Source organism: Salvelinus fontinalis, chromosome 2 (assembly GCF_029448725.1).
Source record: "Salvelinus fontinalis isolate EN_2023a chromosome 2, ASM2944872v1, whole genome shotgun sequence".
In the NCBI taxonomy this organism is placed as follows: domain Eukaryota; kingdom Metazoa; phylum Chordata; class Actinopteri; order Salmoniformes; family Salmonidae; genus Salvelinus; species Salvelinus fontinalis.
The window spans coordinates 99,004,600-99,148,778 of NC_074666.1; the positions used below are offsets into that span (position 1 = coordinate 99,004,600).

General features: G+C 45.2%; 3 protein-coding genes, 1 long non-coding RNA gene and 1 other non-coding gene across 22 annotated transcripts; 2 read left to right on the forward strand and 3 right to left on the reverse strand.

The window, feature by feature from the left end:
* Positions 1–8,760: 8,760 nt before the first annotated feature.
* LOC129832927 (mpv17-like protein) lies at positions 8,761–19,559 on the reverse strand. Of its 18 annotated transcripts, none has more exons than XM_055897184.1 (8): positions 18,259–19,559; positions 17,849–17,919; positions 16,205–16,234; positions 12,571–13,896; positions 12,150–12,533; positions 11,090–12,038; positions 10,796–11,045; positions 8,761–10,714 (listed from the first exon to the last, which is right to left on the reverse strand). In XM_055897184.1, exons 1-4 carry the CDS (start codon positions 18,578–18,580, stop codon positions 13,663–13,665), a joined length of 657 nt encoding a protein of 218 aa, XP_055753159.1. In that variant the 5' UTR covers positions 18,581–19,559; the 3' UTR covers positions 8,761–10,714; positions 10,796–11,045; positions 11,090–12,038; positions 12,150–12,533; positions 12,571–13,662. The 18 variants fall into 18 exon arrangements, with proteins under 18 accessions (XP_055753159.1, XP_055753072.1, XP_055753064.1 ...); XM_055897097.1 differs by having other exon boundaries at positions 11,090–11,913; positions 11,958–12,038; positions 12,150–13,896; XM_055897089.1 differs by having other exon boundaries at positions 11,090–11,876; positions 11,914–12,038; positions 12,150–13,896.
* Positions 19,560–21,595: 2,036 nt separating this feature from the next.
* Positions 21,596–44,250, forward strand: LOC129833016 (cytokine receptor-like factor 3). The gene is made up of 10 exons (XM_055897235.1): positions 21,596–21,704; positions 29,410–29,539; positions 38,017–38,224; positions 39,496–39,583; positions 39,733–39,910; positions 40,071–40,128; positions 40,699–40,863; positions 41,338–41,476; positions 41,573–41,685; positions 41,834–44,250. Exons 2-10 carry the CDS (start codon positions 29,423–29,425, stop codon positions 42,097–42,099), a joined length of 1,332 nt encoding a protein of 443 aa, XP_055753210.1. The 5' UTR covers positions 21,596–21,704; positions 29,410–29,422; the 3' UTR covers positions 42,100–44,250.
* A 1,451-nt stretch (positions 44,251–45,701) lies between these two features.
* LOC129833008 (polycomb protein suz12-A-like) lies at positions 45,702–77,747 on the reverse strand. Its single transcript, XM_055897222.1, has 16 exons — positions 76,951–77,747; positions 74,567–74,613; positions 74,183–74,247; positions 71,025–71,093; positions 69,378–69,427; positions 66,842–66,927; positions 66,427–66,670; positions 65,456–65,555; positions 64,664–64,769; positions 59,338–59,521; positions 56,915–57,006; positions 55,023–55,166; positions 54,680–54,837; positions 52,555–52,759; positions 52,047–52,126; positions 45,702–50,189 (listed from the first exon to the last, which is right to left on the reverse strand). Exons 1-16 carry the CDS (start codon positions 77,150–77,152, stop codon positions 49,781–49,783), a joined length of 2,241 nt encoding a protein of 746 aa, XP_055753197.1. The 5' UTR covers positions 77,153–77,747; the 3' UTR covers positions 45,702–49,780.
* Positions 77,748–85,055: 7,308 nt separating this feature from the next.
* On the reverse strand, positions 85,056–90,408 carry LOC129833026 (uncharacterized). The gene is made up of 2 exons (XR_008756032.1): positions 89,870–90,408; positions 85,056–87,040 (listed from the first exon to the last, which is right to left on the reverse strand). It is a non-coding gene; the product is annotated as an uncharacterized LOC129833026 (long non-coding RNA).
* Positions 90,409–90,419: 11 nt separating this feature from the next.
* On the forward strand, positions 90,420–90,491 carry trnat-cgu (transfer RNA threonine (anticodon CGU)). The gene has a single exon. It is a non-coding gene; the product is annotated as a tRNA-Thr (tRNA).
* The last annotated feature ends 53,688 nt before the right edge of the window (positions 90,492–144,179 follow it).

A 144,179-nucleotide genomic window follows, 5' to 3' on the forward strand; every position in this document is an offset into this window, starting at 1 on the left:
ACGTGCTGCGTTGAACATAGTAAGTGATAAATATCAGACTTTCCTAGTTCCGACTAGCACGTGAACACGGGATAATGCCGCCACATTGGCATACGTGTCATCACACTCCATCTGATTGGTCGGGTAGATGGGCCTTGGGGTGTGTTAACTAGCGACGACCGATTCACTGGTACTGTAATCATTTTTCAACAGGCTATTTATTGATGACTTTAGTGATAATAATCTGATCCTAGATCTTTAGGTAATAAAGTTACTTTTTTTAGGCCTCAATGTGATCAGTGGAATACATTCCTATGTCCTACTCTTCTAGCAAGCCTGTCCATTTTGTTATGAGCCTGTCCAATTTGTTATGAGTCTGTCCAATTTGTTATGAGTCTGTCCGTTTTGTTATGAGCCTAGCCTGTCCATTTTGTTATGAGTCTGTCCGTTTTTAAAAGCAGCCCAGAATATTTCAAAGCAGCCCAGAATATTTCAGTCACTATCTCAGATGTGGGCTAGAAAATAGACAGGTTGCGGTTATGCAATGATCTTTGCCTATCCATGTGTTGTCTATGTCATATGAGGAGACCATGCATGCCTAAACATATTGCTGAAACTGTTAGGGGACAGTGAGATTACTGCATGCTGAAACTGTTAGGGGACAGTGAGAATACTGCATGCTGAAACTGTTAGGGGACAGTGAGATTACTGCATGCTGAAACTGGTAGGGGACAGTGAGAATACTGCATGCTGAAACTGGTAGGGGACAGTGAGAATACTGCATGCCTAAACATATTGCTGAAACTGTTAGGGGACAGTGAGAATACTGCATGCCAAAACATATACCAATACAAAATGTTGCTGACAGTGGGGGGACTGCATCTGCCCCGCTGTTTCGTGGGGCAGATGTCTCCACCTGTAGCTGAATGTAAGAAACTACAGTTAAAATTGAATATAGCATTCTGTCAAGATTATTTTTGACCATTTCAATGAAATAATGAGAACTCTCATATCTTAAACTTTAAATCACTTTATTTGACCCACTGTTAATCTATCCATTTATACAATGGGTATATTTCTACAAACCATCGTAATAAAATGTGTTAGTCATTATGACCAAGGCATTTCCATTCCATTTTCATCATCATTATAGTCAAAACACACATGGATCATCATTATAGTCAAAACACACACATGGATCATCATTATAGTCAAAACACACTTTGCTTTGAAACAACAAATAATAAAATCCCAATGTCGATGCATTCATTGGGACAGTTTCAGATGAGCAGTATTCCATTCTCCATGTCGGCAGAGTAGACAGTAGGCCTTCTCCAGGGCCTGTCCAGAAACACACAAACAGCCCAAAGGCCTAGGCCACAGAGAGTAGACAGTAGGCCTTCTCCAGGGCCCTGTCCAGAAACACACAAACAGCCCAGAGGCCTAGGCCACAGAGAGTAGACAGTAGGCCTTCTCCAGGGCCCTGTCCAGAAACACACAAACAGCCCAGAGGCCTAGGCCACAGAGAGTAGACAGTAGGCCTTCTCCAGGGCCTGTCCAGAAACACACAAACAGCCCAGAGGCCTAGGCCACAGAGAGTAGACAGTAGGCCTTCTCCGGGGCCTGTCCAGAAACACACAAACAGCCCAGAGGCCTAGGCCACAGAGAGTAGACAGTAGGCCTTCTCCGGGGCCTGTCCAGAAACACACAAACAGCCCAGAGGCCTAGGCCACAGAGAGTAGACAGTAGGCCTTCTCCGGGGCCTGTCCAGAAACACACAAACAGCCCAGAGGCCTAGGCCACAGAGAGTAGACAGTAGGCCTTCTCCAGGGCCCTGTCCAGAAACACACAAACAGCCCAGAGGCCTAGGCCACAGAGAGTAGACAGTAGGCCTTCTCCAGGGCCCTGTCCAGAAACACACAAACAGCCCAGAGGCCTAGGCCACAGAGAGTAGACAGTAGGCCTTCTCCAGGGCCCTGTCCAGAAACACACAAACAGCCCAGAGGCCTAGGCCACAGAGAGTAGACAGTAGGCCTTCTCCAGGGCCCTGTCCAGAAACACACAAACAGCCCAGAGGCCTAGGCCACAGAGAGTAGACAGTAGGCCTTCTCCAGGGCCCTGTCCAGAAACACACAAACAGCCCAGAGGCCTAGGCCACAGAGAGTAGACAGTAGGCCTTCTCCGGGGCCTGTCCAGAAACAGCCCAGAGGCCTAGGCCACAGAGAGTAGACAGTAGGCCTTCTCCAGGGCCCTGTCCAGAAACACACAAACAGCCCAGAGGCCTAGGCCACAGAGAGTAGACAGTAGGCCTTCTCCAGGGCCCTGTCCAGAAACACACAAACAGCCCAAAGGCCTAGGCCACAGAGAGTAGACAGCAGGCCTTCTCCAGGGCCCTGTCCAGAAACACACAAACAGCCCAGAGGCCTAGGCCACAGAGAGTAGACAGTAGGCCTTCTCCAGGGCCCTGTCCAGAAACACACAAACAGCCCAGAGGCCTAGGCCACAGAGAGTAGACAGTAGGCCTTCTCCAGGGCCCTGTCCAGAAACACACAAACAGCCCAGAGGCCTAGGCCACAGAGAGTAGACAGTAGGCCTTCTCCAGGGCCCTATCCAGAAACACACAAACAGCCCAGAGGCCTAGGCCACAGAGAGTAGACAGTAGGCCTTCTCCAGGGCCCTGTCCAGAAACAGCCCAGAGGCCTAGGCCACAGAGAGTAGACAGTAGGCCTTCTCCAGGGCCCTGTCCAGAAACACACAAACAGCCCAGAGGCCTAGGCCACAGAGAGTAGACAGTAGGCCTTCTCCAGGGCCCTGTCCAGAAACACACAAACAGCCCAGAGGCCTAGGCCACAGAGAGTAGACAGTAGGCCTTCTCCGGGGCCTGTCCAGAAACAGCCCAGAGGCCTAGGCCACAGAGAGTAGACAGTAGGCCTTCTCCAGGGCCCTGTCCAGAAACACACAAACAGCCCAGAGGCCTAGGCCACAGAGAGTAGACAGTAGGCCTTCTCCAGGGCCCTGTCCAGAAACAGCCCAGAGGCCTAGGCCACAGAGAGTAGACAGTAGGCCTTCTCCAGGGCCCTGTCCAGAAACACACAAACAGCCCAGAGGCCTAGGCCACAGAGAGTAGACAGTAGGCCTTCTCCAGGGCCCTGTCCAGAAACACACAAACAGCCCAGAGGCCTAGGCCACAGAGAGTAGACAGTAGGCCTTCTCCGGGGCCTGTCCAGAAACAGCCCAGAGGCCTAGGCCACAGAGAGTAGACAGTAGGCCTTCTCCAGGGCCCTGTCCAGAAACACACAAACAGCCCAGAGGCCTAGGCCACAGAGAGTAGACAGTAGGCCTTCTCCAGGGCCCTGTCCAGAAACACACAAACAGCCCAGAGGCCTAGGCCACAGAGAGTAGACAGTAGGCCTTCTCCAGGGCCCTGTCCAGAAACACACAAACAGCCCAGAGGCCTAGGCCACAGAGAGTAGACAGTAGGCCTTCTCCGGGGCCTGTCCAGAAACAGCCCAGAGGCCTAGGCCACAGAGAGTAGACAGTAGGCCTTCTCCAGGGCCCTGTCCAGAAACACACAAACAGCCCAGAGGCCTAGGCCACAGAGAGTAGACAGTAGGCCTTCTCCAGGGCCTGTCCAGAAACACACAAACAGCCCAGAGGCCTAGGCCACAGAGAGTAGACAGTAGGCCTTCTCCAGGGCCTGTCCAGAAACACACAAACAGCCCAGAGGCCTAGGCCACAGAGAGTAGACAGTAGGCCTTCTCCAGGGCCTGTCCAGAAACACACAAACAGCCCAGAGGCCTAGGCCATAACTCAGTCATGCGTTGATGTCAGTGGGAGACTACATGAAAATGTGACATAAATGGAAGTCAGGGTTGAGACCAACCTGCTGACAGCTATCCAGTACTACATGAAGTGGTTAGGCCATGGGTAGAGGGGTTAGGGGATGTTTCTGGACAGGGCCCAGCCAGGTTCTGTGAGTTCAAATACTTTATTTTCCAGGGGTCAGAGGTAAGCCAAGCAGGAATGTCTGGGTAACTTTGTGCCTTCGGAGATTACCAATGTGATCCTGGTTAATCCACACGCTAACTATCAGCAGGCAGGGCCCCACACTGTTCTCACTCTCTCTCTCTCATACACACACACACAGACGCCAAGAGAAATCTACAGGATCTGCTCTCTCTCTCTAAATAGAATAGATGATGTTTACACTACAGTCAACCATGAAGTCTAGGCCACAGTGTGGCATCACCACCAACAGCAGATTAAACAGATCAGTGTCTGTGTCTTCACCTGTCAATCACAGACGCATAGCCTGCATGGCACCCTATTCCCTACATAGTGGGCTACTTTTGACCAGGTCCTTGGCACCCTATTCCCTACATAGTGCACTACTTTTGATCAGGACCCAGGTCAAAAGTAGTGCACTATATAGGGAATAGGGTGCCATTTTGGATGCACACTTAGTGACCTTCAGTATGAGAGCAGTTGAGGTCAAAATGAAGTTGTTTATCTTCACGTCCACCACACTAAGGGCTCAGATTACTGGGTTGCCGGGGATTCCAATAACACAACGTAAAATAACACTGCACTTTGAATGATTGATGCTCCTGTGTGGTTTATTGAAACAATGTGAGGACTGGGAACACACTGTAACAAGACTCCCATTAGTGGCCATCAGAGACATTTAGAGTTGGGACATTGACGTAGCATTTACATGACACCACAAGATTCTAAGGCAGCCATTTTGGCTCCCCGTTAAACATTTCACAGGGAATATTTAAACAATACTATATAACTGGATGTCTAGAATTTAGAACAATGTTCAAAGTTCTTTAAAAGCTGGCTGAGCTTTTCTAAATATATGGCTCTGCTGTCCACTTCATTCACCGCCCTTTGACCTCCTCCTACTGCGCAGCACCCTGACTGTGTGATCTATCCAGGTCAAGGCAGTGGCACCACTGTCAGAGTACATTGTGTTCCACACCAAGATAGCCTGGGTGCCAGTCTGCTTCTGCCGACTCCTCCTGGAGTTGTCATGCCAACGATGACAACGGAGGAGTAGGCCAAATCTCAACCAGATCTGGGACCGGGCTAACGCCAAGTAGAGCTGTAACTCACAACGTTGGACCTAAATGGACAACATCACACGCCACTCATAGTCAACAGACAACAGTCTTCACCAACAGAGCAAGAGATTAGTCTGTCTCTCCATGACAGTGAAGGTGGAAGTCACTGATGTATTCCAGCCAACAGTCTACACCAGTGGTTCCCAATTCTGGACTTAGGAACCCAAAGAGGTTTTCCCCTCTCGCACAAATACACTTAATTCAACCAATCAACAAGCTTTTCATTATTTCAATCAGGTGTGTTAGTGCTGGTGCAAAAACAAAAATGGTTCCCAAGGACCAGGATTGGGAAACACTGACTACTACGTTATGGTGAGCCTTCACTCTGTCGACTACTACACCATGTTATGGTGAGCCTTCACTCTGTCGACTACTACACCATGTTATGGTGAGCCTTCACTCTGCCGACGACTACACCATGTTATGGTGAGCCTTCACTCTGCCGACTACTACACCATGTTATGGTGAGCCTTCACTCTGCCGACTACTACACCATGTTATGGTGAGCCTTCACTCTGCCGACTACACCATGTTATGGTGAGCCTTCACTCTGCCGACTACTACACCATGTTATGGTGAGCCTTCACTCTGCCGACTACTACACCATGTTATGGTGAGCCTTCACTCTGCCGACTACTACACCATGTTATGGTGAGCCTTCACTCTGCCGACTACTACACCATGTTATGGTGAGCCTTCACTCTGCCGACTACTACACCATGTTATGGTGAGCCTTCACTCTGCCCGCTACTACACCATGTTATGGTGAGCCTTCACTCTGCCCGCTACTACATCATGTTATGGTGAGCCTTCACTCTGCCGGCTACTACACCATGTTATGGTGAGCCTTCACTCTGCCGGCTACTACACCATGTTATGGTGAGCCTTCACTCTGCCGACTACTACACCATGTTATGGTGAGCCTTCACTCTGCCCACTACTACACCATGTTATGGTGAGCCTTCACTCTGCCGACTACTACACCATGTTATGGTGAGCCTTCACTCTGCCGACTACTACACCATGTTATGGTGAGCCTTCACTCTGTCGACTACTACACCATGTTATGGTGAGCCTTCACTCTGCCGACGACTACACCATGTTATGGTGAGCCTTCACTCTGCCCACTACTACACCATGTTATGGTGAGCCTTCACTCTGCCCACTACTACACCATGTTATGGTGAGCCTTCACTCTGCCCACTACTACACCATGTTATGGTGAGCCTTCACTCTGTCGACTACTACACCATGTTATGGTGAGCCTTCACTCTGTCGACTACTACACCATGTTATGGTGAGCCTTCACTCTGCCCACTACTACACCATGTTATGGTGAGCCTTCACTCTGCCCACTACTACACCATGTTATGGTGAGCCTTCACTCTGTCGACTACACCATGTTATGGTGAGCCTTCACTCTGCCCACTACTACACCATGTTATGGTGAGCCTTCACTCTGCCCACTACTACACCATGTTATGGTGAGCCTTCACTCTGCCCACTACTACACCATGTTATGGTGAGCCTTCACGCTGTCGACTACACCATGTTATGGTGAGCCTTCACTCTGCCCACTACTACACCATGTTATGGTTAGCCTTCACTCTGCCCACTACTACACCATGTTATGGTGAGCCTTCACTCTGCCGACTACTACACCATGTTATGGTGAGCCTTCACTCTGTCGACTAATACACCATGTTATGGTGAGCCTTCACTCTGTCGAATACTACACCATGTTATGGTTAGCCTTCACTCTGCTACACAGAGTGAAGGCTCTACTACACCATGTTATAAACTCAGCAAAAAAATAAATCTCACAGATCTTCATTGTAAAGGGTTTAAACACTGTTTCCCATGCTTGTTCAATGAACCATAAACAATTAATGAACATGCACCTGTGGAACGGTCGTTTAGACACTAACAGCTTACAGACGGTCGGCAATTAAGGTCACAATTATGAAAACTTATGACACTAAAGAGTCCTTTCTACTGACTCTGGAAAAACACCAAAAGAAAGATGCCCAAGTGCCCTGCTCATCTGCGTGAACGTGCCTTAGGCATGCTGCAAGGAGACATGAGGACTGCAGATGTGGCCAGGGCAATAAATTGCAATGTCCAATGACGTCTAAGACAGCGCTACAGGACGGACAGCTGATCGTCCTCGCAGTGGCAGACCACGTGTAACAACACCTGCACAGGATCGGTACATCCGAACATCACACCTGTGGGACAGGTACAGGATGGCAACAACAACTGCACGAGTTACACCAGGAACGCACAATCCCTCCATCAGTGCTCAGACTGTCCGCAATAGGCTGAGAGAGGCTGGACTGAGGGCTTGTAGGCCTGTTGTAAGGCAGGACCTCACCGGCAACAACGTTGCCTATGGGCACAAACCCACCGTCGCTGGACCAGACAGGACTGGCAAAAAGTGCTCTTCACTGACGAGTCACGGTTTTGTGTCACCAGGGGTGATGGTCAGATTCGCGTTTATCGTCGAAGGAATGAGCGTTACACCGAGGCCTGTACTCTGGAGTGGGATCGATTTGGAGGTGGAGAGTCCGTCATGGTCTGGGGCGGTGTGTCACAGCATCATCGGACTGAGCTTGGTGTCATTGCAGGCAATCTCAACGCTGTGCGTTACAGGGAAGACAGCCTCCTCCCTCATGTGGTACCCTTCCTGCGGGCTCATCCTGACATGACCCTCCAGCATGACAATGCCATACTGCTCATTCTGTGCGTGATTTCCTGCAATACAGGAATGTCAGTGTTCTGCCATGGCCAGCGAAGAGCCCGGATCTCAATCCCATTGAGCACGTCTGGGACCTGTTGGATCGGAGGGTGAGGTCCAGGGAAATTCCCCCCCCAGAAATGTCCGGGAACTTGCAGGTGCCTTGGTGGAAGAGTGGGGTAACATCTCACAGCAAGAACTGGCAAATCTGGTGCAGTCCATGAGGAGGAGATGCACTGCAGTACTTAATGCAGCTGGTGGCCACACCAGATACTGACTGTTACTTTTGATTTTGACCCCCCCTTTGTTCAGGAACACATTATACCATTTCTGTTAGTCACATGTATGTGGAACTTGTTCAGTTTATGTCTCAGTTGTTGAATCTTGTTATGTTCATACAAATATTTACACATGTTAAGTTTTCTGAAAATAAACGCAGTAGACAGTGAGATTACATTTCTTTTTTTTGGCTGAGTTTAGTAATAAGATGCACAGCATTAGTCAACAATCTCACACTGACTGCTTGTTCTGACATATGCTAAAATATATATCATGATGTTAATGTCCTTTGTGTCTACACTGTACATGGCGTAGTTCTCCATAATGTATTCCATTGGAATAATAATATGGTACAGTATTTGGAGGACAGAAGATTTAGTCTAGGATGTAATCCGCCTGCTCTTTGTCAGCATTGTATCTTTAAAAGGCAATGTTCCCTTGTCGCGGAGACCGCATTAATGGTGAACGCTACGTACGTCAGCTCATTGAGAAATTGATTTTAAATGGCGCTAAGGCCGACAAAGCTCGATCATTTGAATCCTGATCTTAGCCTATGAGGTTTGAGGCTAATATACCTCGGTACAGTAAGTATCTCTACTAACTTGATAACTCCTACTTTAAGAGGCAAAGAAAAGGAGGTATGACTTGACCTTGGATTTTATTTCTATCTATTCATTCAACGTATGTCATAACACAACTCTTCTATGAAACAGTGAACACAGGTAGCGAATGTTGAGTATTTGTAATATTAACACTACTTAAGTAGATTATACAGTAGGGTTGAACAACATTTACAGAAATCCAGGTAAGAGTATCCCTGGATTTCTTCCTTTATACCCTTCAGATTCCAGGAATATTTCAACCGGGATTTGTGGAAATCCTGGGAATTTTGGGAAAATTCTACAGTAAGGTTTGACTTAAGTAAAGAATGTTACAGATCTTCAGTACCTTGATGGGATGCAAAATTCCTGACACTTTCCCAGATTCCCAGGGTTGGAAAAACAAAAAACTGGAATTGGCAAGGAATAAGGAGGACATCCGGGAATCGTCCAATGGGTATTTCTGGAAAACCTAGGAATTTGGGGTATTTTGCAGCCCTAATGGTACACCTCTTGTTCATGGATATATGTACGTTATAAGGTAACCGGGTCGATGGCAACCTAGTAGGTTCAAATAAAATATATAGACAATTCAAGTAACAGGACAGGATATCACTTTATCCTTCGATGGTCAATCTGGAAGACTAGTTATACAACACTTGAGCAGTACCATTCAACAGTTGGGACACACCTACTCATTCTACGGATTTTTTTAAATGTTACTATTTTTTACATTGTAGAATAATAGTGAAGACATCAAAACTATGAAATAACACATATGGAATCATGTAGTAACCAATGTTGTGTTAAACAAATTAAACAAATTCTTCAAAGTTGCCACCCTTTGCCTTGATGACAGCTTTGAACACACTTGGCATTCTCTCAACCAGCTTCATGAGGTAGTCACCTGGAATGCATTTCAATTAACAGGTGTGCCTTGTTAAAAGCTAATTTGTGGAATTTCTTTCCTTCTTAATGCGTTTGAGCCAATCAGTTGTGTTGTGACAAGGTAGGGGGTGGTATACAGAAGATAGCCCTGTTTGGCAAATGACCATATTATGGCAAGAACAGCTCAAATAAGCAAAGAGAAAAGACAGTGATTTAAAGGCACACTTAACCAGCATGGCTACCACAGCATTCTGCATAGATACCCCATCCCATCTGGTTTGCGCTTAGTGGGACTATCATTTGTTTTTCAACAGGACAATGACCCAACACACCTCCAGGCTGTGTAAGGGCTATTTGATCAAGAAGGAGAGTGATGGAGTGCTGCATCAGATGACCTGGCCTCCACAATCATCCAATCTCAACCCAATTGAGGTGGATTGGGATGAGCTGGACAGCAGAGTGAAGGAAAGTAGCCAACAAGTGCTCAGCAAATGTGGGAACTCCTTCAAGACAGTAGGAAAAGCATTCCAGGTGAAGCTGGTTGAGAGAATGCCAAGAGTGTGCAAAGCTGTCATCAAGGCAAAGGGTAGCTACTTTGAAGAATCAAAAATATATTTAGATTTGTTTAACACTTTTTTGGTTACTACATGATTCCAAATGTGTTATTTCATAGTTTTGATGCCTACATTATTATTCTACAACGTAGAAATTGTAAAAATAAAGAAAAATCCTTGAATGAATAGGCGTGTCCAAACTTTTGACTGGTACTGTATAAATATATATATATACATACACACACACACACACACACAAAAAGCCACAAAAACACACACAGTTTCTCTGAGTAAGAACTAACTAAATCTAGACCAGAACATGAAGGGCTCTTGTTACCAACAGAAGGCACAACCGATGGGACATAGAAATTGAGAGCATAGAATAAACACATTTTACATATATACATGAACATCAAATACACACCCTGAAGAACATCTCTGCAAAACACAACATCTAACACCACCTCTTCCTGAGGAACATCCCTGTAATCACATTATCTAACACCACCTCTCCCTGAGGAACATCCCTGTAATCACATTATCTAACACCACCTCTTCCTGAGGAACATCCCTGTAATCACAACACCACCTCTCCCTGAGGAACATCCCTGTAATCACAACATCTGACACCACCTCTCCCTGAGGAACATCCCTGTAATCACAACACCACCTCTCCCTGAGGAACATCCCTGTAATCACATTATCTAACACCACCTCTCCCTGAGGAACATCCCTGTAATCACATTATCTAACACCACCTCTTCCTGAGGAACATCCCTGTAATCACAACACCACCTCTCCCTGAGGAACATCCCTGTAATCACATTATCTAACACCACCTCTCCCTGAGGAACATCCCTGTAATCACATTATCTAACACCACCTCTCCCCGAGGAACATCCCTGTAATCACATCATCTAACACCACCTCTCCCTGAGGAACATCCCTGTAATCACAACATCTAACACCACCTCTTCCTGAGGAACATCCCTGTAATCACATTATCTAACACCACCTCTCCCTGAGGAACATCCCTGTAATCACAACACCACCTCTCCCTGAGGAACATCCCTGTAATCACAACATCTAACACCACCTCTCCCTGAGGAACATCCCTGTAATCACATTATCTAACACCACCTCTCCCTGAGGAACATCCCTGTAATCACAACACCACCTCTCCCTGAGGAACAACCCTGTAATCACATTATCTAACACCACCTCTCCCTGAGGAACATCCCTGTAATCACAACACCACCTCTCCCTGAGGAACATCCCTGTAATCACAACATCTAACACCACCTCTCCCTGAGGAACATCCCTGTAATCACATTATCTAACACCACCTCTCCCTGAGGAACATCCCTGTAATCACATCATCTAACACCACCTCTCCCTGAGGAACATCCCTGTAATCACAACATCTAACACCACCTCTCCCTGAGGAACATCCCTGTAATCACAACACCACCTCTCCCTGAGGAACATCCCTGTAATCACAACACCACCTCTCCCTGAGGAACATCCCTGTAATCACAACACCACCTCTCCCTGAGGAACATCCCTGTAATCACAACATCTAACACCACCTCTCCCTGAGGAACATCCCTGTAATCACAACATCTAACACCACCTCTCCCTGAGGAACATCCCTGTAATCACAACACCACCTCTCCCTGAGGAACATCCCTGTAATCACAACATCTAACACCACCTCTCCCTGAGGAACATCCCTGTAATCACAACACCACCTCTCCCTGAGGAACATCCCTGTAATCACAACATCTAACACCACCTCTCCCTGAGGAACATCCCTGTAATCACAACACCACCTCTCCCTGAGGAACATCCCTGTAATCACAACATCTGACACCACCTCTCCCTGAGGAACATCCCTGTAATCACAACACCACCTCTCCCTGAGGAACATCCCTGTAATCACAACACCACCTCTCCCTGAGGAACATCCCTGTAATCACAACACCACCTCTCCCTGAGGAACATCCCTGTAATCACAACATCTAACACCACCTCTCCCTGAGGAACATCCCTGTAATCACAACACCACCTCTCCCTGAGGAACATCCCTGTAATCACAACACCACCTCTCCCTGAGGAACATCCCTGTAATCACAACACCACCTCTCCCTGAGGAACATCCCTGTAATCACAACACCACCTCTCCCTGAGGAACATCCCTGTAATCACAACACCACCTCTCCCTGAGGAACATCCCTGTAATCACAACACCACCTCTCCCTGAGGAACATCCCTGTAATCACAACACCACCTCTCCCTGAGGAACATCCCTGTAATCACAACACCACCTCTCCCTGAGGAACATCCCTGTAATCACAACATCTAACACCACCTCTCCCTGAGGAACATCCCTGTAATCACAACACCACCTCTCCCTGAGGAACATCCCTGTAATCACAACATCTAACACCACCTCTCTCATCCACCCAACATGTTTGTCTTACATCTACGGCCCCTGGAGTTGTTTGTATGTATCAAGCGTCTCAGAGTAACTTCTGTTTCACGTAATGTATTGCACTTCTACACCTGTACAGTCTGAATGTCTGGAAGTAATGTGTTCCGTGTCCGACTGTGCTTTCTGGGTTGCCCTTGACGGGATTGATAAAGTTGTGTTGAATTGAATCAGTGATGTAACGTTTGTAATGTAGGCCCACTGTACGTGTTGCTGGCATAGTATTAGATGGAGGTATTAGGTCCACTTTACGTGTTGCTGGCATAGTATTAGATGGAGGTATTAGGCCCACTGTACATGTTGCTGGCATAGTATTAGATGGAGGTATTAGGTCCACTGTACGTGTTGCTGGCATAGTATTAGATGGCGGTATTAGGCCCACTGTTACATGTTGCTGGCATAGTATTAGAGGGAGGTATTAGGCCCACTGTATGTGTTGCTGGCATAGTATTAGATGAATGTATTTGTATATGTACAGTAGGCTTAAATTATATAACTGTGCTCCAACAATGCCTCCTCCTTGCCCCTGAGGATATCAATAAAGTTATATTCAATCAAGTTATATTCACTCCTCCTTGCCTCTGGGGATATCAATAAAGTTATATTCGCTCCTCCTTGCCCCTGAGGATATCAATAAAGTTATATTCACTCCTCCTTGCCCCTGAGGATATCAATAAAGTTATATTCACTCATCCTTGCCCCTGAGGATATCAATAAAGTTATATTCACTCCTCCTTGCCCCTGAGGATATCAATAAAGTTATATTCAACCCAACTGATTAAGTTCTCTGTGTTTTTTTGTAAGAGCCTGGCCTGGCCTCACATGATGACATTGTGTTCTCACCCTCTAACCACGCCCTCGTTCCTTGTCTTGTTGCCCTTGGAGACAGGGAGATATACCAACGTTTTGTTGAAATTTCATTTGAAATAACATTTTAGCAGTTCAGTTGTCAGTGCAGGTCCTCTTCTGTTTCCTGTTTCCTGAATCCAATCTCATTGAACCAATTCAGTTAGTTGTCAGTGCTCCGCTGCTGTTCTTCCTCTTCTTTCTGTTTCCTGCGTGCGAGGTGGGCCTCCCGGGCGGCCTGCAGCCTCTGTTTGGGATACAGGACGAAGGCGAGGGCCACGCTGGCCGTACCGTCCCCGCTCTGCCGGGAGAAACACAGGAAGGTGGCCCACAGGAACGCACAGCAGCCCATGAAGACTGTCCTCAGGTACAGAGGCATCAGGAGGAAGTTTAGGAACTGGGGAGGGAGGGAGGGAGGGAGGGAGGGAGGAATAAAAACAGGTGTCAGTTTGAAGTGATTCAGAAAAGAACACTAGTATTGTATTACAGCACATGCCCCTCTGACTGACAGGTGTGTGTGTGTGTGTGTGTGTGTGTGTGTGTGTGTGTGTGTGTGTGTGTGTGTGTGTGTGTGTGTGTGTGTGTGTGTGTGTGTGTGTGTGTGTTTCCAACCAACTCAATGCACCATAGTACACATGTCAATCAGGGGCTCTGCTGGGGCAGTCCCAGCAGTTGTCCTATATACGGCCATACACAGACATGTTATATTTGCATTATGTAGCAACATTAATTATTCATTACCATTTTGTTTCATTCATGTAACAGACCAACACTGGTTCATATCATGTGACAGATCAACACTGGTTCATAACATGTGACAGATCAACACTGGTTCATAACATGTGACAGATCAACACTGGTTCATAACATGTGACAGACCAATACTGGTTCATAACATGTGACAGACCAACACTGGTTCATAACATGTGACAGACCAACACTGGTTCATAACATGTAACAGACCAACACTGGTTCATAACATGTGACAGACCAATACTGGTTCATAACATGTGACAGACCAATACTGGTTCATAACATGTGACAGGCCAATACTGGTTCATAACATGTGACAGACCAACACTGGTTCATAACATGTGACAGACCAATACTGGTTCATAACATGTGACAGACCAACACTGGTTCATAACATGTGACAGACCAACACTGGTTCATAACATGTAACAGACCAACACTGGTTCATAACATGTGACAGGCCAATACTGGTTCATAACATGTGACAGACCAACACCTCACGAGGCTTCTTCTCTCTAAGCTGAGACCTTGAAACTGAGATATCTTTCGTTCTCAAAACAAAGGTCTGGGCGTACTGACAAATTGCAGCTACAGATAGTGAGGATTCGTTCAGTCATTCACTTGCATGAACACAGACATTAGTTATTAGAACAACACATGAATAGAACACAGACATTAGTTATTAGAACATCACATGAGTAGAACACAGACATTAGTTATTAGAACATCACATGAATAGAACACAGACATTAGTTATTAGAACAACACATGAATAGAACACAGACATTAGTTATTAGAACAACACATGAATAGAACACAGACATTAGTTATTAGAACAACACATGAATAGAACACAGACATTAGTTATTAGAACATCACATGAATAGAACACAGACATTAGTTATTAGAACAACACATGAATAGAACACAGACATTAGTTATTGGAAAAGCACATGAATAGAACACAGACATTAGTTATTAGAACAACACATGAATAGAACACAGACATTAGTTATTAGAACAGCACATGAATAGAACACAGACATTAGTTACTGGAACAACACATGAATAGAACACAGACATTAGTTATTAGAACAGCACATGAATAGAACACAGACATTAGTTATTAGAACATCACATGAATAGAACACAGACATTAGTTATTAGAACAACACATGAATAGAACACAGACATTAGTTATTAGAACAACACATGAATAGAACACAGACATTAGTTATTAGAACAACACATGAATAGAACACAGACATTAGTTACTGGAACAACACATGAATAGAACACAGACATTAGTTATTAGAACAACACATGAATAGAACACAGACGTTAGTTATTAGAACAGCACATGAATAGAACACAGACATTAGTCATTAGAACAACACATGAATAGAACACAGACATTAGTTATTAGAACAGCACATGAATAGAACACAGACATTAGTTATTAGAACAGCACATGAATAGAACACAGACATTAGTTACTGGAACAGCACATGAATAGAACACAGACATTAGTTACTGGAAAAGAACAAACATAAAGAATTCCAGCACCCTGTTATGACATCAGATCATCACTTCCACAGAAGACGGTGGTTTTCTCTAACAGTAAATAAACCATCATACTGAAATAGAACAGAGAAGGATAGCTGTGTGTGTGGTGTGTGTGTGTGTGTGTGTGTGTGTGTGTGTGTGTGTGTGTGTGTGTGTGTGTGTGTGTGTGTGTGTGTGTGTGTGTGTGTGTGTGTGTGACATTACTGTATTGACACAGCACAGGCTCAACAGGATGTTTATAGTAAATTCCGCTGCGTGTGTATTAGTAGGTGGAGACATTTCAGAGCATGATGTTATGTCTTAACACAATATAGTTTATCATCAATACACTGGGATATTTACAGGACAGTGATACACTGTCTATCAATAGCATCCTTATCATTTACCTGCATGAAAGGCCAGTACATGAGTCCAGTCTGAAATTCAAAGAGACAAGATACATGTTAATAATCAAACCAAGTCAAATACAGTATTCCGTTAGCTCCGTTCTAGAACAGATCCTTCACATCAAACTGACTAGCAGGTCTGGGCTGTCTGCCTCTCATTTATGTCTTCCTGTCTGTTCACCCGTCTGTCTGTCTGTCTGCCTCTCATTTATGTCTTCCTGTCTGTTCACCCGTCTGTCTGTCTGTCTGCCTCTCATTTATGTCTTCCTGTCTGTTCACCCGTCTGTCTGTCTGTCTGCCTCTCATTTATGTCTTCCTGTCTGTTCACCCGTCTGTCTGTCTGTCTGTATCTATGTCTGCTGAGTTTATCTCTCTGTTTGTATTTCCTTTATAAAGTGGATTGCGAGACTGTGATAACAAAGCACTTTAAATAAAGCTTGATTTGCCACTCATATAACAATCAGAGACTTCTTCCAGCAGCACTCCTCTCTATATGTCCAGAGCTGTATTCCTACCACTCGGATCAATGGGACTTCTTCCAGCAGCACCCCTCTCTATATGTCCAGAACTGTATTCCTACCACTCGGATCAATGGGACTTCTTCCAGCAGCACTCCTCTCTATATGTCCAGAGCTGTATTCCTACCACTCATATAACAATCAGAGACTTCTTCCAGCAGCACCCCTCTCTATATGTCCAGAGCTGTATTCCTACCACTCGGATCAATGGGACTTCTTCCAGCAGCACTCCTCTCTATATGTCCAGAGCTGTATTCCTACCACTCAGATCAATGGGACTTCTTCCAGCAGCACTCCTCTCTATATGTCCAGAGCTGTATTCCTACCACTCAGATCAATGGGACTTCTTCCAGCAGGACTCCTCTCTATATGTCCAGAGCTGTATTCCTACCACTCAGATCAATGGGACTTCTTCCAGCAGCACTCCTCTCTATATGTCCAGAGCTGTATTCCTACCACTCAGATCAATGGGACTTCTTCCAGCAGGACTCCTCTCTATATGTCCAGAGCTGTATTCCTACCACTCAGATCAATGGGACTTCTTCCAGCAGGACTCCTCTCTATATGTCCAGAGCTGTATTCCTACCACTCAGATCAATGGGACTTCTTCCAGCAGCACTCCTCTCTATATGTCCAGAGCTGTATTCCTACCACTCAGATCAATGGGACTTCTTCCAGCAGCACTCCTCTCTATATGTCCAGAACTGTATTCCTACCACTCAGATCAATGGGACTTCTTCCAGCAGCACTCCTCTCTATATGTCCAGAACTGTATTCCTACCACTCAGATCAATGGGACTTCTTCCAGCAGCACCCCTCTAACTTTCTACACTGCCCTTTATTTGATTTCAATAGGGGGAATATGTTCTACCCAGATCTCAGTATTATTTTACAACGGTTGTTGGGCCTGGAAGAGTTGTGCTCGTTATATGTTTTCCACTGGCAGTAATAGTCATGCATTGCAGTATCCCTGGCCGCCTGCCCATTGCTGCGCAAAAGCGGTGCCATAATCTGGGTTAATAGGGGGTGAGCTCACACCAGGCAGGCGGAAGGTGACTTTCCTTCTCTGCCTGTATGCGTGGGCCGGCCGGCCGGTCGGTTCCGGTTCGTTCTGATTTCATCTTACCTTGTACGTGTTGAGGAACTTTTCTCTCCAGTCCTCGAAGACATCGTCTTTATTCTCCAAGAAACTCACTCCTGCAGAAGAAAACGAGAGAGTACAAACTGTAGGTCACACTTGTGCCCATTTCACGCATCACTCAAACCTCGTGCATTTTGCACATGACCTTTTGAACGAGTACACGTCAGAACACTGCATTCAGTTCATAGACATTCAACATTTACAAATACACACATCCAAGGTTAGGCTAGAGGAGAGTAGCCTAGCCTAGGCCTATTACCCAATGGACATGACGCATTGGTCTGTTTCTATTATATACGGTTATTCCATGTAGGCCACATTAGAAATGTCGAATATTGTTGTAGGCTGCAATAGATACACTTCAATTAAACTTTCCACAGTAAAATGCACGTTACCTGTGTAGAAGACACTCGTTGCCAAGGGTGATGCAAAACTTTGGTCCAGGAGTAGTTTGCGGAAGAGCATTCCGGGAGATTTTCCCGGGAAACGGCTTTCCAAAGCCCGCAACCAGAAATAGTTAAAGTTTCCATGGAAACTGATGGCCACTATGGCAACATTTCTGGTGTGTTTCCAGTCCATCTCTTCTCTTTGTGCGATCATCTGATGAACGAAGTCGCCGCCGGCAAACAGGCAGCCATACAGAGTAACGTTGGCTAGCCACGGAAAGCGTTTAACCGCTTCTTTTAATACGGTTTTCTTCATTTTCAACACGTTCATTTTGAACTGCGGTGTTCTACGACAACAGAACAGAGTAGAATATAATCGTGTCGTCCATTGTTGGGTGAAACTTCAAAAGGAAAGTTGTCTTCTGCCTTTCCAAATCCTCCTCGGTGTAGAAACACACGTTGAGAGAGGCACGGGTCGGGCAGTGGCCGTACAGCGGCTATGGAGCAGGTCATAGGTTAAGCGCCCTACCCAAGGGCACAATGGCGGGATAGATATTTTAAAGTTCCTCCTATTCACACACTTGGCATGCCAGCTAAATGTAGTCTACGCTTGCATACCTGAGATTGTTATCTGATGTTAGTGAGCAAGCAGAACCCGAAAATACATTAATATTTAGCCAAAATGTTTAGACATTACTTCCAACCATTAAAGTACTGTTACGCATTCTTACATCTGCTTGTTTTAGTGAGAAAGTAAAACGGCTCCATCACAAACGTCCCACAAGACAGTGTTGTAACGCACCAAATCTGCCACCATTCCGTTGGGTCTCTTCATTTTCCGTATTTAGCTCTCCAGTCATAGCTCATCTAGTCTATTTAACCGTTAGGACTACACACATTCTATCCTAATAACAACGGACTCATTTGATAATGGAAGAGTAGCGAAATCCATCGATACGTTACATTTAAAGCATTTCATTCGTCCATTGTAGATCATCCCGTCCCTGTATACCGACCAGTACGGTACCGTACAGTATCAGGTTGCTATCTACCAAATCCATCCTGTGCGTCAACCGCTAATCTAGAGGATTGTCCCGTGAGGCGCTCAGATTTATAGCGCGCTTCAACAACTCCACAAATCTCAATGACCCCTGTTAGTTTTTAGAGTATTGGGCATGCGGGTTTTAAACCAATCAAATGTGTTGTTAATCTGTTACACTGCACTTCACTTTTACATGCACGTATGGTGGCCGGCGGCTACTTTTACGCACAGCTTGTGTGCTCTCTCTCTCTCTCACACACAAGTTCCAAAGGAATATATACATTTCAAATCTCTCTATCTATCGCTTGCACAACTCACACAGAGCAATCACATTTTAAAACCATTTTATTATTTTTGATTAGATGAGCATAACAATTTGTTGTTTTTTATAAGGTTTTCTGTCTGAAATGCTTTAACCAATGATGACAAGTTTTGACAACAGTTTGATTTATAAAACCTCAGAGCTCAAATAAATACAGTGTCTTTGCCCATCTATCATCGATAGATGCTCTAGAAACGGTGTACAGACAGAGACATGGTTGTCTATCACCCCTAGGAGGTGCTCTTGAAACGGTGTACAGACAGAGACATGGTTGTCTATCACCACTAGGAGGTGGTCTTGAAACGGTGTACAGACAGAGACATGGTTGTCTATCACCACTAGGAGGTGGTCTAGAAACGGTGTACAGACAGAGACATGGTTGTCTATCACCACTAGGAGGTGGTCTAGAAACGGTGTACAGACAGAGACATGGTTGTCTATCACCACTAGGAGGTGGTCTAGAAACGGTGTACAGACAGAGACATGGTTGTCTATCACCACTAGGAGGTGGTCTTGAAACGGTGTACAGACAGAGACATGGTTGTCTATCACCACTAGGAGGTGGTCTAGAAACGGTGTACAGACAGAGACATGGTTGTCTATCACCACTAGGAGGTGGTCTAGAAACGGTGTACAGACAGAGACATGGTTGTCTATCACCACTAGGAGGTGCTCTAGAAACGGTGTACAGACAGAGACATGGTTGTCTATCACCACTAGGAGGTGGTGTTGAAACGGTGTACAGACACAGACATGGCTCTTCATGTGGCTCTAGACTGTATATTATGATGTTTTTAGATTGAGGTTTTATTGGGATCCCCATTAGCCGACTCCAATGGCTCGTCTTCCTGGGTTCCGACACATAACGAAAAAGACATTACAGACAAAAATACTTTAAGATTGACAAACATTTTAAAACGTTAATATGTAGGGGAGGGGGGTTGCGTTGTGAGATGTTTTATTTGTTTAAAAAAAAAAGCTAATTTAGCTGTTTTCTTGACTACCAATAAAACAAATGTAGACTGAACTATGCTATTTTGATACCATAATAATAGAATTGTGTTTTAGTCCAGACTATCCTGACCAGTTGCATCACCGCCTGGTATGGCAACTGCTCCGCATCTGACCATAAGGCGCTACAGAGGGTAGTACGTACGGCCCAGTACATCACTGGGGCCAAGCTTCCTGCCATCCAGGACCTATGTAATAGGCGGTGTCAGAGGAAAGCCAATACATTTGTCAGAGACTCCAGTCACCCAAGTTATAGTCTGTTTTCTCTGCTACCGCACGGCAAGCGGTACCGGAGCGCCAAGTCTAGGACCAAAAGGCTCCTTAACATCTTCTACCCCCAAGCTATAAGACTACTGAACAATTAATCAAATGGCCACCGGACTATTTACGTTGCTGCTACTCGCTGTTTATTATCTATGCATAGTCACTTCACCCCTACCTACATGTACAAATTACCTCAACTAACCAGTACCCCCGCACACTGACTCGGTACCGGTGCCCCCTGTATATTGCCTCCTTATTGATATGTTATTGTGTTACTTTTTACTTTAGTTTATTTGGTAAGTATTTTCTTAACTCTTCTTGAACTGCACTGTTGGTTAAGGGCTTGTCAGTAATCATTTCACGGTAAGGTCTACACTTGTTGTATTCGGTGCATGTGACAAATAAAGTTTGATTTGATAGCTGTCATGATTCAGTCACTTAGGTCTACACATATTCTCAATCACACGCATACTTTGGCGATGATAAAAATGTCCAAACAATAAAATCGCACAGTTAGAAAGTACATTTATTTGGTTGAAACTTGCATTGGGATGTTTATGCCAATGCATCATCCGAGTTTCATCCGTCTTTAACTATTACAGCAAGGCTATTGTATCACATTTTCAACGTAGAGGGCGGGCACGGGGAGAGGAAGACTGGGCGATATCCTTCTTCTATTGGTTAGTTGAGCTGCCGATCAGCAGAAAGCCCAGGAAAAAATTTTTTGGGGGACTGGCGCAAAAAACGTCTTTGCGTTTGTTCGGTAGCCGAAACGGTATCGCACTTTAGAATGGCCAGAAACTAAGTGCGAATCAGGTAGGATTCGTTATCGCATTATTTAATAGGCTACATGAAGCGTTTACTAATGTCTTGAATATGACTTTTGATGTGCTTTGAGCTGGCGTACATGGGTGCTTTCTTTGACATTTTCTGGAAATGTTTTGTTTCACGAGGGTTGGTGAAAGCCAAGCCCTCGATGCTTTACTTTCATTCATCATCCAACAATAACCAGAATTGTGTGAAGTGCATATGTACCGATAAAGGCATGTTGGGTGGTGACTTCTCGTGAAACGGGGGTGTTTAGAATTACGGAAGTTGATTTTGAGCGAGTATGGTCATGTTTTTCTGTTGCGCAAAGTTGCGTTGCCTCTCCATGTCATCCGCTCGCTACGTGATGAGGATAATAGTTGCGGTCGAAGCTCCACACTCGTCTTTATGTGAGCATCTTACATAACTTTCCAGGTTGAACACATAATGACAGACAGTTGTGTAGAATGACACGTCTGATGTAGGATTCTAGGTTAATGTGGCCTACTGCTGGATATGGTGAATTTAAATTATAGGTCTAGAAATAACTATCAGAATGGCAATTGTCCAAAGTGATGAGATTTTGTAGGTTACTAATCAATCAATCCATCAAATCAATCACATTTGATTTATAAAGCCCTTTTTACATCAGCCGATGTCAAAGTAATTTGTTACTTTACTTTCTTGACTTAGCTATCAGTAACACTCATGGAATTAAAGTGTAGACATGGCAGTAGGACTGTTTCCTAGCAACAGATCAATACGTATCTATAGGTCAGTGGTCTATGTTCATAACAAGTCTGAAAGCCTAACCCACTGTATGGATTTCGGGTGCGTACACGAAGTCCTGAAAAACAAAGGTCCCAAATAGCATCATATTCCCTACATAGTGCACTACTTTTGACCAGGACCATAGCAGACTTTGTTTCAGCTGGAGTGAGGGTGATATCATGTTTCACTGACAGCATCTTCTCAACAATAGTCTGAGGCTTTCTGCGATCAACATTGTGTGTCTGTGATTATCCATGTGGCCTGAATGTTCCTCCCACGCTGGGGTCAATCTGTTATATTGCTCCAAGATTACTGCCTTTAAATCCTGTGTGTGTGTGGAGGGAAGGGGTCTAGTCTTAGAACTGGGGCATACACATTCACGCCATACTATCTCTGTCACATGTAAATGCATGTGACAGAGATGAGAGAGAGACCAGGGCCCATAGGGATCAGACCAACAGTAGTGCACTACATAGGGACTAGGGTTCTATTTGTGATGTAGCCAGTGTGTTCAGGCAGGAGGCCCACTGCCGTCTGAATCTAGGTCACCAGCAGCAGCAGCAGCAGCAGCATCATCAGCAGCATCACATAGACAACACTGTAGCATACACCTCTAACACACACACACACACTCCTATACACACGTTCGTACACTCTCAACCACACACACACAAAGTTCTCCATCTTTCTAGTCCCAACTCGGTGCCGACTCCGTCCTAACCAACGTTCCCTCTAAACTGAACGCGGCGCTCAGTGGCCTGAGATTGCTGCACAGCTAGACATATCAGCCCACTGAGAGAAGCACGAGATTGAACTTTACACAACTTTCTAGAGTGTTCTCTGTTAGTTAACACCATCTACATGTCCTTTTACTGTGTGGCGACAGTGGCCAATTTCAATGCAACATACCTGAAACAAAACTAACTATGCGAGAGATTTTGTTGACGGCAGAACGCATCAGAGTAGGATTCTATTGAGCACGACTCAGCCCGTACTCTACACAGACTGGTGGGGCATAACCAATCAGAACTGCAGTAGGCCTATATGCAAATAGATCAATGCCATATATGGATCTGTGCCATTTACTTTAAACTGGACTGTGTTTACAGCTGTGGTATCACTGACATTGCTCGTCCAAATATTTATACATTCTTAATTCCATTCCTTTACTTAGATTTGTGTGAATTATTGTGACATTGTTAGATATTACTGCACTGTTGGAGCTAGAAACACAAGCATTTCGCTACACCCGCAATAACATCTGCTAAACACGTGTATGTGACCAATAACATCTGCTAACCACGTGTATGTGACCAATAACATCTGCTAAACACGTGTATGTGACCAATAACATCTGCTAAATACGTGTATGTGACCAATAACATCTGCTAAACACGTGTATGTGACCAATAACATCTGCTAAACACGTGTATGTGACCAATAACATCTGCTAAACACGTGTATGTGACCAATAACATCTGCTAAACACGTGTATGTGACCAATAACATCTGCTAAATACGTGTATGTGACCAATAACATCTGCTAAACACGTGTATGTGACCAATAACATCTGCTAAACACGTGTATGTGACCAATAACATCTGCTAAACACGTGTATGTGACCAATAACACCTGCTAAACACGTGTATGTGACCAATAACATCTGCTAAACACGTGTATGTGACCAATAACATCTGATTTGATAGTGAGTGTAGATGTGCTTGTTTTGAGATCAAATCAAGAGCTGCATGTAGCCACGTGTCCACATTGTGTTCATATCCTTTGCTAGTTAGTGAGTTATTAGCCCAGTTATAGATCATTAGTAGTCAGTAGTAGGGGAGTGATTGCTTCCTACAAGAGCACTAAACATTTCTAGACAAGCAGGTCAGGTAAAGAGCTTTTCTTTGCCTTTGAAGGGAGTGTTGTATTTTGAGACAGGCTTAAATAAGCTAAGTAGCCAATAGGCAGAGGGTAACATCATTTGTCTAATTCTCTGTAATAATGGTATGGGAATAATAATGCATTTTATTTTGTAAAGTGTTAACAACATTTTCAGTCACCTCCTTGTCTGAAAGACAAGTGGATAAACAGGTTCATGTCAAGCCCTGTTTTTTTTTGTCAAAAGTCTCATGGAATGTAGGACTACATTGAACACCACACATTGGCTGCTACTGTAGACTGAATAATAGAACAGCTATTTCCATTGGATGCATTTTCTCTATTGTTGTTGATGGTAGGCCACTCTGGTAGGCCTACATTACGATCAAATAGCCACAGTAGCCTACTTGACCACTGTTAAAACTAGAGGTTGACCGGCATGGCCGATTAATTAGGGCTGATTTCAAGTTTTCATAACAATCAGTAATTTGCATTTTTGGACGCCGATTACATTGCATTCCACGAGGAAACTGCGTGGCAGGCTGACTACCTGTTATGCGAGTGCAGCAAGGAGCCAAGGTAAGTTGCTAGCTAGCATTAAACTTATCTTATAAAAAAACAATCAATCTCCACATAATCACTAGTTAACTACACATGGGTGATGATTTTACTAGTTTAACTAGCTTGTCCTGAATTGCATATAATCAATGCGGTGCCTGTTAATTTATCCTCGAATCACAGCCTAATTCGCCAAACGGGTGATGATTTAACAAAAGCACATTCGCGTCAGGGTATATGCAGCAGTTTGGGCCACCTGGCTCGTTGCGAACTGTGTGAAGACCATTTCTTCCTAACAAAGACCGTAATTCATTTGCCAGAATTTTATATAATTATGACATAACATTGAAGGTTGTGCAATGTAAAAGCAATATTTAGACTTAGGGTTGCCACCTGTTCGATAAAATACGGAACGGTTCCGTATTTCACTGAAAGAATAAACGTTTTGTTTTCAAAATTATAGTTTCCGGATTTTACCATATTAATGACCTAAGGCTCGTATTTCTGTCTGTTTATTATATTATAATTAAGTCTATGATTTGATAGAGCAGTCTGACTGAGCGGTGGTAGGCAGCAGCAGGCTTGTAAGCATTCATTCAAACACTTTACTGCGTTTGCCAGCAGCTCTTAGTAATGCTTGAAGCACAGCGCTGTTTATGACCTCAAGCCTATCAACTCCTGAGATTAGGCTGACAATACTAAAGTACCTATTAGAACATCCAATAGTCAAAGGTATATGAAATACAAATGGTATAGAGAAATAGCCCTATAATAACTACAACCTATAACTTCTTATCTGGGAATATTGAAGACTCATGTTAAAAGGAACCACCAGCTTTCATATGTTCTCATGTTCTGAGCAAGGAACTTAAATGTTAGCTTTTTTACATGGCACATATTGCACTTTTACTTTCTTCTCCAACACTGTGTTTTTGCATTATTTAAACCAAATTTAATATGTTTCATTATTTATTTGAGACTAAATAGATTTTATTTATGTATCTTAGCTTCTTACTGCATTCGCGTAACAGGCAGGCTCCTCGTGGAGTGCAATGTAATCAGGTGGTTAGAGCATTGGACTAGTTAACAGTAAGGTTGCAAGATTGAATCCCCGAGCTGACAAGGTAAAAATCTGTCGTTCTGCCCCTGAACAAGACAGTTAACCCACTGTTCCTAGGCCGTCATTGAAAATAAGAATTTGTTCTTAACTGACTTGCCAAGTTAAATAAAGGTGTAAAAAAAAAAATTTGGACACCGATTTCCGATTGTTATGAAAACTTGAAATCGGCCCTAATTAATCGGCCATTCCGATTAATCGGTCGACCTCTAATCTGTAGGATTCTAGAGGCAGTGTGTTATAATCTGTAGGATTCTAGAGACAGTGTGTTATAATCTGTAGGATTCTAGAGACTGAGTGACAGTGTGTTATAATCTGTAGGATTCTAGAGACTGAGTGACAGTGTGTTATAATCTGTAGGATTCTAGAGACTGAGTGACAGTGTGTTATAATCTGTAGGATTCTAGAGACTGAGTGACAGTGTGTTATAATCTGTAGGATTCTAGAGACACCGAGACAGTGTGTTATAAACCTGTAGGATTCTAGAGACTGAGTGACAGTGTGTTATAATCTGTAGGATTCTAGAGACACCGAGACAGTGTGTTATAATCTGTAGGATTCTAGAGACACAGAGACAGTGTGTTATAATCTGTAGGATTCTAGAGACAGTGTGTTATAATCTGTAGGATTCTAGAGACACAGTGACAGTGTGTTATAATCTGTAGGATTCTAGAGACAGTGTGTTATAATCTGTAGGATTCTAGAGACTGAGTGACAGTGTGTTATAATCTGTAGGATTCTAGAGACAGAGAACAGCTACCAACAACAAACCACACCCTTTTAGAAAGCTTTCTGAGAAACATACACTAGTTCTTTTCTAACAGATCAGTAACTATTTATAGTCAAAGAAGCACATCTCATTATGTTCTGGTGTAACTGTCTGTGGTTCTGTTAGATTGACTGTGTGGTTCTGTTAGATTGACTGTGTGGTTCTGTTAGATTGTCTTTGTGGCTCTATTAGATTGACTGTGTCTGTGTGGTTCTGTTAGGCCTACAGTCACAGTCAATCTATCTGTTAGGTCTGTAGATTGAACCAAAGATTCCCTAAATACTGCACTCCGTTTTACCAGGGGGAGTTCTTTAAGGGACAGACCATGTGTTTTGTGTTATCCGTCTGGAGGGAAACGGGTGGGTTCAGCCCAGTGGGTCATGTGGTTCCACTGGTATTGTTGTCCTGCAACACCAACTTTGACCCTCCCGCTGTCTGTGTGTGTTTGACAGTAGTACCGTGACCCTTTGAACATACTCACTCAATCAATCAATCAATGAACCTCCCAGATGACCTCACTAAGGTGTGTGTTTGGGGGCAGCGTAGGATACATTGTGTACACTGGGATGGCTTCTAGTGAAAACCCGTCCATCTCCTCTTTCTGCCTCTGGTGAAACCAGTTTTTATACAAGTCGATGTGTGAAAACCAGTTTTTATACAAGTCGATGTGTGAAACCAGTTTTTATACAAGTCTATGGGCGAAAACAATGCACTTGATGGAGGTTTTGGTGAAGACTGAAGTAAGCTTCCTCTGTACTGTACCCTCACCCAGACTACCTCAACATGTTCTGGTCTGGTACAGGCTGTACTGTACCCTCACCCAAACTACCTCAGCATGTTCTGGTCTGGTACAGGTTGTACTGTACCTTCAGCTAAACTACCTCAACGTGTTCTGGTCTGGTACAGGCTGTACTGTACCTTCAGCTAAACTACCTCAACATGTTCTGGTCTGGAACAGGCTTCCTCTGTACTGTACCTTCACCCAAACTACCTCAGCATGTTCTGGTCTGGTACAGGCTGTACTGTACCTTCAGCTAAACTACCTCAACGTGTTCTGGTCTGGTACAGGCTGTACTGTACCTTCAGCTAAACTACCTCAACATGTTCTGGTCTGGTACAGGCTGTACTGTACCTTCAGCCAGCCTACCTCAACATGTTCTGGTCTGGTACAGGCTGTACTGTACCTTCAGCCAGCCTACCTCAGCATGTTCTGGTCTGGTACAGGCTGTACTGTACCTTCAGCCAGCCTACCTCAACATGTTCTGGTCTGGTACAGGCTGTACTGTACCTTCAGCTAAACTACCTCAACATGCTCTGGTCTGGTACAGGCTGTACTGTACCTTCAGCCAGACTACCTCAACATGCTCTGGTCTGGTACAGGCTGTACTGTACCTTCACCCAAACTACCTCAACATGTTCTGGTCTGGTACAGGCTGTACTGTAACCCTAACCCACAGCATCAGTAAAACTCTTTTGTGTCATACCCATGGATTTCTGTTTGTATCTGCTATGTGGGAAACAGTCATCTTGAATGTGAATAGGGACGATCTGCTTGTAGCTGGTTGCTGCTAGCGTCTGGTCTCTGGTTGGCTGGTTGCTGCTAGTGTCTGGTCTCTGGTTGGCTGGTTGCTTTCCTCCAGTTAAAGGGAAGTGGTTTGATCTGTTTTACACATCATCGTCAGACATCCTCTACTCTCCTCTAATCTCCCCTACTGTCTCTCCTCACTGCTGTCTGTCTGGTGTACAAGATACTGTCTCTCCTCACTACTGTCTCTCCTCATATCTCCCAAACTGTCTCTCCTCACTGCTGTCTCTCCTCACTGCTGTCTGTCTGGTGTACAAGATACTGTCTCTCCTCACTACTGTCTCTCCTCATATCTCCCAAACTGTCTCTCCTCACTGCTGTCTCTCCTCACTGCTGTCTGTCTGGTGTACAAGAGACTGTCTCCTCACTGCTGTCTGTCTGGTGTACAAGATACTGTCTCTCCTCACTGCTGTCTGTCTGGTGTACAAGATACTGTCTCTCCTCACTGCTGTCTGTCTGGTGTACAAGCTACTGTCTCTCCTCACTGCTGTCTGTCTGGTGTACAAGCTACTGTCTCTCCTCACTGCTGTCTGTCTGGTGTACAAGCTACTGTCTCTCCTCACTGCTGTCTGTCTGGTGTACAAGCTACTGTCTCTCCTCACTGCTGTCTGTCTGGTGTACAAGCTACTGTCTCTCCTCACTGCTGTCTGTCTGGTGTACAAGCTACTGTCTCTCCTCACTGCTGTCTGTCTGGTGTACAAGCTACTGTCTCTCCTCACTGCTGTCTGTCTGGTGTACAAGCTACTGTCTCTCCTCACTGCTGTCTGTCTGGTGTACAAGCTACTGTCTCTCCTCACTACTGTCTCTCCTCACTGCTGTCTGTCTGGTGTACAAGCTGTCTCTCCTCACTGCTGTGTGTCTGACCCTCCTTGTTGTAGTACTGTGGTGGTGCAGAGCGTCAAACTGACTTCAGGGAAATACACACGTTCCAGTCTGAACGCTTTCAGAGTGAAGAGTATCAGACCACAGGGACATGAAGTTACAAACATCCGCTAATGACCTGTGTGTGTGTGTGTGTGTGTGTGTGTGAGCCAGGCGATACAGCAGGATGTCTATAGAGGCTGAGGCGTTGCTGCAGGAGGCTAAGGAGAGTATAGAAGCAGCTCAGAATTACAGGAGCGAACTACAACAACGCCTACATGGACTCAGCCAGGCACGCAAACAGGTAATAACACAACTACACTGGTCCAACTCTCACGCAAACAGGTAATAACACAACTACACTGGTCCAACCCGCACGCAAACAGGTAATAACACAACTACACTGGTCCAACTCTCACGCAAACAGGTAATAACACAACTACACTGGTCCAACCCTCACGCAAACAGGTAATAACACAACTACACTGGTCCAACCCGCACGCAAACAGGTAATAACACAACTACACTGGTCCAACCCTCACGCAAACAGGTAATAACACAACTACACTGGTCCAACTCTCACGCAAACAGGTAATAACACAACTACGCTGGTCCAACTCACGCAAACAGGTAATAACACAACTACACTGGTCCAACTCTCACGCAAACAGGTAATAACACAACTACACTGGTCCAACTCTCACGCAAACAGGTAATAACACAACTACACTGGTCCAACCCTCACGCAAACAGGTAATAACACAACTACACTGGTCCAACCCGCACGCAAACAGGTAATAACACAACTACACTGGTCCAACCCTCACGCAAACAGGTAATAACACAACTACACTGGTCCAACCCTCACGCAAACAGGTAATAACACAACTACGCTGGTCCAACCCGCACGCAAACAGGTAATAACACAACTACACTGGTCCAACTCACGCAAACAGGTAATAACACAACTACACTGGTCCAACCCTCACGCAAACAGGTAATAACACAACTACACTGGTCCAACCCGCACGCAAACAGGTAATAACACAACTACACTGGTCCAACCCTCACGCAAACAGGTAATAACACAACTACACTGGTCCAACCCTCACGCAAACAGGTAATAACACAACTACACTGGTCCAACCCTCACGCAAACAGGTAATAACACAACTACACTGGTCCAACCCTCACGCAAACAGGTAATAACACAACTACACTGGTCCAACCCGCACGCAAACAGGTAATAACACAACTACACTGGTCCAACCCTCACGCAAACAGGTAATAACACAACTACACTGGTCCAACCCTCACGCAAAAAGGTAATAACACAACTACACTGGTCCAACCCTCACGCAAACAGGTAATAACACAACTACACTGGTCCAACCCTCACGCAAACAGGTAATAACACAACTACGCTGGTCCAACCCGCACGCAAACAGGTAATAACACAACTACGCTGGTCCAACCCGCACGCAAACAGGTAATAACACAACTACGCTGGTCCAACCCGCACGCAAACAGGTAATAACACAACTACACTGGTCCAACCCTCACGCAAACAGGTAATAACACAACTACACTGGTCCAACCTGCACGCAAACAGGTAATAACACAATTACACTGGTCCAACCCGCACGCAAACAGGTAATAACACAACTACACTGGTCCAACCTGCACGCAAACAGGTAATAACACAACTACACTGGTCCAACCTGCACGCAAACAGGTAATAACACAACTACGCTGGTCCAACCCGCACGCAAACAGGTAATAACACAACTACGCTGGTCCAACCCGCACGCAAACAGGTAATAACACAACTACGCTGGTCCAACCCGCACGCAAACAGGTAATAACACAACTACACTGGTCCAACCCTCACGCAAACAGGTAATAACACAACTACACTGGTCCAACCTGCACGCAAACAGGTAATAACACAATTACACTGGTCCAACCCGCACGCAAACAGGTAATAACACAACTACACTGGTCCAACCTGCACGCAAACAGGTAATAACACAACTACACTGGTCCAACCTGCACGCAAACAGGTAATAACACAACTACACTGGTCCAACCCTCACGCAAACAGGTAATAACACAACTACACTGGTCCAACCCTCACGCAAACAGGTAATAACACAACTACACTGGTCCAACCCTCACGCAAACAGGTAATAACACAACTACACTGGTCCAACCCTCACGCAAACAGGTAATAACACAACTACACTGGTCCAACCCGCACGCAAACAGGTAATAACACAACTACATTGGTCCAACCCGCACGCAAACAGGTAATAACACAACTACACTGGTCCAACCCGCACGCAAACAGGTAATAACACAACTACACTGGTCCAACCCGCACGCAAACAGGTAATAACACAACTACACTGGTCCAACCCGCACGCAAACAGGTAATAACACAACTACACTGGTCCAACCCGCACGCAAACAGGTAATAACACAACTACACTGGTCCAACCCGCACGCAAACAGGTAATAACACAACTACACTGGTCCAACCCTCACGCAAACAGGTAATAACACAACTACACTGGTCCAACCCGCACGCAAACAGGTAATAACACAACTACACTGGTCCAACCCTCACGCAAACAGGTAATAACACAACTACACTGGTCCAACCCGCACACAAACAGGTAATAACACAACTACACTGGTGCAAACAGGTAATAACACAATTACACTGGTCCAACCCGCACGCAAACAGGTAATAACACAACTACGCTGGTCCAACCCTCATTCAGATTAAAGGTCGACCTATGGAATGGCCGATTAATTAGGGCTGATTTCAAGTTTTCATAACAATCGGTAATCTGTATTTTTGGATGCCGATTCTGGCCAATTACATTGCATTCCACAAGGAAATTGTGTGGCAGGCTGACCACCTGTTACGCGAGTGCAGCAAGGAGCCAAGGTAAATTGCTAGCTATCATTAAACTTATCTTATAAAAAACAATCATTCTTCACATAATCACAAGTTAACTACACATGGTTGATGATATCACTAGTTTATCTAGCTTGTCCTGCGTTGCATATAATCGATGCGGTGCCTGTTAATTTATCATCGAATCACAGCCTACTTCAACTTCTCCAAACGGGTGGTGATTTAACAAAAGCACAATCGTTGCACGAATGTACCTAACCATAAACATCAATGCCTTTCTTAAAATCAATACACAAAAGTATATATTTTTAAAGTTGCATATTTAGTTAAAAGAAATTCATGTTAGCAGGCAATATTAACTAGGGATATTGTGTCACTTCTCTTGCATTCATTGCACGCAGAGTCAGTGTATATGCAACAGTTTGGGCCGTCTGGCTCGTTGCAAACTAATTTGCTAGAATTTGACATAATTATAATATAACATTGAAGGTTGTGCAATGTAACAGCAATATTTAGACTTAGGGTTGCCACCCGTTTGATAAAATAAGGAACGGTTCCGTATTTCACTGAAAGAATAAACGTTTTGTTTTCGAAATGATAGTTTCCTGATTTGACCATATTAATGACCAAAAGGACCATTCATCTAGTATCAGGAAGATGTTACAGCCTTCCCTCCTCCCTCTCCCCCCCTCTCTATCCCCCTTCCTCCCTCTCTATCCCCCTTCCTCCCTCTCTCCCCCTCCCTCTCTCTCCCCCCCTCTCTCTCTATCCCCCTTCCTCCCTCTCTCCCCCTCCCTCTCTCTCCCCCCCTCTCTCTCTATCCCCCTTCCTCCCTCTCTCCCCCTCCCTCTCTCTCTCCCCCCTTCCTCCCTCTCTCCCCCTCCCTCTCTCTCCCCCCCTCTCTCTCCCCCCCTCTCTCTCCCCCCCTCTCTCTCCCCCCTTCCTCTCTCTCCCCTCCTTCAGGCTAATATTAAACACTGTTGTTATTTCCTGCTCCTCTAAAAGTAAAGCAGAGAAAGAGAGGTATATGAAAAGAGAGACAAACACTGCTCATTGGCCAAACCGGAGGTGGCGTGAATGCGGAGTAGTCCAACTCCCGAACTAAAAAGCACATTCTATTGAAAACAGGCTGTTTAGTTCAGGTGAGGACTTCATCTGTGTCTGTAACTAGGTTTCCATCCATCTGGTGACAGATTGTCATCAGAATGTTCTAAAATCCTGATTTAAAAACAAGATGTCTCCGTTTCCCCACCAGAGATGTCTCCATCAAGCTGACGTGTTGCAGGTGAAAGGCAGTGTGTGATGACGTAGTGTGTATTAAACAACTACTTCTGTGGTTCAATTCCCATCTACTGAATAGGGGGTGTAACGGTATTGGTGCTGAACCGTTCAGTACGGGGATCTCAGTTCGGTCTGCACTGTGAAACCCGAACACATTAAATCTTAATATGTTTAAATGCACTAGGTCTATAGGCTATGACTATGCTGGGCTGTAGGCCTCTTGAGTAAATCTGAGCTGAAAAACATTCCAGGCTATTCCGTTAAAACAACCAGAGTCTATGTGCACGTTGTGATCAACATTCAAATCTTAATTGGTTCATTTCAAACTGTCCTTTTGTGAGGCGTAGCCGGGAACTAGTTCTGTATGATGGCGAGTGGTGGTGGGGGGGGGGGGGGGGGATTCTCCTTCCTTTAAATCTACATTTTGGCTTCCCAGTAAATTACAAAAAGAGTTGTGGCTTAAACCTTCACTGTATTGTCACCACTGCTCAACCAGAATTGTCAGAGACTCCAGTCACCCAAGTTATAGACTGTTTTCTCTGCTACCGCACGGCAAGCGGTTCCCGGAGCGCCAAGTCTAGGACCAAAAGGCTCCTTAACAGCTTCTACCCCCAAGCCATAAGACTGCTGAACAATTAATCAAAATCTCCACCGGACAATTTACATTGACCCCCCCTCTTGTAAACTGCTGTTACTCGCTGTTTGTTTATTATCTATGCATAGTCACTCCGCCCCCACCTACATGTACAGATTACCTCAACTAACTGACTCGGTACCGGTGCCCCCTGTATATAACCTCCACACTGACTCGGTACCGGTGACCCCTGTATATAACCTCCACACTGACTCGGTACCGGTGCCCCCTGTATATAACCTCCACACTGACTCGGTACCGGTGCCCCCTGTATATAACCTCCACACTGACTCGGTACCGGTGCCCCCTGTATATAACCTCCACACTGACTCGGTACCGGTACCTCCTGTATATAACCTCCACACTGACTCGGTACCGGTGCCCCCTGTATATAACCTCCACACTGACTCGGTACCGGTACCCCCTGTATATAACCTCCACACTGACTCTGTACCGGTGCCCCCTGTATATAACCTCCACACTGACTCGGTACCGGTACCCCCTGTATATAACCTCCACACTGACTCGGTACCGGTACCCCGGTTATTCTTATTGTGTTACTTTTTTATTATTACTTTTTATTTTAGTCTACTTGGTAAATATTTTCTTAACTCTTCTTGAACTGCACTGTTGGTTAAAGGCTTGTAATTAAGCATTTCACGGTAAAGTCTACACTTGTATTCGGCGCATGTGACAAATAAAGTTTGATTTGATTTGAATAGCCTATGCAGCTGCCAACATGTTGACACATTTACGCCGACATCACCGCAGTATTCCCACCACCGGAACTAGACGGAAACTCAAAACAACATCACCGCAGTATTCCCACCACCGGAACTAGACGGAAACACAAAACAACATCACCGCAGTATTCCCACCACCGGAACTAGACGGAAACACAAAACAACATCACCGCAGTATTCCCACCACCGGAACTAGACGGAAACTCAAAACAACATCACCGCAGTATTCCCACCACCGGAACTAGACGGAAACTCAAAACAACATCACCGCAGTATTCCCACCACCGGAACTAGACGGAAACACAAAACAACATCACCGCAGTATTCCCACCACCGGAACTAGACGGAAACACAAAACAACATCACCGCAGTATTCCCACCACCGGAACTAGACGGAAACTCAAAACAACATCACCGCAGTATTTCCACCACCGGAACTAGACGGAAACACAAAACAACATCACCGCAGTATTCCCACCACCGGAACTAGACGGAAACTCAAAACAACATCACCGCAGTATTCCCACCACCGGAACTAGACGGAAACACAAAACAACATCACCGCAGTATTCCCACCACCGGAACTAGACGGAAACTCAAAACAACATCACCGCAGTATTCCCACCACCGGAACTAGACGGAAACGCTAAGCAACAACACGGCTTTGTCTCCCCTCTGCATTGAAGCAGCCCTCCACAGCTGCTTCTGACTGGGCCAAAGACATGACAGATAGTTTACAGTAGTAGATATGAACCCATTCTCAGTGGTTGAGGAGAATAGAGGGTATCGAGCCACGTTACCAACTTCACCCTCCGCTCTATATAACCAAGAGAACGGGTAGTACCCCCTCTATATAACCAAGAGAACGGGTAGTACCCCCTCTATATAACCAAGAGAACGGGTAGTACCCCCTCTATATAACCAAGAGAACGGGTAGTACCCCCTCTATATAACCAAGAGAACGGGTAGTACCCCCTCTATATAACCAACAGAACGGGTAGTACCCCCTCTATATAACCAAGAGAACGGGTAGTACCCGCTCTATATAACGGGTAGTACCCCCTCTATATAACCAAGAGAATGGGTAGTACCCCCTCTATATAACCAAGAGAACGGGTAGTACCCCCTCTATATAACCAAGAGAATGGGTAGTACCCCCTCTATATAACCAAGAGAACGGGTAGTACCCCCTCTATATAACCAAGAGAACGGGTAGTACCCCCTCTATATAACCAAGGGAACGGGTAGAACCCGCTCTATATAACCAAGAGAACGGGTAGTACCCGCTCTATATAACCAAGAGAACGGGTAGTAGCCCCTCTATATAACCAAGAGAACGGGTAGTAAACCCCTATATATAACCAAGAGAACGGGTAGTAGCCCCTCTATATAACCAAGAGAACGGGTAGTACCCCCTCTATATAACCAACAGAACGGGTAGTACCCGCTCTATATAACCAAGAGAATGGGTAGTACCCGCTCTATATAACCAACGGGTAGTACCCCCTCTATATAACGGGTAGTACCCCCTCTATATAACCAAGAGAACGGGTAGTACCCGCTCTATATAACCAAGAGAACGGGTAGTACCCCCTCTATATAACGGGTAGTACCCCCTCTATATAACCAAGAGAACGGGTAGTACCCCCTCTATATAACCAAGAGAACGCCAAAGTTATCAATGAATTGAAATGGACACTTATCTACAGAATGGTTCTGTTCTGCCCGCTCTCTGGTGCCCACTGTTCCCACCCAGTATCTGGCACTCGTCTCTCTCCTTTCCCAGCTGTAGAGTCCAGTTTTGGGCCATTTTTCCCATAACCCCCCTCTTCCCCAGGGATGAGTCATAATCACTGTAATATGAGACTAGGCAGGCAGGAAAAACTGCTCTGTCACACACACACAGATTACCAGGATGGTGTGACGTCCGTGAGCAGTGTGTGTGCCTTAAATACTTCTGGCTTCTGTATGAGAGGGAGTCAAAACATCCTGTAGTTATCTCTCTCTGGTCTCTCTCTCTCTCTAGTCTCTCTCTCGCTCTGGTGTCTCTCCTGTCTCTCGCTCTCTCTGGTCTCTCGCTCTCTCTGGTCTCTCGCTCTCTCTGGTCTCTCGCTCTCTCTGGTCTCTCGCTCTCTCTGGTCTCTCGCTCTCTCTGGTCTCTCGCTCTCTCTGGTCTCTCGCTCTCTCTGGTCTCTCGCTCTCTCTGGTCTCTCGCTCTCTCTGGTCTCTCGCTCTCGCTCACCTTACCCCTCTCTCTCTCATACCTCTTATCTCTCTCTCCCCAGCCTGTATGTCCTCTACTCCCAGTGGTCATTGTATTCCAGATGACAATATTAGCTTTCCAATCCTTCACCGTCCCAAAATATACATTATCTTTGGCAACATACCAAATGGCACCCTATTCCTTCCATAGTGCACTACCTTTGGGCCCTGGTCAAAATGAGTTCACTATATAGAGAATAGGATGCCATTTAGGATACTGCCCTTATCTCCACAAAACTGACAGACACCAGGAAGTGATGCAATGGCTCCAGTGAGGCATTTCCTGTGTCCTGTTGCCTGTACACACTGATCTCTGATAGTGTTCTATGTAGGTCTTTCCATCCTCATCCAACTGTTCTTTTCTCTTGTTTATTAGTGCAGCTCCTCTGCTCTTCTGTTTCTTTCTTTCGCTCTCTCTCTCTCTGGTCTCTCTCTCTCTCTGGTCTCACTGGTCTCTCGCTCTCTTTCTCGCTCTTTTTTTGCTCTGGTCTCGCTCTTTTTTGCTCTGGTCTCTCGCTCTCTCTCACTGGTCTCTTACCCTCTTTCTCTCTGGTCTCTCTCTCATAGTCATAGTGAGAGGAGGACTGTCAGTCAGTGGGTGTGTCCCAAAAAGCTCCCTATATAGTGCACTACTTTTGACCAGAGCTATATGGGCCCCTCCTCTCTATGAGCCCTAGTGCACTATGAAGGCACTAAGGGTGCCATTTGGGACTGAGACAGTCTGGTAGTTTCATACTGACAGGAGTTCAGTTCAGGATGATTGTCTGTTAAGAGGAACTGAAACAGAGACTAAGTTTCACTGCAAAAGACTAACCACCAGCTTCCTGTTCCGTTGGGGGACTGGCACTGTTTCCACATCTTAACGGTTTAGCATTTTTGGTACAAAGTTTACATATCAATTGAATCTCTCTCTCTCTCTCTCGCTCTCTCTCCAGGTACGAGGCAGCTCGTCTCAGGCCAGGGAGGGGTTGAAGCGTCATTTCTCAGAGCTCCAGACGGCTGTGACCCGCCTCCTGACGGAGCGTCTGAGCGTGCTCCTTAGCGAGGTGGATGTCATCGAGCAGGACAGCGTACGACCGCTGGACGACTGCCAGAAACTCATAGAACACGGAGTGAACACTGCAGACGAGCTGCTCCGAGAGGGTGAGGTATAGATAGACGGAGGGACGCATGGTTCAAATCCCGGAGCCCTTGAGCAAGGCACTTAACCCTGACTGATCCAAGGTGACCCTGGCCGTGACCCCACTCCCTGAGACTGTCTCAGGGGGAGTAGGGATATGCAAAAAACACACATGTTCCTTACACACTGTGTGTAACAGGACTAATAAAATATAATAACAATCACCTCACAAATCATTATGACTTTATATTACACACCGTCAGAATCATGTTTCTCCTGTCCTCCTCCTCCTCAGTACTGTCAGAATCATGTTTCTCCTGTCCTCCTCCTCCTCAGTACCGTCAGAATCATGTTTCTCCTGTCCTCCTCCTCCTCAGTACCGTCAGAATCATGTTTCTCCTGTCCTCCTCCTCCTCAGTACCGTCAGAAGCATGTTTCTCCTGTCCTCCTCCTCAGTACCGTCAGAATCATGTTTCTCCTGTCCTCCTCTTCCTCAGTACCGTCAGAATCATGTTTCTCCTATCCTCCTCCTCCTCAGTACCGTCAGAATCATGTTTCTCCTGTCCTCCTCCTCCTCAGTACCATCAGAATCATGTTTCTCCTGTCCTCCTCCTCCTCAGTACCGTCAGAATCATGTTTCTCCTGTCCTCCTCTTCAGTACCGTCAGAATCATGTTTTTCCTGTCCTCCTCCTCTTCAGTACCGTCAGAATCATGTTTCTCCTGTCCTCCTCCTCCTCAGTACCGTCAATCATGTTTCTCCTGTCCTCTTCCTCCTCCTCCTCAGTACCGTCAGAATCATGTTTCTCCTGTCCTCTTCCTACTCAGTACCGTCAGAATCATGTTTCTCCTATCCTCCTCAGTACCGTCAGAATCATGTTTCTCCTGTCCTCTTCCTCCTCAGTACCATCAGAATCATGTTTCTCCTGTCCTCTTCTTCCTCTTCATCCTCAGTACCGTCAATCATGTTTCTCCTATCCTCCTCCTCCTCAGTTCCGTCAGAATCATGTTTCTCCTGTCCTCCTCCTCATCAGTACCGTCAGAATCATGTTTCTCCTGTCCTCTTCTTCCTCCTCATCCTCAGTACCGTCAATCATGTTTCTCCTATCCTCCTCCTCCTCAGTTCCGTCAGAATCATGTTTCTCCTGTCCTCCTCCTCCTCAGTACCGTCAGAATCATGTTTCTCCTGTCCTCCTCCTCTTCAGTACCGTCAATCATGTTTCTCCTGTCCTCCTCCTCAGTGCCGTCAGAATCATGTTTCTCCTGTCCTCCTCCTCCCTCATGTCCTCTCTCCAGGTGAGGTAGCTATCCGTTGTGGTCTGGGGGAGAAGGAGGACAAGCTGGGGAGTTTCACCAAGAAGGCCCTTCAGATCCAGCTGGACAGGTGAAGGAGAGGGAGGGAGGGAATTATCATACTCTCTTTCACTATGTCATGTATGTTGTAACTAAGAATACAATGTAAAGGTTAACTTGCGTGTGTGTGTTTATTTTAACCGTGTGTGTTTATTTTAACCGTGTGTGTGTGTGTGTCAGCCTTCCGGAGGTACCAGTGTTAGTAGACGTGCCGTGTGTATCTGCCCAGCTGGATGACTCTCTGCTGTACGCGGTGAGAGACAGAGTGTCACGACACGGATCAGTCTCTTCACACCCTCCGGTCCAGATAGAGGAACTCCAGGAGAGACCTGGCAGTGTGTTAGTACGCTGGTGTAAGGTGAGGACACGCACACACACACACACCCCCTACAGGTGTTATGACAGTTAATATCAGTAACTAGTACACTGTCCTGTGGGGTGTTATGACACTGATATTAACTAACTAGTACACTGTCCTGTGGGGGGGGGGGTGTTTCATAACATCTCTGTCTCTCTAGGTGGATGATGAGTTTGCGGTGCAGGACTACCGTCTGCAGTATCGTCGCTCAGTGTCTGGTCAGTACCTAGGTCAAAAATGATTTCATATCCCAGAACTTATTCATTTCTTTGTGATTCTAGATCATTCATATTTATAATAATAATCTAAGTCGGAATGTTTTCATAACGCATAAACACATTTCTGAAAAAAAGGGACCAGCGAAGCTGCCTTACTGTAACAAAGGGACCAGTCCTGATCCCATGAATCTGTTTGCGCCTGTGGATATGTTGTCCTAACCATACAATTACATATTAGTACTTTATTAATAGTGCTTAATAATGTGTAATATAAAATATAATTGTATGTACATTATAATATGAAAATACGTTTTAATTGAATTGTACTTTATAATATGAATAGTACATTCACCTAGAATAGTACTTTATTAATAGTGCTTAATAATATATCATATTATAATGTGAAATATATTATAAAATGTAATTGTATGAATGGTACTTTATATGAATAGTACTTTATAATATGAATGGTACATTATAATATGAATAGTTCTTTATAATATGACTAGTACATTCTACTAGAATAGTGTTTGATCTCTGTGGTCCTAACCTTGGTATCATCCCCTTCAGGTCAGTACGAGGATACCTACATCGGGCCGGAGCAGGAGTTCCTGGTCCTACACCTGGATCCCCACACTGATCATCTGTTCAGGGTGTGTGCCCGGGGGGAGGGACGGACCGAGTGGAGCCCCTGGAGCGTCCCACAGACAGGATACACCACACTGGCTCCCCATGGTAAACACACACACACACACACCACACAGTAAACAAAAGTACATCTCTGATGGTATTTTTGCATCTCAGATGGTGTGTGCTTGCGTAGCCTGTAGACGTTTGTTGGTCTCGTGTAGCGTGAGTCACTAGCTCTGGTCCAGGGCATCAGTGTGTTGGGCACATACCAGTCAGGGCACTAGCTCTGATCCAGGGCGTAACCATTGTTGCTTGTGCAGCAAGCTAGTACACACACACTAGCTACCTAGCTTGTAATTTCACCTCCCGTGCTGTTGGTGTCAGTAAAGCACCATCCTCTCTGGCATCACTCAACATCCTCTCTCATCTGTCTCAGTGTCTGTGGCGTGAGAAGGTGTCTCCTGGAGCCAGACCTGTTGAAATGCAGTCGGCCTCGACTGAAGATGTACTGTTGTCATGGTTTCTGTCTTCTTCTGGGTGGTGTGTGTTTCTCTGACCGTGTGTTTGTGTGTGTTCCAGAGTGGCGTCCAGGCAGTGAGGGCTACATCCTCAGCAGTAGAAGGAACATCGCCATGCGGAGTGACTCGTCCCCCTCTAAAGCTGGGGTTCTCTACTCCAACGCTCCAACGTACTTCTGTGGACAGACGCTCACCTTCAAGTCAGTACACACACTCCCCTCTCCATCACAATCTCTAGCGTAATGTTATGCTGTGATTCCTGTCGTGTGATTAATGTGTTGTGTGTGCTTGCGTAGGATCTCTGCGACGGGCCAGGTGGACAAGCGGGACAGTATCGGGGTGTGTGTGGGGTGTGAGGGAGAGGCGGAGTCTCTCCAGAGGGACCAGGCCGTTTGCATCTCCACCAACGGTACACTCACCATCACTTTAAAACAATTGTAAAGCGTACAATTGCAGAGTAGCAGCAGCGTTAAAACTTAGCAAAACTTGACAGATTTTTTTCTCACCTTCTCTTTATCCCTCTTCCTACTTTTTCCTCTCTCCTCTCTTCCCTCCAGGAATGGTGTTTGTCAACGGTAAAGAGATGACCAACCAGCTGCCTTCTATCACCCTCGGCTCTGCCGTGACCTTTGATATGGAAGTGGTCAACCTACTACCTATTAGCAACAACAACCTTAGCGACGGAGGCAACTTCAAGCTGAGGGTTACGATTGGCTCAGGGAACCGGGAAGTGGTGTTTGATTGGCTGCTGGACCAGGGGGTGGACTGCCTGTTCTTTGGTTGCTCCTTAGCCCACCCTGGTTGGAAGGTGCTGGTGTTTTGAGGCTGCTGATTGGACAGCAGCCCCGTCAGTCAACACAAAGGGACAAGCAGAGTAACAGTCCTGTCTGCTGGAGTTGTCCTGTCCCAAATCAACCCCGAGACCCAACCCCTTAGACCAGTGGTATTCAAACTTTTTTTTTAGCAGGGACCCTATTTGTTTGTGTGCATTTTCTCATGAACCCACCCCAAAAATAATGACAACCTTAAATTAGTACATTTTACATCAACAAATAATCCTTAATTCGTTACATTTACAAGACACCAAAATAAATGTACTCAATTGTATTTTTCAAATACGTTTGTATAATCTGTACTCGTACTTTTTGTTTAGTGGGGTCGCGATCATCGCCTTTGAATATCACTGCCTTAGCCTCTACCCCCTATAGCAACCTTTCAGTATTGGGGTATTTCTAAAATGTGAATTCAACTGCTGTTTACAGTAATGTACCCCATCTGTTCCTTTCACCCTGGGAAATGTTTCATCTGGCCTTCTGCAGCTATCTGTGCTTCCTCCAGGTATGACTGGTGATGGCTGTCTTCTCCGGTATCAGAACATCTCACCTCCTGTAGCACACCTTTCTCCTCTTGGCACCTGGATCGACATTGTACGCAAAGCCCTTTCTGAACTGCCTGATAAGATATCCTGCCATCTGATACAGACTCGTGTGCCAGAACTGACCAATCATTCTTCCTTTTCAATGACTCAGGCTGTGCATGAAATGGCACCCTATTCCCTACATAGTGCTATGGGCCTTGGTCAAAAGTAGTGCACTATATAGGGTGCCATATTTCAGATGCACATTCTCTCCAAACGTCCTAAAATTGTGTTTTTTTTACTTTTGAATGTGAGAACAATAAGGGAGTGGTCTCATTCAGAGACCTTAGAAGTGATCAGAGAGAGAGAGAGACGTTACCTTTCATCAAACACATGAGCTGCAAAGCACGCTGGTGTGGTTTACCACAGAATAAGACACCACCACTGTGAAAAACGATTCCCTCGAGATCGTAACCTCTTCTTTTGTCAGTCTCTCCTTCCCTGTCGACCCGTTTAATTCTCTAGCTCAGTGAGCAGAACTCGTGGTGTGGACGAAGTGTTCTGAATCAGATTCCATTTCATGCTCTTAATGTGCTTTTTAAAAACTTGTTTTATTTTTTTTGCTAACAGTTTTCACAACCATGTAATGTAACTTCACTTGTAGACATTGATGAATTTTGGGGGGAACGTGTTCTACTTGTGAGAAGTGATTTATATTTTAAAACGGTATTCTATTTCCTCTAGAGCAATATAGGGACGAGTGGGTTGCTTCCTGTGGTTCTGCAGAGATGGAATGGTTGCTGTGGTTACAGAGCGCTCTTCAGCAGACTGACTGTTGAGTTAAATAAAGGTTAATTTGAACCATCTAACTAGGCAAGTCAGGTAAAAACAAAATGTTATTTACAATGACGGCCTGCCCCCTAACCCGGACGACGCTGGGACAAACCCTATGGGACTCCCGATCACGGCCGGTTGTGACAGCCTGGAAACGAACCAGGGTCTGTAGTGACACTGCGTCACTTGGGAGTGTGACCATTTAACAGGTTAACAGTGGTCATACATAAGACACTGCTAGATAAAAGTTATAGCTGGATACAGTATACAGCTGTATAGTTACTCTGTGGCAGTGTTGCTTCACGTCCAAATCATCTGATATCAGTGAAAGGCTGCCAATGGCGCAAGGGTAAGGTGGTGGGGTTGGAAATGGAACCAGGCCACCTGTTAAAGTGGGGTCGTACTCAGCTGTCTGTCATCCACCACCCTCATGCAAACATCCGTCTCTGATTCCTTTAACTGTGTGGCTGAGTCCCAAATAGCAGCCTATTCCCCATCTAGTGCACTACTAGATGGGGAATAGGATCCATAGGGCTGGTCAAAAGTAGTGCACTTTTGGAATGCTGACTGTGACTTGTAATCAGGGTTGGGCTCAGTTCCATTTCAATTCGGGAGGTTAACTGAAATTCCAATTGCGTTAAAGTGGAATGTGAGTTGACTTCCTAAATAGCATTGACCCCAGTCCTGCTTTTATTATCTACATGTGTGTGTATACCTCCTTGTGCCTTCCTTCAGTACAGAATGAATGCCCCAGAAACATCCAATAAATTGCTTACTCATCTATTTTTGTCTGAAATATGCAACGATCCAAATTGGAGCTACATCAAGAGATGGACAGAACTTCAGGATTATGGGTCAGCCAGGATAACAGACCATTTCTACTAGCCAGGATAACAGACCATTTCTACTAGCCAGGCCAGCAGACCATTTCTACTAGCCAGGCCAGCAGACCATTTCTACTAGCCAGGCCAGCAGACCATTTCTACTAACCAGGCCAGCAGACCATTTCTACTAGCCAGGCCAGCAGACCATTTCTACTAGCCAGGCCAGCAGACCATTTCTACTAGCCAGGCCAGCAGACCATTTCTACCAGCCAGGCCAGCAGACCATTTCTACCAGCCAGGATAACAGACCATTTCTACCAGCCAGGATAACAGACCATTTCTACCAGCCAGGATAACAGACCATTTCTACTAGCCAGGATAACAGACCATTTCTACTAGTAGTGTTAGAACCGTATCCATGAGATAGTTACAGTAACCAGTAGTGTTAGAACCGTATCCATGAGATAGTTACAGTAACCAGTAGTGTTAGAACCGTATCCATGAGATAGTTACAGTAACCAGTAGTGTTAGAACCGTATCCATGAGAGTTACAGTAACCAGTAGTGTTAGAACCGTATCCATGAGATAGTTACAGTAACCGGTAGTGTTAGAACCGTATCCATGAGATAGTTACAGTAACCGGTAGTGTTAGAACCGTATCCGTGAGATAGTTACAGTAACCAGTAGTGTTAGAACCGTATCCATGAGATAGTTACAGTAACGTGACCAGTAGTGTTAGAACCGTATCCATGAGATAGTTACAGTAACCAGTAGTGTTAGAACCGTATCCATGAGATAGTTACAGTAACCAGTAGTGTTAGAACCGTATCCATGAGATAGTTACAGTAACCAGTAGTGTTAGAACCGTATCCATGAGATAGTTACAGTAACCAGTAGTGTCAGAACCGTATCCATGAGATAGTTACAGTAACCAGTAGTGTTAGAACCGTATCCATGAGATAGTTACAGTAACCAGTAGTGTTAGAACCGTATCCATGAGATAGTTACAGTAACCAAGTGTTAGAACCGTATCCATGAGATAGTTACAGTAACCAAGTGTTAGAACCGTATCCATGAGATAGTTACAGTAACCAGTAGTGTTAGAACCGTATCCATAACATAGTTACAGTAACCAAGTGTTAGAACCGTATCCATGAGATAGTTACAGTAACCAAGTGTTAGAACCGTATCCGTGAGATAGTTACAGTAACGTGATCAGCAGTGTTAGAACCGTATCCATGAGATAGTTACAGTAACGTGATCAGTAGTGTTAGAACCGTAACGTGATCAGCAGTGTTAGAACCGTATCCATGAGATAGTTACAGTAACGTGACCAGTAGTGTTAGAACCGTAACGTGACCAGCAGTGTTAGAACCGTATCCATTCAATTAAAACCATATGAGACGTTAATGGTAATAGTACAAAACATCTTTATTCTTTTAAATAGAAAACATTTTCTATGACTCCTTTATTACTAAATTCCCAACGTCCAGCTGGTTTTAGGATGTTGGTGCACAAAGTCCTGTTTTTCTTATCTGGGTTCGCCAGAGCAAAATGTTGCTCTTTTTCCCCTGAAGTGACGTATACACAAACCTGGGTCATGTTCATTGAGGCGCACTGTAGCAAAACATTTTGCAACAGAAGACAAGTTTTATTGTATTAGTACAGATAGTACCTCCAACTTCCTCGTTTGAGTGCTTTCTAACGTTTTGTGCCAAATGAACATGACCCTAGTCAACATACTGCACACAGGTACAGTACAGAACGTAGGAACAGCTTCCTTTGTTTGGGTCCTGATTGATTGCAATTCACGTTGACACCTGCAAAGATCCACCCCATCACTGGAGAAGCAAAGGATCCATCTGAAATGACACCCTATTTCCGATATAGTGCACTCCTGTTGACCAGGGCCCACACTCCTGTTGACCAGGGCCCACACTCCTGTTGACCAGGGCCCACACTCCTGTTGACCAGGGCCCACACTCCTGTTGACCAGGGCCCACACTCCTGTTGACCAGGGCCCACACTCCTGTTGACCAGGGCCCACACTCCTGTTGACCAGGGCCCACACTCCTGTTGACCAGGGCCCACACTCCTGTTGACCAGGGCCCACACTCCTGTTGACCAGGGCCCACACTCCTGTTGACCAGGGACCACACTCCTGTTGACCAGGGACCACACTCCTGTTGACCAGGGACCACACTCCTGTTGACCAGGGACCACACTCCTGTTGACCAGGGACCACACTCCTGTTGACCAGGGACCACACTCCTGTTGACCAGGGCCCACACTCCTGTTGACCAGGGCCCACACTCCTGTTGACCAGGGCCCACACTCCTGTTGACCAGGGCCCACACTCCTGTTGACCAGGGCCCACACTCCTGTTGACCAGGGCCCACACTCCTGTTGACCAGGGCCCACACTCCTGTTGACCAGGGCCCATACCAGTGGAGGCTGCTGAGGGGAGGACGGCTCATAATGGCTGGAACGGAGCCAATAGAATGGTATCAAACACATGGAAATCACGTGTTTGATACCATTCCGCTCCAGCCATTACCACGAGCCCGTCCTCCCCAATTAAAGGTGCCACCAACCTCCTGTGGTCCATACTACTTTTGACCAGGGCCCTATGGTACACTATATATAGGAAATAATATGATATTTAGGACAGTTTCACAGGTGAGGAAAATAGAAAATCTGCAGCAGATCCAAACTCCCTTTGGTCAGGAAACTCAACATTTTACTCCCCCACTGTAATACTTACTATAGTTTATGTCTCGCAAGTCAACACGTCACCTTTCTGAAGACGTCAACACTGACCTTGCCAAATTAGTCCAACATAGTAAGAGTACGTCCCAAATGGCACCCTATTCCCTAAGTAGTGCACTACCCTATGGACCCTGGTCAAAAGTGGTGTACTATATAGGGAGCCATTCGGGGTGCTGCACGGTTTCAGCTTGATGATGAATGTGCTCATACAGTGTAACTGAACCGTGACCTAATGACCCGACAACCTCAAAAAGGTTACAGATGACTGTGATCAGCGCTCGCTGAGGGCCTGAATCATCTGTCTAGTAGCACCAGTGGATCCTGACTGACTGGTAACCAGACCTGGGTTCAAATACTTTATCTGTGCTTGATTGAGCTTGCCTGGCTTAAAATGGACCAAAAGAATTGTCCCAAAACTGCAACTCCCCTCCCATCTAGCACTCCAGGCAGGCTAGAGCAAACGTTAAAGACTCCAAATAGTATTTAAACAGAGGTCTGATAGCAATACACATTTAGTTTAGGATTGTGGGTAAAGTGATCTTTCTACCCTGAGCCAGACACCTTCTGGTCCAACAACCCTGTTTCCAAGAGCTGGACTTCAGACCAGCGTACCGTCCTCAAGTTTAGCCTCAAAATGGCCACCATAGTAATAAACATATAACAATCAAATGTTCAAATTCAGAATGCATCATCATACAACCAACCATTCCCCTTGTAAAAACAACAACAATACATTTCAGCAGAGTCTGTCCGTCATCAGGGTTGTATTCATTAGTGCACACTGTAGCAAAACGTTTAGCAAAAGAAAACAAGCGTTTATATTGTTCAGGTAGTCCATCCCAAGTCTTTTCGGTTCGTCTCTATACTGAACTATATATTTTTTTTTTAACGAGTTTGTCCCAAAGCAAATATCCCAAATGGCACCCTATTCCCTATCTAGTGCACAGACACCCACGTCTGTCTCAAACAGGCACCTGAGACAAGACGGGTGCTAAAGTAGGATGGACACACTACTGATGAACCAGTGAGGATGGACACAGTACTGATGGTATCCTATTCCATACATCAGTGGTTCCCAAACTGTGGGGCGCACCCCCCTAGCGGGACCTCAGTCCAGCTTTCAACTTGCTCTTGAAAGTTGTAATAGAATGCTCAAGATGACGTGTAGAAACTGGTTGTTGCATCATCACTTCCTCTTTGTCATGTCAGCCATTGCATTTCTTAGAGATATTTAGAACTTGTCAGAAATGTCCAGATCAACTAGCCCACGTCAGCGAACTTTTTTTTTTAAACGCCTTTTTAGCCCGTAGACATTCATTTTTTTGTCACATGAATATACATTAGACATGGCAAAATGTATAGAATTGCAAAGAAATAAGCTTTACATCTGCAACATTTTAGGGGTATGAACAGTGCTTGTGCCCATAGAAATGGATGTTCCCCAATGCTGGAAGAGGGGCCTGAGTGAAACAGTTTTGGAACCACTGATCTATATAGAGCCCTATGGGCCGCGGACGAAAGTACTAAGTAAGCCTTGTAACAGCCAGAACGGCCCAGAGGGCAGGAGCCCACCTCCTGCTTCTGTAGTGAGGCAGCTTGATGTACAAGTACACCTCCTGGACAGAATGCTAGTCTACAGCAGACAGCTTGATGTACAAGTACACCTCCTGGACAGAATGCTAGTCTACAGCAGACAGCTTGATGTACAAGTACACCCCCTGGACAGAATGCTAGTCTACAGCAGACAGCTTGATGTACAAGTACACCCCCTGGACAGAATGCTAGTCTATCGCAGACAGCTTGATGTACAAGTACACCTCCTGGACAGAATGCTAGTCTATAGCAGACAGCTTGATGTACAAGTACACCCCCTGGACAGAACGCTAGTCTACAGCAGACAGCTGATGTACAAGTACACCCCCTGGACAGAATGCTAGTCTACAGCAGACAGCTTGATGTACAAGTACACCTCCTGGACAGAATGCTAGTCTACAGCAGACAGCTTGATGTACAAGTACACGCCCTGGACAGAATGCTAGTCTATAGCAGACAGCTTGATGTACAAGTACACCTCCTGGACAGAATGCTAGCCTACAGCAGACAGCTTGATGTACAAGTACACGCCCTGGACAGAATGCTAGTCTATAGCAGACAGCTTGATGTACAAGTACACCCCCTGGACAGAATGCTAGTCTACAGCAGACAGCTTGATGTACAAGTACACCTCCTGGACAGAATGCTAGTCTATAGCAGACAGCTTGATGTACACCCCCTGGACAGAATGCTAGTCTACAGCAGGGCCTGATGAAAAGTAGTGCACACTAGTATAACGGAATATGGTGCCAGTTGGGACTCAGACTAAGTTATTGCTGAAGTGATGTGTTTACACAACTCATGGTCACTGTAACATTAGTCTAATGACAACAAGCTAGACTGAATAACCAGACATAGGAAAACACTAGATGAAGGTTTCCCTGCTATAACCAGTGGGACAATGTGTGTGTGTGTGTGTATTTGTGTGTGTGTCCAAATTGACTGAATGATTCTGGCCCACCACCTCTATACAGTAAACCCAACACCCCAGTGCTTGTTTGGAATGATGTCATCATGAGTCTCTCTTATTCCCTCCAATCACCACCAACACCCTCTTCCACAGCCAATCACCGGGCATCATTTTAGATACTTATCCCTCCTCCAGGAGAGGGCCGGAGGAGGGTACTTCAGAACTTATGCCTCTTGCTCGGCCTGGATGTTTCCACAGCAACAGAACTACCAGCTTCATCACCATCGCCGTTTCCATTCGTGCGGCCATTACCATGGTTACTCTTACCATCCGTGTGGTCATCATTACATGTGGCATAGTCGGGTTGCAGCTCAGACGGAGACTCCAGCGCTGTCACCCACTCCTCTCCTCCATCCCCCTCTCCTCCTTCCTGCCGCTGGGTCTGCTGGATGTGTCGGAGGCGTGTCATGGCCTGGTTGATGGTTGTCGTGGTAACCAGTTTAAAGTCATGCATGCTGACCAGGTGTAACAGGAAGTTCCTACAGAGGTTCTTCCTGGCAATGTACACACCGCAACCTTCCACAAACGCCAGACAGGCTCCGTTCATCTGGTTATCTGCTATGTAGCTGAGGGGGGAGAGAGAGTGGGGGGAGAGAGAGAGAGGAGGGGAGAGAGAGAGATGGGGGGGCAGAGAGGGGGGGGGATTAGAGTAGGGACATCAAACTGTCAGCCTGCGCCACACACACTATGGAGCCTCTAGTCTAGACCGCCTAGTTAATACTAATTAATTTGGGGCGGCAGGTAGCCTAGTGGTTAGAGCGTTGGGCCTGAACTTCACAGGGATGAACTTGATGCTCCTTTGCAATAAATATCGAGGGTCTTATTCTGGTGACATGATGATCGATGCTTAGCTGTCATTTGACCCCCCCAAAAAGAAATCTCTCTCTTATCCATAATAATCTCATCATGTAGGCTTAGCCCACACCGTATCTGCCAGCTGTTGGCTAGAGGGCACGGGCCAAGACCAGAGGGCACATTCACTATATAAGGCAACATGTTACTGACAAAACCATCAGTTGAAAATGCATTAGAATTTTTTTTATTCGCTACATGGGAATTTAACCGCAAGTTATTTTTATGTTCACTACATCATTACACACAGCCTTTTATCCCCCAACAAGTCAATATGATGGAAACATCTCTGGTGGGAAAATGTGTTTTCCACTGACACACAGCAACGTCTTATGAAGCTCTAGAGAACGACACACAGCAACGTCTTATGATGCTCTAGAGAACGACACACGGCAACGTCTTATGAAGCTCTAGAGAACGACACACAGCAACGTCTTATGAAGCTTCAGTGAACGACACACGGCAACGTCTTATGAAGCTCTAGAGAACGACACACGGCAACGTCTAATGAAGCTTTAGAGAACGACACAGCAACGTCTTATGAAGCTTTAGAGAACGACACACAGCAACGTCTTATGAAGCTCTAGAGAACGACACACAGCAACGTCTTATGAAGCTTTAGAGAACGACACACAGCAACGTCTTATGAAGCTTTAGAGAACGACACACAGCAACGTCTTATGAAGCTCTAGAGAACGACACACAGCAACGTCTTATGAAGCTCTAGAGAACGACACACAGCAACGTCTTATGAAGCTCTAGAGAACGACACACAGCAACGTCTTATGAAGCTCTAGAGAACGACACACAGCAACGTCTTATGAAGCTTTAGAGAACGACACACAGCAACGTCTTATGAAGCTTTAGAGAACGACATACAGCAACGTCTTATGAAGCTTCAGAGAACGACACACAGCAACGTCTTATGAAGCTTCAGAGAACGACACACAGCAACGTCTTATGAAGCTTTAGAGAACGACACACAGCAACGTCTTATGAAGCTTTAGAGAACGACACACAGCAACGTCTTATGAAGCTTTAGAGAACGACACACAGCAACGTCTTATGAAGCTTCAGAGAACGACACACAGCAACGTCTTATGAAGCTTTAGAGAACGACACACAGCAACGTCTTATGAAGCTTTAGAGAACGACACAGCAACGTCTTATGAAGCTTTAGAGAACGACACACAGCAACGTCTTATGAAGCTCTAGAGAACGACACACAGCAACGTCTTATGAAGCTTTAGAGAACGACACACAGCAACGTCTTATGAAGCTTTAGAGAACGACACACAGCAACGTCTTATGAAGCTCTAGAGAACGACACACAGCAACGTCTTATGATGCTCTAGAGAACGACACACAGCAACGTCTTATGAAGCTCTAGAGAACGACACACAGCAACATCTTATGAAGCTTCAGAGAACGACACACAGCAACGTCTTATGAAGCTTCAGAGAACGACACACAGCAACGTCTTATGAAGCTTCAGAGAACGACACATAGCAACGTCTTATGAAGCTTTAAACAAAGGCTGTATAACGAGGCCTTTAATGTGGGGTACGTACCCATACTTCATAACGTGAAGGTTCCATAGCTTCATCACCTCCTTCTCTCCATCGTTCACGTCTGTAAACTCCTGGATTTGCTGTAGACAGAACAACAGTCAGAGTGGATCCACAGTCAAGTTGGAGACTCCAAACCCAGTGTCAGTGTGGCTCTGTAATACCTACAGTCTGTAATGGTAATGGTAAACCTGGGTGTGTATGGGCCTAAAACCTACAGTCTGTAATGCGGTAGCTACCCGCCCAGTGTGTCTCACCGTGTGCGGGTAGCTACCCGCCCAGTGTGTCTCACCGTGTGCGGGTAGCTACCCGCCCAGTGTATCTCACCGTGTGCGGGTAGCTACCCGCCCAGTGTATCTCACCGTGTGCGGGTAGCTACCCGCCCAGTGTATCTCACCGTGTGCGGGTAGCTACCCGCCCAGTGTATCTCACCGTGTGCGGGTAGCTACCCGCCCAGTGTATCTCACCGTGTGCGGCATCTACCTGCCCAGTGTGTGTTTGCGTCTCTCACCATGATGGTCCTCTCTCGGAGCCAGAAGGGGTCCGTCTCATCCTCACTGTCGTGATCTATCTCCTGGGGTGTTTTGGGGGTACAGCTGTCTGAGCGGAAGTAGAGGCGGTTGTGACCAGGGATGATTCTCTGCTGGTCTCCCTCTCCTCCTTCTCCATCAGCCTCCAGGAACTCACACAGACTGGGGGGGAGAAGACGCTTAGGTCTGGGGGAGGAGAGGGGGGGGTTAGTAAGTGACTGTCAATTGTATCTGCATACACCGTTGTGCATACATACATGCTTTAGCCTACAGGAAGAGAGGAGATGGGTAGGGGGAATTAGAGAGAGAGGTAAAGATCCAACAGGAAGGAGAACAGAAAAGAGGGGTAGAGAGAAAGAGAGAGGTAAAGATCCAACAGGAAGTAGAACAGAAAAGAGGGGTAGAGAGAAAGAGAGAGGTAAAGATCCTACAGGAAGGAGAACAGAGGAGAGGGAAAGATCCTACAGGAAGGATAACAGAGGAGAGGTAAAGATCCTACAGGAAGGAGAACAGAGGAGAGGGAAAGATCCTACAGGAAGGAGAACAGAGGAGAGGGAAAGATCCTACAGGAAGGAGAACAGAGGAGAGGGAAAGATCCTACAGGAAGGAGAACAGAGGAGAGGGAAAGAGAGAGGTAAAGATCCTACAGGAAGGAGAACAGAAAAGAGGGTTAGAGAGAAAGAGAGAGAGGTAACGATCCTACAGGAAGGAGAACAGAGAGGGAAAGAGAGAGAGGGAAAGATCCTACAGGAAGGCGAACAGAGGAGAGGGAAAGCGAGAGAGGGAAAGATCCTACAGGAAGGAGAACAGAGGAGAGGGAAAGATCCTACAGGAAGGAGAACAGAGGAGAGGGAAAGAGAGAGAAGTAAAGATCCTACAGGAAGGAGAACAGAGGAGAGGGAAAGATCCTACAGGAAGGAGAACAGAGGAGAGAAAGAGAGAGGTAAAGATCCTACAGGAAGGAGAACAGAGGAGAGGGAAAGAGAGTTAAGATGGATGTTCAAAGCAGCACTTATTTATCAATGCCAGAAACACATATAGCAGTAACTTAGAGAACCCCAAGAAAACACTCCCAAATTACAAACTCTAAAATCAATTATAATATTATGTTGTTCTGAAAGTTGGGTTTGAGGTTCTCTCCAAATCAGCTCTAACTTTGGAAAAAAATCTTACAGCGGCCCGTGGTCAGCATCACACCGTGAAAAAAAAAGAAAAAGATTGTGACACCGAGGTGGAAGAATTGGTCCCACACTGCTAACCTTATGCCTAACATTGACCTTCAATTTTAAAAAAGCACATTTTTGATTTCAGGAATTTATAGGATAAAGACAATTTTTCACTTTGTGTCTGTGGTACACTATATACACAGCAGTATGTGGACACCCCTTCAAATGAGTGGATTGGTCTATTTCAGCCACACCCGTTGCTTGATTTTATACACCTGTCAGCAAACAGCCATGCAATCTCCATAGACAAACATTGGCAGTAGAATGACCAGTACTGAAGAGCTCAGTGACTTTCAACGTGGCACCGTCATAGGATGCCACCTTTCCAACAAGTCAGTCAGTTCATCAAATATTTGCCCTGGTCAACTGTAAGTACAGTTATTGTAAAGTGGAAGTGTCTAGGAGCAACAATGGCTCAGCTGTGAAGTGGTAGGCCACACAAGCTCACAGAAAGGGACCGGCGGGGGCTGAAACGTGTAGGGTGTAAAAATCGTCTGCCCTCGGTTGCAAAACTCACTACCGAGTTCCAAACTGCCTCTGGAAGCAACGTCAGCACAAGAACTGCTCGTCGGGAGCTTCATAATGGGTTCGGACTAGACCCCTTAGTTCAAGGGAAGGAAAATCTTAACGCTACAGGATACAATGACATTCTAGACGATTCTGTGCTTCCAACTTTGTGGCAACAGTTTGGGGAAGGCCCTTTCCTGTTTCAGCATGACAATGTCCCCGTACACAAAGCGAGGTCCACACAGAAATGATTTGTCAAGATCGATGTGGAAGAACTTGACTGGCCTGCACAGAGCCCAGACCTCTGTGTGTGTGTGTGTGTGTGTGTGTGTGTGTGAGTGTGAGAGAGACCCAGACGTGTGTACCCAGTTACCTGCAGACGAGGATGTGTGTGACAGGGGATCTCTTGACGGGTCCGTTCCTGCTGAAGGCGAAGCCGGGCTGACTGTGAATATCCTGAGGATTCCCAGCGTACGCCCCGTCGTAACGCTCATTAATAGACACGTCTATCCTCGCTCCTTTAGGGTGGGGCTGGGGAGGAGGTCATAGAACACGTCAATCACAACGGACCTGTTTAATAACTAGCCCTTATTCAGCCCCCAATATGTACAGCTCCTGACATTACCCCCCCCCCCCCACACACACACACACAATATGTACAGCTCCTGACATTACCCCCCTCTCTCTCTCTTCCCCTCGCTCTGTCTCGCTCTCACCACGTAGTTGAAGATGAATCTGCTGTGGGCCAGTTTGAGGTGTTTGAGGAGACTGTAGAGTCTCCTACAGTTCAGAGTGCACCAGGGACAGTGGAGGTCATCTCTAGCCTCGGTCTGCTGCTGTGTGTTGTGGTTATACAGGAACTAGAGAGAGAAGGAGAGAGAGAGAGAAGGATATAGACTATGTAATCCCACAGAAAAGGTCAGCCAGTCTGACCATAGAGTAGGAGCCAGTAGAAACGAAGACACTCCCCATCATAGACAGACAAGTCTTAAATACACTGTACCAAATGGGACCCTATTGTCTATATAGTGAGCTATGGGCCCTGGTCAAATGAAGGGCACTATATAGGGAACAGGATGCGGACCTGTTATAAAGGGCCAAGTCTCTAATAACCCCAAGTCAGACCTGTTATAAAGGGCCAGGTCTCTAATACCATCCACCCCCCAGTCAGACCTGTTATAAAGGACCAGGTCTCTAATACCATCCACCCCTCCCAGTCAGACCTGTTATAAAATACCAGGTCTCTAATACCATCCACCCCCCAGTCAGACCTGTTATAAAGGACCATGTCTCTAATACCATCCACCCCCCAGTCAGACCTGTTATAAAGGACCATGTCTCTAATATCATCCACCCCCCAGTCAGACCTGTTATAAAGGGCCAGGTCTCTAATACCATCCACCCCCCAGTCAGACCTGTTATAAAGGACCAAGTCTCTAATACCATCCACCCCCCCAGTCAGACCTGTTATAAAGGCCCAGGTCTCTAATACCATCCACCCCCCCAGTCAGACCTGTTATAAAGGGCCAGGTCTCTAATACCATCCACCCCCCCAGTCAGACCTGTTATAAAGGGCCAGGTCTCTAATAACCCCCACCCCCCAGTCAGACCTGTTATAAAGGACCAGGTCTCTAATACCATCCACCCCCCAGTCAGACCTGTTATAAAGGACCAGGTCTCTAATAACCCCCCAGTCAGACCTGTTATAAAGGACCAGGTCTCTAATACCATCCACCCCCCCCCAGTCAGACCTGTTATAAAGGGCCAGGTCTCTAATAACCCCCCAGTCAGACCTGTTATAAAGGACCAGGTCTCTAATAACCCCCCAGTCAGACCTGTTATAAAGGGCCAGGTCTCTAATAACCCCCAGTCAGACCTGTTATAAAGGGCCAGGTCTATAATACCATCCACCCCCCAGTCAGACCTGTTATAAAGGACCAGGTCTCTAATACCATCCACCCCCCAGTCAGACCTGTTATAAAGGACCAGGTCTCTAATACCATCCACCGCCCAGTCAGACCTGTTATAAAGGACCAGGTCTCTAATATCATCCACCCCCCAGTCAGACCTGTTATAAAGGGCCAGGTCTCTAATACCATCCACCCCCCAGTCAGACCTGTTATAAAGGACCAGGTCTCTAATACCATCCACCCCCCCAGTCAGACCTGTTATAAAGGACCAGGTCTCTAACACCACCCACACCCCCCAGTCAGACCTGTTATAAAAGGACCAGGTCTCTAATACCATCCACCCCCCAGTCAGACATGTTATAAAGGGCCAGGTCTCTAATACCATCCACCCCCCAGTCAGACCTGTTATAAAGGACCAGGTCTCTAATAACCCCCAGCCCCCAGTCAGACCTGTTATAAAGGGCCAGGTCTCTAATAACCCCCCAGTCAGACCTGTTATAAAGGACCAGGTCTCTAATACCACCCACCCCCCCAGTCAGACCTGTTACAAAGGGCCAGGTCTCTAATACCATCCACCCCCCAGTCAGACACATAACAAGAGAACAAAAGACAAGCACAACACAACTGTGATTCAGACATGGATTGCACAATGCAATCTGCACTGAAGTCAACAATACACATGTGTTTCTCCCTCTCACCTGGTAGAAAATGCGTAGATTGTCACTTGGTTCCTCAAGTGTGTGTTCTCGTCTCATCTGAAATTCTGTACTGCTGAAGGAATCTTTCACAGCTACAGAGAGAGGGAGGAAACGTGTACCACGTTTAAAGGGATTCTTTAACGTGTACCATGTTTAAAAGGGATACTTTAACGTGTACCATGTTTAAAGGGATTCTTTAACGTGTTCCATGTTTAAAAGGGATTCTTTAACGTGTTCCATGTTTAAAAGGGATTCTTTAACGTGTTCCATGTTTAAAGGGATTCTTTAACGTGTACCATGTTTAAAGGGATTCTTTAACGTGTACCATGTTTAAAGGGATCCTTTAACGTGTACCATGTTTAAAGGGATCCTTTAACGTGTACCATGTTTAAAAGGGATCCTTTAACGTGTACCATGTTTAAAAGGGATTCTTTAACGTGTACCATGTTTAAAAGGGATTCTTTAACGTGTACCATGTTTAAAAGGGATTCTTTAACGTGTACCATGTTTAAAGGGATTCTTTAACGTGTACCATGTTTAAAGGGATTCTTTAACGTGTACCATGTTTAAAGGGATCCTTTAACGTGTACCATGTTTAAAGGGATCCTTTAACGTGTACCATGTTTAAAGGGATCCTTTAACGTGTACCATGTTTTTTTAAATTTAATTAAAAAAAAAAAAAATTATCCCATTTTCTCCCCAATTTTCGTGGTATCCAAATCGCTAGTAATTACTACCTTGTCTCATCGCTACAACTCCCGTACGGGCTCGGGAGAGACGAAGGTCGAAAGCCATGCGTCCTCCGAAGCACAACCCAACCAGCCGTACTGCTTCTTAACACAGCGCGCCTCCAACCCGGAAGCCAGCCGCACCAATGTGTCGGAGGAAACACTGTGTACCTGGCCCCCTTGGTTGGCGCGCACTGCGCCCGGCCCGCCACAGGAGTCGCTGGAGCGCGATGAGACAAGGATATCCCTACCGGCCAAACCCTCCCTACCCCGGACGACGCTATGCCAATTGTGCGTCGCCCCACGGACCTCCCGGTCGCGGCCGGCTGCGACAGAGCCTGGGCGCGAACCCAGAGACTCTGGTGGCGCAGTTAGCACTGCGATGCAGTGCCCTAGACCACTGCGCCACCCGGGAGGCCCTAAAGTGTACCATGTTTAAAGGGATACGTGTACCATGTTTAAAGGGATGCTTTAACGTGTACCATGTTTAAAGGGATTCTTTAACGTGCACCATGTTTAAAGGGATTCTTTAACGTATACCATGTTTAAAGGGATTCTTTAACGTGTACCATGTTTAAAGGGATTCTTTAACGTGTACCATGTTTAAAGGGATTCTTTAACGTATACCATGTTTAAAGGGATTCTTTAACGTGCACCATGTTTAAAGGGATTCTTTAACGTGCACCATGTTTAAAGGGATTCTTTAACGTGCACCATGTTTAAAGGGATTCTTTAACGTGCACCATGTTTAAAGGGATCCTTTAACGTGTACCATGTTTAAAGGGATCCTTTAACGTGTACCATGTTTAAAGGGATCCTTTAACGTGTTCCATGTTTAAAGCGATTCTTTAACGTGTACCATGTTTAAAGGGATACTTTAACGTGTTCCATGTTTAAAGGGATACTTTAACGTGTTCCATGTTTAAAGGGATACGTGTACCATGTTTAAAGGGATTCTTTAACGTGTACCATGTTTAAAGGGATTCTTTAACGTGTACCATGTTTAAAGGGATTCTTTAACGTGTACCATGTTTAAAGGGATTCTTTAACGTGTACCATGTTTAAAGGGATTCTTTAACGTGCACCATGTTTAAAGGGATACTTTAACGTGTACCATGTTTAAAGGGATACTTTAACGTGTACCATGTTTAAAGGGATTCTTTAACGTGTACCATGTTTAAAGGGATACTTTAACGTGTACCATGTTTAAAGGGATTCTTTAACGTGCACCATGTTTAAAGGGATACTTTAACGTGTACCATGTTTAAAGGGATACTTTAACGTATACCATGTTTAAAGGAATACTTCTGGATTTTGGTAATGAGGCCCTTTGTCTGCTTCCCCAGAAATCAGATGAACTCGTGGATACTACTTTTATTTCTCGGTGTCCAGTATGAAGGATGTTGCTAACTATCACTGGCGCAATTGCTAACTAATTTTCGCTAGCAGATATCACAGACTTCCAGTCATTGTGCTAACGCTAGTTAGCATTGGCTCACAAAACTACCTCTAACTTCCTTTATACCGGACGCAAAGACATAAAAATGATATTCATTTTAACATGGTATATGTTAAAGTATCCCTTTAAACATGGTATATGTTAAAGTATCCCTTTAAATTGACACCATTCAGTGAGCTTCTACAGATTACAACAGTCCGTCTGTGTGCGCGTGCGTCGTCCGGCCCGTGTCTCACCTACGGTCTGAGTGGGTCTGAGGGAGCAGGGCCTAGGGTCGGAGGTCAGGCTGCTAGCGTCAGCGTTCCGCGTGGCAAGGGGTTTGGCCACAGGGGCCGTCGACCTATCACTGGGCTCGCCTGTCCAACGCAGTGTGAACTGGAGAGTAGGACCCTTGGAGAACGTCTCAAACGGAGGGAGGAGCTACAGAAAGTGGGGGAGGGAGAGAGAGACAAAGACACGAGTAAAGGGAAGTGCTGACCTCTTCCTGTCTGTTCAGAGAGAGGAGGAATTACACACTAGTGTACAAAACTTCTGTACTTTTTTTATACAATCATTTTTATTTTTGGTACTTCTGCCAAATGGGTCTCACGGATCAAATCTGTTTATCAACGCAGTCGATGTCCCCCACGGAGTGCACCGTGCCTGCCCCACTTAGCCTGTACTGGGAGCCTGGGCTGCATCATGTTAGCTCTCCACTCAGCCTGTACTGGGAGTCTGGGCTGCATCATGTTAGCTCTCCACTCAGCCTGTACTGGGAGTCTGGGCTGCATCATGTTAGCTCTCCACTCAGCCTGCACTGGGAGTCTGGGCTGCATCATGTTAGCTCTCCACTTAGCCTGTACTGGGAGTCTGGGCTGCATCATGTTAGCTCTCCACTCAGCCTTTACTGGGAGTCTAGGCTGCATCATGTTAGCTCTCCACTCAGCCTGTACTGGGAGTCTGGGCTGCATCATGTTAGCTCTCCACTCAGCCTGTACTGGGAGTCTGGGCTGCATCATGTTAGCTCTCCACTCAGCCTGTACTGGGAGTCTGGGCTGCATCATGTTAGCTCTCCACTCAGCCTGTACTGGGAGTCTGGGCTGCATCATGTTAGCTCTCCACTCAGCCTGTACTGGGAGTCTGGGCTGCATCATGTTAGCTCTCCACTCAGCCTGTACTGGGAGTCTGGGCAGCATCATGTTAGCTCTCCACTTAGCCTGTACTGGGAGTCTGGGCTGCATCATGTTAGCTCTCCACTCAGCCTGCACTGGGAGTCTGGGCTGCATCATGTTAGCTCTCCACTTAGCCTGTACTGGGAGTCTGGGCTGCATCATGTTAGCTCTCCACTCAGCCTGTACTGGGAGTCTGGGCTGCATCATGTTAGCTCTCCACTCAGCCTGTACTGGGAGTCTGGGCTGCATCATGTTAGATCTCCACTCAGCCTGTACTGGGAGTCTGGGCTGCATCATGTTAGCTCTCCACTCAGCCTGCACTGGGAGTCTGGGCAGCATCATGTTATCTCTCCACTCAGCCTGTACTGGGAGTCTAGGCTGCATCATGTTAGCTCTCCACTCAGCCTGTACTGGGAGTCTGGGCAGCATCATGTTATCTCTCCACTCAGCCTGTACTGGGAGTCTGGGCTGCATCATGTTATCTCTCCACTCAGCCTGTACTGGGAGTCTGGGCTGCATCATGTTATCTCTCCACTCAGCCTGTACTGGGAGTCTGGGCTGCATCATGTTAGCTCTCCACATAGCCTGCACTGGGAGTCTGGGCTGCATCATGTTAGCTCTCCACTCAGCCTGCACTGGGAGTCTGGGCTGCATCATGTTATCTCTCCACTCAGCCTGCACTGGGAGTCTGGGCTGCATCATGTTAGCTCTCCACTCAGCCTGCACTGGGAGTCTGGGCTGCATCATGTTAGCTCTCCACTCAGCCTGCACTGGGAGTCTGGGCTGCATCATGTTAGCTCTCCACGTAGCCGGTACTGGGAGTCTGGGCTGCATCATGTTATCTCTCCACTCAGCCTGCACTGGGAGTCTAGGCTGCATCATGTTAGCTCTCCACGTAGCCGGTACTGGGAGTCTGGGCTGCATCATGTTATCTCTCCACTCAGCCTGTACTGGGAGTCTAGGCTGCATCATGTTAGCTCTCCACATAGCCGGTACTGGGAGTCTAGGCTGCATCATGTTAGCTCTCCACTTAGCCTGTACTGGGAGTCTAGGCTGCATCATGTTAGCTCTCCACGTAGCCGGTACTGGGAGTCTGGACTGCATCATGTTATCTCTCCACTTAGCCTGTACTGAGAGTCTGGACTGCATCATGTTAGCTCTCCACTCAGCCTGTACTGGGAGTCTGGGCTGCATCATGTTAGCTCTCCACTCAGCCTGTACTGGGAGTCTGGGCTGCATCATGTTAGCTCTCCACTCAGCCTGTACTGGGAGTCTGGGCTGCATCATGTTAGCTCTCCACTCAGCCTGTACTGGGAGTCAGAGCTGCATCATGTTAGCTCTCCACTCAGCCTGTACTGGGAGTCTAGGCTGCATCATGTTAGCTCTCCACTCAGCCTGTACTGGGAGTCTGGGCTGCATCATGTTAGCTCTCCACTCAGCCTGTACTGGGAGTCTGGGCAGCCACATGTTAGCTCTCCACTCAGCCTGTACTGGGAGTCTGGGCTGTATCATGTTAGCTCTCCACTCAGCCTGTACTGGGAGTCTAGGCTGCATCATGTTAGCTCTCCACGTAGCCTGTACTGGGAGTCTGGGCTGCATCATGTTAGCTCTCCACTCAGCCTGCACTGGGAGTCTGGGCTGCATCATGTTAGCTCTCCACTCAGCCTGCACTGGGAGTCTGGGCTGCATCATGTTAGCTCTCCACTTAGCCTGTACTGGGAGTCTGGGCTGCATCATGTTAGATCTCCACTTAGCCTGTACAGGGAGTCTGGGCTGCATCATGTTAGCTCTCCACTCAGCCTGTACTGGGAGTCTAGGCTGCATCATGTTAGCTCCCCACTCAGCCTGTACTGGGAGTCTAGGCTGCATCATGTTAGCTCTCCACTCAGCCTGTACTGGGAGTCTGGGCTGCATCATGTTAGCTCTCCACTCAGCCTGTACTGGGAGTCTAGGCTGCATCATGTTAGCTCTCCACTCAGCCTGTACTGGGAGTCTGGGCAGCATCATGTTAGCTCTCCACTCAGCCTGTACTGGGAGTCTGGGCTGTATCATGTTAGCTCTCCACTCAGCCTGTACTGGGAGTCTAGGCTGCATCATGTTAGCTCTCCACGTAGCCTGTACTGGGAGTCTGGGCTGCATCATGTTAGCTCTCCACTCAGCCTGCACTGGGAGTCTGGGCTGCATCATGTTAGCTCTCCACTCAGCCTGTACTGGGAGTCTGGGCTGCATCATGTTATCTCTCCACTTAGCCTGTACTGAGAGTCTGGACTGCATCATGTTAGCTCTCCACTCAGCCTGTACTGGGAGTCTGGGCTGCATCATGTTAGCTCTCCACTCAGCCTGTACTGGGAGTCTGGGCTGCATCATGTTAGCTCTCCACTCAGCCTGTACTGGGAGTCTAGGCTGCATCATGTTAGCTCTCCACTCAGCCTGTACTGGGAGTCTGGGCAGCATCATGTTATCTCTCCACTCAGCCTGTACTGGGAGTCTGGGCTGCATCATGTTAGCTCTCCACTCAGCCTGTACTGGGAGTCTGGGCAGCATCATGTTAGCTCTCCACTCAGCCTGTACTGGGAGTCTGGGCTGCATCATGTTAGCTCTCCACTCAGCCTGTACTGGGAGTCTGGGCAGCATCATGTTAGCTCTCCACTCAGCCTGCACTGGGAGTCTGGGCTGCATCATGTTAGCTCTCCACTTAGCCTGTACTGGGAGTCTGGGCTGCATCATGTTAGATCTCCACTTAGCCTGTACAGGGAGTCTGGGCTGCATCATGTTAGCTCTCCACTCAGCCTGTACTGGGAGTCTGGGCTGCATCATGTTAGCTCTCCACTCAGCCTGTACTGGGAGTCTGGGCTGCATCATGTTAGCTCTCCACTCAGCCTGTACTGGGAGTCTGGGCTGCATCATGTTAGCTCTCCACTCAGCCTGTACTGGGAGTCTGGGCAGCATCATGTTAGCTCTCCACTCAGCCTGTACTGGGAGTCTGGGCTGTATCATGTTAGCTCTCCACTCAGCCTGTACTGGGAGTCTAGGCTGCATCATGTTAGCTCTCCACGTAGCCTGTACTGGGAGTCTGGGCTGCATCATGTTAGCTCTCCACTCAGCCTGTACTGGGAGTCTGGGCTGCATCATGTTAGCTCTCCACTCAGCCTGTACTGGGAGTCTGGGCTGCATCATGTTAGATCTCCACTTAGCCTGTACAGGGAGTCTGGGCTGTATCATGTTAGCTCTCCACTCAGCCTGTACTGGGAGTCTAGGCTGCATCATGTTAGCTCTCCACGTAGCCTGTACTGGGAGTCTGGGCTGCATCATGTTAGCTCTCCACTCAGCCTGTACTGGGAGTCTGGGCTGCATCATGTTAGCTCTCCACTCAGCCTGTACTGGGAGTCTGGGCTGCATCATGTTAGATCTCCACTTAGCCTGTACAGAGAGTCTGGGCTGCATCATGTTAGCTCTCCACTCAGCCTGTACTGGGAGTCTAGGCTGCATCATGTTAGCTCCCCACTTAGCCTGTACTGGGAGTCTAGGCTGCATCATGTTAGCTCTCCACGTAGCCTGCACTGGGAGTCTGGGCTGCATCATGTTAGCTCTCCACTCAGCCTGCACTGGGAGTCTGGGCTGCATCATGTTAGCACTCCACTTAGCCTGCACTGGGAGTCTGGGCTGCATCATGTTAGCTCTCCACTCAGCCTGCACTGGGAGTCTAGGCTGCATCATGTTAGCTCTCCACTCAGCCTGTACTGGGAGTCTGGGCTGCATCATGTTAGATCTCCACTTAGCCTGCACAGAAGATACCGGTAGCTTCCAGCTTTGTAGGCTAACTTTCCATGTTAGCTGACAGCTAAAGCTATCATTCCACTACCACTAGTGGGTCATACGCAGGACCTATTTGAAATGTGAATTCACATCATTTTATGATTCATCATTTAAAATATTTGTTAAAAGATGGCTATTTAAACGTATTTACATTTGTCACATTCCTATTTTAAAATGTAATGATATTGAACTTCTAAGATGCCTCACTATTGAACAGAGCAGTAGCTGAGTTAATTGTCTGGATCAAGAGGCATTCTGGGACTTTGGTTAATATACCTTTTATTTATTTACATTTTTTAACTAGGCAAGTCAGTTAATAAGAATAAATTCTTATTTACAATGACGGCCTACCAAAAGGCAAAAGGCCTCCTGCGGGGACGGGGGCTGGGAATAAAAATAAATTAAATAAAAATATAGGACAAAACACACATCACGACAAGAGAGACAACACAACACTACATAAAGAGAGACCAAAGACAACAATATAGCAAGGCAGCAACACATGACAACACTGGTATCGTTTTGGTATTGAGTAACGTGATACTAAACCTGGTACCGAAGTCCAAACTCTGGTCTGGTGACAACACACACGCACCTTTCCATCCAGGTTGGTTTCCCAGGTGGCTCTCTTCTTGTTGACCGGACAGTCCACCATCTGCTGCATAGACACCTCATACTCTCCATCTAACAACTGCAGACGCCTACACACACACACACACACACACACACACACACACACACACACACACATTAACAGCAACAGATACAGCCCGTCCAACAACTGCAGACGCCTGAAAGGAGGAAGGGACATTGGCCATCTTCCAGAGCTACAAAACGGTGATGCAGAGTGAGTCGGTTTTTGTGAAGGTGATTTCTTCACCGCAGTTGTTGTGGAACACGCCCCACAGTCCGCCAGAGACGCGGAACGAGCCCCACAGTCCGCCAGAGACGCGGAACGAGCCCCACAGTCCGCCAGAGACGCGGAACGAGCCCCACAGTCCGCCAGAGACGCGGAACGAGCCCCACAGTCCGCCAGAGACGCGGAACGAGCCCCACAGTCCGCCAGAGACGCGGAACGAGCCCCACAGTCCGCCAGAGACGCGGAACGAGCCCCACAGTCCGCCAGAGACGCGGAACGAGCCCCACAGTCCGCCAGAGACGCGGAACGAGCCCCACAGTCCGCCAGAGACGCGGAACGAGCCCCACAGTCCGCCAGAGACGTGTGCAGCGTATGAGAGGGAGAATGAGAAAGAGACAGAGTGTGTGTGACAGAATGAAAGACAAATAACAAAAGAACACAACCCTGTGTGTGTGTGTGTGTGTGTGTGTGTGTGTGTGTGTGTGTGTGTGTGTGTGTGTGTGTGTGTGTGTGTGTGTGTGTGTGTACCTGTTCTTATCAAACACAGTCATCTGAGCTACGAACGTTGTTTCTCCCACTTCTTCTTGTCTGACGGTGGAGCTTCTCTTCTTCCTGTTACACACATCCTCTGTACCAATACAAGACTGGGGTTAACACACACACATCCTCTGTACCAATACAAGACTGGGGTTTACACACACATCCTCTGTACCAATACAAGACTGGGGTTAACACACACACACATCCTCTGTACCAATACAAGACTGGGGTTAACACACACACACATCCTCTGTACCAATACAACACACACACACATCCTCTGTACCAATACAACACACACACACATCCTCTGTACCAATACAAGACTGGGGTTTACACACACATCCTCTGTACCAATACAAGACTGGGGTTAACACACACACATCCTCTGTACCAATACAAGACTGGGGTTAACACACACACACATCCTCTGTACCAATACAAGACTGGGGTTAACACACACACACATCCTCTGTACCAATACAACACACACACACATCCTCTGTACCAATACAACACACACACACATCCTCTGTACCAATACAAGACTGGGGTTTACACACACACATCCTCTGTACCAATACAAGACTTGGGTTAACACACACACACCCTCTGTACCAATACAAGACTGGGGTTAACACACACACACATCCTCTGTACCAATACAAGACTGGGGTTAACACACACACACATCCTCTGTACCAATACAAGGCTGGGGTTCACACACACACACACATCCTCTGTACCAATACAAGACTGGGGTTAACACACACACACACACATCCTCTGAACCAATACAAGACTGGGGTTAACACACACATCCTCTGAACCAATACAAGACTGGGGTTAACACACACACACCCATCCAGTAATGTCTGAAACACAAAGACTGGAGTTCCCCCCCACCAGCCATCTACCCTACTGACATGTAGTGTGACTAACTCCAGCACTAAGCCTACCTATATTCTCATTGGTCTGTCCATTGACCAGTCCGTTGTGCTGCGTCCTGCCTGGTCCAGACACTCGGAACAACAGGGAGTAGGACTTGACCGTGTGGCCGTTGCTGGCATCAAACTCACTACTGGACACCACCAGAGAAGGACAGGAGCCTGGCTTGGGCTGACTGCTGGAAGTGCTGCTGTCTGGGTTCAGAGGCACCTGCTTCTTCCCTGTAGGAACCTGCTTCACTGGACAGCTCACATCCTGGAGGTGGGAGAGAAATGGGGGAGTGGAAATGTGTACGGGAGAGTGGGAAGAAGAGAGAGGATGAGAGATAGAGGGATAAAATGAGATAAGGTGTGAGCGCCAGCACACACACACACACGTTTACATTTTTGTCATTTAGCAGATGCTCTCACACTCTCTCCCTCTTACCTTTCTCTTCTTGTGACAGACTTTAACCAGCAGCACCTCTAGCGAAACAGAGGTCTGCTCATTCTCTGAGGCTACTGATGACTTCTCTGTAGAGGGAATAAGAAGACAGTAACCGTCAGGATTAGAGAAGAATGAGAAGACAGTAACCGTCAGGATTAGAGGGGAATAAGAAGACAGTAACCGTCAGGATTAGAGGGGAATAAGAAGACAGTAACCGTCAGGATTAGAGGGGAATAAGAAGACAGTAACCGTCAGGATTAGAGGGGAATAAGAAGACAGTAACCGTCAGGATTAGAGGAAATAAGAAGACAGTAACCGTCAGGATTATAGGAGAATAAGAAGACAGTAACCGTCAGGATTATAGGAGAATAAGAAGACAGTAACCGTCAGGATTAGAGGAAATAAGAAGACAGTAACCGTCAGGATTATAGGAGAATAAGAAGACAGTAACCGTCAGGATTATAGGAGAATAAGAAGACAGTAACCGTCAGGATTAGAGGAAATAAGAAGACAGTAACCGTCAGGATTAGAGGAAATAAGAAGACAGTAACCGTCAGGATTATAGGAGAATAAGAAGACAGTAACCGTCAGGATTATAGGAGAATAAGAAGACAGTAACCGTCAGGATTAGAGAAGAATAAGAAGACAGTAACCTTCAGGATTAGAGAAGAATGAGAAGACAGTAACCGTCAGGATTAGAGAAGAATGAGAAGACAGTAACCGTCAGGATTAGAGAAGAATAAGAAGACAGTAACCGTCAGGATTAGAGGGAAATAAGAAGACAGTAACTGTCAGGATTAGAGAAGAATAAGAAGACAGTAACCGTCAGGATTAGAGAAGAATAAGAAGACAGTAACCGTCAGGATTAGAGGGAAATAAGAAGACAGTAACTGTCAGGATTAGAGAAGAATAAGAAGACAGTAACCGTCAGGATTAGAGGAAATAAGAAGACAGTAACCGTCAGGATTAGAGGAAATAAGAAGACAGTAACCGTCAGGATTATAGGAGAATAAGAAGACAGTAACCGTCAGGATTATAGGAGAATAAGAAGACAGTAACCGTCAGGATTAGAGGAAATAAGAAGACAGTAACCGTCAGGATTAGAGGAAATAAGAAGACAGTAACCGTCAGGATTATAGGAGAATAAGAAGACAGTAACCGTCAGGATTAGAGAAGAATAAGAAGACAGTAACCGTCAGGATTAGAGAAGAATAAGAAGACAGTAACCGTCAGGATTAGAGAAGAATGAGAAGACAGTAACCGTCAGGATTAGAGGGGAATAAGAAGACAGTAACCGTCAGGATTAGAGAAGAATAAGAAGACAGTAACCGTCAGGATTAGAGGGAAATAAGAAGACAGTAACTGTCAGGATTAGAGAAGAATAAGAAGACAGTAACCGTCAGGATTAGAGGGAATAAGAAGACAGTAACCATCAGGATTAGAGGGAAATAAGAAGACAGTAACCGTCAGGATTAGAGGAGAATAAGAAGACAGTAACCGTCAGGATTAGAGGAGAATAAGAAGACAGTAACCGTCAGGATTAGAGAAGAATAAGAAGACAGTAACCGTCAGGATTAGAGAAGAATAAGAAGACAGTAACCGTCAGGATTAGAGGAGAATAAGAAGACAGTAACCGTCAGGATTAGAGGAGAATAAGAAGACAGTAACCGTCAGGATTAGAGGGGAATAAGAAGACAGTGACCGTCAGGATTAGAGTGGAATAAGAAGACAGTAACCGTCAGGATTATAGGAGAATAAGAAGACAGTAACCGTCAGGATTAGAGGGGAATAAGAAGACAGTAACCGTCAGGATTAGAGGAGAATAAGAAGACAGTAACCGTCAGGATTAGAGGGGAATAAGAAGACAGTAACCGTCAGGATTAGAGGGAATAAGAAGACAGTAACCGTCAGGATTAGAGTGGAATAAGAAGACAGTAACCGTCAGGATTAGAGGGAATAAGAAGACAGTAACCGTCAGGATTAGAGGGAATAAGAAGACAGTAACCGTCAGGATTAGAGGGAATAAGAAGACAGTAACCGTCAGGATTAGAGGGGAATAAGAAGACAGTAACCGTCAGGATTAGAGGGAATAAGAAGACAGTAACCGTCAGGATTAGGGGAGAATAAGAAGACAGTAACCGTCAGGATTAGAGGGAATAAGACAGTAACCGTCAGGATTAGAGGAGAATAAGAAGACAGTAACCGCCAGGATTAGAGGGAATAAGAAGACAGTAACCGTCAGGATTAGAGGGAATAAGAAGACAGTAACCGTCAGGATTAGAGTGGAATAAGAAGACAGTAACCGTCAGGATTAGAGGGAATAAGAAGACAGTAACCATCAGGATTTAAACTAATAACGTGCATTTGATATCTGATTAAATTGATATTTGCCATCGTCCCTGCAAACAAGTTAAACACTTACCAACTATCATCCCTACAAACATCAAGTTAAACACTTACCAACTACCATCCCTACAAACATCAAGTTAAACACTTACCAACTACCACCCCTACAAACATCAAGTTCAACACTTACCGACTTTATGAAAGAACCCAGTGAAGGTGAGTTGCAGGTGTGAAGCCAGGCTGGGGACAGAGTTATACAAGAGTTACCAAAAAGACCTTAGATCTCATTTTTTCAGGTGTGAATGTTTTTTTTTGTGGACTATGGATATCAAGCACTTTGGGAGTTAAAGCAATAATAAAACGATATTTTGGTATTTTACCCATTGATACAGTCCCATTTTGTTTTGCAAGTCAACGGTCAAGTACAGGACATTGGCCTGGAGAACTTTCAACAAGGAAAGTGTAGTAAGCCACATCATCACTGTATCAACAGCGGCCTAACGGAAAAAGACCAGAGCTGTGTTCGAATACCCATACTAACATACTGTATACTACATACTTAATGAGTACCCATACTAACATACTGTATACTACATACTTAATGAGTACCCATACTAACATACTGTATACTTCATACTTAATGAGTACCCATACTAACATACTGTATACTACATACTTAATGAGTACCCATACTAACATACTGTATACTTAATGAGTACCCATACTAACATACTGTGTACTTAATGAGTACCCATACTAACATACTGTATACTTAATGAGTACCCATACTAACATACTGTATACTACACACTTAATGAGTACCCATACTAGCATACTGTATACTACATACTTGAGTACCCATACTAACATACTGTATACTACCTACTTAATGAGTACCCATACTAACATACTGTATACTACATGAATATATACTATCAGTTCATTTTAGTATACTGTAAACAAACGGTATCCTTTCAGTTGAGCGTACTAGCTCTTCACCTGTCTACCAGAAGTTGATGCTGTTGCTATGCAACCTCTTGCTAGCTTGTTAGCATAACAAATAACTAACTAGACATTTTACAACCTCGGGTGCGTTCATAAATTCAAATCTGGAGTGCCAGAGTGTGCCCCGGGCCTTCGTAAATTCAGAGTGTTGTCCGTTTGTAAATTCAGAGTGTGGTTCGTAACGACAGCGTAGCTAACGTACCGGTACATACTGCTGTAATGATATGCTATGTGGTTCGTAAGGACAGAGTAGCTAACATACCGGTACACACTGCTGTAATGATATGCTGTGTGGTTCGTAAGGACAGAGTAGCTAACATACCGGTACACACTGCTGTAATGATATGCTGTGTGGTTCGTAAGGACAGCGTAGCTAACATACCGGTACATACTGCTGTAATGATATGCTATGTGGTTCGTAAGGACAGCGTAGCTAACAAATTGTCAGCCAACATAACGTGTAAGATAACTTATTTGAAAAGTCATTACATTGGTCAACATTTTGTTAACATTTGTCATAGTTAGTTAAAAGGAATGTATTTGTATTCACTCTCGTTGGATTTAGGCTGCATATTTTCCGCCATTTACTTCAAATCTGAAAACGTTGTGAAGCCACGCCCATTTTCTGAAGAACTGCATTATTGGCCCTAAAGGCACATAAATAGTGTCCACTGTTTGTATACTTCGTATTTGGGCGAATGTAGTACGACATCCGGGAACTTTGTCATACTAACTATATCCATACTATGACTAATAAGCAAACTACATACTCAATTTGTCAGAAATAGTGTGAGTATTGGAACACAGCTCTGGAAGATAATGGTCTGTTTACCTGTGTGTCTTCTGCTCAGCCCTCTTCTTCTCCACTCTGTACAGCAGGTGATCCACCCTGGAGGACTTCCTGACCCCACCCAGAGAACCCCCCAGGGTTAATAGACAGGACACACTGGGGATTTAGACTACATCTGAGGCTGTGTCCTTCTCCACACTTGTGTTGTATACTCCCCGTCAAGGATTTAACCACGCTGGAACAGGGCCCCACCCACGGCTCCTACAACCATCCAATGATGTTAAATCCATGACAGGAAGTGTGAAAGTGGGAGAATCAGACATCACCACTAAATTTAAATAAATATCTTAAAGTGAGGATGAATTCAACCCAATGAGGAACGGGGCTGTGTAGCTCTATACACTCCTTGAAAATGGAGTGGAAATGGCAGATTTTGGGGTATTTATAATCTCCTAAACTGTAACAGCGGCTGTACAGTAACACGCTACACATGACGTCAGAGCTCAGCGTCTGTACAGTAACACGCTATACATGACGTCAGAGCTCAGCGTCTGTACAGTAACACGCTATACATGACGTCAGAGCTCAACATTCCAAGATGACATGGCCTCATACCCTGGGTTGTTCCGTTCAGAATGAGCCGGGTTTGTCACCTCGCCACACGCACCAGAAGGCACTCATGACTCCTTTCTACGGGCACCAAAATGACCATCAGTTTCCCTGAATAGCCTTGTGAAAGCTTAACATCGTATTAATATCGTATTTTAAAACTTAGCTAGTCATGTTGGCAATAGAACAAGCTTTCAGAAAGACAGACGGTAGGATGCGTTATGGGCAGAAAGACAGACGGTAGGATGCGTTATGGGTAGAAAGACAGGCGGTAGGATGCGTTATGGGCAGAAAGACAGACGGTAGGATGCGTTATGGGCAGAAAGACAGACGGTAGGATGCGTTATGGGTAGAAAGACAGGCGGTAGGATGCGTTATGGGCAGAAAGACAGGCGGTAGGATGCGTTATGGGCAAAAAGACAGGCGGTAGGATGCGTTATGGGCAGAAAGACAGACGGTAGGATGCGTTATGGGCAGAAAGACAGACGGTAGGATGCGTTATGGGCAGAAAGACAGACGGTAGGATGCGTTATGGGCAGAAAGACAGACGGTAGGATGCGTTATGGGCAGAAAGACAGACGGTAGGATGCGTTATGGGCAGAAAAACAGACGGTAGGATGCGTTATGGGCAGAAAGACAGACGGTAGGATGCGTTATGGGCAGAAAGACAGACGGTAGGAGGCGTCGGGCAGAAAGACAGACTGTAGGAAGCGTTATGGGCAGAAAGACAGACGGTAGGATGCGTCGGGCAGAAAGACAGACGGTAGGATGCGTTATGGGTAGAAAGACAGACGGTAGGATGCGTTATGGGCAGAAAGACAGACGGTAGGATGCGTTATGGGCAGAAAGACAGACGGTAGGATGCGTCGGGCAGAAAGACAGGTGGTAGGATGCGTTATGGGCAGAAAGACAGACGGTAGGATGCGTTATGGGCAGAAAGACAGACGGTAGGATGCGTTATGGGCAGAAAGACAGACGGTAGGATGCGTTATGGGCAGAAAGACAGACGGTAGGATGCGTTATGGGTAGAAAGACAGACGGTAGGATGCGTCGGGCAGAAAGACAGGCGGTAGGATGCGTCGGGCAGAAAGACAGACTGTAGGAAGCGTTATGGGCAGAAAGACAGACTGTAGGAAGCGTCGGGCAGAAAGACAGACGGTAGGATGCGTCGGGCAGAAAGACAGGCGGTAGGATGCGTCGGGCAGAAAGACAGGCGGTAGGATACGTTTCGGGAAAACATTTGATTCTAGATATCACTATAATCAAGAAGAACTCAGGGCCCCACATATCACTATAATCAAGAAGAACTCAGGGCCCCACATATCACTATAATCAAGAAGAACTCAGGGCCCCACATATCACTATAATCATGAAGAACTCAGGGCCCCACATATCACTATAATCATGAAGAACTCAGGGCCCCACATATCAGTATAATCAAGACGAACTCAGGGCCCCACATATCACAATAATCAACCAATATGCAAAACAGCTAATAACTAAACGCACCACTTCTCATTGACATAGAGAAAGATACAGCCATTAACCAACCAGCCTACACGTACGCCGTCTCATTCAGCAGACACTGGTCCTGTGTGGTTCAGTTAGGAAGAGTGCAGCGCCAGCAACAACGTTGATTTTCAATTTTTTTCAAATCACACAGGGATCACTGTTTTTCAAGAGCATCTGTGATGATGCATCATGGGTAAATTGATCTACAGATAATAAATGAGTAGTTATATGACGCAAGGTGATTTGTAGATCAGTCGATCTGCAGTCACCTGCAACGTCAAACAAGTCCAGAGACATACAGATGTATGTATAGATTACATCACTCAGTGAAACAGCAGGGGCAGCCCCCTCCTACACTATGCAGCCCCATAGCGGTTGGCCCTCTGTTAAGATAACAGCATTTTGAACCACACACATACTCTCCCCTGCAGTAATCCAACAGGGTTTAACCCTACCAACTCTTCAGGTTCTGAGGTGGTCGGGTTCACGGTCATTATGTCTGCTGCTCATGTAGGCTATTTAAAGACTGGAAACTCATCAAACTGGCTTCATCAGTACGCTGAGAATGCCCAACATATCAATGGACATGTGAAAACATTCAACAGTTACATTCTTACACCTGCATGAAGGTGATGATTCTGTCGAAGATAAATACACAACGCAGACTTTGAGAGGATGAGAGGACGAGAGCACTAAAAACGAGATATAATACTAACGGTCAACAGAGAATTGTCAATGTAAATAGGAGTTGGTTTTCAGTTCAACAGCTGTTTAGAATCTGTGGAATGTCACTCCTGAACTCAGAGCTTCGTTCTGTACATTGAGTGTGGAGCAGGATACTGGTTATTTGGCCATTGGCCCAGTCATACTGACTTCTGATTGGTCAACCCTAGGCTATAAAACGGCCTCCTGTTCCTTTGTTCAGTGGAGAAAAGCTGAGGACAAGTGAGAATGAACATCTACCTCCCAGCATAACATCTTCATGTGTCCTTCTCAAATAAACCTATTTTTCTCCCCTTGATTTGCTTTGGAGTTTGTGTTATTGAAGAATAACTTAAATTGCTAACGCAGGTTTTTACCGTTTGTCGTTTGTTCTGGAGTTTCTGTGGGACATGTAGGTGAGGGTTCTGTGCAGAAATATGGGCTGAAAATACAACAACAAAAAACGATTAGAAATCTGCACTTGCATCTTCTGTACTTTGACAGAAATGTTGCAACAGGTTGTCCAATGACCAAAAGAAGGCCATTCTATCTAGTGGAACTGTGCAGTGCATCAACACTTTACCATCTTCAAAACAGACATCATTAACCAGCCATGTCAAAGCTGGTTCAAGGTAGTCTTTATCTGCTCAACAGAATGCTATTCTAGGAGGTACATTAAATGTTTACCATCTTCAAAACAGACACCATTAGAGGCCACAGACAGTAAAGAATGACAGGTGCTGAGAAGGCTTCCAACGTACCGCTATCAAGTTCCTTGTTCTGAGAAACCTGTAGATCTGGGTCGGTTCTGGAAACACAATAGACTGGTTGAACATTCATTAAGTTCACAGTAAATTACATTGACAATAACATTATACTGATAACAGACTATTTCTCCTAGAAGGGCAATTATTGTTGGCTCTGAAACCGACACTGGGTCAACATTTATTAGCTTACAGTAAATTACTTTACATTAGCAATCTTATTCGTATACTCGTACAGTAGAGTGCAGTAATGTATAGTTCAGTAGAGCAGAGTTCAGTACAGTATTATTCAGTTCAGTACAGCAGAGTATAGTTCAGTACAGTTCAGTAGAAGATAGTTCAGTAGAGGATAGTTCAGTAGAGGATAGTTCAGTAGAGGATAGTTCAGTAGAGGATAGTTCAGTACAGTTCAGTAGAAGATAGTTCAGTTCAGTAGAGGATAGTTCAGTTCAGTAGAGGATAGTTCAGTTCAGTAGAGGATAGTTCAGTTCAGTAGAGTATAGTTCAGTAGAGGATAGTTCAGTACAGTATAGTTCAGTAGAAGATAGTTCAGTACAGTAGAGTATAGGTCAGTAGAGTCTAGGTCAGTACAGTGCAGTATAGTTCAGTTCAATAGAAGATAGTTCAGTTCAGTAGAGGATCGTTCAGTTCAGTAGAGGATCGTTCAGTTCAGTAGAGGATCGTTCAGTTCAGTAGAGGATCGTTCAGTTCAGTAGAGGATCGTTCAGTTCAGTAGAGGATCGTTCAGTTCAGTAGAGGATCGTTCAGTTCAGTAGAGGATCGTTCAGTTCAGTAGAGGATCGTTCAGTTCAGTAGAGGATCGTTCAGTTCAGTAGAGGATCGTTCAGTTCAGTAGAGGATCGTTCAGTTCAGTAGAGGATAGTTCAGTTCAGTAGAGGATAGTTCAGTTCAGTAGAAGACAGTTCAGTTCAGTAGAAGACAGTTCAGTTCAGTAGAAGACAGTTCAGTTCAGTACAGTCGTGCAGTACATTATAGTGCACTCAACTAGTGTGCTCTACTGTATACTGTATAGAACTATACCTTTCTTTACTGTACTCTACTGTGCTGTCCAAACATGTGAATCCAACTGTGGTTTGTGACTACTATGATTTCCCATTGTAGCCAATTCAATTGCAGAAATTCAGTTACTGATTTTTCTGAAATTCTGTTACCGATTTGATTTCGAGTTGTCATCACTTAATAAATCATAAACAAAATGTACGTCAGTAAAAACACTCTAGCTATATGGGTTTTTGATAACGGAATAACAAGACACAGGGGAATGTTTTCTTAAACTTACAGGCAGAAACACTTCTCCAAAACAAAATATAAGTGTTGATTTTAGGAGTCTTTACTTCAACATTGTTGTGTTTTAATGTATTTCTAAAACCTTAGAAAACTTCTACCAGAAAAAGTATTACAAGACCCCTTTTCCATCTGTTTGACCAGAAATCAAAGCCTTTGCTTATTCCTAATTTTTAGGACGGGAAATGGTTGAAAAATGTATATATAAACACACACCTTTATATTTTTCACAAATATAGACTTCCCATGTTGGTGATCATGGGTCCCTTTAACATGAAAATGACCCTATACATATTTACGTGTGTTGCATTAATCAATCAATCGAATTTATTTATAAAGCCCTTCTTACATCAACTTATGTCACAAAGTGCTGTACAGAAACCCAGCCTAAAACCCCAAACAGCAAGCAATGCAGGTGTAGAAGAACGTTAGTTAGTACATAGTAAACATGAGTTAGTACACAGTTGCTACCATGCTGTGTTTTCATGTGTTGCTACCATGCTATGTTGTCTTAGGTCTCTCTGTATGTACTGTTGTGTTGTCTCTCGTCGTGATGTGTGTTTGGTCCTATATTTTTATTTTATTTTAATCCCAGCCCCCGTCCCCGCAGAAGGCCTTTTGCCTTTTGGTAGGCCGTCAATGTAAATAAGAATTTGTTCTTAACTGACTTGCCTAGTTAAATAAATGTTACACAAATATTTTTTTTTTTTACATATTTCAAAGGCAGCACATGCTGATTTCTTAAAGTAGTGCTGGCACATGTCATCTCTTCAGAGGAAGTAAGCAAACACGTGGTAAAATAAATTAACTACAGTAGTTAGCTATAAATCTAAAATAGGATCAGATTTCTTTGTATACTGATGACTGTCAAATCATGTTGTCAGATGCTTTGAACTTGGCGTCTTTATGGTGAAATGTGGTTATAATTTTGTTTTTCAAAAGATGCCACACGATCACAAGGGACACTCCTATATAGGCTAGATTAAATATAGAGATTGATTGTAAATGCCAATCTAGCAATATAAAGATAACTAATCGTGCAACAACATTATATGACGACAATGACAGCAACTCACTTTCAAATGCCTGCAAGAACAACTCATGATCGGCTTGAACCAGTTCCATTTTCGGCTTCTTGGCTGCGGGCACCACAACTGCAGTTGTTTGGTGGTGGTAGACACGGCCGTTCGCTCTGCCGCCACCGGTACCAACGTATCCCACAACGGGACCCGATACGTTGTTGCCGCCGTCAGAAGAACCGTGCTTCTGGGGAGACATGGCCCAGGAAATACAAAAATGTCCCAGGTATATTCCAAATATGGAAGAAAAAAAAATATCAGGTCCTTTGTCAAAACAAAGAGTAACGTTACCAAAAACGAGCAAGCTGAAGCTAGCCGGGCGGTGTTAGCCAGCAAAGTTAGCTAGCTATCTTCTTGTCAATTACATGGAATAAACATTAGACTTGTAGAAATGCATTGTTTGTTGGCTAGAAAACAGTCCGTCAGAGAAACAATTTAGATTAAATCGCAAGGACGCACGAAATTAGAGAAGTTAGCAAGCACCCGGCACGTTCACCTAGCTATGTCTGTGTAGCTATGTTTCCTACTGAACATCAGTTAGCTAGTTATGCTAAGCCTGAGCTAGCTTGTTAGCTGGACCTGCTGAATCGCTGTAGATATCACAACAAATAAGGTGATTTGGAAAGATGCCATGAAAGAATGGCTAGCCACTATGTCGGTTTGGTAAAGCTACAAAACTCTACGCAAATTAACCATTTAGTACAATTTTCCTGAGCACTTCTACGGAACAGTCAAATTGACCGTTTTTTTTCTCCCACATATCAGGAATAAACTCCCTGAACTCAACAATTCAAATGGTGACTTGAAAGCAACCGCCCTCACAGATCCTAGCCGAATCAGAGGCGTTGTTTAGAGAAGTGAGAGTTGTGATTGGTGCGAATCATCACGGGTCGGCAGATGACGTTCGGTAGAGAAACGTTTGCCACTCACACGCAGTCGTCACTAGTTACCACAGCCACAAAGTCAGAAGGCCCCCCTACTCGACCAATCAGATGAGCGAGTGTGATGACGTGAACGACAGCTCAGAAGGCCAGCCTATCCGACCAATCAGATGAGGGAGTGTGATGACGCATTTTCCGTTCTGTTCCATTACTCTGAGGTGGTCTACCCAATACATTACTGGGAGGTGGTCTACCCAATACATTACTGGGAGGTGGTTTACCCAATACATTACTGGGAGGTGGTCTACCCAATACATTACTGGGAGGTGGTCTACCCAATACATTACTGGGAGGTGGTCTAGCCAATACATTACTCTGAGGTGGTCTACCCAATACATTACTCTGAGGTGGTCTACCCAATACATTACTGGGAGGTGGTCTACCCAATACATTACTGGGAGGTGGTCTACCCAATACATTACTGGGAGGTGGTCTACCCAATACATTACTCTGAGGTGGTCTACCCAATACATTACTGGGAGGTGGTCTACCCAATACATTACTCTGAGGTGGTCTACCCAATACATTACTCTGAGGTGGTCTACCCAATACATTACTGGGAGGTGGTCTACCCAATACATTACTGGGAGGTGGTCTACCCAATACATTACTGGGAGGTGGTCTACCCAATACATTACTGGGAGGTGGTCTAGCCAATACATTACTCTGAGGTGGTCTACCCAATACATTACTCTGAGGTGGTCTACCCAATACATTACTGGGAGGTGGTCTACCCAATACATTACTGGGAGGTGGTCTACCCAATACATTACTGGGAGGTGGTCTACCCAATACATTACTCTGAGGTGGTCTACCCAATACATTACTGGGAGGTGGTCTACCCAATACATTACTCTGAGGTGGTCTACCCAATACATTACTCTGAGGTGGTCTACCCAATACATTACTGGGAGGTGGTCTACCCAATACATTACTGGGAGGTGGTCTACCCAATACATTACTGGGAGGTGGTCTACCCAATACATTACTGGGAGGTGGTCTACCCAATACATTACTGGGAGGTGGTCTACCCAATACATTACTGGGAGGTGGTCTACCCAATACATTACTCTGAGGTGGTCTACCCAATACATTACTGGGAGGTGGTCTACCCAATACATTACTGGGAGGTGGTCTAACCAATACATTACTGGGAGGTGGTCTAACCAATACATTACTGGGAGGTGGTCTAGCCAATACATTACTGGGAGGTGGTCTACCCAATACATTACTCTGAGGTGGTCTACCCAATACATTACTCTGAGGTGGTCTAACCAATACATTACTCTGAGGTGGTCTACCCAATACATTACTCTGAGGTGGTCTACCCAATACATTACTGGGAGGTGGTCTACCCAATACATTTCTCTGTGGTGGTCTACCCAATACATTACTCTGAGGTGGTCTACCCAATACATTACTCTGAGGTGGTCTACCCAATACATTACTCTGAGGTGGTCGGAAGTTTACATACACTTAGGTTGAAGTCATTAAAACTCGTTTTTCAACCACTCCACAAATTTCGTGTTAACAAACTATAGTTTTGGCAAGTCGGTTAGTACATCTACTTTGTGCATGACACAAGTACATTTTCCAACAATTGTTTACAGACAGATTATTTAACTTATAATTCACTGTATCACAATTCCAGTGGGTCAGAAGTTTACATACACTAAGTTGACTGTGCCTTTAAACAGCTTGGAAAATTCCAGAAAATGATGTCATGGCTTTAGAAGCTTCTGATAGGCTAATTGACATCATTTGAGTCAATTGGAGGTGTACTTGTGGATGTATTTCAAGGCATACCTTCAAACTCAGTGCCTCTTTGCTTGACATCATGGGAAAATCAAAAGAAATCAGCCAAGACCTCAGAAAAAAAGAGCAATTTCCAAATTGACAGCAACTCACTTTCAAATGCCTGCAAGAACAACTCATGTTCTGTCTCCTAGAGATGAACGTACTTTGGTGCGAAAAGTGCAAATCAATCCTAGAACAGCAGCAAAGGACCTTGTGAAGATGCTGGAGGAAACAGGTACAAAAGTATCTATATCCACAGTAAAGGAGTCCTATATTGCCATAACCTGAAGGGCTGCTCAGTAAGGAAGAAGCCACTGCAACAAAACCGCCATAAAAAAGCCAGACTACGGTTTGCAACTGCACATAAGGACAAAGATGGCACTTTTTGGAGAAATGTCCTCTGGTCTGATGAAACAAAAATAGAACTGTTTGGCCATAATGACCATTGTTATGTTTGAAGGAAAAAGGGGGAGGCTTGCAAGTCAAAGAACACCATCCCAACCGTGAAGCACCGGGGTGGCAGCATCATGATGTGCGAGTGCTTTGCTGCAGGAGGGACTGGGGCACTTCACAAAATAGATGACATTATGAGGAAAGAAAATTACGTGGATATATTGAAGCAACATCTCAAGACATCAGTCAGGAAGTTAAAGCTTGATCGCAAATGGGTCTTCCAAATAGACAATGACCCCAAGCATACTTCCAAAGTTGTGGCAAAATGGCTTAAGAACAACCAAGTCAAGGTATTGGAGTGGCCATCACAAAGCCCTGACCTCAATCCTATAGAAAATGTGTGGGCAGAAAAGCGTGTGCGAGCAAGGAGGTCTACAAACCTGACTCAGTTACACCAGCTCTGTCAGCTCTGTCATGAGGAATGGGCCAAAATGCACCCAACTTATTGTGGGAAGCTTGTGGAAGAAATAAAAGGTGAAATAAATCATTCTCTCCAATATTGTTCTGACATTTCACATTCTTAATATATAGTGGTGATCCTAACTGACCTCAGACAGGGAATTTTTACTAGGATTACATGTCAGGAATTGTGAAAAACTGAGTTTAAATGTATTTGGCTATGGTGTATGTAAACTTCCGACTTCAACTGTAGAGCGTGCAACTCTCTTTATTTATTTTTATAGACTACCATTTCAAGTTGTGGGCACAAAGACAGTGTCTTTAGAAAGTATTCATACTCCTTGACTTATTCCACAGGTGAACGTGTTATAGGTGAACGTGTTACAGGTGAACGTGTTACAGGTGAACGTGTTACAGGTGAACGTGTTACAGGTGAACGCGTTACAGGTGAACGCGTTACAGGTGAACGCGTTACAGGTGAACGCGTTACAGGTGAACGCGTTACAGGTGAACGCGTTACAGGTGAACGCGTTACAGGTGAACGCGTTACAGGTGAACGTGTTACAGCCTGAATTCAAAATGGATAAAAACTAAAACTAATTCTCACCCATTTACAACACACAATACCCCATAATGGAAAAAGTTCAAATATGTTTTTAGAAATTTTTGCAAATGTATTGAAAATGAAATACAGAAATATATCTCATTTACATACGTATTCACATCCCTGAGTCAATACATGTTAGAATCACCTTTGGCCGTGATTACAGCTGTCTGTCTTTCTGGGTAAGTCTCTTAGAACTTTGCACACCTGGATTGTACAATATTTGCCTATTTATTATTTTCTCATTTATTATTTTCAAAAGTCTTGCCATAGATTTTCAAGCATATTTAAGTCCAATCTCGGCCACTGTCTTCTTGGTAAGAAACTCCGGTGTGAATTGGGTGGTGATTATAGCATTTCGTGCACATGATCCATCAATTTAGACAAGTTTCTGGGGAAGCGTGATCTAATAATTATAAAATATTTGAGTCTGGACACTTTCTATTGTTACTATGCAAATAATCATGTATTTCTGTATCCTGTGCATGTGACAAATAAACTTTAATTTCATTGTGTGTGTTTATCAGAGACGGTAAATGTGAAGAACAACATTACATTTGAGTAATTTAACAGACACTCTTATCCAGAGCGACTTCATACATTTTTCATACTGGTCTGGTCTCCTGTGGGAATCAAACCCACAACTCTGGTGTTGTAAGGATCACTAACTGAGCCACATGGGACCACACCAAAGTCAGACTAGGATATAGGCCAAGGACTAGATAGTGTATTTTTACTTGGATTTTTTCCTTATTGTAGGCTATTACTTTCACAACTTTTAGTCTTGAAATCTTTGGTTGTTTACGACACTACTAACTCTGTTAAGCACATGACCTCACATGTGAATCCTTAAAGAGACGGGTGGGGCTAAGGCTTAAGAGCGTGTGAACAATGCTGAATAGGTGTAGACAAAGGGCTCTTCAGTAGGTGTACCAAACATCCAAGGGACATTTTCTCAAAGATGGGGTTACAAGTTTATCAACTTTCAAAGCATAATTCCTTTCCCATTGTTCCTCAACTGCAGTGTAGTTCTACTTTTATCCAGTGTAAAAAATGAACACAATTTCAAATGTTGCTACGTAAGACCGAATCGAGGCGGTCGGTCACATTTTTACTCCTGAACTTATTTATGCTTGCCATAAAAAAGGTAGAATACTTATTGACTCAAGACATTTCAGATTTTCATTTTTAATTAATTTGTAAAAATGTCTAAAAACATAATTCCACTTTGACATTATGGGGTATTGCGTGTAGGCCAGTGACCCCCCAAAAAATCTAAATTCAGGCTGTAACACAAGACAATTAGGAAAAAGTCAAGGGGTGTAAATACTTTCTGAGGGTACTGTATGAATGACACCAGGGCAAAGACAGACAAAAGCCAAAGAGAAATATGCTGCTGAAAGAGACAAGAAGGAAGTAAGTTCAGAGACGGATCACTGTCATTTACACCATACACTTTATAACATTTAATTAGAATAATGTTGAAGTACTAACAATGGAATGTTCCTTAATAAGATGGAAGATGGGTCTTTTAAACAGGTGTCCTAACTCAGTGGTCACACGGCTATGGATGAGTACAATTTTACGTGTATATCAAACTGTATTCCTATCGTGTAATACTTTGTATAAAAGTGCCATGTATGTCAAGTGTATGAATAATGTATAAAGTTACCTTTGTCCTCTGAAGACATGGGTGGATGGGCCAATCAAATCAAATAAAGAGGTTGTAAGTGGGCCAATCAAATCAAATAAAGAGGTTGTAAGTGGGGTTCGTGTGGTGAGGAAAGTAGTCCAATCAATTATTATTTTAATGAAAATGTTTCGACCATATTCCATAGCTTGAAGACCATGCCTTTGGAAACTGGAACAAAATAATAAAAAGATGGATTGCAAGGCTATGTTAAGTGAAATAAATAAATGACTATGGTAAGTGCCTGGATGCCAAATAAAGTAAAAGAGTAGACATTTTCATCTTAAATCAGCCCAAATTTGTTTTTAATGAAATTTATGTGAACATTGCTGTGAAGCTGTGAACGTTTAACTTGTGGATTTTGAAAATAAAGATCTAAAATTAAGATATATCAATTTGTTGGTCTACATGCCATTTTAAAAACAATGCAACTACTGGAGTAAACCTATTTTGGGTTAAAGTAACTATGAGTAAGGGCAAACATCATGATAAACTTGCAAGCTGAGTTTGAATAAGACATCTGATTACCACTTTGCATTTAGAACGGTTGGTTTTATTATAGCTAATAAATAATCAAATAATTGGTGGATCACTGGATAAAAGAAATACACGTCTGTTTTCTGCCCCGTCATCACACTCCCTCACCTGATTGGTCGTTTCCCACGAAACGTAAACCGGCATTCACGTCATCACACTCCCTCCTCTGATTGGTCGAGTAGGCAGGCCTTCTTACCTTGTGGCTGTGGTAACTAGTGACGCACACTCGCTACTTCTTTTTCTTTGTATGTATCAGCAGACTACACTCAAAAAGTGTATTGCCGCCACCTACTGTGCGGGATGAAAACAAAAAGATCACAAAAATAGAAACATTGTCGGTGTGAGGGGGCAAAAAATATCCAAAACATCTTATTTCTTCTGTTAAAACAAAACCGCCAAATCCAATTCATACTCTGGCTCAGGAGCCTGGGAGTGTGGCACATCTTCCATTGAAGTCCCACATACTTTTCAGCTGCAGCCACGATGATGTTCAACTTCTTAGATTTCTTTAATACTTTGTGCCGTACAATTAATAACAGTTGTAATAAATGCTATAAAATCACCTTTTTAACACACCGTTCTCTTGCTTGACACGCGGGCTGTGTTGCATCTGCGTATCATACCTTCAACACTGTCACTTGCTTTCTCAACTCTTTTGGTTGCATCCGCATAGGAGATCTGATGGACCGTCCTGACTTTCGCCAGCTCAACTTCCTTCACCCTTTTACAGGGCACTTCAAGACCTCTGGCCACCCCTCATAGCCTGGTTCCTCTCTCGGTTTCTTCCTAGGTTTTGGCCTTTCTAGGGAGTTTATCCTAGCCACTGTGCTTTTACACCTGCATTGCTTGCTGTTTGGGGTTTTAGGCTGGGTTTCTGTACAGCACTTTGAGATATCAGCTGATGTAAGAAGGGCTTTATAAATACATTTGATTTGGATCATGATCGCCACCACAATCGCAGCCCTGACCTTCTTCACTCCGATCTTCAGCCTCCACACATATGCCACATGGCCAAATCCTTTACAGTTTTTACATTGTAGCATTTTGGGGACGATTTTGGGGACACTCCAACCCTGTTGCTGGAGTGCTACCCTCCTGTAGGTTTTCACTCCAACCCTGTTCCTGGAGAGCTACCCTCCTGTAGGTTTTCACTCCAACCCCAGTTGTAACTAACCTGATTCAGTTTATCAACCAGATAATTATTAGAATCAGGTGTGCTAGATTAGAATTGGAGTGTAAACCTACAGGAGAGTAGCTCTCCAGGAACAGGGTTGAATTTAAAACCTACAGGACAGTAGTTCTCCAGGAACAGGGTTGGAGTGTAAACCTACAGGACAGTAGTTCTCCAGGAACAGGGTTGGAGTGTAAACCTACAGGAGGGTACCTCTCCAGGAACAGGTTTGGAGTGTAAACCTACAGGAGGGTAGTTCTCCAGGAACAAGGTTGAAGTTAAAACCTACAGGACAGTAGTTCTCCAGGAACAGGTTTGGAGTGTAAACCTACAGGAGGGTATCTCTCCAAGAACAGGTTTGAAGTTAAAAACTACAGGACAGTATCTCAGTGACGTCATTACAACCAGCTATGACCACTGGCATGGCACCCAACTTTCAAAGGAATTACAAATCATAGTTTGTACATGATAAACAAATACTTCAAATACATTAAGGAGGAAAGAATAGTGCAGAGTTAATCACATTATTTATTAACCTGACATTAATGCCTTTTGTTCACATAGAAACCAACAACCAGGTAGTGATTCAGCAAAATACACACAGTAGCACTTGAGTCGACAACAATGGCCAACAGACATGATATTAGTCAACCAGGTAGACGGGTAACAGATCCAACAATGATAAAAGCATGATTTTAAAAACGAGATGTTATGACGTACAAATACAGAGAAAACCGTTAAAAGGTGTCATCGACATGGAAACGTGTATTTTTTTTTTACCTGGACAGTAACTTAAAAAGGTGTTATCTTTCTCTTACATGGAAGGTTTCAGACAGTTTAAGTCTAGTCCTGGGCTAAAAAAATAATAAATCACTTTTAATAGAGATTCTCCATTGACCATGCTTTTTATTCTAGGACTAGGCTTAATCTGTGTGTGGGAAAGCGGTTTATAATGTTAAGTCCCAACAGTGTCATTATTATGTAGGCTCATTCTACAGTCACATGGACGGAAGTCATGTTTCACAAATCCCTTTCGGCAATATAAAGTACCAACATGAATCAATCACATTCAATGGATGATAGTTTTAAATTAAACAAGTGGCCAGGAGTCAGCCTGGTCCTAGATCTGTTTGTATGGTCTTGCCCACTCCTACGGTCATTACGGTCATTGTTGGCAAGACAGCACAAACAGATCAGGGACCAGGCTAGACGTCAGTATCCACACAGTAGCAAAATACAGTGTTTTCTGATCACAGCCAGTCATGATAGACTGGTCCCAGATCTGTTTGTGCTATCATGTCAATTCCATGTTTGGCATGGCAAGGAGTTGACACGATAGCACAAACAGATCTGGGACCAGGCTACAGTCATCACGGCACTCAAGCTCTCAGATTGAAGAGCCCCTCTCCAGCTACCCTCAGCTCCCAGACTTCCTCTCAATCCCGTTCCAAGTAACAGCAGAGTGACAAACGAGACTTGGAGGGGTGACTACTCCAACAAGCTCTAATAGAGCCTTTGTACTGTATACCAGGACTACTTTCCACCAGGAAGCTTCCACAAGCAACTCCTCATGGTCTCTTGAGCTCATCTTCCAATAGTAGTGCTTTGATGAAACAGAATCCTATACCTACCCAGTTGTCATACCTATCCAGACCGTTCTTTGATGGTCAGGGCCGAGGGGAAGGACTAGGGAGGGGTTGCAGACTGTCTGTTGAGCTCCAGTAGTAGTAGTAGTAATGTGATGATCCAGCATTACACTGCTTATACCTATCTGCTTATACTTATCAAGACCCTTCAGATCTGCCAACACCCAAGGGTTAGGGGCCAAGGTCATTATCTTATGCTAAGTGGCGTCACTCCTACACGATGCCCCGTCCCTAAACTGACAGTCATCGCATGATATGACATAAGACAATGGGGGAGGGTTAGGGAGTGATTTGGGACTGGCTGTTAGTCTGGTGAGTAGCCGACGCTAGCCGTAATGCAGTCCTTAGGTCTGGAGTATCTAGGACCGTCTCATCTCCCATCTCCGCTGGAATAGGGTGAAGTTGCCCCTAGATGCTGATCTTGGGTCAGTTTAGTATTTTCCCCACTACTGGTTACAGATAGGATTGAGGGAGGGGGAAATGATCCAAGATCTGTACCTAGGGGAAACTTTCCCCCGGGGCCATCTCACTGTCTGAATACGACCATGGCTTCAGTGTTTTCTCCACAGTATGTAGGTCATGAGGAGGACGAGGCCTGCGGAAAGGGCTGCTATGACACACTGGTGGATGGTGAGGACGCTCTCCAGGTTGCCGATGCGTTCCTCCATGGCACTGGTGTGGAAGTAGTCATAGACCCCCGCCCCGATGCTCCACACGGCCCACACAGCATCCACGATCAGGGGCATGGTAGGTCGGTGGTAGCTGGGGTGTCAGTTCAGGGTCTCTCCCGGGTTATCCAGCTTCTCCCGGGTTCCTACCGCAGTAGCGCTGATTCCCAGGCTTTCTCACCTGCAAAGGAACAGTTGGGAATGTAGCTTTACCAGGTTATATAGAAACAATATTATGAATATAGAATGGAATATGAAATTCAGTTACGGTAAGTAACATCCCCCTCTTCAAAGGGGGTGACACTCTAGACCCAAACTGCTACAGACCTATATCTATCCTACCCTGCCTTTCTAAGGTCTTCGAAAGCCAAGTTAACAAACAGATTACCGAACATTTCGAATCCCACCGTACCTTCTCCGCTATGCAATCTGGTTTCAGAGCTGGTCATGGGTTGACCTCAGCCACGCTCAAGGTTCTAAACGACATCATAACCGCCATCGATAAGAGACATTACTGTGCACCTGTATTCATCGACCTGGCTGAGGTTTTCGACTCTGTCAATCACCACATTCTTATTGGCAGATTCGAAGATCCTTGGTTTCTAAAATGATTGCCTCGCCTGGTTTACCAACTACTTCTCTGATAGAGTTCAGTGTGTCAAATCGGAGGGCCTGTTGTCCGGACCTCTGGCAGTCTTTATGGGGGTGCCACAGGGTTCAATTCTCGGGCCGACTCTCTTCTCTGTATATATCAATGATGTTGCTCTTGCTGCTGGTGATTCTCTGATCCACTTCTACGCAGACGACACCATTCTGTATACATCTGGCCCTTCTTTGGACACTGTGTTAACTAACCTCCAGACGAGCTTCAATGCCATACAACTCTCCTTCCGTGGCCTCCAACTGCTCTTAAACGCAAGTAAAACTAAATGCATGCTATTCAATCGATCACTGCCCGCACCTGCTCGCCCGTCCAGCATCACTACTCTGGACGGCTCTGACTTAGAATACGTGGACAACTACAAATGCCTAGGTGTCTGGTTAGACTGTAAACTCTCCTTCCAGACTCACATTAAGCATCTCCAATCCAAAATGAAATCTAGAATCGGCTTCCTATATCGCAACAAAGCATCCTTCACTCATGCTGCCAAACATACCCTCGTAAAACTGACCATCCTACCGATCCTCGACTTCGGTGATGTCATCTATAAAATAGCCTTCCACACTCTACTCAACAAATTGGATGCAGTCTATCACAGTGCCATCCGTTTTGTCACCAAAGCCCCATACACTACCCACCATTTCGACCTGTACGCTCTCGTTGGTTGGCCCTCGCTTCATACTCGTCGCCAAACCCACTGGTTACAGGTTATCTACAAGTCTCTGCTAGGTAAAGCCCCGCCTTATCTCAACTCACTGGTCACCATAGCAGCACACATTCGTAGCACGCGCTCCAGCAGGTATATCTCACTGGTCACCCCCAAAGCCAATTCCTCCTTTGGTCGTCTTTCCTTCCAGTTCTCTGCAGCCAATGACTGGAACGAACTGCAAAAATCTCTGAAGCTGGAGACTCATATCTCCCTCACTAGCTTTAAGCACCAGCTGTCAGAGCAGCTCACAGATCACTGCACCTGTACATAGCCCATCTGTAAACAGCCCATCTATCTACCTACCTCATCCCCATACTGTATTTATTTATTTATCTATCTTGCTCCTTTGCACCCCAGTATCTCTACTTGCACATTCATCTTTTGCACATCTACCATTCCAGTGTTTAATTGCTATATTGTTTTCTTTGTTCTACTGTATTATTGACTGCATGTTTTGTTTATTCCATGTGTAACTCTGTGTTGTTGTATGTGTCGAATTGCTATGCTTTATCTCGGCCAGGTCGCAGTTGTAAATGAGAACTTGTTCTCAACTAGCCTACCTGGTTAAATAAAGGTGAAATAAAACATATAAAAATAGGTAGGCTAACGTTACTCTGTTGTAGCTAAACGAGAACTAGCATGGTCAAAAAGTGAAACACACACTTATGATCTTATAGAACACGTTTCACTGCCCTGATTCAGGGAACCTGAATAATACTGTATGTTCCACGGAACACACATGTGGAACATAGCTTCGTTTCAAAGCTCAGGCTCACAACATTGTAACGTTATTGTAGCTAGCTAACAACATTGTAATGTTATTGTAGCTAGTTCACAACATTGTAATGGTATTGTAGCTAGCTCACAACATTGTAATGTTATTGTAGCTAGCTCACAGCATTGTAATGTTATTGTAGCTAGCTCACAGCATTGTAATGTTATTGTAGCTAGATAACAACATTGTAATGTTATTGTAGCTAGCTAACAACATTGTAATGTTATTGTAGCTAGTTCACAACATTGTAATGTTATTGTAGCTAGATAACAACATTGTAATGTTATTGTAGCTAGCTCACAACATTGTAATGTTATTGTAGCTAGCTCACAACATTGTAATGTTATTGTAGCTAGCTCACAACATTGTAATGTTATTGTAGCTAGCTCACAACATTGCAATGTTATTGTAGTTAGCTCACAACATTGTAATGTTATTGTAGCTAGCTAACAACATTGTAATGTTATTGTAGCTAGCTCACAACAGTGCAATGTTATTGTAGCTAGATAACAACATTGTAATGTTATTGTAGCTAGTTCACAGCATTGTAATGTTATTGTAGCTAGATAACAACATTGTAATGTTATTGTAGCTAGCTCACAACATTGTAATGTTATTGTAGCTAGCTCACAACATTGTAATGTTATTGTAGCTAGCTAACAACATTGCAACTTGTTACAGTGCGGTGCACATAACATCAGACAAAGATTATTATTAGGCCCATATGTATTCGACCAACATTCCATGAATTTGCTACCTTCGGTGACCACTTTTGACAATGACACCGGTACAGAACTCTCATATGGTCAGCTAGTTAGCTAGCTAGCTACATCTTTGCTGAGCTATGAACATGCCTAGGACTTACCAAAATGACCCAAGCGCACAGGTTAAAATGAGACACGCTTGCAATCTGCATCCAAGTTCTCTATCTAGCTATAAATCACATAATCGTCAACATATAACGTTCGATGCTCGAGATACCAAACTGGGCTAGCAACATGATCATTAGCTTAGTCACCCACTACATCCGGGTGCAGTGCTACATTCAGGAACACATGGACAGGGCGTGTTCTAAATAGCGTCATACAATCGATCAATGCTGATAATAAACACAATACGTATCCGGCATCATCATCGTCCTATTTTGCTTTCTAGCGGCTAAAGTCACAGTTTAAAAACGACCCATGTAGCTAACTTCCAGTAGCTAGCTACCAACGTCAGTTTTAGCTAAGTGGTCAACTAGAAGATTACATGGTGTGTCTTGGTTTGGAGATGTATGTTTGAGATTGCTCGTCATAAACACTTGCTACTATCAATAAATATATTTGTATCATCCATAACATTTTCCAAACGGATTCAGTCAATTGGCAGGAAAAAGGTTTGAAAACTCATATTTTTCCTACGCACTATTACCAGGCGCGGTGGCCAAGTGGTAAGGCGTCGGTCTCGTAAACCGAAGATCGCGGGCTCGATCCCCGTCCGTGCCTCGGAAACGAAGTCCGTGGTGGACACATTTTTAAACCGGACAGTTCCAACGTGATACTTCATTGTGATATTTGATATATATTTCAAACTCAATATAAAGGTAATGCGTTGATAAAATGTTTAAATTTCAACAATGTACAATGTAAAAAGTTAAATGCAAAGACTTCTCATACATACATACATGGTGTTCATCAAGACAATATATTGGAGACATCAAGGTAAAACAGGTTTAGAGGTAAATCAAATCTAGGAGACATCAATGTAAAACAGTTCTATAGCTAAAAATCTTTCACTTTTATTTCAGACGTTTATTTGGCACGCCCCTCCTAATGACCACCAGTCGGCGCTCCAACTCCAATAGTGTGTATAGACCAGTTAAGTAGCCCAATGAGATTTTATAGACAGATCAGATGAGAGATCAGCCATCATACAATGACACATGGATGAAAGAAACAAAAACTAGACTCTAAAGACTGACTTCTTGTCTATCTTTGTAAATATACATGTTTGTAAATATAGATCTTGTTTCCAATCCAATGCCGTAATAGACAGCCTGATAATAGAGGCCTAAAATATGAAAACATGGTTAGGCAAATCAACGTTCTAAATGTATATTTTACTCAGAAACTTGATAAATCCTAATATGGTATACGAAAACCTCGTTGTTCTGATTATTGTTTGGGAAGAGGAAGGTACAATAGTCATTTATTCCCCACACTTTTACATAGGAGAGTGCAGAGCCAAACCTTTCCATTTGGTGGCAATGGTTTACTGCAAGATCTCAACTGTCTCCAGGACTGTGTTCTTCTGGAGCTCGACATACCTACTGCCTAGTCACCACCACCTAGAATTCCATTTTAGGGAGGGCCTGAAAAGGAGGCTCGCACTGCGTGGCCCACACAGCACAGCCAGAGCCACTAGGTTTGGGCTACTGTCTCTAGGTGCTGCACGGGACGATCGGTCAGTACACACACAGAGAGAGGGAGAGAGATCAGGTGGGTTTATTTTTCCCCGGGCAACGTTACCGTTCTGGGACACACGGTAGCCTACTGCTTTTTTGTTCAGGAACAACTTTAGGAGAATATTCAGCTGTCTTTGGAGAGATGGGCCTATGTTCCATGCCGATAGAGGCAATTTCTGTCATCTGTTTCGTGTCTGACTGTGGACAATTAAACCTGCTTTTTGGAGGATAACATATACATTTTTCCGAAAGGATTTTACTCATAACATGAAAGTTGTATGGGGATTGCGAATAGGAACCCTGGTCGTGGGCTCTAGAACTCAACAAGTATCCCCTCGTGTTCCAACTGTGCGCTTTGGAGAGTGTGCCCAACCTGTGCAAGGATGACGCGCACGTTGTGTGGCCTACTGTAGCTATGATCGATAGGTTTACATGATGGGTAAATTTGTGAGGAAGTTTTGTTTTACTGTAGTTAACTCTTTCCCTTACCCTAAATACTTTTGAGCTACAAAGAAACCAGGCCCATTTCTCTCTCAACTGAAGGCTGAAGTGTGAGAGCAAGACGGTTCACTTGAGGACAACAAGGTAATTTCAGTGGATAGATTAGCATAATACAGATTGATCATTGTCTTTGCTTCACAACAATAGTTTTACGTTCAAAGCAACTTTACAGTTTTTTTACCCGTTTGGAATGAATAAATAAAATCTTAGTTTTACATGAATGTAGACAAATACATTGTCTAGGGGCTCCCGAGTGGCGCAGCGGTCTAAGCCACTGCATCTCCGTGCTAGAGATGTCATTACAGACTTTGGTTCGATTCCTGGCTGTGATTGGGAGGCCCAAATGAGTGGCACACAATGGTCCCAGTGTTGTTGGGGTAGGCTGTCATAGTGAATAAGAATGTGTTTTTGACTGACTTGCCTAGTTAAATAAAGGTTAAATATTAAAAATAAGGGAGAACCAAGTCACTCTTCATATAAATAATTAAAATGCCTTTATTTGTATAACTTGTTCAATGGAAACGAAGATTAAAAACTTTGTTTAACCTTAGTTTTTAATCAGAGTTTTTCATCTTTGCATTGAACATGCTATACAAATAAAGGCATTTAAATTAATTATATGAAGAGTGCCTTGGTCCTCCTTTCTATTTGATGACAAAATGTACCCCTTTTACCAAAGAGCACCTTCTGTCTACCAAAACCTACTATAGTGTACCTTAGTACCTTTTGTCTACCAAAACCTACTATTGTGTACCTTAGTACCTTCTGTCTACCAAAACCTACTATTGTGTACCTTGGTACCTTCTGTCTACCAAAACCTACTATTGTGTACCTTAGAGCCTTCTGTCTACCAAAACCTACTATTGTGTACCTTAGTACCTTCTGTCTACCAAAACCTACTATTGTGTACCTTAGTACCTTCTGTCTACCAAAACCTACTATTGTGTACCTTAGAGCCTTCTGTCTACCAAAACCTACTATTGTGTACCTTAGAACCTCCTGTCTACCAAAACCTACTATTGTGAACCTTAGAACCTTCTGTCTACCAAAACCTACTATTGTGTACCTTAGAGCCTTCTGTCTACCAGAACCTACTATTGTGTACCATAGAACCTTCTGTCTACCAGAACCTACTATTGTGTACCTTAGAACCTTCTGTCTACCAAAACCTACTATTGTGTACCTTAGCTTCCCTTCCTTCTCTTTTCTACATAATCTATATCGTTTAATTCAGTAAATGGATCATTAGTGTGTTTCACAACTAGCCATGTTTTAGCCGTTGTTCCATTGGTCCTGGTGTGTTAGAGGGTGGGTCTTTGTTTGCAAGGTGAGTAGTGTACTCTCCTCTCAACTGGCCTACAAAGTCCCAGTTTCTGTCCCACAAGATCACCCAGTCCATCTGAACATGTATAGCCACAATGTGACACCCCTGGAGTAGCTTAGGGGTCAAGTGCCTTGCTCGAGGGTACAACGGCAGAAGATGGTGTACTAGAATACCTAGAATCCCACCAAATGTTTTTTCCTGTCTGACTTGGGATTCAAACCGGAATCCCTGTGTGTGTGCGAGCACGTAGGAGTGTGTGTGTGTGTGTGTGTGTATGACTGTGTGTGTGCGAGCACGTAGGAGTGTGTGTGTGTGTGTGTGTGTATGACTGTGTTTGTGTGTGTGTATGACTGTGTGTGTGCGAGCACGTTGGAGTGTGTGCGTGTGTATGACTGTGTGTGTATAACTATGTGTGTGTGTGTGTGTGTGTATGACTGTGTGTGTGTGTGTGTGTGTGTGTGTGTGTGTGTGTGTGTGTGTGTGTGTGTGTGTGTGTGTGTATGACTGAGTATGTGCGAGCACGTAGGAGTGTGTGTGAGTGTATGACTGTGTGTGTGTGTGTGTGTGTGTGTGTGTGTGTGTGTGTGTGTCTGTGTGTGTGTGTGTGTGTGTGTGTGTGTGTGTGTGTGACTGTGTGTGTGTGTGTGTGTGTGTGTATGACTGAGTATGTGCGAGCACGTAGGAGTGTGTGTGAGTGTATGACTGTGTGTGTGTGTGTGTGTGTGTGTGTGTGTGTGACTGTGTGTGTGTGTGTGTGTGACTGTGTGTGTGCATCCGCGTGGTGCTTCTGCTCCAGGCCCTGGGTGTTGAGCTGAAAACGTCAGTGACTATATCTGTGTGTGATCCTCACCAACAGCTTCATAGTTCTCACACCTAGTCTAGAAATGCTTGATTAGTTTGCAACAAAACCCTCCGCACACACACACACACGTCCCCACACGTAGGGTGCTAAACCCATCAGGATGTTTTCTCACTGACATGAATCATGTTTTTAAATAGATCCCCACAGGCAGGCTGAGGGAATGTGTGATTTATGACGGACTATGTTATCTCCAATATTAGCATGTCGCTCATACAGTCGGCATATACTGAGGGTATGACTAAGTTGTTGATTTGATGACATATGGTTCGTCCCAAATCATACCCCATTCCCTGGTGTGCTACTTTTGACCAGGGTCTTCACGTCCCAAAATCGCACCCTATTCCCTGGTGTGCTACTTTTGACCAGGGTCTTCACGTCCCAAAATCGCACCCTATTCCCTAGTGTGCTACTTTTGACCAGGGCCTTCGGGTCCCAAATCGCACCCCATTCCCTAGTGTGCTACTTTTGACCAGGGCCTTCACGTCCCAAAATCGCACTCTATTCCCTAGTGTGCTACTTTTGACCAGGACCTTCACGTCCCAAATCGCACCCTATTCCCTAGTGTTCTACTTTTGACCAGGGCCTTCACGTCCCAAATCGCACCCTATTCCCTAGTGTGCTACTTTTGACCAGGGCCTTTACGTCCCAAATCGCACCCTATTCCCTAGTGTGCTACTTTTGACCAGGAACCTATACGTCCCAAAATCGCACCCTATTACCTGGTGTGCTACTTTTGACCAGGGCCTTTACGTCCCAAATCGCACCCTATTCCCTAGTGTGCTACTTTTGACCAGGGCCTTTACGTCCCAAAATCGCACCCTATTCCCTAGTGTGCTACTTTTGACCAGGGCCTTTACGTCCCAAATTGCACCCTATTCCCTAGTGTGCTACTTTTGACCAGGGTCTTCACGTCCCAAATCACACCCTATTCCCTAGTGTTCTACTTTTGACCAGGGCCTTCACGTCCCAAATTGCACCCTATTCCCTAGTGTGCTACTTTTGACCAGGGCCTTCACGTCCCAAATTGCACCCTATTCCCTAGTGTGCTACTTTTGACCAGGGCCTTTACGTCCCAAATTGCACCCTATTCCCTAGTGTGCTACTTTTGACCAGGAACCTATACGTCCCAAAATCGCACCCTATTCCCTATGCACCTTGGTCAAATGTAGTGCACTATAGAGAATAGGTTGCCATTCCAGACACAGACATATAGTATACACGGGGTTGAAGTTGTCACAAGGTAGTTGTTGATTTGAGGACGGTGCAGTAGGTTATTTAAAGGACCAGTGCGGTTCTCTGACCAGGGATCACAATAATGAACCACACATGGTTTTGGTTTGGAATGTTAGTGCAGTAAACAGAAAAAAAAACCGGAATAACTTTGACCTGTTGGAAACTTTTTTATGAAAGGCGTATTCTTCGTCTGACTTCGTCAAGCGGAGAAGAGATGTTCAGAAAGAAGGATATAATAATAAACATTCACATTTTACAATTAAATCCTATAATAGAATTTTCCTTTATCAGATTATGCTAATTAAATAAACATATTTCCCTTGAGAGTGGGAAGTTTTTTCTTTCTGAATAATGTTATTCTGAATAATGACAATATAGTTATTTTCATCATTGTATGTAACCACTATGGACCTGTACCAAGGCCACTCATACCAAAAGACTAAGAAATGGGACCCAGTGTCTCTATGCTTGGCACTAAACATTAACAACCTCTTAAGGATTGGACCCTTTTTTCCCAATTTTTGCCTAAAACGACATACCCATATCTAACTGCCTGTAGCTCAGGACCTGAAGCAAGGATATGCATATTATTGATACCATTTGAAAGGAAACACTTTGAAATTTGTGGAAATGTGAAATTAATGTAGGAGAATATAACACATTAGATCTGGTAAAAGATAATACAAAGAAAAAACATTGCTATTTTTTTTTGTACCATCTTTGAAACGCAAGAGAAAGGCCACAATGTACCATTCCATTTTAGGTGCAATTTAGACCAATCCCATAGAGGTTAAGGAGGCAGATTGGGGATAAGGCTCTGCAATAGACTATCGTCCCGTCCAGGCTGTGTACATCAAGCTGCCTCACGCTGACATGTCCAAAGCTTATTACTTTGTTTTAAGACCTGTACAATGAGTTCTGTGTAGCTGTCACCTATCCAGTCTAGAGTCAGTGGAGGAAGGAAGACAGGAAGGAAGGAAGGAAAGAAGGTTGGAACTAGGGCCTTGCTCCAAGGAGTTTTTCCCAGCCACTGTGCTTCTACACCTGCATTGCTTGCTGTTTGGGGTTTTAGGCTGGGTTTCTGTACAGCACTTTGTGACATCAGCTGATGTCAGAAGGGCTTTATAAATACATTTGATTTGATTGCTCTAACGGAGTCAAAGCCGAGATTCAATCCGATCACGCCTTGTCCACAATGCACTGCGTTTTAAAGACAATGTTCCCTCATTAGCGGTGACCACAATTATGGTAAACACTGCATATGTTGGCTCAATTGGAAATGACATGTAAATGTAGCGTTGTCCAAATTGAATTCCAGCCTTAGACTGATGTATCTAGTGGAGAGGTAGGGAGCAAGGGTCTAGGGAACATGCTGAGGTAGCTAGTGGAGAGGTAGGGAGCAAGGGTCTAGGGAACATGCTGAGGTAGCTAGTAGAGTGGTAGGAAGCAAGAGTCTAGGGAACATGCTGAGGTAGCTAGTGGAGAGGTAGGGAGCAAGGGTCTAGGGAACATGCTGAGGTAGCTAGTGGAGAGGTAGGGAGCAAGGGTCTAGGGAACATGCTGAGGTAGCTAGTAGAAAGGTAGGGAGCAAGGGTCTAGGGAACATGCTGAGGTAGCTAGTAGAAAGGTAGGGAGCAAGGGTCTAGGGAACATGCTGAGGTAGCTAGTAGAGTGGTAGGAAGCAAGAGTCTAGGGAACATACTGAGGTAGCTAGTAGAAAGGTAGGAAGCAAGAGTCTAGGGAACATGCTGAGGTAGCTAGTAGAAAGGTAGGGAGCAAGGGTCTAGGGAACATGCTGAGGTAGCTAGTAGAGTGGTAGGAAGCAAGAGTCTGTGGAACATACTGAGGTAGCTAGTAGAAAGGTAGGAAGCAAGAGTCTAGGGAACATACTGAGGTAGCTAGTAGAAAGGTAGGAAGCAAGAGTCTAGGGAACATGCTGAGGTAGCTAGTAGAAAGGTAGGAAGCAAGAGTCTAGGGAACATGCTGAGGTAGCTAGTAGAGAGGTAGGGAGCAAGGGTCTAGGGAACATGCTGAGGTAGCTAGTAGAGTGGTAGGAAGCAAGAGTCTAGGGAACATGCTGAGGTATCTAGTAGAAAGGTAGGGAGCAAGGGTCTAGGGAACATACTGAGGTAGCTCGTAGAAAGGTAGGGAGCAAGGGTCTAGGGAACATGCTAAGGTAGCTAGTAGAGCGGTAAGGAGCAAGGGTCTAGGGAACATGCCTAATGGATGGTGATGGATGTTGAAGGATCTGGGCTGGAGACCAATACTAACTGCTGATTAGACCTGTGATATTAAACAGTGTTCTGATCTGGGCTGGAGACCAATACTAACTGCTGATTAGACCTGTGATATTAAACAGTGTTCTGATCTGGGCTGGAGATCAACACTGTAACTGCTGTTTAGACCTGAGATACTAAAAACAGTGTTACTGGCATCGTTTGCTCTGGTCTGGTCCATTACCTCTCTAACAACATGGATACAGGTCCAGGCAGAGACCGGACCAGTGAGTGTCCCAAATTGCACCCTATACAGTCCTCTGCATTACTTCTGACCAGGGTTCATAGGGACGCCAGTTAGCAGCTTCCCCAAGATGTTATCTTTTCTCAGGGACATCACTGACACAATGTAGAACATGACCTGTCAAACATCTCTGATAAGACAGAGATGTTAGAAATATCACTGCTCACTTTTCTGAGGTCTGAGAACCAGAAAAAACCCACCTCTGGTTGTTACTGGTCATCTGGGGGTAACAGAGTCTAGGTGAATGGTCAGGTGGTTGTTACTGGTCATCTGGGGGTAACAGAGTCTAGGTGAATGGTCAGATGGTTGTTAATGGTCATCTGGGGTAACAGAGTCTAGGTGAATGGTCAGGTGGTTGTTACTGGTCATCTGGGGTAACAGAGTCTAGGTGAATGGTCAGATGGTTGTTAATGGTCATCTGGGGTAACAGAGTCTAGGTGAATGGTCAGGTGGTTGTTACTGGTCATCTGGGGTAACAGAGTCTAGGTGAATGGTCATCTGGGGTAACAGAGTCTAGGTGAATGGTCAGGTGGTTGTTACTGGTCATCTGGGGTAACAGAGGCTAGGTGAATGGTCAGGTGGTTGTTACTGGTCATCTGGGGTAACAGAGTCTAGGTGAATGGTCATCTGGGGTAACAGAGTCTAGGTGAATGGTCAGGGGGTTGTTACTGGTCATCTGGGGTAACAGAGTCTAGGTGAATGGTCAGGTGGTTGTTACTGGTCATCTGGGGTAACAGAGTCTGGGTGAATGGTCAGGTGGTTGTTACTGGTCATCTGGGGGTAACAGAGTCTAGGTGAATGGTCAGGTGGTTGTTACTGGTCATCTGGGGTAACAGAGTCTAGGTGAATGGTCAGGTGGTTGTTACTGGTCATCTGGGGTAACAGAGTCTAGGTGAATGGTCAGGTGGTTGTTACTGGTCATCTGGGGGTAACAGAGTCTAGGTGAATGGTCAGGTGGTTGTTACTGGTCATCTGGGGTAACAGAGTCTAGGTGAATGGTCAGGTGGTTGTTACTGGTCATCTGGGGGTAACAGAGTCTAGGTGAATGGTCAGGTGGTTGTTACTGGTCATCTGGGGTAACAGAGTCTAGGTGAATGGTCAGGTGGTTGTTACTGGTCATCTGGGGGTAACAGAGTCTAGGTGAATGGTCAGGTGGGGTAACAGAGTCTAGGTGAATGGTCAGGTGGTTGTTACTGGTCATCTGGGGGTAACAGAGTCTAGGTGAATGGTCATCTGGGGTAACAGAGTCTAGGTGAATGGTCAGGTGGTTGTTACTGGTCATCTGGGGGTAACAGAGTCTAGGTGAATGGTCAGGTGGTTGTTACTGGTCATCTGGGGTAACAGAGTCTAGGTGAATGGTCAGGTGGTTGTTACTGGTCATCTGGGGGTAACAGAGTCTAGGTGAATGGTCATCTGGGGTAACAGAGTCTAGGTGAATGGTCAGGTGGTTGTTACTGGTCATCTGGGGGTAACAGAGTCTAGGTGAATGGTCAGGTGGTTGTTACTGGTCATCTGGGGGTAACAGAGTCTAGGTGAATGGTCAGGTGGTTGTTACTGGTCATCTGGGGGTAACAGAGTCTAGGTGAATGGTCAGGTGGTTGTTACTGGTCATCTGGGGTAACAGAGTCTAGGTGAATGGTCAGGTGGTTGTTACTGGTCATCTGGGGTAACAGAGTCTAGGTGAATGGTCAGGTGGTTGTTACTGGTCATCTGGGGGTAACAGAGTCTAGGTGAATGGTCAGGGGGTTGTTACTGGTCATCTGGGGGTAACAGAGTCTAGGTGAATGGTCAGGTGGTTGTTACTGGTCATCTGGGGTAACAGAGTCTAGGTGAATGGTCAGATGGTTGTTACTGGTCATCTGGGGTAACAGAGTCTAGGTGAATGGTCAGGTGGTTGTTACTGGTCATCTGGGGTAACAGAGTCTAGGTGAATGGTCAGGTGGTTGTTACTGGTCATCTGGGGTAACAGAGTCTAGGTGAATGGTCATCTGGGGTAACAGAGTCTAGGTGAATGGTCAGGTGGTTGTTACTGGTCATCTGGGGGTAACAGAGTCTAGGTGAATGGTCAGGTGGTTGTTACTGGTCATCTGGGGGTAACAGAGTCTAGGTGAATGGTCAGGTGGTTGTTACTGGTCATCTGGGGTAACAGAGTCTAGGTGAATGGTCAGGTGGTTGTTACTGGTCATCTGGGGTAACAGAGTCTAGGTGAATGGTCAGGGGGTTGTTACTGGTCATCTGGGGGTAACAGAGTCTAGGTGAATGGTCAGGTGGTTGTTACTGGTCATCTGGGGTAACAGAGTCTAGGTGAATGGTCAGGGGGTTGTTACTGGTCATCTGGGGGTAACAGAGTCTAGGTGAATGGTCAGGTGGTTGTTACTGGTCATCTGGGGGTAACAGAGTCTAGGTGAATGGTCAGATGGTTGTTAATGGTCATCTGGGGGTAACAGAGTCTAGGTGAATGGTCAGGTGGTTGTTACTGGTCATCTGGGGTAACAGAGTCTAGGTGAATGGTCAGGTGGTTGTTACTGGTCATCTGGGGTAACAGAGTCTAGGTGAATGGTCATCTGGGGTAACAGAGTCTAGGTGAATGGTCAGGTGGATGTTACTGGTCATCTGGGGTAACAGAGTCTAGGTGAATGGTCAGGGGGTTGTTACTGGTCATCTGGGGTAACAGAGTCTAGGTGAATGGTCATCTGGGGTAACAGAGTCTAGGTGAATGGTCATCTGGGGTAACAGAGTCTAGGTGAATGGTCATCTGGGGGTAACAGAGTCTAGGTGAATGGTCAGGGGGTTGTTACTGGTCATCTGGGGTAACAGAGTCTAGGTGAATGGTCAGGTGGTTGTTACTGGTCATCTGGGGTAACAGAGTCTAGGTGAATGGTCAGGTGGTTGTTACTGGTCATCTGGGGTAACAGAGTCTAGGTGAATGGTCAGGTGGTTGTTACTGGTCATCTGGGGGTAACAGAGTCTAGGTGAATGGTCAGGTGGTTGTTACTGGTCATCTGGGGGTAACAGAGTCTAGGTGAATGGTCATCTGGGGTAACAGAGTCTAGGTGAATGGTCAGGTGGTTGTTACTGGTCATCTGGGGGTAACAGAGTCTAGGTGAATGGTCAGGTGGTTGTTACTGGTCATCTGGGGTAACAGAGTCTAGGTGAATGGTCAGGTGGTTGTTACTGGTCATCTGGGGTAACAGAGTCTAGGTGAATGGTCAGGTGGTTGTTACTGGTCATCTGGGGGTAACAGAGTATAGGTGAATGGTCATCTGGGGTAACAGAGTCTAGGTGAATGGTCAGGTGGTTGTTACTGGTCATCTGGGGGTAACAGAGTCTAGGTGAATGGTCAGGTGGTTGTTACTGGTCATCTGGGGTAACAGAGTCTAGGTGAATGGTCAGATAGTTGTTACTGGTCATCTGGGGTAACAGAGTCTAGGTGAATGGTCAGGTGGTTGTTACTGGTCATCTGGGGTAACAGAGTCTAGGTGAATGGTCAGGTGGTTGTTACTGGTCATCTGGGGTAACAGAGTCTAGGTGAATGGTCATCTGGGGTAACAGAGTCTAGGTGAATGGTCAGGTGGTTGTTACTGGTCATCTGGGGGTAACAGAGTCTAGGTGAATGGTCAGGTGGTTGTTACTGGTCATCTGGGGTAACAGAGTCTAGGTGAATGGTCAGGTGGTTGTTACTGGTCATCTGGGGTAACAGAGTCTAGGTGAATGGTCAGGTGGTTGTTACTGGTCATCTGGGGGTAACAGAGTCTAGGTGAATGGTCAGGTGGTTGTTACTGGTCATCTGGGGTAACAGAGTCTAGGTGAATGGTCAGGTGGTTGTTACTGGTCATCTGGGGTAACAGAGTCTAGGTGAATGGTCATCTGGGGTAACAGAGTCTAGGTGAATGGTCAGGTGGATGTTACTGGTCATCTGGGGTAACAGAGTCTAGGTGAATGGTCAGGGGGTTGTTACTGGTCATCTGGGGTAACAGAGTCTAGGTGAATGGTCATCTGGGGTAACAGAGTCTAGGTGAATGGTCATCTGGGGTAACAGAGTCTAGGTGAATGGTCATCTGGGGGTAACAGAGTCTAGGTGAATGGTCAGGGGGTTGTTACTGGTCATCTGGGGTAACAGAGTCTAGGTGAATGGTCAGGTGGTTGTTACTGGTCATCTGGGGTAACAGAGTCTAGGTGAATGGTCAGGTGGTTGTTACTGGTCATCTGGGGTAACAGAGTCTAGGTGAATGGTCAGGTGGTTGTTACTGGTCATCTGGGGGTAACAGAGTCTAGGTGAATGGTCAGGTGGTTGTTACTGGTCATCTGGGGGTAACAGAGTCTAGGTGAATGGTCATCTGGGGTAACAGAGTCTAGGTGAATGGTCAGGTGGTTGTTACTGGTCATCTGGGGGTAACAGAGTCTAGGTGAATGGTCAGGTGGTTGTTACTGGTCATCTGGGGTAACAGAGTCTAGGTGAATGGTCAGGTGGTTGTTACTGGTCATCTGGGGTAACAGAGTCTAGGTGAATGGTCAGGTGGTTGTTACTGGTCATCTGGGGGTAACAGAGTCTAGGTGAATGGTCATCTGGGGTAACAGAGTCTAGGTGAATGGTCAGGTGGTTGTTACTGGTCATCTGGGGGTAACAGAGTCTAGGTGAATGGTCAGGTGGTTGTTACTGGTCATCTGGGGTAACAGAGTCTAGGTGAATGGTCAGATAGTTGTTACTGGTCATCTGGGGTAACAGAGTCTAGGTGAATGGTCAGGTGGTTGTTACTGGTCATCTGGGGTAACAGAGTCTAGGTGAATGGTCAGGTGGTTGTTACTGGTCATCTGGGGTAACAGAGTCTAGGTGAATGGTCATCTGGGGTAACAGAGTCTAGGTGAATGGTCAGGTGGTTGTTACTGGTCATCTGGGGGTAACAGAGTCTAGGTGAATGGTCAGGTGGTTGTTACTGGTCATCTGGGGGTAACAGAGTCTAGGTGAATGGTCAGGTGGTTGTTACTGGTCATCTGGGGTAACAGAGTCTAGGTGAATGGTCAGGGGGTTGTTACTGGTCATCTGGGGGTAACAGAGTCTAGGTGAATGGTCAGGTGGTTGTTACTGGTCATCTGGGGTAACAGAGTCTAGGTGAATGGTCAGGGGGTTGTTACTGGTCATCTGGGGGTAACAGAGTCTAGGTGAATGGTCAGGTGGTTGTTACTGGTCATCTGGGGGTAACAGAGTCTAGGTGAATGGTCAGATGGTTGTTAATGGTCATCTGGGGTAACAGAGTCTAGGTGAATGGTCAGGTGGTTGTTACTGGTCATCTGGGGTAACAGAGTCTAGGTGAATGGTCAGGTGGTTGTTACTGGTCATCTGGGGGTAACAGAGTCTAGGTGAATGGTCAGATGGTTGTTAATGGTCATCTGGGGTAACAGAGTCTAGGTGAATGGTCAGGTGGTTGTTACTGGTCATCTGGGGTAACAGAGTCTAGGTGAATGGTCATCTGGGGTAACAGAGTCTAGGTGAATGGTCAGGTGGTTGTTAATGGTCATCTGGGGGTAACAGAGTCTAGGTGAATGGTCATCTGGGGTAACAGAGTCTAGGTGAATGGTCATCTGGGGTAACAGAGTCTAGGTGAATGGTCAGATGGTTGTTAATGGTCATCTGGGGGTAACAGAGTCTAGGTGAATGGTCAGGTGGTTGTTACTGGTCATCTGGGGTAACAGAGTCTAGGTGAATGGTCATCTGGGGTAACAGAGTCTAGGTGAATGGTCAGGGGGTTGTTACTGGTCATCTGGGGTAACAGAGTCTAGGTGAATGGTCATCTGGGGTAACAGAGTCTAGGTGAATGGTCATCTGGGGTAACAGAGTCTAGGTGAATGGTCATCTGGGGGTAACAGAGTCTAGGTGAATGGTCAGGGGGTTGTTACTGGTCATCTGGGGTAACAGAGTCTAGGTGAATGGTCAGGTCCTGAGTCTCGGGGTCTTAGGAGGTTACTGCCGATGATGGATGGCTAGTCAGAATCTGGCCCGATGTTGTTCTGAGGCTGCCAATGTTATTGACCTCCAGTGAGTGTTTTCATTTAACACGGATGCTAAATGAGGTAGAAAGGGTTTCTTCTTACTGTGAGAACATGGATGAACCCATTCACCCTCTTTTTAAACAGCCCCTGCTGGAATCCCAGCACGCCAACCCCAACTAACACAGGTCGTTTTTTATAAGAGCAATTTATAAACCTCTGGCATGCACTCTGGAGCGGAGGAGACTAAGCTCTCTCTCTCTCTCTCTCTCTCTCTCTCTCTCTCTCTCTCTCTCTCTCTCTCTCTCTCTCTCTCTCTCTCTCTCTCTCTCTCTCTCTCTCTCTCTCTCTCTCTCTCTCTCTCTCTCTCTCTCTCTCTCTCTCTCTCTCTCTCTCTCTCTCTCTCTCTCTCTCTCTCTCTCTCTCTCTCTCTCTCTCTCTCTCTCTCTCTCTCTCTCTCTCTCTCTCTCTCTCTCTCTCTCTCTCTCTCTCTCTCTCTCTCTCTCTCTCTCGAGCAGGGGACGAAAAGAGGAGGAGTGGAAGAGAGAAGAGAAGCCAAAAGACGGCAAGAAAAGTAAGGGGCTTTTAGGGGCAGCTGTGTTTTATTAACCCAGTCATAATGCCCCTAAAAATCCTTATTGCTCTTGCACTTTCCAGCAGCAACAGGTCTCTGTGGATTGGTATTGTATAGCCTTACTGTAACGTTGTAGTGATGTAGTATGTGTATGTGTATGGATCCCCATTAGCTGCTGCCTTGGGAACAGCTACTCTTCCCGGGGGACAGAAAAATTAAGCCAGTTATGCAATTAAAGAAAACATGACAATACAGTCATAACAGATTTCACAACACACTAAGGGTGTGTCCTCAGGACCCTACTCCACTACCACATATCTACAATACACTAAGGGTGTGCCCTCAGGACCCTACTCCACTACCACATATCTACAACATACTAAGGGTGTGCCCTCAGGACCCTACTCCACTACCACATATCTACAACACACTAAGGGTGTGCCCTCAGGACCCTACTCCACTACCACATATCTACAACACACTAAGGGTGTGCCCTCAGGACCCTACTCCACTACCACATATCTACAACACACTGTGTGCCCTCAGGACCCTACTCCACTACCACATATCTACAACACACTAAGGGTGTGTCCTCAGGACCCTACTCCACTACCACATATCTACAACACACTAAGGGTGTGCCCTCAGGCCCCTACTCCACTACCACATATCTACAACACTAAGGGTGTGTCCTCAGGACCCTACTCCACTACCACATATCTACAACACACTGTGTGCCCTCAGGTCCCTACTCCACTACCACATATCTACAACACACTAAGGGTGTGCCCTCAGGACCCTACTCCACTACCACATATCTACAACACACTGTGTGCCCTCAGGACCCTACTCCACTACCACATATCTACAACACACTGTGTGTCCTCAGGACCCTACTCCACTACCACATATCTACAACACACTAAGGGTGTGCCCTCAGGACCCTACTCCACTACCACATATCTACAACACACTAAGGGTGTGCCCTCAGGACCCTACTCCACTACCACATATCTACAACACACTAAGGGTGTGCCCTCAGGCCCCTACTCCACTACCACATATCTACAACACACTGGGTGTGCCCTCAGGCCCCTACTCCACTACCACATATCTACAATACACTAAGGGTGTGCCCTCAGGACCCTACTCCACTACCACATATCTACAACACACTAAGGGTGTGCCCTCAGGACCCTACTCCACTACCACATATCTACAACACACTAAGGGTGTGCCCTCAGGACCCTACTCCACTACCACATATCTACAACACACTAAGGGTGTGTCCTCAGGACTCTACTCCACTACCACAACACACTAAGGGTGTGCCCTCAGGCCCCTACTCCACTACCACATATCTACAACACACTAAGGGTGTGCCCTCAGGCCCCTACTCCACTACCACATATCTACAACTACAGGGTGTGCCCTCAGGACCCTACTCCACTACCACATATCTACAACACACTAAGGGTGTGTCCTCAGGCCCCTACTCCACTACCACAACACACTAAGTGTGTGCCCTCAGGACCCTACTCCACTACCACATATCTACAACACACTGTGTGCCCTCAGGACCCTACTCCACTACCACATATCTACAACACACTAAGGGTGTGCCCTCAGGACCCTACTCCACTACCACATATCTACAACACACTAAGGGTGTGTCCTCAGGACTCTACTCCACTACCACAACACACTAAGGGTGTGCCCTCAGGCCCCTACTCCACTACCACATATCTACAACACACTAAGGGTGTGCCCTCAGGCCCCTACTCCACTACCACAACACACTAAGGGTGTGCCCGCAGGACCCTACTCCACTACCACATATCTACAACACACTAAGGGTGTGTCCTCAGGCCCCTACTCCACTACCACAACACACTAAGTGTGTGCCCTCAGGACCCTACTCCACTACCACATATCTACAACACACTGTGTGCCCTCAGGACCCTACTCCACTACCACATATCTACAACACTAAGGGTGTGCCCTCAGGACCCTACTCCACTACCACATATCTACAACACTAAGGGTGTGTCCTCAGGACCCTACTCCACTACCACATATCTACAACACACTGTGTGTCCTCAGGACCCTACTCCACTACCACATATCTACAACACACTAAGGGTGTGCCCTCAGGACCCTACTCCACTACCACATATCTACAACACACTAAGGGTGTGCCCTCAGGACCCTACTCCACTACCACATATCTACAACACACTAAGGGTGTGTCCTCAGGACCCTACTCCACTACCACATATCTACAACACACTAAGGGTGTGCCCTCAGGACCCTACTCCACTACCACATATCTACAACACACTAAGGGTGTGTATCTAGATATCTACAACACACTAAGGGTTTGCCCTTAGGACCCTACTCCACTACCACATATCTACAACACACTAAGGGTGTGCCCTCAGGACCCTACTCCACTACCACATATCTACAACACACTAAGGGTGTGCCCTCAGGACCCTACTCCACTACCACATATCTACAACACACTAAGGGTGTGCCCTCAGGACCCTACTCCACTACCACATATCTACAACACACTAAGGGTGTGCCCTCAGGACCCTACTCCACTACCACATATCTACAACACACTAAGGGTGTGCCCTCAGGACCCTACTCCACTACCACATATCTACAACACACTAAGGTGTGCCCTCAGGCCCCTACTCCACTACCACATATCTACAACACACTGTGTGCCCTCAGGCCCCTACTCCACTACCACATATCTACAATACACTAAGGGTGTGCCCTCAGGACCCTACTCCACTACCACATATCTACAACACACTAAGGGTGTGCCCTCAGGACCCTACTCCACTACCACATATCTACAACACACTAAGGGTGTGCCCTCAGGACCCTACTCCACTACCACATATCTACAACACACTAAGGGTGTGCCCTCAGGCCCCTACTCCACTACCACATATCTACAACACACTAAGGGTGTGCCCTCAGGCCCCTACTCCACTACCACATATCTACAACACACTAAGGGTGTGCCCTCAGGACCCTACTCCACTACCACATATCTACAACACACTAAGGGTGTGCCCTCAGGACCCTACTCCACTACCACATATCTACAACACACTAAGGGTGTGCCCTCAGGACCCTACTCCACTACCACATATCTACAACACACTGTGTGCCCTCAGGACCCTACTCCACTACCACATATCTACAACACACTAAGGGTGTGTCCTCAGGACCCTACTCCACTACCACATATCTACAACACACTAAGGGTGTGCCCTCAGGACCCTACTCCACTACCACATATCTACAACACACTAAGGGTGTGTCCTCAGGACCCTACTCCACTACCACATATCTACAACACACTAAGGGTGTGCCCTCAGGATCCTACTCCACTACCACATATCTACAACACACTGTGTGCCCTCAGGACCCTACTCCACTACCACAACACACTAAGGGTGTGCCCTCAGGACCCTACTCCACTACCACAACACACTGTGTGCCCTCAGGACCCTACTCCACTACCACAACACACTGTGTGCCCTCAGGCCCCTACTCCACTACCACATATCTACAACACACTAAGGGTGTGCCCTCAGGCCCCTACTCCACTACCACAACACACTAAGGGTGTGCCCGCAGGACCCTACTCCACTACCACATATCTACAACACACTAAGGGTGTGTCCTCAGGCCCCTACTCCACTACCACAACACACTAAGTGTGTGCCCTCAGGACCCTACTCCACTACCACATATCTACAACACACTGTGTGCCCTCAGGACCCTACTCCACTACCACATATCTACAACACACTAAGGGTGTGCCCTCAGGACCCTACTCCACTACCACATATCTACAACACTAAGGGTGTGCCCTCAGGACCCTACTCCACTACCACATATCTACAACACTAAGGGTGTGTCCTCAGGACCCTACTCCACTACCACATATCTACAACACACTGTGTGTCCTCAGGACCCTACTCCACTACCACATATCTACAACACACTAAGGGTGTGCCCTCAGGACCCTACTCCACTACCACATATCTACAACACACTAAGGGTGTGCCCTCAGGACCCTACTCCACTACCACATATCTACAACACACTAAGGGTGTGCCCTCAGGACCCTACTCCACTACCACATATCTACAACACACTAAGGGTGTGCCCTCAGGACCCTACTCCACTACCACATATCTACAACACACTAAGGGTGTGTATCTAGATATCTACAACACACTAAGGGTTTGCCCTTAGGACCCTACTCCACTACCACATATCTACAACACACTAAGGGTTTGCCCTCAGGACCCTACTCCACTACCACATATCTACAACACACCAAGGGTGTGCCCTCAGGACCCTACTCCACTACCACATATCTACAACACACTAAGGGTGTGCCCGCAGGACCCTACTCCACTACCACATATCTACAACACACTGAGGGTGTGCCCTCAGGACCCTACTCCACTACCACATATCTACAACACACTAAGGGTGTGCCCTCAGGCCCCTACTCCACTACCACATATCTACAACACACTGTGTGCTCTCAGGCCCCTACTCCACTACCACATATCTACAACACACTGTGTGCCCTCAGGCCCCTACTCCACTACCACATATCTACAACACACTAAGGGTGTGCCCTCAGGACCCTACTCCACTACCACATATCTACAACACACTAAGGGTGTGCCCTCAGGACCCTACTCCACTACCACATATCTACAACACACTAAGGGTGTGCCCGCAGGCCCCTACTCCACTACCACATATCTACAACACACTGTGTGCCCTCAGGCCCCTACTCCACTACCACATATCTACAATACACTAAGGGTGTGCCCTCAGGACCCTACTCCACTACCACATATCTACAACACACTAAGGGTGTGCCCTCAGGACCCTACTCCACTACCACATATCTACAACACACTAAGGGTGTGCCCTCAGGACCCTACTCCACTACCACATATCTACAACACACTAAGGGTGTGCCCTCAGGACCCTACTCCACTACCACATATCTACAACACACTGTGTGCCCTCAGGACCCTACTCCACTACCACATATCTACAACACACTAAGGGTGTGTCCTCAGGCCCCTACTCCACTACCACATATCTACAACACACTAAGGGTGTGCCCTCAGGACCCTACTCCACTACCACATATCTACAACACACTAAGGGTGTGCCCTCAGGACCCTACTCCACTACCACATATCTACAACACACTAAGGGTGTGCCCTCAGGACCCTACTCCACTACCACATATCTACAACACACTGTGTGCCCTCCGGACCCTACTCCACTACCACAACACACTAAGGGTGTGCCCTCAGGACCCTACTCCACTACCACAACACACTGTGTGCCCTCAGGACCCTACTCCACTACCACAACACACTGTGTGCCCTCAGGCCCCTACTCCACTACCACATATCTACAACACGCTAAGGGTGTGCCCTCAGGCCCCTACTCCACTACCACATATCTACAACACACTGTGTGCCCTCAGGTCCCTACTCCACTACCACATATCTACAACACACTGTGTGCCCTCAGGTCCCTACTCCAATACCACATATCTACAACACACTGTGTGCCCTCAGGACCCTACTCCACTACCACATATCTACAACACTAAGGGTGTGCCCTCAGGACCCTACTCCACTACCACATATCTACAACACACTAAGGGTGTGTCCTCAGGCCCCTACTCCACTACCACATTCCTACAACACACTAAGGGTGTGTCCTCAGGACCCTACTCCACTACCACATATCTACAACACACTGTGTGCCCTCAGGTCCCTACTCCACTACCACAACACACTAAGGGTGTGTCCTCAGGACCCTACTCCACTACCACATATCTACAACACACTGTGTGCTCTCAGGCCCCTACTCCACTACCACATATCTACAACACACTGTGTGCTCTCAGGCCCCTACTCCACTACCACATATCTACAACACACTGTGTGCTCTCAGGCCCCTACTCCACTACCACATATCTACAACACACTAAGGGTGTGCCCTCAGGCCCCTACTCCACTACCACATATCTACAACACACTGTGTGCTCTCAGGTCCCTACTCCACTACCACATATCTACAACACACTAAGGGTGTGTCCTCAGGACCCTACTCCACTACCACATATCTACAACACACTAAGGGTGTGTCCTCAGGACCCTACTCCACTACATATCTACAACACTAATGGTTTGCCCTCAGGACCCTACTCCACTACCACATATCTACAACACACTAAGGGTGTGTCCTCAGGACCCTACTCCACTACCACATATCTACAACACACTAAGGGTGTGTCCTCAGGACCCTACTCCACTACATATCTACAACACTAAGGGTGTGCCCTCAGGACCCTACTCCACTAACACGTGTCCATGTCATCGTGTGTTTGTCTACATGTTTGTGTTGCTTCACAATCCCAGTTGTTCCAGAAGGTGTATTTTTATATTTGATTTCATCTGATTCTCCTGCTGCATCAGTTACCTGATGTGGAATAGAGTTCCATGTAGTCATGGCTCTATGCAGTACTGTGCACCTTGGATAGTCTGTTCTGGACTTGGGGACTGTGAAGAGACCTCTGGTGGCATGTCTGGTGGGGTATGCATGGGTGTCCGAGCTGTGTGCTAGTAGTTCAAACAGACAGCTCGGTGCATTCCACATGTCAATACCTCTCATAAATACAAGTAGTGATAAAGTCAATCTCTCCTCCCCTTTGAGACAGGAGAGATTGACCTGCATGTTATTAATGTGAGCTCTCAGTGTACATCCAAGGGTCAGCTGTACTGCCCTGTTCTGAGCCAATTGTAATTTATCTAAGTCCCTCTTTGTGGCACCTGACCACACAGCTTCTTCTGTTCCACACTCACTTGACTGAATTCAACAAGACAACGCTTGTCTTTCATCATCTGGTCAGATATACTTGGATGTGTGGTGTCAGCGTTTGTTGCTGGCATTTCATGCCTAAATGTGCTAATCTTGCCAATTAAAAAATCCATTAAAGTAGTTGGCAATACCAGTGGGTTTAGTGATGAATGAGCCGTCTGATTCAATGAATGATGGAGCTGAGTTTGCCTTTTTTGCTCAAAATGTAATTTAAGATGCTCCAAAGCTTTTTACTATAATTCTTTATGTCTTTTGTCTTTGTTTCATAGTGTAGTGTAATGCTGTCTCCCCTTACACATTTCCTGCAGTATTGAGATCCTATCATATGCTCTATGTAATTCTCTCTCACACACACACACACACACACCACACACACGCACACACACACACACGCACACACACACACACACACCACACACACACGCTTGTTGGAGATGAGGTGGTAGTATGCTGTGTCACGTCTCATTCCTCCATAACCATACACACCCATTCTCAGCTTTTCATCTGGTCACATACACACGGTTACACACACACACAGTATTAATATTTGCCATAGGAAACAATGTCAAGATGGATAGATCCATATTCCATACTGTTACTTTTCTGGATGGTTTTTACACAATGGCTGTATTATGTAGACTAGAAGTAAACGTTCCCACATTCCTCTGCTGTGATCCGGGAGCATGTGGGATTACTCAATGGATCATTCCCCATCTCATATCCCCTTTCTTTTCATTACTCTCTCTCTCTCTCTGTCTCTCTGTCTCTGTCTCTCTCTCTCTCTCTGACTCTCTCTCTCCCCCTCTCTCTCTCCCACATGGAAACTGCTCCTAGTGGAATCAGATTAACGACACTAAATGTCACATGGAATCATCGCTGGGCCAAAATGAAAATGGTCACGACTTCTCCTTTCTATTCTACTGTGGTATTAATCCCCTGTAACTCATCTTTACTTTCTATTCTACTGTGGTATTAATCCCCTGTAACTCATCCTTACTTTCTATTCTACTGTGGTATTAATCCCCTGTAACTCATCCTTACTTTCTATTCTACTGTGGTGTTAATCCCCTGTAACTCATCCTTACTTTCTATTCTACTGTGGTGTTAATCCCCTGTAACTCATCCTTACTTTCTATTCTACTGTGGTGTTAATCCCCTGTAACTCATTCTTACTTTCTATTCTACTGTGGTGTTAATCCCCTGTAACTCATCCTTACTTTCTATTCTACTGTGGTGTTAATCCCCTGTAACTCATCCTTACTTTCTATTCTACTGTGGTGTTAATCCCCTGTAACTCATCCTTACTTTCTATTCTACTGTGGTGTTAATCCCCTGTAACTCATCCTTACTTTCTATTCTACTGTGGTGTTAATCCCCTGTAACTCATCCTTACTTTCTATCCTACTGTAGTATTAATCCACTGTAACTCATCCCTCAAGAAAAGAGGGACACCTGGCTGGCCAATCAGGATGCTTCATATAGGTTTTCCATTGTAACTTTTGGAGTGACAGTTTGACATTCTGAGAGTGGGTCAGACGAGGTTAACAGCTCCAACTCCAAGCCCCTAAAAAAAGCCTAGAGAGCTTAAAATGCAGTCAGGATTTCCCTGTCAGCCCAGTCTTCATGTTATTGTCAGGGTGAAAGGTCATGCACGTACTCATGTTTGAAGAGGATATATAAAGCACTGCTCATATTTTCCAAACTTTTTATTTCATTCCATTCTTTTAATTTTCTGTGGAAATGTTTTACTGGACAGTGGATCTCAGTGGATCTCTCTTTACATTGATCAACCTGAAAAAACAAACTGCTGTTAGGATTTGAACCTAAAAGTAATTAAAGTCATGTGTTTTTTAATTGTAAGTGTGTCCTGTCTACTTTTCTTGATATATAGTGTGTTTCTCAGTGTGTGTGACTCAATGTGTGTGTGTGTGTGAGACTCAGTGTGTGTCTCAGTTTATGTGTCTCAGTGTGTGTGTGTGACTCAGTGTGTGTGTGACTCGGTGTGTGTGTGTGTGTGTGTGTGTGTGACTCAGGGTGTGTGAGTGTTGGTGGTGGTGTTATTGATAATGTAAGCCTGAATGGTGTTTGCCAATAGTCCATGTAGGTGTTGGTGTTAGTAGAGTAGGTAAAGGTAGGCTGTGAGACACACACACAGCTGAGGAGCAGGTAGCTAGAACCCCTTTCAGTGTGTTGTATTACAGTCTTCTCAGAACTCACTCAGTGAAGACAGCTCCAATAGGTGTGTGTGTTGTATTAATAACTGTCTTCTCAGAACTCACTCAGGGAAGACAGCTCCAATAGGAGTGTGTGTTGTATTACAGTCTTCTCAGAACTCACTCAGGGAATACAGCTCCAATAGGAGTGTGTGTTGTATTACAGTCTTCTCAGAACTCACTCAGTGAAGACAGCTCCAATAGGAGTGTGTGTGTTGTATTACAGTCTTCTCAGAACTCACTCAGGGAATACAGCTCCAATAGGAGTGTGTGTTGTATTACAGTCTTCTCAGAACTCACTCAGGGAAGATAGCTCCAATAGGTGTGTGTGTCACCAAAAACATCACCTCTCTCTGTCGTTCTGTGTCAGAGAGGCTCTAGAGGCCATTCCCTTCTCCCTGGAATGTGTTGATACATTTTCTTGTCAGAGTGTTTTCTAGCAGACTGTTACCAATTAGCAAGCAACAAGACAAGGCTCATTCTAATACTAGCAGCAGAAACAGAACCACTCGTTCTGGCAACAGGGAAAAGCTGCTCTGCTGAGCAAGCAGACATAGACAGGACAGAATAGGACAGAACAAAACTGACCAGAACGACAAGGGATTTTGCACGCACGCACGCACAACACACGCACACACACACACACACACAGAGCTCCACACCCCTGATTGGGTCCCAGTCAGCACTAGTAAACAGGGGCTTGTTAACGGTGTCAGGTCCCAATGAGAGGCACCCAGGGCTGGCCTGACAGATACTGGACATGCCTGGCTAATTTAGGCTCCACGGTTCATCATCCAAAATACCCTCTCTCTTCTCTCCTCTCTCTACTTTCTCTATTCTCTCTGTCCTCTCTCCTCTCCTCCCCCCTTCTCTCCCTATCCCCTCTCCTCTCCTCTTCCTGTCTCCTCCCCTCTGTTTCCTGTAATACCATCCCTCTGTTGAAGTTATTATCATGATTGACCTGGTTAGTGTATCTTTTGGTCACTGGGTTTTCAGTATAACATGGAAAAGGAAAAACGGCAAAGGACAGAAAATGACCCGTTTGATTTGTTTTTGTTTAATCTGAAGTAAACAGACCTCAGAACCCATACGTTTTGCCCAGGAGTGAGGCTCAGACAGGGGTGCCCCGAGTGGGGGTTACCTGCTCTGTCCCCCTTCTTTGGTGCCCACTGGGCCTGTGGTGTGTGGAGGGCTAACAGACCTGGAGCTGGAGCTGGGTGACTGACTGGGTGAGTGATACACACTGTCCACTGTTCTCCCTGGGGCTGGGTGACTGACTGGGTGAGTGATGTCCACTGTTCTCCCTGGGGCTGGGTGACTGACTGGGTGAGTGATACACATTGTCCACTGTTCTCCCTGGGGCTGGGTGACTGACTGGGTGAGTGATGTCCACTGTTCTCCTTGGAGCTGGGTGACTGACTGGGTGAGTGATGTCCACTGTTCTCCCTGGAGCTGGGTGACTGACTGGGTGAGTGATGTCCACTGTTCTCCCTGGGGCTGGGTGACTGACTGGGTGAGTGATACACATTGTCCACTGTTCTCCCTGGGGCTGGGTGACTGACTGGGTGAGTGATAACCACTGTTCTCCTTGGAGCTGGGTGACTGACTGGGTGAGTGATGTCCACTGTTCTCCCTGGAGCTGGGTGACTGACCGGGTGAGTGATACACACTGTCCACTGTTCTCCCTGGGGCTGGGTGACTGACTGGGTGAGTGATGTCCACTGTTCTCCCTGGGGCTGGGTGACTGACTGGGTGAGTGATGTCCACTGTTCTCCCTGGAGCTGGGTGACTGACTGGGTGAGTGATGTCCACTGTTCTCCCTGGAGCTGGGTGACTGACTGGGTGAGTGATACACACTGTCCACTGTTCTCCCTGGGGCTGGGTAAGTTCTTTCCCCAATCAATTCTATAGGTGGGTTACCAGGTCCCTGTGGTTAAACTGCTGTAAAACGGGCAGTGGGGCCATCCAGCGGCCGATTGGGGGCCCCTGTAGCTCTCCCCCATCCTGCTCGGTTACCAGGTGCATGTCTGGTTTGGTTTTATCGTAATAGCGCGTATTGAGGCCATTTTTTTTCCTCCAGCGAGGCTGCCTGCTCTGCCCCCCTGAAGGACAGTGTGTATCACCCAGTCACAGCCTAGGTCAGCCCTTCACACACCACAGGACCTGGGGGACAGAGCCTTCTCTTCCAACTCAGGGAACTTGCCCTCTCCCTTGACCTGAGAGTCTAGCATGCTCCCTGGACCTCCAGACCTACTCTACCCGGGCAACACCCCTCTCTCTGGGCATCAGCCATCACCGCATCTCAGCCACCTCCAGAACCTCACCCACCAGGCAAAACTGGGATTATGGGTTCTGAGGTCTGTTTACTCCACCCCCTGCCCACAAAGGGAAAACAAAAACAATAGTTTTGTCATTATTTAATTTCGGTCCATTTCCGTTTTTCCATCAGAGCGCAAAAACGAAATAACAACTGTTTTTTTTGTTTCTCCGTTTCTAAATTAAACTGCAAAATTCAATGAGTAAAAGGTACACTGACCAGGATAACAGTGTTTTTCTGTTTCTAATGCTCCCTCCTGATTTAGAACTCCTACAGCATTCCACTGGCAGAAAAAGAACCTCCACGGTTCCAGAAACAAAAGTGATTAATGTGTGAAAACCCACAGGACTTCCACCCACAGACAGACTAGAAAAACAACACTGGCTTAGTCCTAAACAACACCCTTTAAGTCAACAGTATACTTCTTTTGGCCACAGCCCTTTGGGGTGTGTTACTGGAGTATGACAGTAACCAGGGGCGTGTTACTGGAGTATGGCGGTAACCAGGGGTGTGCTACTGGAGTATGGTGGTAACCAGGGGTGTGTTACTGGAGTATGGCGGTAACCAGCGGTGTGTTACTGGAGTATGGCGGTAACCAGGGGTGTGTTACTGGAGTATGGCGGTAACCAGGGGTGTGCTACTGGAGTATGGCGGTAACCAGCGGTGTGCTACTGGAGTATGGCGGTAACCAGGGGTGTGTTACTGGAGTATGGCGGTAACCAGGGGTGTGTTACTGGAGTATGGCGGTAACCAGGGGTGTGTTACCGGAGTATGGCGGTAACCAGGGGTGTGTTACCGGAGTATGGCGGTAACCAGGGGTGTGCTACTGGAGTATGGCGGTAACCAGCGGTGTGCTACTGGAGTATGGCGGTAACCAGGGGTGTGTTACTGGAGTATGGCGGTAACCAGGGGTGTGTTACTGGAGTATGATGGTAACCAGGGGTGTGTTACTGGAGTATGGAGGTAACCAGGGGTGTGTTACTGGAGTATGGCGGTAACCAGGGGTGTGTTACTGGAGTATGGCGGTAACCAGGGGTGTGTTACTGGAGTATGGCGGTAACCTGGGGTGTGTTACTGGAGTATGGCGGTAACCAGGGGTGTGTTACTGGAGTATGGCAGTAACCAGGGGTGTGTTACTGGAGTATGGAGGTAACCAGGGGTGTGTTACTGGAGTATGGATGTAACCATGGGTGTGTTACTGGAGTATGGATGTAACCAGGGGTGTGTTACTGGAGTATGATGGTAACCAGGGGTGTGTTACTGGAGTATGATGGTAACCAGGGGTGTGTTACTGGAGTATGGAGGTAACCAGGGGTGTGTTACTGGAGTATGATGGTAACCAGGGGTGTGTTACTGGAGTATGGAGGTAACCAGGGGTGTGTTACTGGAGCATGGCGGTAACCAGGGGTGTGTTACTGGAGTATGGCGGTAACCAGGGGTGTGTTACTGGAGTATGGCGGTAACCAGGGGTGTGTTACTGGAGTATGGATGTAACCAGGGGTGTGTTACTGGAGTATGGCGGTAACCAGGGGTGTGTTACTGGAGTATGGTGGTAACCAGGGGTGTGTTACTGGAGTATGGAGGTAACCAGGGGTGTGTTACTGGAGTATGATGGTAACCAGGGGTGTGTTACTGGAGTATGATGGTAACCAGGGGTGTGTTACTGGAGTATGATGGTAACCAGGGGTGTGTTACTGGAGTATGGAGGTAACCAGGGGTGTGTTACTGGAGTATGGATGTAACCAGGGGTGTGTTACTGGAGTATGGCGGTAACCAGGGGTGTGTTACTGGAGTATGGAGGTAACCAGGGGTGTGTTACTGGAGTATGGAGGTAACCAGGGGTGTGTTACTGGAGTATGATGGTAACCAGGGGTGTGTTACTGGAGTATGATGGTAACCAGGGGTGTGTTACTGGAGTATGATGGTAACCAGGGGTGTGTTACTGGAGTATGATGGTAACCAGGGGTGTGTTACTGGAGTATGGAGGTAACCAGGGGTGTGTTACTGGAGTATGATGGTAACCAGGGGTGTGTTACCGGAGTATGGCAGTAACCAGGGGTGTGTTACTGGAGTATGGAGGTAACCGGGGGTGTGTTGCTGGAGTACGGCAGTAACCGGAGGTGTGTTACTGGAGTATGGAGGTAACCAGGGGTGTGTTACTGGAGTATGGAGGTAACCAGGGGTGTGTTACTGGAGTATGATGTTAACCAGGGGTGTGTTACTGGAGTATGGAGGTAACCAGGGGTGTGTTACTGGAGTAAGGCGGTAACCAGGGGTGTTTTACTGGAGTATGATGGTAACCAGGGGTGTGTTACTGGAGTATGGATGTAACCAGGGGTGTGTTACTGGAGTATGGATGTAACCAGGGGTGTGTTACTGGAGTATGATGGTAACCAGGGGTGTGTTACTGGAGTATGATGGTAACCAGGGGTGTGTTACTGGAGTATGGATGTAACCAGGGGTGTGTTACTGGAGTATGATGGTAACCAGGGGTGTGTTACTGGAGTATGGCGGTAACCAGGGGTGTGTTACTGGAGTATGGAGGTAACCGGGGGTGTGTTACTGGAGTATGGAGGTAACCAGGGGTGTGTTACTGGAGTATGGAGGTAACCAGGGGTGTGTTACTGGAGTACGGCAGTAACCGGGGGTGTGTTACTGGAGTACGACAGTAACCAGGGGTGTGTTACTGGAGTACGGCGGTAACCAGGGATGTGTTACTGGAGTATGGCAGTAACCAGGGGTGTGTTACTGGAGTATGGAGGTAACCAGGGGTGTGTTACTGGAGTATGGAGGTAACCAGGGGTGTGTTACTGGAGTAAGGCGGTAACCAGGGGTGTGTTACTGGAGTATGGCGGTAACCAGGGGTGTGTTACTGGAGTATGGCGGTAACCAGGGGTGTGTTACTGGAGTATGGCGGTAACCGGGGGTGTGTTACTGGAGTATGATGGTAACCAGGGGTGTGTTACTGGAGTACGACAGTAACCAGGGGTGTGTTACTGGAGTACGACAGTAACCAGGGGTGTGTTACTGGAGTATGGCGGTAACCAGGGGTGTGTTACTGGAGTATGACAGTAACCAGGCGTGTGTTACTGGTATTTAACTGAGTCCTCTATAGATATAGATCATCCATCAACACTATGGCACAGACAGAGACAAAGAGACAGAGAATACAGACAGAGACATAAAGAGACAGAGACATACAGAGACAGACAGACAGAGCCAGACAGACACAAAGAGACAGAGAGACACGCACACACATTACTGGGACTGCCCTGTAATTCCCCACTAAACTGCAAGCCAAAGAGACACGGTTTGAGGCTGAACACATTTGTCAGATTCACACACACACACATCATGTACAAACTTTAACACTGAGACAGAGATCATCTGCTCATCTATCATTCCAGTGTTCATTTGCTAACTTGTAATTACTTCGCTACAATGGCCTATTTATTGCCTACCTCCTCACGCCATTTGCACACACTGTATATAGACTTTCTTTTTTTCTATTGTGTTATTGACTGTAAGCTTGTTTATTCCATGTTATTCCATGTGTAACTCTGTGTTGTTGTTTTTGTCGCACTGCTTTGCTTTATCTTGGCCAGGTCGCAGTTGTAAGTGATAACTTGTTCTCAACTGGTCTACCTGGTAAATAAAGGAGAATTAAAAAATATATATTATTTTTTAAATAAAAACCAGTCCTTACCCCATAACAACCAATCACAACCCAATAACAACCAGTCCCAACCCCATAACCAGTCCCAAACCTATCATAAAATACTAGAGGCAAGGACAAACTCCCACTATGCCCAGCAGAGGAGCCTGATTTGGGGCATGGACCCTAGAGCCTGAGCATCCTGGAGGATTGGAAGCTCTTCAGACAGCCTCCACAGGTCCTCTCTGTCCCAGGGAGAGGGCTCCTTTTGGGGCTGTGGAGGGCACTGGATGACCTGGCAGGGCAGGAATGCCTGGGCTAAAACAGCCCACGCGGCTACACCCAAGCCCCCCCCATGACCGGTTTGGCGATCGATGGGTCAGTCATGGTGTGGGGTGGCAGGAATGCCTGGGCTAAAACAGCCCACGCGGCTACACCCAAGCACCCCCCCCCCCCCATGACCAAACCCCCATGACCGGTTTGGCAATGGGTCAGTCATGGTGTGGGGTGGCATTTCTTTGTGGGGCCGCACAGTCCTCCATGTGTTCGCCAGAGGTAGCCTGACTGCCAATAGGTACCGAGATGAGATCCTCAGACCCCTTGTGAGACCATATGCTGACACATGCACATTTGTGGCCTGCTGGAGGTCATTTTGCAGGGCTCTGGCAGTGCACCTCCTTGCACAAAGGCGGAGGTAGCAGTCCTGCTGCTGGGTTGTTGCCCTCCTACGGCCTCCTACACGTCTCCTGATGTACTGGCCTGTCTCCTGGTAGCGCCTCCATGCTCTGGACACTACGCTGACAGACACAGCAAACCTTTTTGCCACAGCTCGCATTGATGTGCCATCCTGGATGAACTGCACTACCTGAGCCACTTGTGTGGGTTGTAGACTCCGTCTCATGCTACCACTAGAGTGAGAGCACCGCCAGCATTCAAAAGTGACCAAAACATCAGCCAGGAAGCATAGGAACTGAGTGGTCTGTGGTCCACCTGCAGAACCACTCCTTTTTTGGGGGTGTCTTGCTAATTGCCCATAATTTCCACCTTCTGTCTATTCCATTTGCACAACAGCATGTGAAATTTATTGTCAATCAGTGTTGCTTCCTAAGTGGACAGTTTGATTTCACAGAAGTGTGATTGACTTGGAGGTACATTGTGTTGTTTAAGTGTTCCCTTTATTTTTTTGAGCAGTGTAGTAGTTGGTCCAGATCAGTGTGTTATATAGTAGTTGGTCCAGGTCAGGTCAGTGTGTTATATAGTAGTTGGTCCAGGTCAGGTCAGTGTGTTATATAGTAGTTGGTCCAGGTCAGGTCAGTGTGTTATATAGTAGTTGGTCCAGGTCAGTGTGTTATATAGTAGTTGGTCCAGATCAGTGTGTTATATAGTAGTTGGTCCAGGTCAGTGTGTTATATAGTAGTTGGTCCAGGTCAGTGTGTTATATAGTAGTTGGTCCAGGTCAGTGTGTTGTATAGTAGTTGGTCCAGGTCAGGTCAGTGTGTTATATAGTAGTTGGTCCAGGTCATTGTGTTATATAGTAGTTGGTCCAGATCAGTGTGTTATATAGTAGTTGGTCCAGGTCAGTGTGTTATATAGTAGTTGGTCCAGGTCAGTGTGTTATATAGTAGTTGGTCCAGGTCAGTGTGTTATATAGTAGTTGGTCCAGGTCAGTGTGTTATATAGTAGTTGGTCCAGGTCAGTGTGTTATATAGTAGTTGGTCCAGGTCAGGGTGTTATATAGTAGTTGGTCCAGGTCAGGTCAGTGTGTTATATAGTAGCTGGTCCAGGTCAGTGTGTTATATAGTAGTTGGTCCAGGTCAGTGTGTTATATAGTAGTTGGTCCAGGTCAGTGTGTTGTATAGTAGTTGGTCCAGGTCAGGTCAGTGTGTTATATAGTAGTTGGTCCAGGTCATTGTGTTATATAGTAGTTGGTCCAGATCAGTGTGTTATATAGTAGTTGGTCCAGGTCAGTGTGTTATATAGTAGTTGGTCCAGGTCAGTGTGTTATATAGTAGTTGGTCCAGGTCAGTGTGTTATATAGTAGTTGGTCCAGGTCAGTGTGTTATATAGTAGTTGGTCCAGGTCAGTGTGTTATATAGTAGTTGGTCCAGGTCAGGGTGTTATATAGTAGTTGGTCCAGGTCAGGTCAGTGTGTTATATAGTAGCTGGTCCAGGTCAGTGTGTTATATAGTAGTTGGTCCAGGTCAGTGTGTTATATAGTAGTTGGTCCAGGTCAGGTCAGTGTGTTATATAGTAGTTGGTCCAGGTCAGTGTGTTATATAGTAGTTGGTCCAGGTCAGTGTGTTATATAGTAGTTGGTCCAGGTCAGGTCAGTGTGTTATATAGTAGTTGGTCCAGGTCAGGTCAGTGTGTTATATAGTAGTTGGTCCAGCTCAGTGTGTTATATAGTAGTTGGTCCAGGTCAGTGTGTTATATAGTAGTTGGTCCAGGTCAGTGTGTTATATAGTAGTTGGTCCAGGTCAGTGTGTTATATAGTAGTTGGTCCAGGTCAGTGTGTTATATAGTAGTTGGTCCAGGTCAGGTCAGTGTGTTATATAGTAGTTGGTCCAGGTCAGGTCAGTGTGTCATATAGTAGTTGGTCCAGGTCAGGGCAGTGTGTTATATAGTAGTTGGTCCAGGTCAGGTCGGTGTGTTATATAGTAGTTGGTCCAGGTCAGGTCAGTGTGTTATATAGTAGTTGGTCCAGGTCAGGTCGGTGTGTTATATAGTAGTTGGTCCAGGTCGGTGTGTTATATAGTAGTTGGTCCAGGTCAGATCAGTGTGTTATATAGTAGTTGGTCCAGGTCAGTGTGTTATATAGTAGTTGGTCCAGGTCAGGTCAGTGTGTTATATAGTAGTTGGTCCAGATCAGATCAGTGTGTTATATAGTAGTTGGTCCAGATCAGATCAGTGTGTTATATAGTAGTTGGTCCAGATCAGATCAGTGTGTTATATAGTAGTTGGTCCAGGTCAGTGTGTTATATAGTAGTTGGTCCAGGTCAGATCAGTGTGTTATATAGTAGTTGGCTCAGGTCAGTGTGTTATATAGTAGTTGGTCCAGGTCAGTGTGTTATATAGTAGTTGGTCCAGGTCAGGTCAGTGTGTTATATAGTAGTTGGTCCAGGTCAGTGTGTTATATAGTAGTTGGTCCAGGTCAGTGTGTTATATAGTAGTTGGTCCAGATCAGTGTGTTATATAGTAGTTGGTCCAGGTCAGTGTGTTATATAGTAGTTGGTCCAGGTCAGATCAGTGTGTTATATAGTAGTTGGTCCAGGTCAGATCAGTGTGTTATATAGTAGTTGGTCCAGGTCAGTGTGTTATATAGTAGTTGGTCCAGGTCAGGTCAGTGTGTTATATAGTAGTTGGTCCAGGTCAGTGTGTTATATAGTAGTTGGTCCAGGTCAGTGTGTTATATAGTAGTTGGTCCAGGTCAGTGTGTTATATAGTAGTTGGTCCAGGTCAGTGTGTTATATAGTAGTTGGTCCAGGTCAGGTCAGTGTGTTATATAGTAGTTGGTCCAGGTCAGTGTGTTATATAGTAGTTGGTCCAGGTCAGGTCAGTGTGTTATATAGTAGTTGGTCCAGGTCAGTGTGTTATATAGTAGTTGGTCCAGGTCAGTGTGTTATATAGTAGTTGGTCCAGGTCAGTGTGTTATATAGTAGTTGGTCCAGGTCGGGTCAGTGTGTTATATAGTAGTTGGTCCAGGTCAGGTCAGTGTGTTATATAGTAGTTGGTCCAGGTCAGATCAGTGTGTTATATAGTAGTTGGTCCAGGTCAGTGTGTTATATAGTAGTTGGTCCAGGTCAGGTCAGTGTGTTATATAGTAGTTGGTCCAGGTCAGGTCAGTGTGTTATATAGTAGTTGGTCCAGATCAGATCAGTGTGTTATATAGTAGTTGGTCCAGGTCCGTGTGTTATATAGTAGTTGGTCCAGGTCAGATCAGTGTGTTATATAGTAGTTGGTCCAAGTCAGTGTGTTATATAGTAGTTGGTCCAGGTCAGATCAGTGTGTTATATAGTAGTTGGTCCAAGTCAGTGTGTTATATAGTAGTTGGTCCAGGTCAGTGTGTTATATAGTAGTTGGTCCAGGTCAGTGTGTTATATAGTAGTTGGTCCAGGTCAGGTCAGTGTGTTATATAGTAGTTGGTCCAGGTCAGGTCAGTGTGTTATATAGTAGTTGGTCCAGGTCAGGTCAGTGTGTTATATAGTAGTTGGTCCAGGTCAGATCAGTGTGTTATATAGTAGTTGGTCCAGGTCAGTGTGTTATATAGTAGTTGGTCCAGGTCAGGTCAGGGTGTTATATAGTAGTTGGTCCAGGTCAGTGTGTTATATAGTAGTTGGTCCAGGTCAGTGTGTTATATAGTAGTTGGTCCAGGTCAGTGTGTTATATAGTAGTTGGTCCAGGTCAGTGTGTTATATAGTAGTTGGTCCAGGTCAGTGTGTTATATAGTAGTTGGTCCAGGTCAGGTCAGTGTGTTATATAGTAGTTGGTCCAGGTCAGGTCAGTGTGTTATATAGTAGTTGGTCCAGGTCAGATCAGTGTGTTATATAGTAGTTGGTCCAGGTCAGTGTGCTGTATAGTAGTTGGTCCAGGTCAGATCAGTGTGTTATATAGTAGTTGGTCCAGGTCAGTGTGTTGTATAGTAGTTGGTCCAGGTCAGATCAGTGTGTTATATAGTAGTTGGTCCAGGTCAGTGTGTTATATAGTAGTTGGTCCAGGTCAGATCAGTGTGTTATATAGTAGTTGGTCCAGGTCATGGTGTTATATAGTAGTTGGTCCAGGTCAGTGTGTTATATAGTAGTTGGTCCAGGTCAGTGTGTTATATAGTAGTTGGTCCAGGTCAGTGTGTTATATAGTAGTTGGTCCAGGTCAGTGTGTTATATAGTAGTTGGTCCAGGTCAGTGTGTTATATAGTAGTTGGTCCAGGTCAGTGTGTTATATAGTAGTTGGTCCAGGTCAGTGTGTTATATAGTAGTTGGTCCAGGTCAGATCAGTGTGTTATATAGTAGTTGGTCCAGGTCAGTGTGTTATATAGTAGTTGGTCCAGGTCAGTGTGTTATATAGTAGTTGGGCCAGGTCAGATCAGTGTGTTATATAGTAGTTGGTCCAGGTCAGGTCAGTGTGTTATATAGTAGTTGGTCCAGATCCGTGTGTTATATAGTAGTTGGTCCAGGTCAGATCCGTGTGTTATATAGTAGTTGGTCCAGGTCAGATCAGTGTGTTAAATAGTAGTTGGTCCAGGTCAGGTCAGTGTGTTATATAGTCGTTGGTCCAGGTCAGATTAGTGTGTTATATAGTAGTTGGTCCAAGGCAGGTCAGTGTGTTATATAGTAGTTGGTCCAGGTCAGGTCAGTGTGTTATATAGTAGTTGGTCCAGGTCAGATCAGTGTGTTATATAGTAGTTGGTCCAGGTCAGGTCAGTGTGTTATATAGTAGTTGGTCCAAGTCAGAGTGTTATATAGTAGTTGGTCCAAGTCAGTGTGTTATATAGTAGTTGGTCCAGGTCAGTGTGTTATATAGTAGTTGGTCCAGGTCAGATCAGTGTGTTATATAGTAGTTGGTCCAGGTCAGATCAGTGTGTTATATAGTAGTTGGTCCAGGTCAGATCAGTGTGTTATATAGTAGTTGGTCCAGGTCGGTGTGTTATATAGTAGTTTGTCCAGGTCAGATCAGTGTGTTATATAGTAGTTGGTCCAGGTCAGGGTGTTATATAGTAGTTGGTCCAGGTCAGTGTGTTATATAGTAGTTGGTCCAGGTCAGTGTGTTATATAGTAGTTGGTCCAGGCCAGTGTGTTATATAGTAGTTGGTCCAGGTCAGTGTGTTATATAGTAGTTGGTCCAGGTCAGTGTGTTATATAGTAGTTGGTCCAGGTCAGTGTGTTATATAGTAGTTGGTCCAGGTCAGTGTGTTATATAGTAGTTGGTCCAGGTCAGTGTGTTATATAGTAGTTGGTCCAGGTCAGATCAGTGTGTTATATAGTAGTTGGTCCAGGTCAGGTCAGTGTGCTATATAGTAGTTGGTCCAGGTCAGTGTGCTATATAGTAGTTGGTCCAGGTCAGGTCAGTGTGTTATATAGTAGTTGGTCCAGGTCAGTGTGTTATATAGTAGTTGGTCCAGGTCAGTGTGTTATATAGTAGTTGGTCCAGGTCAGATCAGTGTGTTATATAGTAGTTGGTCCAGGTCAGGTCAGTGTGTTATATAGTAGTTGGTCCAGATCAGTGTGTTATATAGTAGTTGGTCCAGGTCAGATCAGTGTGTTATATAGTAGTTGGTCCAGGTCAGATCCGTGTGTTATATAGTAGTTGGTCCAGGTCAGATCAGTGTGTGATATAGTAGTTGGTCCAGGTCAGATCAGTGTGTTATATAGTAGTTGGTCCAGGTCAGGTCAGTGTGTTATATAGTAGTTGGTCCAGGTCAGGTCAGTGTGTTATATAGTAGTTGGTCCAGGTCAGGTCAGTGTGTTATATAGTAGTTGGTCCAGGTCAGATCAGTGTGTTATATAGTAGTTGGTCCAGGTCAGATCAGTGTGTTATATAGTAGTTGGTCCAGGTCAGGTCAGTGTGTTATATAGTAGTTGGTCCAGGTCAGTGTGTTATATAGTAGTTGGTCCAGGTCAGATCAGTGTGTTATATAGTAGTTGGTCCAGGTCAGATCAGTGTGTTATATAGTAGTTGGTCCAGGTCAGATCAGTGTGTTATATAGTAGTTGGTCCAGGTCAGGTCAGTGTGTTATATAGTAGTTGGTCCAGGTCAGGTCAGTGTGTTATATAGTAGTTGGTCCAGGTCAGTGTGTTATATAGTAGTTGGTCCAGGTCAGTGTGTTATATAGTAGTTGGTCCAGGTCAGTGTGTTATATAGTAGTTGGTCCAGGTCAGTGTGTTATATAGTAGTTGGTCCAGGTCAGTGTGTTATATAGTAGTTGGTCCAGGTCAGTGTGTTATATAGTAGTTGGTCCAGGTCAGTGTGTTATATAGTAGTTGGTCCAGGTCAGATCAGTGTGTTATATAGTAGTTGGTCCAGGTCAGTGTGTTATATAGTAGTTGGTCCAGGTCAGTGTGTTATATAGTAGTTGGTACAGGTCAGTGTGTTATATAGTAGTTGGTCCAGGTCAGTGTGTTATATAGTAGTTGGTCCAGGTCAGTGTGTTATATAGTAGTTGGTCCAGGTCAGTGTGTTATATAGTAGTTGGTCCAGGTCAGTGTGTTATATAGTAGTTGGTCCAGGTCAGATCAGTGTGTTATATAGTAGTTGGTCCAGATCAGTGTGTTATATAGTAGTTGGTCCAGGCCAGTGTGTTATATAGTAGTTGGTCCAGGTCAGTGTGTTATATAGTAGTTGGTCCAGGTCAGTGTGTTATATAGTAGTTGGTCCAGGTCAGTGTGTTATATAGCAGTTGGTCCAGGTCAGTATGTTATATAGTAGTTAGTCCAGGTCAGTGTGTTATATAGTAGTTGGTCCAGGTCAGATCAGTGTGTTATATAGTAGTTGGTCCAGGTCAGGTCAGTGTGTTATATAGTAGTTGGTCCAGGTCAGTGTGTTATATAGTAGTTGGTCCAGGTCAGATCAGTGTGTTATATAGTAGTTGGTCCAGGTCAGATCAGTGTGTTATATAGTAGTTGGTCCAGGTCAGGTCAGTGTGTTATATAGTAGTTGGTCCAGGTCAGGTCAGTGTGTTATATAGTAGTTGGTCCAGGTCAGATCAGTGTGTTATATAGTAGTTGGTCCAGGTCAGTGTGTTATATAGTAGTTGGTCCAGGTCAGTGTGTTATATAGTAGTTGGTCCAGGTCAGTGTGTTATATAGTAGTTGGTCCAGGTCAGTGTGTTATATAGTAGTTGGTCCAGGTCAGGTCAGTGTGTTATATAGTAGTTGGTCCAGGTCAGTGTGTTATATAGTAGTTGGTCCAGGTCAGTGTGTTATATAGTAGTTGGTCCAGGTCAGTGTGTTATATAGTAGTTGGTCCAGATCAGTGTGTTATATAGTAGTTGGTCCAGGTCAGTGTGTTATATAGTAGTTGGTCCAGGTCAGGTCAGTGTGTTATATAGTAGTTGGTCCAGGTCAGGTCAGTGTGTTATATAGTAGTTGGTCCAGGTCAGATCAGTGTGTTATATAGTAGTTGGTCCAGGTCAGTGTGTTATATAGTAGTTGGCCCAGGTCAGTGTGTTATATAGTAGTTGGTCCAGGTCAGATCAGTGTGTTATATAGTAGTTGGTCCAGGTCAGTGTGTTATATAGTAGTTGGTCCAGGTCAGATCAGTGTGTTATATAGTAGTTGGTCCAGGTCAGTGTGTTGTATAGTAGTTGGTCCAGGTCAGATCAGTGTGTTATATAGTAGTTGGTCCAGGTCAGTGTGTTATATAGTAGTTGGTCCAGGTCAGTGTGTTATATAGTAGTTGGTCCAGGTCAGATCAGTGTGTTATATAGTAGTTGGTCCAGGTCAGTGTGTTATATAGTAGTTGGTCCAGGTCAGATCAGTATGTTATATAGTAGTTGGTCCAGGTCAGGTCAGTGTGTTATATAGTAGTTGGTCCAGGTCAGATCAGTGTGTTATATAGTAGTTGGTCCAGGTCAGTGTGTTATATAGTAGTTGGTCCAGGTCAGATCAGTGTGTTATATAGTAGTTGGTCCAGGTCAGTGTGTTATATAGTAGTCGGTCCAGGTCAGATCAGTATGTTATATAGTAGTCTGTCCAGGTCAGGTCAGTGTGTTATATAGTAGTTGGTCCAGGTCAGGTCAGTGTGTTATATAGGAGTTGGCCCAGGTCAGTGTGTTATATAGTAGTTGGTCCAGGTCAGTGTGTTATATAGTAGTTGGTCCAGGTCAGTGTGTTATATAGTAGTTGGTCCAGATCAGTGTGTTATATAGTAGTTGGTCCAGGTCAGTGTGTTATATAGTAGTTGGTCCAGGTCAGGTCAGTGTGTTATATAGTAGTTGGTCCAGGTCAGGTCAGTGTGTTATATAGTAGTTGGTCCAGGTCAGTGTGTTATATAGTAGTTGGTCCAGGTCAGTGTGTTGTATAGTAGTTTGTCCAGGTCAGATCAGTGTGTTATATAGTAGTTGGTCCAGGTCAGGGTGTTATATAGTAGTTGGTCCAGGTCAGTGTGTTATATAGTAGTTGGTCCAGGTCAGATCAGTGTGTTATATAGTAGTTGGTCCAGGTCAGTGTGTTATATAGTAGTTGGTCCAGGTCAGATCAGTGTGTTATATAGTAGTTGGTCCAGGTCAGTGTGTTATGTAGTAGTTGGTCCAGGTCAGTGTGTTATATAGTAGTTGGTCCAGGTCAGTGTGTTATATAGTAGTTGGTCCAGATCAGTGTGTTATATAGTAGTTGGTCCAGGTCAGTGTGTTATATAGTAGTTGGTCCAGGTCAGGTCAGTGTGTTATATAGTAGTTGGTCCAGGTCAGGTCAGTGTGTTATATAGTAGTTGGTCCAGATCAGTGTGTTATATAGTAGTTGGTCCAGGTCAGTGTGTTATATAGTAGTTGGTCCAGGTCAGATCAGTGTGTTATATAGTAGTTGGTCCAGGTCAGTGTGTTATATAGTAGTTGGTCCAGGTCAGTGTGTTATATAGTAGTTGGTCCAGGTCAGTGTGTTATATAGTAGTTGGTCCAGGTCAGGTCAGTGTGTTATATAGGAGTTGGTCCAGGTCAGGTCAGTGTGTTATATAGTAGTTGGTCCAGGTCAGGTCAGTGTGTTATATAGTAGTTGGTCCAGGTCAGATCAGTGTGTTATATAGTAGTTGGTCCAGGTCAGTGTGTTATATAGTAGTTGGTCCAGGTCAGTGTGTTATATAGTAGTTGGTCCAGGTCAGATCAGTGTGTTATATAGTAGTTGGTCCAGGTCAGTGTGTTGTATAGTAGTTGGTCCAGGTCAGATCAGTGTGTTATATAGTAGTTGGTCCAGGTCAGTGTGTTATATAGTAGTTGGTCCAGGTCAGATCAGTGTGTTATATAGTAGTTGGTCCAGGTCAGTGTGTTATATAGTAGTTGGTCCAGGTCAGATCAGTATGTTATATAGTAGTTGGTCCAGGTCAGTGTGTTATATAGTAGTTGGTCCAGGTCAGATCAGTGTGTTATATAGTAGTTGGTCCAGGTCAGTGTGTTATATAGTAGTTGGTCCAGGTCAGATCAGTATGTTATATAGTAGTCTGTCCAGGTCAGGTCAGTGTGTTATATAGTAGTTGGTCCAGGTCAGGTCAGTGTGTTATATAGGAGTTGGCCCAGGTCAGTGTGTTATATAGTAGTTGGTCCAGATCAGTGTGTTATATAGTAGTTGGTCCAGGTCAGTGTGTTATATAGTAGTTGGTCCAGGTCAGGTCAGTGTGTTATATAATAGTTGGTCCAGGTCAGTGTGTTATATAGTAGTTGGTCCAGGTCAGATCAGTATGTTATATAGTAGTCTGTCCAGGTCAGGTCAGTGTGTTATATAGTAGTTGGTCCAGGTCAGGTCAGTGTGTTATATAGGAGTTGGCCCAGGTCAGTGTGTTATATAGTAGCTGGTCCAGGTCAGTGTGTTATATAGTAGTTGGTCCAGGTCAGTGTGTTATATAGTAGTTGGTCCAGATCAGTGTGTTATATAGTAGTTGGTCCAGGTCAGTGTGTTATATAGTAGTTGGTCCAGGTCAGGTCAGTGTGTTATATAGTAGTTGGTCCAGGTCAGTGTGTTATATAGTAGTTGGTCCAGGTCAGTGTGTTGTATAGTAGTTGGTCCAGGTCAGATCAGTGTGTTATATAGTAGTTGGTCCAGGTCAGATCAGTGTGTTATATAGTAGTTGGTCCAGGTCAGGTCAGTGTGTTATATAGTAGTTGGTCCAGGTCAGATCAGTGTGTTATATAGTAGTTGGTCCAGGTCAGGTCAGTGTGTTATATAGTAGTTGGTCCAGGTCAGTGTGTTATATAGTAGTTGGTCCAGGTCAGTGTGTTATATAGTAGTTGGTCCAGGTCAGATCAGTGTGTTATATAGTAGTTGGTCCAGGTCAGTGTGTTATGTAGTAGTTGGTCCAGGTCAGTGTGTTATATAGTAGTTGGTCCAGGTCAGATCAGTGTGTTATATAGTAGTTGGTCCAGGTCAGTGTGTTATATAGTAGTTGGTCCAGGTCAGATCAGTGTGTGATATAGTAGTTGGTCCAGGTCAGTGTGTTGTATAGTAGTTGGTCCAGGTCAGATCAGTGTGTTATATAGTAGTTGGTCCAGGTCAGATCAGTGTGTTATATAGTAGTTGGTCCAGGTCAGTGTGTTATATAGTAGTTGGTCCAGGTCAGATCAGTGTGTTATATAGTAGTTGGTCCAGGTCAGTGTGTTATGTAGTAGTTGGTCCAGGTCAGTGTGTTATATAGTAGTTGGTCCAGGTCAGATCAGTGTGTTATATAGTAGTTGGTCCAGGTCAGTGTGTTATATAGTAGTTGGTCCAGGTCAGATCAGTGTGTGATATAGTAGTTGGTCCAGGTCAGTGTGTTATATAGTAGTTGGTCCAGGTCATTGTGTTATATAGTAGTTGGTCCAGGTCAGGTCAGTGTGTTATATAGTAGTTGGTCCAGGTCAGGTCAGTGTGTTATATAGTAGTTGGTCCAGGTCAGTGTGTTATATAGTAGTTGGTCCAGGTCAGTGTGTTATATAGTAGTTGGTCCAGGTCAGTGTGTTATATGGTAGTTGGTCCAGGTCAGTGTGTTATATAGTAGTTGGTCCAGGTCATTGTGTTATATAGTAGTTGGTCCAGGTCAGGTCAGTGTGTTATATAGTAGTTGGTCCAGGTCAGTGTGTTATATAGTAGTTGGTCCAGGTCAGGTCAGTGTGTTATATAGTAGTTGGTCCAGGTCAGTGTGTTATATAGTAGTTGGTCCAGGTCAGTGTGTTATATAGTAGTTGGCCCAGGTCAGGTCAGTGTGTTATATAGTAGTTGGTCCAGGTCAGTGTGTTATATAGTAGTTGGTCCAGGTCAGTGTGTTATATAGTAGTTGGCCCAGGTCAGTGTGTTATATAGTAGTTGGTCCAGGTCAGGTCAGTGTGTTATATAGTAGTTGGCCCAGGTCAGTGTGTTATATAGTAGTTGGTCCAGGTCAGTGTGTTATATAGTAGTTGGTCCAGGTCAGTGTGTTATATAGTAGTTGGCCCAGGTCAGGTCAGTGTGTTATATAGTAGTTGGTCCAGGTCAGTGTGTTATATAGTAGTTGGTCCAGGTCAGTGTGTTATATAGTAGTTGGCCCAGGTCAGTGTGTTATATAGTAGTTGGTCCAGGTCAGTGTGTTATATAGTAGTTGGTCCAGGTCAGATCAGTGTGTTATATAGTAGTTGGTCCAGGTCAGTGTGTTATATAGTAGCTGGTCCAGGTCAGATCAGTGTGTTATATAGTAGTTGGTCCAGGTCAGTGTGTTATATAGTAGTTGGTCCAGGTCAGTGTGTTATATAGTAGTTGGTCCAGGTCAGTGTGTTATATAGTAGTTGGTCCAGGTCAGGTCAGTGTGTTATATAGTAGTTGGTCCAGATCAGTGTGTTATATAGTAGTTGGTGCAGGTCAGATCAGTGTGTTATATAGTAGTTGGTCCAGGTCAGTGTGTTATATAGTAGTTGGTCCAGGTCAGTGTGTTATATAGTAGTTGGTCCAGGTCAGTGTGTTATATAGTAGTTGGTCCAGGTCAGTGTGTTATATAGTAGTTGGTCCAGGTCAGGTCAGTGTGTTATATAGTAGTTGGTCCAGGTCAGTGTGTTATATAGTAGTTGGTCCAGGTCAGTGTGTTATATAGTAGTTGGTCCAGGTCAGATCAGTGTGTTATATAGTAGTTGGTCCAGGTCAGGTCAGTGTGTTATATAGTAGTTGGTCCAGATCAGATCAGTGTGTTATATAGTAGTTGGTCCAGGTCAGGGTGTTATATAGTAGTTGGTCCAGATCAGGTCAGTGTGTTATATAGCAGTTGGTCCAGGTCAGGTCAGTGTGTTATATAGTAGTTGGTCCAGATCAGTGTGTTATATAGTAGTTGGTCCAGGTCAGGTCAGTGTGTTATATAGTAGTTGGTCCAGGTCAGTGTGTTATATAGTAGTTGGTCCAGGTCAGATCAGTGTGTTATATAGTAGTTGGTCCAGGTCAGATCAGTGTGTTAAATAGTAGTTGGTCCAGGTCAGGTCAGTGTGTTATATAGTAGTTGGTCCAGGTCAGTGTGTTATATAGTAGTTGGTCCAGGTCAGATCAGTGTGTTATATAGTAGTTGGTCCAGGTCAGGTCAGGGTGTTATATAGTAGTTGGTCCAGATCAGTGTGTTATATAGTAGTTGGTCCAGGTCAGTGTGTTATATAGTAGTTGGTCCAGGTCAGATCAGTGTGTTATATAGTAGTTGGTCCAGGTCAGGTCAGTGTGTTATATAGTAGTTGGTCCAGGTCAGTGTGTTATATAGTAGTTGGTCCAGGTCAGATCAGTGTGTTATATAGTAGTTGGTCCAGGTCAGTGTGTTATGTAGTAGTTGGTCCAGGTCAGTGTGTTATATAGTAGTTGGTCCAGGTCAGATCAGTGTGTTATATAGTAGTTGGTCCAGGTCAGTGTGTTATATAGTAGTTGGTCCAGGTCAGATCAGTGTGTTATATAGTAGTTGGTCCAGGTCAGATCAGTGTGTGATATAGTAGTTGGTCCAGGTCAGTGTGTTATATAGTAGTTGGTCCAGGTCATTGTGTTATATAGTAGTTGGTCCAGGTCAGGTCAGTGTGTTATATAGTAGTTGGTCCAGGTCAGGTCAGTGTGTTATATAGTAGTTGGTCCAGGTCAGTGTGTTATATAGTAGTTGGTCCAGGTCAGTGTGTTATATAGTAGTTGGTCCAGGTCAGTGTGTTATATAGTAGTTGGTCCAGGTCAGTGTGTTATATAGTAGTTGGTCCAGGTCAGGTCAGTGTGTTATATAGTAGTTGGTCCAGGTCAGGTCAGTGTGTTATATAGTAGTTGGTCCAGGTCAGTGTGTTATATAGTAGTTGGTCCAGGTCAGTGTGTTATATAGTAGTTGGCCCAGGTCAGGTCAGTGTGTTATATAGTAGTTGGTCCAGGTCAGTGTGTTATATAGTAGTTGGTCCAGGTCAGTGTGTTATATAGTAGTTGGCCCAGGTCAGTGTGTTATATAGTAGTTGGTCCAGGTCAGGTCAGTGTGTTATATAGTAGTTGGCCCAGGTCAGTGTGTTATATAGTAGTTGGTCCAGGTCAGTGTGTTATATAGTAGTTGGTCCAGGTCAGTGTGTTATATAGTAGTTGGCCCAGGTCAGGTCAGTGTGTTATATAGTAGTTGGTCCAGGTCAGTGTGTTATATAGTAGTTGGTCCAGGTCAGTGTGTTATATAGTAGTTGGCCCAGGTCAGTGTGTTATATAGTAGTTGGTCCAGGTCAGTGTGTTATATAGTAGTTGGTCCAGGTCAGATCAGTGTGTTATATAGTAGTTGGTCCAGGTCAGTGTGTTATATAGTAGCTGGTCCAGGTCAGATCAGTGTATTATATAGTAGTTGGTCCAGGTCAGTGTGTAATATAGTAGTTGGTCCAGGTCAGTGTGTTATATAGTAGTTGGTCCAGGTCAGTGTGTTATATAGTAGTTGGTCCAGGTCAGGTCAGTGTGTTATATAGTAGTTGGTCCAGATCAGTGTGTTATATAGTAGTTGGTCCAGGTCAGATCAGTGTGTTATATAGTAGTTGGTCCAGGCCAGGTCAGTGTGTTATATAGTAGTTGGTCCAGGTCAGTGTGTTATATAGTAGTTGGTCCAGGTCAGTGTGTTATATAGTAGTTGGTCCAGGTCAGGTCAGTGTGTTATATAGTAGTTGGTCCAGGTCAGTGTGTTATATAGTAGTTGGTCCAGGTCAGTGTGTTATATAGTAGTTGGTCCAGGTCAGATCAGTGTGTTATATAGTAGTTGGTCCAGGTCAGTGTGTTATATAGTAGTTGGTCCAGGTCAGTGTGTTATATAGTAGTTGGTCCAGGTCAGATCAGTGTGTTATATAGTAGTTGGTCCAGGTCAGTGTGTTATATAGTAGTTGGTCCAGATCAGTGTGTTGTATAGTAGTTGGTCCAGGTCAGTGTGTTATATAGTAGTTGGTCCAGGTCAGGTCAGTGTGTTATATAGTAGTTGGTCCAGGTCAGGTCAGTGTGTTATATAGTAGTTGGTCCAGGTCAGTGTGTTATATAGTAGTTGGTCCAGGTCAGTGTGTTGTATAGTAGTTGGTCCAGGTCAGATCAGTGTGTTATATAGTAGTTGGTCCAGGTCAGGGTGTTATATAGTAGTTGGTCCAGGTCAGTGTGTTATATAGTAGTTGGTCCAGGTCAGATCAGTGTGTTATATAGTAGTTGGTCCAGGTCAGTGTGTTATGTAGTAGTTGGTCCAGGTCAGTGTGTTATATAGTAGTTGGTCCAGGTCAGATCAGTGTGTTATATAGTAGTTGGTCCAGGTCAGTGTGTTATATAGTAGTTGGTCCAGGTCAGTGTGTTATATAGTAGTTGGTCCAGGTCAGGTCAGTGTGTTATATAGTAGTTGGTCCAGGTCAGTGTGTTATATAGTAGTTGGTCCAGGTCAGTGTGTTATATAGTAGTTTGTCCAGGTCAGTGTGTTATATAGTAGTTGGTCCAGATCAGTGTGTTATATAGTAGTTGGTCCAGGTCAGTGTGTTATATAGTAGTTGGTCCAGGTCAGTGTGTTATATAGTAGTTGGTCCAGGTCAGTGTGTTATATAGTAGTTGGTCCAGGTCAGGTCAGTGTGTTATATAGTAGTTGGTCCAGGTCAGTGTGTTATATAGTAGTTGGTCCAGGTCAGTGTGTTATATAGTAGTTGGTCCAGGTCAGATCAGTGTGTTATATAGTAGTTGGTCCAGGTCAGTGTGTTATATAGTAGTTGGTCCAGGTCAGTGTGTTATATAGTAGTTGGTCCAGATCAGTGTGTTATATAGTAGTTGGTCCAGGTCAGTGTGTTATATAGTAGTTGGTCCAGGTCAGGTCAGTGTGTTATATAGTAGTTGGTCCAGGTCAGTGTGTTATATAGTAGTTGGTCCAGGTCAGTGTGTTGTATAGTAGTTGGTCCAGGTCAGATCAGTGTGTTATATAGTAGTTGGTCCAGGTCAGGGTGTTATATAGTAGTTGGTCCAGGTCAGTGTGTTATATAGTAGTTGGTCCAGGTCAGATCAGTGTGTTATATAGTAGTTGGTCCAGGTCAGTGTGTTATATAGTAGTTGGTCTAGGTCAGATCAGTGTGTTATATAGTAGTTGGTCCAGGTCAGTGTGTTATGTAGTAGTTGGTCCAGGTCAGTGTGTTATATAGTAGTTGGTCCAGGTCAGATCAGTGTGTTATATAGTAGTTGGTCCAGGTCAGTGTGTTATATAGTAGTTGGTCCAGGTCAGTGTGTTATATAGTAGTTGGTCCAGGTCAGGTCAGTGTGTTATATAGTAGTTGGTCCAGGTCAGTGTGTTATATAGTAGTTGGTCCAGGTCAGTGTGTTATATAGTAGTTGGTCCAGGTCAGTGTGTTATATAGTAGTTGGTCCAGATCAGTGTGTTATATAGTAGTTGGTCCAGGTCAGTGTGTTATATAGTAGTTGGTCCAGGTCAGGTCAGTGTGTTATATAGTAGTTGGTCCAGGTCAGGTCAGTGTGTTATATAGTAGTTGGTCCAGGTCAGTGTGTTATATAGTAGTTGGTCCAGGTCAGATCAGTGTGTTATATAGTAGTTGGTCCAGGTCAGTGTGTTATATAGTAGTTGGTCCAGGTCAGTGTGTTATATAGTAGTTGGTCCAGGTCAGTGTGTTATATAGTAGTTGGTCCAGGTCAGGTCAGTGTGTTATATAGTAGTTGGTCCAGGTCAGATCAGTGTGTTATATAGTAGTTGGTCCAGGTCAGTGTGTTATATAGTAGTTGGTCCAGGTCAGTGTGTTATATAGTAGTTGGTCCAGGTCAGATCAGTGTGTTATATAGTAGTTGGTCCAGGTCAGTGTGTTGTATAGTAGTTGGTCCAGGTCAGATCAGTGTGTTATATAGTAGTTGGTCCAGGTCAGTGTGTTATATAGTAGTTGGTCCAGGTCAGATCAGTGTGCTATATAGTAGTTGGTCCAGGTCAGTGTGTTATATAGTAGTTGGTCCAGGTCAGATCAGTATGTTATATAGTAGTTGGTCCAGGTCAGGTCAGTGTGTTATATAGTAGTTGGTCCAGGTCAGATCAGTGTGTTATATAGTAGTTGGTCCAGGTCAGTGTGTTATATAGTAGTTGGTCCAGGTCAGATCAGTGTGCTATATAGTAGTTGGTCCAGGTCAGTGTGTTATATAGTAGTTGGTCCAGGTCAGATCAGTATGTTATATAGTAGTTGGTCCAGGTCAGGTCAGTGTGTTATATAGTAGTTGGTCCAGGTCAGGTCAGTGTGTTATATAGTAGTTGGTCCAGGTCAGATCAGTGTGTTATATAGTAGTTGGTCCAGGTCAGTGTGTTATATAGTAGTTGGTCCAGGTCAGTGTGTTATATAGTAGTTGGTCCAGGTCAGGTCAGTGTGTTATATAGTAGTTGGTCCAGGTCAGATCAGTGTGTTATATAGTAGTTGGTCCAGGTCAGTGTGTTATATAGTAGTTGGTCCAGGTCAGATCAGTGTGTTATATAGTAGTTGGTCCAGGTCAGTGTGTTATATAGTAGTTGGTCCAGGTCAGATCAGTATGTTATATAGTAGTCTGTCCAGGTCAGGTCAGTGTGTTATATAGTAGTTGGTCCAGGTCAGGTCAGTGTGTTATATAGGAGTTGGCCCAGGTCAGTGTGTTATATAGTAGCTGGTCCAGGTCAGTGTGTTATATAGTAGTTGGTCCAGGTCAGTGTGTTATATAGTAGTTGGTCCAGATCAGTGTGTTATATAGTAGTTGGTCCAGGTCAGTGTGTTATATAGTAGTTGGTCCAGGTCAGGTCAGTGTGTTATATAGTAGTTGGTCCAGGTCAGTGTGTTATATAGTAGTTGGTCCAGGTCAGTGTGTTGTATAGTAGTTGGTCCAGGTCAGATCAGTGTGTTATATAGTAGTTGGTCCAGGTCAGATCAGTGTGTTATATAGTAGTTGGTCCAGGTCAGTGTGTTATATAGTAGTTGGTCCAGGTCAGATCAGTGTGTTATATAGTAGTTGGTCCAGGTCAGTGTGTTATGTAGTAGTTGGTCCAGGTCAGTGTGTTATATAGTAGTTGGTCCAGGTCAGATCAGTGTGTTATATAGTAGTTGGTCCAGGTCAGTGTGTTATATAGTAGTTGGTCCAGGTCAGATCAGTGTGTGATATAGTAGTTGGTCCAGGTCAGTGTGTTATATAGTAGTTGGTCCAGGTCATTGTGTTATATAGTAGTTGGTCCAGGTCAGGGTGTTATATAGTAGTTGGTCCAGGTCAGGTCAGTGTGTTATATAGTAGTTGGTCCAGGTCAGTGTGTTATATAGTAGTTGGTCCAGGTCAGTGTGTTATATAGTAGTTGGTCCAGGTCAGTGTGTTATATTGTAGTTGGTCCAGGTCAGTGTGTTATATAGTAGTTGGTCCAGGTCAGGTCAGTGTGTTATATAGTAGTTGGTCCAGGTCAGGTCAGTGTGTTATATAGTAGTTGGTCCAGGTCAGTGTGTTATATAGTAGTTGGTCCAGGTCAGTGTGTTATATAGTAGTTGGCCCAGGTCAGGTCAGTGTGTTATATAGTAGTTGGTCCAGGTCAGTGTGTTATATAGTAGTTGGTCCAGGTCAGTGTGTTATATAGTAGTTGGCCCAGGTCAGTGTGTTATATAGTAGTTGGTCCAGGTCAGGTCAGTGTGTTATATAGTAGTTGGCCCAGGTCAGTGTGTTATATAGTAGTTGGTCCAGGTCAGTGTGTTATATAGTAGTTGGTCCAGGTCAGTGTGTTATATAGTAGTTGGCCCAGGTCAGGTCAGTGTGTTATATAGTAGTTGGTCCAGGTCAGTGTGTTATATAGTAGTTGGTCCAGGTCAGTGTGTTATATAGTAGTTGGTCCAGGTCAGATCAGTGTGTTATATAGTAGTTGGTCCAGGTCAGTGTGTTATATAGTAGTTGGTCCAGGTCAGGTCAGTGTGTTATATAGTAGTTGGTCCAGGTCAGTGTGTTATATAGTAGTTGGTCCAGGTCAGTGTGTTATATAGTAGTTGGTCCAGGTCAGATCAGTGTGTTATATAGTAGTTGGTCCAGGTCAGGTCAGTGTGTTATATAGTAGTTGGTCCAGATCAGATCAGTGTGTTATATAGTAGTTGGTCCAGGTCAGGGTGTTATATAGTAGTTGGTCCAGATCAGGTCAGTGTGTTATATAGCAGTTGGTCCAGGTCAGGTCAGTGTGTTATATAGTAGTTGGTCCAGATCAGTGTGTTATATAGTAGTTGGTCCAGGTCAGGTCAGTGTGTTATATAGTAGTTGGTCCAGGTCAGTGTGTTATATAGTAGTTGGTCCAGGTCAGATCAGTGTGTTATATAGTAGTTGGTCCAGGTCAGGTCAGTGTGTTATATAGTAGTTGGTCCAGGTCAGTGTGTTATATAGTAGTTGGTCCAGGTCAGATCAGTGTGTTATATAGTAGTTGGTCCAGGTCAGGTCAGGGTGTTATATAGTAGTTGGTCCAGATCAGTGTGTTATATAGTAGTTGGTCCAGGTCAGTGTGTTATATAGTAGTTGGTCCAGGTCAGATCAGTGTGTTATATAGTAGTTGGTCCAGGTCAGGTCAGTGTGTTATATAGTAGTTGGTCCAGGTCAGTGTGTTATATAGTAGTTGGTCCAGGTCAGATCAGTGTGTTATATAGTAGTTGGTCCAGGTCAGTGTGTTATGTAGTAGTTGGTCCAGGTCAGTGTGTTATATAGTAGTTGGTCCAGGTCAGATCAGTGTGTTATATAGTAGTTGGTCCAGGTCAGTGTGTTATATAGTAGTTGGTCCAGGTCCGATCAGTGTGTTATATAGTAGTTGGTCCAGGTCAGATCAGTGTGTGATATAGTAGTTGGTCCAGGTCAGTGTGTTATATAGTAGTTGGTCCAGGTCATTGTGTTATATAGTAGTTGGTCCAGGTCAGGTCAGTGTGTTATATAGTAGTTGGTCCAGGTCAGGTCAGTGTGTTATATAGTAGTTGGTCCAGGTCAGTGTGTTATATAGAAGTTGGTCCAGGTCAGTGTGTTATATAGTAGTTGGTCCAGGTCAGTGTGTTATATAGTAGTTGGTCCAGGTCAGTGTGTTATATAGTAGTTGGTCCAGGTCAGGTCAGTGTGTTATATAGTAGTTGGTCCAGGTCAGGTCAGTGTGTTATATAGTAGTTGGTCAAGGTCAGTGTGTTATATAGTAGTTGGTCCAGGTCAGTGTGTTATATAGTAGTTGGCCCAGGTCAGGTCAGTGTGTTATATAGTAGTTGGTCCAGGTCAGTGTGTTATATAGTAGTTGGTCCAGGTCAGTGTGTTATATAGTAGTTGGCCCAGGTCAGTGTGTTATATAGTAGTTGGTCCAGGTCAGGTCAGTGTGTTATATAGTAGTTGGCCCAGGTCAGTGTGCTATATAGTAGTTGGTCCAGGTCAGTGTGTTATATAGTAGTTGGTCCAGGTCAGTGTGTTATATAGTAGTTGGCCCAGGTCAGGTCAGTGTGTTATATAGTAGTTGGTCCAGGTCAGTGTGTTATATAGTAGTTGGTCCAGGTCAGTGTGTTATATAGTAGTTGGCCCAGGTCAGTGTGTTATATAGTAGTTGGTCCAGGTCAGTGTGTTATATAGTAGTTGGTCCAGGTCAGGTCAGTGTGTTATATAGTAGTTGGTCCAGATCAGTGTGTTATATAGTAGTTGGTCCAGGTCAGATCAGTGTGTTATATAGTAGTTGGTCCAGGTCAGATCAGTGTGTTATATAGTAGTTGGTCCAGGCCAGGTCAGTGTGTTATATAGTAGTTGGTCCAGGTCAGTGTGTTATATAGTAGTTGGTCCAGGTCAGGTCAGTGTGTTATATAGTAGTTGGTCCAGGTCAGTGTGTTATATAGTAGTTGGTCCAGGTCAGATCAGTGTGTGATATAGTAGTTGGTCCAGGTCAGTGTGTTATATAGTAGTTGGTCCAGGTCATTGTGTTATATAGTAGTTGGTCCAGGTCAGGTCAGTGTGTTATATAGTAGTTGGTCCAGGTCAGGTCAGTGTGTTATATAGTAGTTGGTCCAGGTCAGTGTGTTATATAGTAGTTGGTCCAGGTCAGTGTGTTATATAGTAGTTGGTCCAGGTCAGTGTGTTATATTGTAGTTGGTCCAGGTCAGTGTGTTATATAGTAGTTGGTCCAGGTCAGGTCAGTGTGTTATATAGTAGTTGGTCCAGGTCAGGTCAGTGTGTTATATAGTAGTTGGTCCAGGTCAGTGTGTTATATAGTAGTTGGTCCAGGTCAGTGTGTTATATAGTAGTTGGTCCAGGTCAGTGTGTTATATAGTAGTTGGCCCAGGTCAGGTCAGTGTGTTATATAGTAGTTGGTCCAGGTCAGTGTGTTATATAGTAGTTGGTCCAGGTCAGTGTGTTATATAGTAGTTGGCCCAGGTCAGTGTGTTATATAGTAGTTGGTCCAGGTCAGGTCAGTGTGTTATATAGTAGTTGGCCCAGGTCAGTGTGTTATATAGTAGTTGGTCCAGGTCAGTGTGTTATATAGTAGTTGGTCCAGGTCAGTGTGTTATATAGTAGTTGGCCCAGGTCAGGTCAGTGTGTTATATAGTAGTTGGTCCAGGTCAGTGTGTTATATAGTAGTTGGTCCAGGTCAGTGTGTTATATAGTAGTTGGTCCAGGTCAGTGTGTTATATAGTAGTTGGCCCAGGTCAGTGTGTTATATAGTAGTTGGTCCAGGTCAGTGTGTTATATAGTAGTTGGTCCAGGTCAGATCAGTGTGTTATATAGTAGTTGGTCCAGGTCAGTGTGTTATATAGTAGTTGGTCCAGGTCAGGTCAGTGTGTTATATAGTAGTTGGTCCAGGTCAGTGTGTTATATAGTAGTTGGTCCAGGTCAGTGTGTTATATAGTAGTTGGTCCAGGTCAGATCAGTGTGTTATATAGTAGTTGGTCCAGGTCAGGTCAGTGTGTTATATAGTAGTTGGTCCAGATCAGATCAGTGTGTTATATAGTAGTTGGTCCAGGTCAGGGTGTTATATAGTAGTTGGTCCAGATCAGGTCAGTGTGTTATATAGCAGTTGGTCCAGGTCAGGTCAGTGTGTTATATAGTAGTTGGTCCAGATCAGTGTGTTATATAGTAGTTGGTCCAGGTCAGGTCAGTGTGTTATATAGTAGTTGGTCCAGGTCAGTGTGTTATATAGTAGTTGGTCCAGGTCAGATCAGTGTGTTATATAGTAGTTGGTCCAGGTCAGGTCAGTGTGTTATATAGTAGTTGGTCCAGGTCAGTGTGTTATATAGTAGTTGGTCCAGGTCAGATCAGTGTGTTATATAGTAGTTGGTCCAGGTCAGGTCAGGGTGTTATATAGTAGTTGGTCCAGATCAGTGTGTTATATAGTAGTTGGTCCAGGTCAGTGTGTTATATAGTAGTTGGTCCAGGTCAGATCAGTGTGTTATATAGTAGTTGGTCCAGGTCAGGTCAGTGTGTTATATAGTAGTTGGTCCAGGTCAGTGTGTTATATAGTAGTTGGTCCAGGTCAGATCAGTGTGTTATATAGTAGTTGGTCCAGGTCAGTGTGTTATGTAGTAGTTGGTCCAGGTCAGTGTGTTATATAGTAGTTGGTCCAGGTCAGATCAGTGTGTTATATAGTAGTTGGTCCAGGTCAGTGTGTTATATAGTAGTTGGTCCAGGTCAGATCAGTGTGTTATATAGTAGTTGGTCCAGGTCAGATCAGTGTGTGATATAGTAGTTGGTCCAGGTCAGTGTGTTATATAGTAGTTGGTCCAGGTCATTGTGTTATATAGTAGTTGGTCCAGGTCAGGTCAGTGTGTTATATAGTAGTTGGTCCAGGTCAGGTCAGTGTGTTATATAGTAGTTGGTCCAGGTCAGTGTGTTATATAGAAGTTGGTCCAGGTCAGTGTGTTATATAGTAGTTGGTCCAGGTCAGTGTGTTATATAGTAGTTGGTCCAGGTCAGTGTGTTATATAGTAGTTGGTCCAGGTCAGGTCAGTGTGTTATATAGTAGTTGGTCCAGGTCAGGTCAGTGTGTTATATAGTAGTTGGTCAAGGTCAGTGTGTTATATAGTAGTTGGTCCAGGTCAGTGTGTTATATAGTAGTTGGCCCAGGTCAGGTCAGTGTGTTATATAGTAGTTGGTCCAGGTCAGTGTGTTATATAGTAGTTGGTCCAGGTCAGTGTGTTATATAGTAGTTGGCCCAGGTCAGTGTGTTATATAGTAGTTGGTCCAGGTCAGGTCAGTGTGTTATATAGTAGTTGGCCCAGGTCAGTGTGCTATATAGTAGTTGGTCCAGGTCAGTGTGTTATATAGTAGTTGGTCCAGGTCAGTGTGTTATATAGTAGTTGGCCCAGGTCAGGTCAGTGTGTTATATAGTAGTTGGTCCAGGTCAGTGTGTTATATAGTAGTTGGTCCAGGTCAGTGTGTTATATAGTAGTTGGCCCAGGTCAGTGTGTTATATAGTAGTTGGTCCAGGTCAGTGTGTTATATAGTAGTTGGTCCAGGTCAGGTCAGTGTGTTATATAGTAGTTGGTCCAGATCAGTGTGTTATATAGTAGTTGGTCCAGGTCAGATCAGTGTGTTATATAGTAGTTGGTCCAGGCCAGGTCAGTGTGTTATATAGTAGTTGGTCCAGGTCAGTGTGTTATATAGTAGTTGGTCCAGGTCAGTGTGTTATATAGTAGTTGGTCCAGGTCAGGTCAGTGTGTTATATAGTAGTTGGTCCAGGTCAGTGTGTTATATAGTAGTTGGTCCAGGTCAGTGTTTTATATAGTAGTTGGTCCAGGTCAGATCAGTGTGTTATATAGTAGTTGGTCCAGGTCAGGTCAGTGTGTTATATAGTAGTTGGTCCAGATCAGATCAGTGTGTTATATAGTAGTTGGTCCAGGTCAGGTCAGTGTGTTATATAGTAGTTGGTCCAGATCAGATCAGTGTGTTATATAGTAGTTGGTCCAGGTCAGGTCAGTGTGTTATACAGCAGTTGGTCCAGGTCAGGTCAGTGTGTTATATAGTAGTTGGTCCAGATCAGTGTGTTATATAGTAGTTGGTCCAGGTCAGGTCAGTGTGTTATATAGTAGTTGGTCCAGGTCAGTGTGTTATATAGTAGTTGGTCCAGGTCAGATCAGTGTGTTATATAGTAGTTGGTCCAGGTCAGATCAGTGTGTTATATAGTAGTTGGTCCAGGTCAGATCAGTGTGTTATATAGTAGTTGGTCCAGGTCAGGTCAGGGTGTTATATAGTAGTTGGTCCAGATCAGTGTGTTATATAGTAGTTGGTCCAGGTCAGTGTGTTATATAGTAGTTGGTCCAGGTCAGATCAGTGTGTTATATAGTAGTTGGTCCAGGTCAGGTCAGTGTGTTATATAGTAGTTGGTCCAGGTCAGTGTGTTATATAGTAGTTGGTCCAGATCAGTGTGTTATATAGTAGTTGGTCCAGGTCAGTGTGTTATATAGTAGTTGGTCCAGGTCAGATCAGTGTGTTATATAGTAGTTGGTCCAGGTCAGGTCAGTGTGTTATATAGTAGTTGGTCCAGGTC

What these genes read in the sequence shown, in the direction of transcription:
- LOC129832927 (XM_055897184.1), bottom strand. Translation starts at nt 18,580, where the DNA reads ATGAACGTGTTGAAAATGAAGAAAACCGTATTAAAAGAAGCGGTTAAA. An exon ending in AGTTCCTCAACACGTACAAG is followed by an intron (nt 16,235 to 17,848) that starts GTAAGATGAAAT and finishes TTTGAATTTCAG; the next exon opens with ACTGGACTCATGTACTGGCC. An exon ending in TGTACTGGCCTTTCATGCAG is followed by an intron (nt 13,897 to 16,204) that starts GTAAATGATAAG and finishes CTCCCTCCCCAG; the next exon opens with TTCCTAAACTTCCTCCTGAT.
- LOC129833016 (XM_055897235.1), top strand. Translation starts at nt 29,423, where the DNA reads ATGTCTATAGAGGCTGAGGCGTTGCTGCAGGAGGCTAAGGAGAGTATA. An exon ending in CACCACACTGGCTCCCCATG is followed by an intron (nt 40,864 to 41,337) that starts GTAAACACACAC and finishes TGTGTGTTCCAG; the next exon opens with AGTGGCGTCCAGGCAGTGAG. An exon ending in GGACAGACGCTCACCTTCAA is followed by an intron (nt 41,477 to 41,572) that starts GTCAGTACACAC and finishes GTGCTTGCGTAG; the next exon opens with GATCTCTGCGACGGGCCAGG.
- LOC129833008 (XM_055897222.1), bottom strand. Translation starts at nt 77,152, where the DNA reads ATGTCTCCCCAGAAGCACGGTTCTTCTGACGGCGGCAACAACGTATCG. An exon ending in TCCAGAACAAACGACAAACG is followed by an intron (nt 71,094 to 74,182) that starts GTAAAAACCTGC and finishes GGGTGGGGTCAG; the next exon opens with GAAGTCCTCCAGGGTGGATC. An exon ending in ACACACATCCTCGTCTGCAG is followed by an intron (nt 52,760 to 54,679) that starts GTAACTGGGTAC and finishes CTCCTCCCCCAG; the next exon opens with ACCTAAGCGTCTTCTCCCCC.